We start from the raw sequence: 144,179 nt of genomic DNA, 5'->3' as shown, positions 1-144,179 counted from the left end.
GGAGGCAGAAGCAGGCAGATCTCTGTGAGTTCGAGACCAGCCTGGTCTACAGAGCTAGTTCCAGGACAGGCTCCAAAGCCACAGAGAAGCCCTGTCTCAAAAAACCAAATGTGTGTGTGTGTGTGTGTGTGTGTGTGTGTGTGTGTGTGTGTGTGTTGATTTAGCTTAGCAGTCCCCAAAATCAAATGTCTCTCTGCAGTCACAAAATTAAAAAAAACACGATAATATGCATAATCCAGACTCTCTGTGTAGTTTCCATTTTTACATGGCTATTTGTTTAATATTATTTTTACTGTCTCTTTAAAGATTTTGTTTAATTTTGTAAAAGCTATTTCATGTTATAATAGTCTATACTCTTTTTCCTCTCCCTCCTAAGCCTATGCACATTTTTAAAACACACCATGCCTCATTTAGGAGTCTTTTATTTCTGAATCTATCTATGTTCAGCTCTTGCATCATTTTGGAGCTCTTTTTTGTGAAACCTTGAGTAGTGAAATGGTATTAATACGTGATTTGTGGTACATTATTTGGTGGTTTTGTGATGATTTGTGTTATTATTTTGTTTTTGAGAGAGTGTGTGTGCACTTATGTATGTGTGTAAGTGAGCATCTGCCATGGCTTACATGTGGAGATCAGAAGACAACTGATAGAAACTTGTTCTTTCTACCATGTGAGTCGAGAGGCTCAAATTCAGGTTGTCAAGTTTGGTGGCAAGTGCCTTAAAACCAATTGGAGTGTCTCCCAGCTCAGAAAGAGAATGAGTCTGGGAAAAGGTCAAAATTAGTACTAACAAAGTTTAGAAATATTTTTATCTCATTTTGCAAATGAAATTATTTACATTATTGCTGTTATTAAGACAGGATCCCAAAGCTCAGGCTGGTTTTGACACACTTCTCTAAAGCTAAAGTTAACCAGGAATGTCTGGTCTTTGTCACTCCATCTCCCAAGTGCTGGATTACAGGCCTGCACCACAAGACCCAGCTATTGGAGAATAAAAAAATTGGCGTGAGAGCTTGTTTGAGTTTCACAAGGTTTGTCACAATAGCTAGAGGTTTCCTTCTGGGAATATCATCAAAGGTGGGCCTTGCTGATTTAAGAGACGGTGACACCTTATGGCCACAATTTATTACTGCAAGGACTTGTTTTGACTTTTTAAAGGACATTGACACTTTATACTTGTCATATAATTTTTTAACATATTACCAGAAATTCTTAAAAAGATTTAGAAACTGCAGACATGAAATACTGCAAACATTGTAAATAGCTTATGTCTGTGGAAGTCCTAGGTCAGAAGAGGTGAATGTACTTGTGCTATTAATATGTATGGATTTTTGATGGGGACCAGATTACTATACTTATGTGTTTTAGTCCATCATCCAGGAAGTTAGGGTATGAACTCAAGGCAGAAAGTGATAGTTTTAACTTTTTCTGAGTATAGTAATCTGGTCTGGCATCTGTGGTCTCTTATAGTCTGTAGCAAGTGTTCAGGTCCTTCTAGTTTGTTGAGTCTTCATTAACAGGCTTAGTGTTTTGATTATTATTGTGTGCTGAAGGACCTCTTTTCTGATGCAGTCTATTTGGTGTTTGCATACTTCTTTTACTCTCATAGTTATCTACCCCTTTAGGTTACAGAAATATTCTTCTATGATTTTTCTAAAAGTATTTTATGTGCTTGGAGCTGTGTTTCTCATTCTTCCTCTAATCTTAATACCTATAGATTTGGTTTTTTCAAAGTCTCCAAGATTTCCTGGATGTTTTCTTCTGGAATATTTTTTTGTATTTGATATTTTCTTTGACTGCGGTATCCATTTCTTCTATTGTGTCTTTAACAAATAAGTTTCTTTCTTCCATCTCCTATATTCTGTCAGTGAGGTTTGGCTAAACTTGAGATTCATGAAAGACCAGTTCCACAATTTTGAGCCAAATTTGAAGCAAACTTTAGTAATACTGGTCAGTACAATGGACTCTGGCTGGGTCCACTTTAGATTTCCCAAGAAATGGCCACAAGTCATGTTTTACAGAGGCTTAAAAAGACAGAACCACAGATTCACCATATTTCCCTCAGGCCCAATCAGGGGCAAGTGTATATCCTGTATATTTCCTGCCTATGCACCTCCAGCCTGCATCCAATCAAGCACATCCAGTGTGGTTGGGTCAAATGACCTGGTTTAGGGGAGGACAAACATAAACAATACCAGTAGCCTCCAGCTTTCAATGTTGGTTATCACAGCTTGTATCTGAGGTTCCTAAATTTTTCATTTCCAGATTTCTCTCAGTTTGTATTTTTTTATTGATTATTCCACTTTCAGGTCTTTATTTATTTCCTTCCACTGTGTTTTCATGCATGTCTTTAAGGGATTTATTCATTTCCTCTTTAAAGCTCTCTATCACATTCATAAAGGCTGTTTGAATATCTTTTTCTTGTGCTTCAGCTATGATGGAATACTCAGGGCCTGCTGGGCTCTAGAAGAGACATATTTTCCTAGCATTTTGCTTGTGTTTTTATACTAGTGGCTAGGCATCTAGGATTGTGAAGATTGTAATTCCAGGTGTGGATATCTGGTTGTGTCTTTATTGGTTGGGTGGTTTGTTCCATGGCTTTGGTTGGCCCCTCTGGTTCTTAGGGGAGTGTTGTGGCAGTGTGTTGTCTGGTAGGAGACTCTTCTGGGATCCTGATAGGTGTGGTCACTGGGGGTTCCAGGTAAAACTGTGTTTCTTAGTATTGGTGGATAGCAATATAAAAACAGAAATGGTTCAAAGGGCAGAGGGAGTTGCAGGAGGGAGGAAAGCATGGTTTCCCACCAGTATCTGCTTAGTCCCCTGGAATAAGGGCAGAGAATGAGGAGAGGAGAGAACACCGCAGAGGGTCTGCTACAGAGCTGATGTTGAGCCTGGAGACTGAACTTGGAGGGACTGAGGGAGAGGTCAAGATCTGCACTTAGCTTACTGGCTTCCCTGTTAAGAATATTCTGTGTGTTACCAAGGAGTGCCCCCTGGAGTTAGAGGTTGGAATAAAACAAGGAGTGGATGGAGGGGGGTTAGGAACGGAAGATCTGTATGATCCACTGAAGATGGGATAGGGGGAAGGGAGTCTGTAGGATGTTCTCTGCTGCAGGGCTGGGGATGAGAGTGGATGGATGGATTTAGAGGAACAGAGTGAAACATAAAAATCTGCAGTTAGCCTACCTGGTTCTGTGGGCAGACTGTCCTATGGGTTCTTGAAGTTGCAGGCTTGGCTAAAACAACAAGGGGTGAAGAAAGGTTGGAGGGGAAGATATGTGTGACCTGCTGGAGATCAGGGCACAGAAGGAAGATAGCCACAACTGATAACCTGCTTAAAACCTGGTGATGAGACAGGGGCATTGAATTTGAAGGAGCAAAGGAAGAGGTGTAGCTCTTCTACTACTTCTGTGAACAGAGGCATCCACTCCCCTTGGTTTTTCCCTGCCAACTCACCTCTTGAGTGAGGTTTGTTGTGTGGTGTGACTTTGTGATATTCCTTGGATCTCTACTGTCAGGACACTTTTGCTCTCAGAACTATAAAACTTATATTGGTTATGAGACTTAGATAGGCTCTCCTGGGACCTGTGATCCCCTTCAGGGATCTAAGCTCTCTTGGTAATCTATCCCTCATCTTTGTCCACTGGCAACAGACTTACCACATCCACCAGCAGCGATTAGGTAAATTTCCCCTTTTGTTGCTATTTCCATGAGTTCAAGAAATGACCCTGAGTTTCTGGCCTGCCTGTGGTCCTCGTGGACGTGTAAACAAACATACTGTAGCCCTTAGTCTTTTTTTCTCAGAGCTGTTTATATCCCATTTCCAAAATTCTGAGGCATATCAGCAAAAGCTTCCAGACCAAAAGCCAATGAACCTCTTTATCTTCCTACCTTAAAAGAACTCTAAGGAGTTCTCTTATCTTCTGCTATCATTCTGTATGGGAGCAAAGGAGTCTTCTAAAGTTTAAGTATTCTAAAACCAAAAACCTCAAAAATTCCTGTCACTGAACTCTCTTTTTTCATGCTGCTTCTGAAAACAGATGCTAAAAAAGAAATCCCACACTAGCTCAGAATTGAGTATAATAAAGGATTATTTATTTAGGGGTAGACTCACAGATCACAGTCCTCTGCTTGAATGGGAAACACCAAGCAAATCCCGCAGCCAGAAGAGAGGAAGAACACATGCTTTACATCAGCATATATAGTATAACCACACCCAAGTGAGCAAAAAACTTAAAGGCTACTGGGTGTAGGAATTTCTAGAGCATGCTTACACACTAGATGCCCTATGCTGTGCCCTAGTTCTATGGCAACCAGATCCTATAGTGATGCCTCACCAACATAGTTTAAACACTCCCTTCATACCCCTATGTCAATATTATAATAAGCTGAATCTACTAGTCCTCATATTGTCATTATAAGCCGCCTGCTATCCCTATAATGTCAGGGTAGTGACCTCCAGGATTGAGTCTTTCAAAATGTAGATAAATCTGACAGAATGGCTATGGAAAAGCCATGTTCCTTAATGAACATGCTCAGGCACTTACAGAGTTATGTCCATGCAGGTGTAGAGTTGTGCACATGCAAATGCACATGAGTGCTCATGCAAGAATGTGTGCTAGTTGCTACCGGTGTGAGCAGAAGTGGCGACTATCCTGCTTGAGCATGACTTCATCAAAATGTGCAGCCTGTGCTCAGTACGCACTCACAGAGTAAAAACTGTCCACTCTGCTTCACAGCTATGAAAATATAGTGCATGCACAGAACTCTTGAAATGAGGGTGAATGTAAGAATGTGGAAGCATTGAGATTTCAGTCCTGTGCTCCAATTTGGGTCTCTGTCTCTGTCTCCTTTCATCGCTTGCTGAAGGTTAATATTCAGGAGGATGCCTATATGTTTTTCTTTGGGTTCTCCTTATTTAGCTTCTCTAGGATCACTAATTATAAGCTCAATGTCCTTGGTTTATGGCTAGAAACCAAATATGAGTGAGTACATCCCATGTTCCTCTTTTTGGGTCTGGCTTACCTCACTCAGGATAGTGTTTTCTATTTCCATCACTTAATTGGGGGAGGGGGAGGGAAATGGGAGGCAGTGGCGGGGAAGAGACAGAAATCTTTAATAAATAAATAAATTTAAAAAAAAAAGAATGTGGAAGCATAGTCTATAAGAAAACAAAAAAAACTCTATATAGCTCTGTGATGTGGGAGTGTCATATATCAATCTGTTGATTTCATTGGTTAATTAATAAAGAAACTGCTTGGCCTGATAGGTTAGAACATAGGTGGGTGGAGTAAACAGAACAGAATGCTGGGAAGAAGGGAAGTTAGGCAGGCGCCATGCCTTTCCTCTCTGAGCCAGACGCCGTGCCGCTCCTCTCCAGGGCAGAAACGATAAAGCTCCAGCCCAAGATGGACGTACGCTAGAATCTTCCTGGTGGGTCACCACCTTGTGGTGTTACGCACATTAATGGAGATGGGTTGATAAGGATGTGAGAGTTGGCCAGTAGGAGGCTGTAGCTAATGGGCCAAGCAGTGTAGATATGAATACAGTTTGTGTGTTGTTATTTTGGGGCATAAGCTAGCCAGGCAGCCGGGAGCTGGGCGGCAGGAACGCTGCAACTCCCACTACAGCTCTGTTTATTTCCCTTCCTCATCTCTGGAACCACGGTGACTCTCCCTGAAAATTTACCAGTTGAAGTAGAAGCATCCTTTCTGTGATTTCAGTGTTAGCCAATGTCAGGCATCAGTACAACCTTCTGAATTGAAGTCAGTGTACATTATTTGCACGTACCTTAGGTACATGTTCTTACTTGCATTTTAATTAAATTTACATTTTTAAGATTTATTTGTATGTATTGTGTTTACATATTTCTTCTTCCATCCTCCAAGTCCTCCTATGTCTCTCGCACCCTCCAAATTTTATGCCCTCTTTATCTTTATTATTATTACACACATATAGATATATACACATACACATATACCACTGGCTGGGGGGCCAGCCTCCAGAAGAACAGGGCTTTGAGAGGAATCCATGAAGTTGGCATAAGCAAGACTTTTCTATCTGATAGGGTTTAGGGGAAAAGGCATGCACTCTCTTGCTGGCCTCCTTCTTTATTCTTCTCCTTCTCTAATGGTATTTCTATGTTCTTTCTCTGTTGTATACTTTTTTCTACAGCTTATATATTCCAACAAAGGTTTTTGGACAATATAGAAATTCCAATGTGATTACATTCTATTTTTTAAGTGAATGACCATAATGAATGCATGTATAAACATGTTCTTCATCTCCCTTACTTGATTACACATTTTACATATTACATTCATACCTAAGCAATTTGTTACAGATTAACTGTGGACAAGTAAGGCATTACTTTCAGTTAGGTCTTTTACTAGTAGGCTACATTTTGTAGTTACAAAAAAGGGACAAATTACTTTATTACTTACCTTGAAAGGTAATCTTATAAGGAATCTTTTTTTTTCTCTTTTCCAATTTTTATTTAGAAAACCAAATCCAGGTTCTGGTGCCCCCCCATTCCCTCCCCCACCCCAGCCATAATTTAAATAACTTAGAGACAGAGTGGGAGGGGATCGAACAGAAAGAAGAAAGGAGAAGAGCCCACTACAGTAGTCTTAGTGCCCGCTTCTTATCCAACTTTTTCTTGGCTGCCAACTTCTTATCTCGCTCGCCTGCGTGTTTCTTGGCCATGGGACCCTCAGCTCCTCCCAGGACTCCTAGGGCCATAGGGTCAGTGGAGGCTGTAGCCCCACTTCCCACGCCCCGGGGTAGCCTCAGCCCTCCCACTGCTGGTGCCACCTGCACCCCCATGGATCTCTGTGAGCAGTCGAGCCCGAGCAGCATACTCTTCATAGTTCTCCAAGAGCAGGCGGCCAGCCTCCTCGTTGAGTGCAGACTCTGGGTTAGGGTGGATCAGCAGGCACTTGATGGTCAGCAACACATGTCGGATACCCAACTCAGCCGTCCAGTCCCTCTTGAGCACATTGACACAGATCTCACCATTGGCCTCCACATTTGGGTGGAAGATCTTGGTCAGGAAGTAGCCCTTGGGTGGAGAGGCAGGGAAATCCTTGCCCAGTAGGAGCTTCATACGGAATAGACCTCCAGCATAGGGGGTGCCCTCAGGGCCCTCGATGGTAACCTGCAGGTCCGTGAGATCTTCCTCATTGGGGAAGACTTTAATGCCATCAGGTGGGTCGGCCGTCAGTGTTGTCACCTCCTTGTACACTAGGTGGATGATGTGCTGAGGCAGATTCTCTACGTTCGAGTTCATGACTTCGGCCGTCCGGGGGCGGGTCCCCCCGGCCCCCTTCCTGCACTCCTTGGACCGCCGGCTGGGGCGGGGGGCCCAACTGCCGGCCGCTGTGGCCCTAGCAAGGCCCCCCGAGGCCCCGCTCCGCTACACGCTAACTCTCTTATAAGGAATCTTAAAGAAATCACAAACTTAAACTTTTATATATGAAAAGGAATCATTCAGTCCTACTTTAAATCTTTAGGGTACATATCCACTCATTAATAGCTTTTTACATCAGGATATTGAGGGCAAAATGTGTATAAGAAATTAATCATCGGCTTTGGTCATCAACCAAAGCTAACAACAATTGGAATACATCATATTTTCGATCCTAGCCTAATTAGCCAGAGAGCTCTGCTATGTATCCTTGTGAACTTTAGCCTGTTTTCTGAGGTTATTTATCTTAAAACAATTATTAGCAGGGCATCTGATCTAACCAGAAAGTTATTCTGAAGCTTTGTTTTAACTGACTGTGTGTGACTGCCTTTTTCTAGCATTAAGAGAATTAAAGTCAGCCTGACTCCAGGACTCAGGTATTTTCTTTTAATTATTAACCTTAGCAGCTCCTAAAGAGGAGCTCGTAGGCCTTTTCTGTGAAGCATATCCTTGTATTTATATTTATTCATCAAAACTCTGTACAGACTATCATCATTATTATCAAATTAGACAGTGCAGATTAGGGAGGGGTTATCTCGACAATCCACATGTAAGAATGCCCAGTAGAATGAGATGTTTCCATCAAACAAAAAGGTACTTGAGATCTCCCACATACACCCACACTATGCTAGATATTAGAGCGAGCTGCAGCAAACATGTAAAGGCACAGCCAAAGCAATAGACGTCCTGGGTCTTCAGTACTATGGCTTTGCCTAAACAAGACTAGTCCATCAGAGAGTTTCCTCTTGGTGGGCTGGCACCTGGAACCTCAATTGCCTCCTGCCACTCCTCTGACATGGCCATTAACACACACACACACACACACACACACACACACCACATATTTATATTGCCTACTGAGACCATTTAGTTTGGCTTATATGTACATGATCTATGTCAGAAGACTTGGTATTAGATAATAAGGGTCTCATCTTTATGGAAAACTAATTGTCCCCCTCTCAGTAGTCATTAGTTGCATGTAGTTCTTGATCTGGATGTGGTGTTTAGACAGTCATATTGTTTAGGTTCCCTAAATTAGGGTTCCATGTCATACAAAGAAGACACCATCTTGATGTAGATGCACTTTCCCTCTGGCTCTTACAATCTTCCCACCCACCTTCCTCTGTAACATTCCGTGAGCCTGCCAATAGCAGGCTCCTTCTGCTGATGCCCTTCCCCTTTTCATTCTTCCTCCTCATCCTCTTCCTCTCTTGGCTTCTTAGTCTCATCCTCCCACACCTGCTAGGATTTTGGCAACCAAGTTTCCCACATCCTAGCTCTCATGAAAACCTTTGACAAGTACATCATCCTATTTCTACTTTCTGTTCTCAGCATAGCTGACCTCTCTGGCCTACCCCCTCACCCTCCACACCCAACCCCAGCTACCAGCCATGTCTCTGATTCCCATTCAGATGGGAAATGCCTTTACTCTTTTCTATTTCAACCTTATTTGTTCTGAGTGAGACTGACTCAAGGGAGTCCTGCAGCAGCACTACAGCAGGACTAGAAAAATGAACAAGGCCACCTGGAGTATTCAGTGTTTAACTTCTCACTACCTAGTAGAAACTCAGTAATTAAAAATTACCGAACTTCATGGCCTCAAACTACAGTGCATATATTTCTATATTTTATATCTGAACAGATTTTAGAAAAGGGGATTTCTAGAATCTTTTGTCTGGATGGATTATTAAGTCCTATCACATATTCCTTAAGGATGGTGGGTAAGCATTTTTGACATAAGCTTAAATGAAATAGAAAAGTTAAAACATTTTTTGGTGGTACTTTTTCAAGACAGTCAAACTAGAAGCAAACTTTCTTTTATAGGCTGTTTGGTTCAATATGTGTCTATATTCTCTTAAGTGATGATGTATAAATAATTGACTGACCATGAGGGAAACTGTGCATTTCATCTTATTATAGTTGCTTTTGATAGTCGAAACCATTATTCTTCCTTCCTTCTTCCTCCCTCCCTTCCTTATGTCCTTTCTTCCTCTCTTTTGCTCTCTCTTTGTTTTTCAAAAATCAATGTCTGCTGCAGGATCTCCTTTAGCCAATAGCCTTTATGATACCAGTTTACTTGGGTGTGGTCCCTTATACTATAAATGGAGCTGTAAAGCAAGCACTCACTCTCTTGCTTCTGGTTCTCACTTCCAGCAACTAGATTCAGTTCCAGATCCCCATTCATGCCGAGGACTGTAATCTAAGACAGTGATCTGTGAGTCTCCCCTAAATAAATAACCTTTATTATATGTAATTCTGAACTATTGTGGGATTATTTTATATCTTCCACCATCATCTGGTACCCAAACATAGGGACCAGTCCACAATTTTTGGGATCAGTCCACCAGTTGCATGGAGCACTGGGGACTGACTCTCCCACCCATGGCTCTAGCCAGCCCTAAGAAGCAGCAGGCTGCTGCTCAGCACTCCCCAGCTTGTGACCCACAGGCTGCCTCTCTGCATTACATGCCCGCCCACACAATGCTGCCTGCCATCGCTGCAATGCACACAGTCCGCAACTCACACTGACAGAAAACTTTGAGTTTTCTCTTTATCCTGGGCCCCAACTCTCAGAATCATTTAATCGCCATAATAACTGCTCTTAATTTGTTAAACAAAGCGTATTTTTCAGTATCAAAGTAAGCAACACATGCTGTTCGCTGCTGCTAGTGTCTCTCGGCCACATGGCTGCAACTGAGACACCTGCTGGCTGACAATGATTATTACACCTATTCCAATTCATTGTAACTGCCTTACAACAGGTAAGATCTAAAAAAACTACAAAAATGACTGATAACATCCAGGAGCTCAAAAATTATTTTGCTTATACTATAGAAGGTAGTCTGCAAGCTTTATGCAATTTTTCTTCTACATTCCTTCATTTGATTCTAGGAATTAGTTTTGTTTTCAATATTATCTCATTAAAAAAATGATTCAATACTATGGAAAGGGATAGCATAAATTTGAAAAATTATCTAAAAGAATTCATGCTGTTGAATTTAACAATCAGAATCTGTTGAAAAGTTATGCTAGATTAATGGATAAGATATCTCTCCAGGAAGGTAATATGGATACAATCAAAATTATGTCCAAGGATGAAACATTATCTTTACTGGAACAGTTTCATACCTTGGAATCCCCAGTGAGGGAATTAAAACAGAATACTGAATCAGGAAATTCAGACTTCACAAAAGGCAATAGTAAAAAGATTTGAAAAGATTGAGTAATTTATTAAAATTGATGAGCAGGGACAGAAGGTAAAAGGACAGAATTTAGCCTCATCAGTACGTGCCAGACCATGAGATGATTTACACAGAGGTTTTTTTTGTTTGTTTTGTTTTGTTTTTCGAGACAGGGTTTCTCTGTAGCTTTGGTGCCTATCCCGGAACTAGCTCTTGTAGACCAGGATGGCCTCAAACTCCCAGAGATCTGCCTGCCTCTGCCTTCAGAGTGCTGGGATTAAAGGCTTGCACCACCACCACTCAGCTTACATGGAGTTTTAACTGCAAATCTGGTAATGTCCACAGAAAGACAATCTGGCACAAAGTACCCAAAGATAGTCAAAGAATATGAATGGGAACCAATATGTATGAGTGATCTAAAAGAAAAAAAATCTAAACTTCTGCTGTACTGCCTTTGGGGGAGCCTAGGCAGTTTGGATGCTCACCTTACGAGACCTGGATAGAGGTGGGCAGTCCTTGGGCTTCCCACAGGTCAGGGAACCCTGATTGCTCTTCGAGCAGATGAGGGAGGGGGACTTGATCGGGGGAGGGGGAAGGAAATGGGAGGCGGTTGCGGGGAGGAGGCAGAAATCCTTAATAAATAAATAAATTAAAAAAAATCTAGCAAGAGTTTCTTATGGGATACATTCACCATTTGTCAGGGAAATGGTGAAAATGTGGACTTCAAGCTGTAAGGCTACCCCACACGATTGGCTTTAATCAATCTCAGTGGACCTAGAAGATGGACCTCAGCTGCTTTGGAAGTGTTATTTAGGAGAAGAAGCAAAAAATTTTGGAAAGAGGAATGAATCACATCCATGGTTAAACAGGGCCAAAGAAAGGCTTCCAAAGATTGACAAATGCTGTACAAGTAGGAGTAACAGACCCTGAAGCTAGACCTGTACTTATTGAACTTCTGACTTTTGAAAATTCTAACTTAGAATGTAAGAAGATCCTTGGGCCTTTAAAGGTCAGATCAGCACCCATAGATGAATGGATTTGCATACAATGAATATTGAGACATTTGACTATAGTACTGAGGCTTGGATAGGAGAAGCAATTTTCAATTATATGAGGAGACACCAAAGTGTCAAATGTTTAATTGTGGTAGAACAGGATATCTAAGAAGGAACCATAGGCAAGGAATTCCTAGGAATAATGTCTCCTCTAGAATTGGTAAGAATAGGAGGACTCAGTCTTCTGGTTTATGTAGGAGGTGTGGCAAAGGCCAACATTGAACTAATGAATGTAGGTCAACAAGAGAAAACCAAGGCAACCCAATACCACTGGAAAACTCCTTGGGGGACCTCTCACAGGCCCCAATGTCAAACAACGTCCAGTCATTCCTAGTCAGTGTGAATAACATGTCTCACTAGGAATATTAAAAATTCCAGTGCCTACTGTAAAAAACCATATTGTTCTGGATGATGGAATAAATATGAAGGATGACTTTAAAAAATTCCAGTAGGAAATATGAAACATATATTTTGGCAGACTTCTATCAATGATCAAAGACCAAAGCTAAGAGTGCATATAAATGGCATTGTAACTGAGGGATTACTAGACACAGGTGCAGATGTGACTATCATTACTCCAGAATCTTGGCATCCAGATTGGTCTCTTCAAGAGGCAGGTATCCAATTACTAGGAATTGGAACCCTATCTCAAGTGAAACAAAGCATGAGGCAGGTTTTGTGCATACAGCCAGAAGGAGAGAAAGGAAGGCTGGGGGCATATGTAGCTAATATTGCAGTGAATTTAAGGGTTTGTGACCTGTTGCAGCAATGGAATACTCAGGTTAACATTCCTGCAGTCCCAGAGATTTGTGTTTCTGGTAAGGATATTATAAAGCATTATAAACAAAGAGTTTTCTATTACATGGCAACAAACAAAGAAGATTATAAAGAAATGTCCAACTTGCTATTTCTATAACCAAATACCATTATCTGTAAAGAGTAACCCAAAGGGTACTCAAAGGAATAAGATCTAGCAGATGGATATGTTCTACTTTACAGAATTTGGAAAATTAAAATATGTACACCACACCATTGACACTTATTTATGTTTTCAATGGGCAACTGCTTTGAGCTCAGAAAAGGCTGATTCAGTAATGACACACTTATTAGAAGTATGGCCATCATGGAAACACATGCACAAATAAAGACAGACAATGGTCCATCATATGTATCTAAGAAACTGAAACAGTTTTTTGCTTAATGTAATACAAAGCATATTACAGATATACAGATATTAATTTTATCTTTTAACAGCTGAATAATTCCATTGTTTGAATGCATCATTTAGGCAATGACAAATATCCATAACTTATTAAAAAGCTAAAAACCATATACCCCATCTCTTGGGAATGAGGGTGTCATATTCTTAAAATTACTGTTTTCTTGGGGTGATGGCATCTTTAGGAAATCCTGAAAAGAAAACTGTTAAGTCCAGAATAAGATATCTTTTATCATTTGTTGATCAGTTTCTGTGTCTTGGGAAAGTACAGGGCTTGACTCGAGTTCTGGCAAGAGTAGTTTGTGAGGCTGGATCATCTCAGCTAGTCACCTTGAAATTGTTTGTAGTCCAAAAATCGATCTTTAGGTGGTGTCTTTCAGCTTAGGGTTGTTATCATAGTCCTGGATGAGTCATTCTTGTGGGACCCATCCTCCTTTTGGAGACTTTAAAAGTTGCTCATAGGCATGCTCATAGTTTATTGCAGAAAATTGATAAGAGACTCAAACATGAAACCATATACAGGGAGGTATATGAAACCTTTTTCTAGAATTAATTAGTATTCTATGTGACCACCAATATTATGACAAAAACTTTCATATATGTATATACATATACATATATTTGTATACCTTAAGAAAAGCTGGTAGCCTTTAATCCCAGCACTCAGAAGGCAGAGGCAGGCGGATCTCTGTGAGTTCGAGACCAGCCTGGTCTACAGAGCGAGTTCCAGGACAGGCTCCAAAGCTACAGAGAAACCCTGCCTTGAAAAACCAAAAAAAGAAAAAAGAAAGAAAGAAAGAAAAGCTGGTAAAGGGTCAATATAAAATAAAAGGATTAAGAGATTACTGGCAATAAAGTAGCCCTTAAATATTTGATTTTCTTCTTCCCATATCAGGTGGTTCATCTGACATGGGTCAGAAATTTTGGATTTTACTTTAATAAGCTTGCTTGGGTTTAGAGGAGAGAGCTACATACACTCTACCCCCAAAGCCAGCATTAACCTTTAAATGGATTGGGACTACAATTTACATTATATGTCTGTAGAAAATAGCAGAAACAAACATTTGGGAAGATTCATGAAATTTTATCCTATTGGAAATGTGCCATACTAATAGGCCCATTTACTGTTTTCCTTGAAACATTTTGTCTGGATAATTTTTTTCTTTTTCTTTAGATGTCTCATTTGTTCGGTGGTCTTTAGATTTCTTAGCTGGATACCTTTACTTTCATGAAAATACAAAAAGAAAACCCTTCCCAACACTAATTTTGGGGAGAATTCCTTTTGGCTAGTTATATCTGATCAAATAAAGAGCATATATAGGTTAGTTTAGATTAAACAGCCATTATGCTTGATGAACTACCATCTCTTCTAATTAAAAGGTGTTTCTCGTTAAAATTGGATCTTTATCAACTTTTCTGTTATACGTAGTTTTTATTCTGCAGAAACAAAGGCAAAACACTTCCCCAATATAACACATGTCCTGGTTTTCATTCTGAGGTTAGTACAACTTTAAAGTATACCAATTGATTTAATTCCATACTTTTTTACTATCCAATGTCTCTTCACAGATGTTGTTCCTTTCTCAATAGCATTTAGAAAATTTAAAGTTAATAAGGCATTGTGCAATTTATTTCTAGGGGTCTTTATTATCTCTTTCTGTTTATTTAAAATATCCTTTAGACTTTAATTTCATCTTTCTATAACTGACTTCCCCATAAGCTTGTATGACATACTTTTAATATGGTTTGTATTAAAATAAGCAAAAACCCATTTCATTTTGTTCAAGACATGTGCTGCAGCATTGTCTGTATTTATTTGTACAGGTATACCCATATTAGCCATAACTTCTAGCAAATGTGTGATTACCAAATCAGCCATTTCCAAAATCAAAGCAATTGTCTATTGAAAACCTGATAGGTGTGCTGTGGTTATGTTAGTTTTCAAAATTCTACAAAATGGAACACATCAATCTGCCAGATTTTATTTCCTTGAGTACCCTTTGGATTACTTTCTACAGGTAGTGGTGTTTGGTTATATAAAGAATAGGTAGGAGCCGGGCGGTGGTGGCGCACGCCTTTAATCCCAGCACTTGGGAGGCAGAGGCAGGAGGATCTCTGTGAGTTCGAGACCAGCCTGGTCTACAAGAGCTAGCTCCAGGACAGGGAAACCCTGTCTCGGAAAACCAAAAAAAAAAAAAAAAATAGGTAGGACATTTCCTTATAATTTCTTTGCCTTGTTACCACATGATGAAAAAGTCTTTTTTTTTACCTTTTGCTATTGACATGATGTTTTTATGAAACTCTGAGGCCTTCAAACACATTTCCAATCAATAATTTATTGATTTCTTTATTACCTTGTGCTAGAGGACCTGGAAGACCTGTATGGAATAAAATGTGTGTTATGTATATGGGATGATTCCTATTCCAGATTGTATCTTGCAACTGAATAAATAATAAAGTCAATTCTGTATTGTCTAGTATAAATTCAGTTGTTTCAATATGCAAAACAACTCTCTCTGCATATTGTAAATTGGAACTATGTTGAGAGGTTCTTTAAAAATCCCTTAGTACAATGAAAATAGCATATAATTCTGACTTTTGGACAGAATTGTGTTGGTGGAGAAGCAACGGGGCTGTGTTCCTGCCACCCGGCTAGCTTTACCTGAAATAATTACACGGAAACTGTATTCATTTAAACACTGCTTGGCCCATTAGTTCTAGCCTCTTATTGACTAGCTCTTACATATTGATCTAACCTATTTCTAATATTCTGTGTAGCCCACGAGCTGGCTTACCAGGGAAGATCTTAACCTGCATCTGTCTGGAGTGGGAGAATCATGGTGACTCACTGACTTGGCTTCTTTCTTCCAGCATTCTGTTCTGTTTATTCCACCTACCTAATTTTCTGTCCTATTGAAGGGCCAGGGCAGTCTCTTTATTTAACCAATGAAATTAACACAAAACAGAAGACTCTCCTCCATCATTTCCCCTTTTTCTGTTTAAACAAAAAAGAAAGGCTTTCATTTTAACATAGTAAGATTACATATAACAAAACAGTTATCAAGTAAGAATTACAGTTACAATAATTTTATCTATTTTATCTTTTGTCATAACTAAGAAAAACTATAACTAACCATTCTTCAACTCCATCAAAGACTCCAGAAGAATACAATATTACCTAAGCAAACAAGAAATCCAAAGCTCTAGAAACGACAGAGACATCTTGCTGCCTGGACAGTCACCCAAAGTTCCTCTGTACCATTGGGGCATCCATCTTCAGCCTACAGGCCCATAGTTTCCAGCAGACATTTTCATGAAGCAGGAAATTTCAAAGACAGTTCAGTCACTATCTGCTGTGTCCTGCAGAATGTCTCATAGACTCTTTCATGAATCAGGAACCCTGAAAGACCATCTCACCTTTAGGCAAGTTCAGCAGTCCTCTCTCTGTGGGTTCTTTGAGTCTAGTTCATGCATCAGTCCAGGCAAGAGCAGTTTCTTGCCCAAATGGCTATCAAACTCCCTACGGATCCTCTTCGATGCCCATCTTCCTCTTGAAGTAGCTGGTGCTGCCAGGAGCAGATGTGTCTCATTGTCATGAAAAGCCCTAAGTTATTAAAACATTTAAAATGCCATATTCTGCAGTCTTTGAAAGATATGAAGAATGCCTATCTAACTGAAATATATCTCTCTATATATATCTAGAAAATCTAACATGACTACAAGCTTTACTATTATTGATGATTATCAATTAACCTATATTTCTTAAGTATACATTACATTTTTACATGAACTACAAAATCATAATACCTTAATCAAGATTAGAAATACATATAACAAAATTAACCTTAAAGTCAATACCAATGCAAATTATTCATACCTATATCATATCCCCTTTAAATGTAAACGAACATTTATAAACAATATTTGGGAATATGGGCTCAGTTATTTCTCTCCAAACTGCTTCCTGCTGAATGGGGGCATTGTTAATTAGAATTTTCATGGTATAACCTTTGTGCTAGTTTCATCTCATTTGGCAGTTAAGCAAAATAATTTTTTGAGGGTATTCACAGCAACCTTTCAGGAGGGTGTGGTCTATCATACCATATTGGGATAGAAGAAATCCACAGGGTCCCTTAAATTCTTTGAAGATGGGTATTTTCCTGTGGAGATAAGAAAAGAACCCTGTCCCCAACCTATTTGTATTTCTTACCATCAGTATGCTTGCCATCCTTGTGAATGAATTGTTATTTATCTTTTCCAAGTGGCTTCTCTTCTTCAAACTGAACCTTTATTAATTTTGACAGTATCCACAGAATTGTAATAGCTATGATTCACTTTACTTAAATTTTCTGATATGTTACCCATCTTTCCTGGTTTATTTGCATCAGTATGGAATGGAGGACTCTAGTTATGGGTGTTTCCTGTACAACACAAGGAAGGATCCAGCTAGTTCTTGTATAAGTTGAATTCTCTTGCTTTTGAAACATTTGTTCTTAATTTCTCCCAAAAATTTACTGAAATATCTTTGCCAAAGTTCACTTTCTTCCCATAATTTGTCAATTTCGTCATTTTAAAAGGTACGATAATTTCTGTTGGATCTGTTCCTGCTAATTGACAAAGTCTCAATATTCCTTTTAAAATTAACTCAGAGAACTTTTTGATATAAGTTTTTAATTATTTATCTTGGTCTATGTGGTTACAAAAGATCCATTCTAAGACAATATAATTCTTCGGCATTAAAATTTCTGTAGGGGAATATTTGGAGGGTAATATGATCAGAATGCAGTTAAGATTTGGATCCACATGATCCACATGCACCTTCTTTAACTTCTTTTTTATCAAAGCCAATTCTCACTCAGTTAAAAGCAATAATTCTATAGGACTATTTAAGTCCTTGTCACCATCTAAGGTTTCCTTTAAATTAAACAGTTTTTATCCCAGTAGTGGGCTGTATGTTTGAAATATTTCCTAGAAATCTTTGAAAGTGATTAAGAGTCTGTTGATTTTTCCTAATTTGCACATTTTGGGATTTAATTTTTGTAAACCTATTTTAGAACCTAAATAATTACTAGAATTTTCTTTTTGTATTTTTCAGAAGCAATTTGTAATCTGCAACAAGGCAAAATTTTCTTATTCAAAAATACATTTTAAAGTATCTAAATTTGAATCAGATAGTAAGATGTCATTCATGTAATGGTAAATTATAGATTGAGGCAATTGCTTGCATATCACTTCCAAGAACTGGCATACAAAATACTGGCAAAGGGTAGGGCTATTTAACATTCCCTGTGAGAGAATCTTCCATTAATACCTCTTAGCAGGCTACGAATTATTATAAGTAGGTACTGTGAAGGCAAAGTTTTCTCTGTCTTTTTCATGTAAAGGTAAAATGAAGAAAAAATTTTTTTAAATCAATAACTATAATAAGCCATCCTTTAGAGAATAGAGAAGGCAAAGAAATTCCAAACTGTAGGGAGCCCTTTGGCTGAATCACCTCATTAGCAGTTCTTAGATTTTTACCATTCTCCTTTTTTCAGGTTTCTTTTTTTTTTGTTTTTTTTTTATGTTTTAAAGCATTTCTTTTATTTATTGAAAAAAAAATTCCGCCTCCTCCCAGCTTCCCATTTCTCTCTCTCTCCTCCCACTCCTCTCTCCCTCCCTCTCCAGTCTGAAAAGCAGTCAGGGTTCCCTGCCCTGTGGAAAGCCCAAAGTCCTCCCCCCTCCATCCTGGTCTAGGAAGGTAAACATCCAAACTGGCTAGGCTCCCACAAAGCCAGAACATTAAGTAGGATCAAAACCCAGTGCCAATGTCCTTGGCTTCTCAGCAGCCCTCATTGTCCGCCATATTCAGAGAGTCCGGTTTTATCCCTTGCTTTTTCAGTCAGTCCAGCTGGCCTTGGTGAGCTCCCAATAGATCAGCCCCACTGTCTCAGTGGGTGGGTGCACCCCTTGTGGTCCTGACTTCTTTGCTCATGTTCTTCCTCCCTCTGCTCCTCATTGGGACATTGGGAGCTCAGTCTGGTACTCCAGTGTGGGTCTCTGTCTCTATCTCCATCCATCGCCAGATGAAGGTTCTATGGTGATATGCAAGATATTCATCAGCAAACTTGTGCAACCACTTTGGAAAGCAGTGTGGCAGTTTCTCAGGAAATTCGGGATCAACCTACCCCTGGACCCAGCAATGCCACTCTTGGGAATATACCCAAGAGATGCCCAATCATATGACAAAGGCATTTGTTCAACTATGTTCATAGCAGCATTATTTGTAATAGCCAGAACCTGGAAACAACCTATATGTCCTTCAATGGAAGAATGGATGAAGAAAGTGTGGAGTATATACACATTAGAGTACTACTCAGTGGTAAAACAAAAAACAATGACTTCTCGAATTTTGCATACAAATGGATGGAAATAGAAAACACTATCCTGAGTGAGGTGACCCAGACCCAAAAAGATGAACATGAGATGTACTCACTCATAATTGGTTTCTAGCCATAAATAAAGGTCATTGTGTCTATAATTTGATATCCTAAAGAAGCTAAATAAGAAGGTGAACCCAAAGAAATCCATATAGCTATCCTCCTGGTTATGGGAAGTAGACAAGATTGCTGGATCTTGGGGGTGGAGTGGGAGGGGGGTAAAGGGAGATGGGGAGAGAAAAGTGAGAAGGGGGGATGGGGGAACTTGGGGAAACGGGATGATTGGGATAAAGGAAGTTTGGATAGGGGAGCAGGGAAGCACATATCTTAATTAAGGGAGCCATCTTAGGGTTGGCAAGAGACTTGGACCTAGAGGGGCTCCCAGGTGCCCAGGGCGATGTCCCCAGTTAGTTCCTGGGGCAGCTGAGGATAGGGAACCTGAAATGACCCTATCCTATAGCCATACTGATGAATATCTTTCTTTCTTTCTTTTTTCTCTTTTTTTGGTTTTTCGAGACAGGGTTTCTCTGTGGTTTTGGAACCTGTCCTGGAATTAGCTCTTGTAGACCAGGCTGGTCTTGAACTCACAGAGATCCGCCTACCTCTGCCTCCCGAGTGCTGGGATTAAAGGCGTAAGCCACCACTGCCCAGCAAGTTTTGTTTTCTTAAACCCTAAGAAACTTTATTTTATTTTATTTTGGTTTTTTGAGACAGGGTTTCTTTTTAACAACAAGTACAGGAGGATTTCAAGTACTGGTTTATTCTTCAATATGCTGAGCATTTAGTTGCTCCTGCATCAGCTTTTCTAAAATCTGCTGCCTCTCTCTTATTAAAGGCCATTGTGCAACCCATACATGTTTGTCTACCAACCATTTTAAGGTAGGGCTGTGGGTGCTTTTGAAAGATCAGCAGTTGTTGTGCCCTGTTCTTGTATAGCCTGAATGGTAAGTGACTACTATTTGTAATATCTTGTAAAATTTTTCCCAGAAATATATGTTAATTCATGGTTTGTTTCTATGATTTGGGGGAATGTTAATCTGAGTAGTCCATTGCTTTAACAAATCATGTCCCCACAAATTCATTGCTATGTTAGTTACATACATTTTTAATTTTTCTCTGTGTCCTTTCAGCCTTATATATTAAAGCTATCTCATGCTCTGTTCTGTTTTACCTTAGATAATGTTTCATGCCCTAAAAGTGAAACTCCTGAAAAGGCCAATTTGGATGCCAAGATTCTGGTGAAATTAGTTATATCTACACCTGTGTCTACCAGACCTTCAGTGGCAATTTTGCTTATTCATATTGTCATTTTTGGTCTTTATTCTCTTACATAAATTTAACAGAATACCCACTTTATGGTTTCTCCTGGATGTTTTGTTCTCTCTTCTATAGCTGTTCTATTATCCAGAGCTGTATGGTTTCTAACAATAGAAATTAGGTTCTTTAATTGTTCTGGGAAGGAGTTTCCCTTACAATGACAGGAAATGAATAAACTAGATTTGACATAAAGGCCTGTGAGAGGGTACTCAAGAGTTATCCTGATGGCAAAGAATTACCATGAACATACCTGTTGACTGTCACCTTCATTCATTAGTCTGTCTTTGCCACATTTTCTGCATAATCCAGAATTGATGGGCATTCTGAATAGATTAAATGTAGAAAAAACATTGTTTCTAGGGATGTTCTTTTTACAATCTCTTTCAAGATGACCTTGTTTGCCACAATTATAACACTTGACATTTCAGTTTTTCTTCAAACCTCTGGTAATCACCTCTCCTATCCATGCATCATCATGCTCAGGAGATTCAATAGTAATTGCATCGCAGATCTATTCCTCCAAAGGTTCTGGCCATGACTTTAATGGCCCAATTATCCTTTTGCATGGAGAATTAGCATTTTCAAAAGCCAGAGATTTGATTATTATTAGTCTAGCTTCTGAATTTGGTATCATTCCATTTACTGATAATAGCAAACTTTGTAAGAAATCTGTGAAGGTTTCTTTTGGGCTCTGCATGACTTTCATATATGATTCAATCTTCTTTTTTACTTTTCAGTTCTTTCCCAAGCACTAAAAGTTGTTTCATGGCATAAAGTCAGGACGTGTTCATCATATAGAGATTGTCTTTCTATAGTAGCATAATCTTCTCCAAGAAGTTGATCTTGGGAGATTTCCAATCCTCTAACTTTACTCCATTGTTCTATAGTCTTAGCCTCTTCTCTGAACCAGGTACTCAACTATAATTCTGAAACAGACTACAAAACAACTTTAAACAATTCTATTCAGTCTTTAGAGCTAATTCTATTACAAACTGACCACATTTTAACATTTGCTTAACAAAAATGTAAATGCATGCCATATGAGATTATTAATTCCTTAAATCTCTTTAAATCTAACACTGGCACAAGAGTCCATTCAGCTCTTACAGAGCCTCTACCATTTCCTTTGTGGTTAGTGAGTATATTAAAGTTGGTTGCTTGAAAATCTTAGGCTGTTCCTCTCTAACCTATAATGAAATGCTGAAATAGATTCTCTATTAAATTCTTCTGTCTGGTTTAAACATCTCTATGATGTTTTATTAAATTTTTCTAAAACTTGTATCTTAGCACTCAAATTAACCAACTTCTTAGTGATAAAACTAAAATGATGAATGTAAATTACTTATCTTTAATTTAATTTTCCCATTTTCAAACTATACAGCATATTATCAGACAGATACCCAAATACATTCATTGTAATAGTACTTCCTATATTTTAATGTGGAATAAAGCTCTCTTTTAACTAATTCTTCACTTAAAGAATTCCCAATTTTCTCATTAAATCTGCCACCCATGATGATGAAGATGTGAGGCTTATTGCTGTTTCTTAGATCAATAAAAGCCTGACTGGATTTCATAGGAGCTACCTAGTTTGGCAACAGTCTAAAAAGGGACTTCAGGAAGAGCCAACCAGGAGAGAAGAGAGAAAAACTTAGCTGGTATCAAAGAATAATCTTCAGGTAATCTTCAGTTGCCATTGTAAAAATGAGATATTGTACTCACTGGATTTTTTGTAGTGAAAAAATGTTCTTTGAAAAATCATTATGACCAAGGTTCATATGACAAACAGACTAGAGTTCAAATTGTTGTTGAATATGCAATCTGTGTTGCTGTGTAATGCTTGTAAGACTAAAAAGTTTCCTTAATTAAATTATCTTGTAAATGACTCTCCCCAAGAACTTTGTAAATACAGTATAAAGGCTGTGTTTGTTTGCACATGTGTGTGTGTTTGTGTGTATGTGTGAGAGAGAGAGAGAGAGACGGAGACAGACAGACAGACAGACAGACACACACACACACACACACAGAGAGAGAGAGAGAGAGAGAGAGAGAGAGAGAGAGAGAGAGAGAGAATACCACATTATATTGAGAATAGAGCTTTTCCCAGTAAATTTGTAACTGTTTCTTTACTTTGAAGTATGTGACTTTTCATTCAGTCACTTTTGAGGTATTTGTATAAGGTCTAAATAATGCATATATGTATATATAATGTTTTGAAAAACAAGTATTTATATTACATAGCTATCGTTGTCAGATACATGATGAACATATATCAAGAGTTTTAAGGAAAAATTTTAACATTATAGTATAGCTTTTAGAAAACTGATTTTCTTCTTGTATAAGTCAGGGAATCATGACCAGACTCTAGGTGAATACAATATTTCAGCAAGAAAATTCCTCCTGTCTCCTTCTGTGATTTCAAAATACTCTCCTGCACCTGATCATTTCCATTTTCTGTATGAAGAATTGAAATGGTCTCTTTGAAAACTCGCCAAACTGAACACTGTATATAGAATAAATGAATAAATCTTTTGGGGGAGGGGGAGGGATATGGGAGGCGGTGGAGGGGAGGAGGCAGAAATCTTAAATAAATAAATAAATAAATAAATAAATAAATAAATAAATAAATAAGAAAACTCGCCAAACTTCATTGTTACAATCTATGGACTTTTATTGTGATTCAAATTGTAAAAATTTCACTTTGTATAATCTTATTTTTAATCAAAATTAATTTTTATTTATGCACATGTGTGTGTATGTCCACGGAAGCCAGAAGATGTCATTCAGTACCCTGAATTTGGAATTACTGCCTGTTGTGAGCTATCCAAAGTGCCAGTATGTAACCTACGGATAGCCCATTTTGTGTGTGGCCAGGAGTTAACTGTCCACTGAAGCCTGTTGTGTTAACCAATGGTAAACAACTAAAGACAATGACCTCCCTCCATCAGAACAGTCTATAGCCAGGCGTTCAGAAAGGGGGACTAAGAGCACCATGAGCTTCTGCCTGATTTCTGAATGGTTGGCAACTGACCCAGCCATGGACAGGACCACACTGCAGACTGAGGTCATGTTTGGAATGGCTGTCAAGTTCTGCAAACACTATTTTACAGCCATTCTCCCTATCTTCTGACTTAAAAATATATCTACATACTTTTTCTAATGTTTCCTAAGCCTTATATGTATGATAAAAATGTCCAATTTAGGGTTGTGCATTTAACTGCCACTTATTGTACAAACCTTGAGCAGCCATGATTCTCTGTAGAAATCACCACTCACAGGAAAGAAAATATTATCCGCTAAGAATAATGCCGGGTGGTGGTGGCTCACCCACCCAGCATTTAATCCCAGCTCTTGGGAGGCAGAGGCAGGTGGATCTTTGTGAGTTTGAGGCCAGCCTGGTCTACAAGAGCTAGTTCCAGGACAGGCTCCAAAGCTACAGAGAAACCCTGTCTCGAAAAGCAAAAACAAACAAACAAAAAAAAAGAGTAAGAATTATTTCTACCTATGGGTATAAATATAAATTAGTTTTGTGCCATGGCAGTTTAGCTAAACTGTAGTGAGTCCTTTCTTAATACCTGTGGCTACACTGGTTTCTGAGTGGGTTTGCATTAATATGCAAGTATTATTTCAGTTTCAATTCAAAAAGAATGGTTTATTACCATAACACGTTAGTTTGCTATTGCACTCATGGTTATATCCTACTTGACCGGATAGAAAAAGGTCATGGGATGCACAGCTGGGTAAACTCTTGATTCATTCTCCTCCCCAGCAGCCTTATAGTACCTTAAGCATCATGAGCAGCAGCCAGTATAGAGTAAGGTTCCATCTATTTTCAAGTTTGAATATTCTGAATATCTTCAGAATTAAGTGTGTTAAACTTGGGAATTCTGAACACACATTTTGCACTATATTGTAAAATTGGTTTTCTCTATTGAATCCTTTAAAATAAATAACAGGAAAAGAGGGGCCTATATTAACAAGCTGAATGTATTCACAGAAATAAAGAGCTGACTTCTTCAATGTGAGCAAACATGGCCCACAGTACAGTGAAGCTTCTTCATAAACAGCTCCTCTCCTGACTTACAACTCTAGAGAAGTAGACTGTCTCAGAACAGTCAAAAAGCTCATCTGAACAACAGGTCTCTGATGAATACCAAGGCTGGAGCTGTGTACATGTGTCACCAGTATTATCACATACATGCCCCCAGTAAATTCCATGCACAGACACAGCCCTGCCAAATACCCTCACAGATAGGTCACCTACCATGATTACAAGCACTGTGAATATTAGCACAGGGATTAGAAGAAGTTTAGAACATGACTTAGGCAGCTTCATTGCAGACATTCTCTGATCAAAGGCAGTGGAAAAACAAAGCCAGGCCATCCATTGCAAACAAACATGGTGCAGAGTCCACACAGGAGTCAGAAACCTGGAGGCCACCAGGGATTGGCAGACCTTCAGTCTTGCTTGTCTCAGACTTCCAACCCTTTCATTCAGATGATCTCAGGTCATTCAATAAACGTGGCCAGTTCAGTCTTGCAGGACCAATAAAGTTTTCAGCACATTTCTGAGCTCGGGCTTTCTCTCAGTGACTGTGGGATATTGTTGTGTCCTTAGGACAAGTTGTAGATATCTCTGTTCTTACAAACCTATCACATTTAATATCTCTATTTAAGATGCTAAAGTCAAAATATATAAAGGGTGTGTCGTGTTTTGATGAGGCCCAGGCCAAAAATGGATGGCACTTGGAAATTGTAGTAACACAATAATTATTCTTCATAAAAGCCTGGAGAGAACATCACAGTACCCATCAGTTTTCTGGCTTCATCATGTTTTTTGCTCTGGTTTCCCATTGTTTTCACAGCAATTAATCAATTTGTTAAGAACTATCTGAGTCATTGCTACAAAATCACCTGACCTTTTTAAAAGATTTATTATTCATCTATTTATTTTATATCCAGGCTGCTGCTTCTCCCCATCTTCCCCTCCCAGTTCCTCTCCTCCAGTTCCCCCTTATACTTCCTAATCCTGTCCTCCTCTTCCATCACCCAGCACAGTGCAGGTCTCCCATGAGTGTCAATAAAACATGGCATATAAAGTTGCAATAATACTAAGCACCTCCCTATGTATTAAAACTTGGCAAGGCAACACAGTATGAGGAATACCATCCCAAATGTTAGTAAAAGTATTGGAGACAGACCAGACGGTGGTGGCACACACCTTTAATCCCAGCACTCGGGCGGCAAATACAGGCAGATCTCCGTGAGTTTGAGGCCAGCCTGATCTACAAAAGCTAGTTCCAGGACAGACACCAAAAGCTACAGAAAAACCCTGTTTTGAAAAACCAAAAATAAATAAATAAGAATCGAAGACAGCCCCCTGTTCCCATTGTTAGGAGTCCCACAAAGGACCAAGCTATACAACTACAACATATATGAATACCTAGATCAGTCTCAGGCAGACTCCCTTGCTGTCAGTTCAATCTCTGTGAGCCTCTATTAGCCAAGATTGTATCATGAATAAGAAAAACTGGGGGCATTTGGCAGGTGATGTGGAAACATAGTACAGCAGAAACTTCCTGTAAATTTTGAAGGTGATCATAATGAGGACTCCTGGTAATGGGGCTAGAGTCTCATCTGGCCATTTCTTGTAGCCAGGCAAGGTTTCCAGTGGTAGGGTTGAGTTGCATTCAATTGAGTTACTGACCAATTAGATCCCGTGGAAATCCCCAAACAATCCAGGCTGTTGTTAACCCAAAGAATTGCTTTCCAAAAACTGACAATGGAGGCATCATTGCTGAGGACAACACCAACACACCTCATCGAACATGGAGAATTCATTCTAAACTCTTTGGTAGAGGAAGGTACATTGCAGGCTACTGAAAGAGAAAGGTGAACACCATCCCAGCCACAAAACTTTTGACCTACAATCTGCTCTGCCTGTAAAATATGCTAGGGAAATGTTGGCACAGAACTTGCGGGAGTAACCAACCAATGTCTAATTTGAGTGAAAGCCAATTCCCTGAGAAGGTACCTATACATGCCACTGCTTAGGCAACCAAGAACCTGAGATTAGAGAGCCTAAAGAAATAATAATAATAATAAACCAAAATGATTTCTAATGATATTCTGTTACACTTATAAATCAGTGCGTTCTTCAGTCATCATCAGAGAGGCTTTCTCTAGCAGCAGATGGGATCAGATGCAGAGACCAACAGTCAGACATTATTCAGAAAAAGTCTAATTAGAGTCTACAACAGATATTTCATTGGCATTTTTTCACAAGTGAGCTTTTTTCTACCCTAAGTCTCTGGGTTCTGGCACTCCAGGCAGTGACAGAGGTGGGCTCACTCTTGTGGTATATGTCTAAGGCTGGACCAGTCACTGGTTGGCCACTCCCACAATCTTCAAACCACCCTTACCCTCCATCCCCACCCCACGTCTCATAGGCAAGATTGTAGGTCAAAAGGTAGTGTGGTTAGACCCGAGTCTCAGTTCTTGCACTGAAAGTCCCCCCTTGGGCATTCCTTGTTACCTAGCCTCTCTGGGTCTATTAACTATAACATGGTTATCCTTTACTTTACAACTAATATCCACTTGTAAGTGAGTATATTTCATGCTTGTCTTTCTGGGTCTGAGGTAAGTAGTCTGTACCAGAGAACTCCTATAGCTGATAAACACCTTTAGTGATGTGCCTTAACACAAGATTAACTGAAAAAGATAAATGAGCTGAGAAAGAAATAAGAGAAGCAACATCCTTCACAACAGCCACAAATAAAATACTCTAACCAAGCAAGTGAAAGACCTGTATGACAAGGACTTCCAAGTCTTTGAAGAAACGAATTGGAGAAGACATCAGAAGATGGAAGGATGTCCCATGCTCATGATTCAGTAGGATTAACATAGCAATAATGGCCATCTTACCAAAAGTATTCTTGGAGCTCTTTTCCTCCGGTTGGGTTTCCCTGTTCAACTTCAATATGCTAGGTTTTGGTTCATCTTATTATATTTTGTTGTTTGATTGTTATCTCTTAGAAGCCTGAGGGGAAGTATATCTCGAGGCCAGGGGAGGTGGAGAGGAAGTAGGAGTAGAGGGAGGGTAAACTATAAACAAGATATATTGTATGAGAAAAAAAACTAATTTCAATACAAAAAAATAATTCTATAACTATGTAAATAATACCTTTGAAAAAAGTAGTGATTAATCTATATAGCTACTTAATTATACATTTGTTTTAAAGATAGCAGTCAGAACAAACTAGAATTTTAAGTTGCTTGTGGAAATTAACAAAACTCAAGGTTGACTCTTATTTGTGTAATGACTTTCATGTTCTACCTTCTTCTTCATTGTATTCATTGTAAGATGGCCTTTGTTGAACTCATTCATCTTTTAGTTATTTACAGAGCTTTAGAAGATCTCAGGTTTATTTTAATCTTTTGGAATTCTTAGATGTATATTAGACACTGAGTAGATATGTGAAACAATGACATCAAAATCTCCTTTCTAGTATGTATCTGAATAATTTCATAACTGCAAAGTTCAGGATTCACTATCTTAGTGGTAGGGATATTTTATATATTGCTAAATCTTAATTTATTTTATATTCTATGTATAACTAGTGTAAACATCTTAGTTTTTAATTCCAAGTGCAGAGCAGAATTCCAAGTCTAAAATACTTAAAAAGTGACTTAAATACATCATTGAAGGAGAATTAAAAAGTATTTCTTCAATACCATGACTCAGTCTGGTTAGAAGTTTGTAGGAAATACACTGAAGAATAGTGAGATTTTTCTGTAGAATTAAATGAATAATAAAATAATTCTGATTCAAGGGACTGAACATATTATCAAAGATGCATCTCAAGTAAAAATGCAGGGTTACCAAAAAAAAGAAAAAAAATGCAGTTTTTTTTTTTAATGAGACTCCTTAGTAAATGATCTATATTTCTGGGGGGGGGGGGGGGAATCACAGGTTTCTTTGTAAGAATGCCAGTCCAAAAATGGAAAGTCACAGTTCTTATCTACTTCACCTTCTCAAAACATAAATCCCCACAAGATTAAACTCTATCCGTGACTAGCTGAGAGCATGCGGGTGTGTCAAACAGGCACTCAGGAGATACTTATTGGCCCAGCCCACTTTTTACCTCTTATACACATGACACATGCAGACATTTTCTAATTTATTTCATCAATCAAACAAAAAAACAATAGTCTTCCCTGCATGGATAAACTCTCCCAGAATCCCTATGTTATTGAGTGGAAGAACTAGTGCCGGGAATGGGCAACTTTCCTTTGAGTTGTCGCCAGGGAGGCCTGAGTCCTGCAAAGCACCACAGGAAACTGTCGTTGCTGTTGCTTAACTATCACAAATATACTGAATGGCTCTATAGTTAAAGACACAAGACATAGAGAAATTCTGTTAGAACATTTCTGCTGGCTAGCTTTCATAGTACTGGAAGATACTATACAGAATTGTGAGGCCCTACCTGCAACACTACTGGTGCAACAGTGACAAGTGTGTTATGGAAGCAACCAATTGCTTTTTGGTTGGTCTTGAGGTACACACCACAGAAGGGAACCGACCCCTGGTAATGTAAACCTAGCCAAAGGTTCACAGTTGGGTAGGGCATAGGTCCAGGTAAGGAAGCTCTGCTCTTCTTTTGCTAAAAGGTGACCATTTTATTTCTAAATTGCTATGCTAATATGTGCACTATCACTGCTGATGCCGGTTTAGGTTAAAGAACCTTCTTTTTGCAATGGACAGTGGTTATTGCAGAGACTCATTAACAGGTCAAAGTGCTGAGAATAAACGGCTGTTGTATGCTCAGTCATAAAAGGGACATCATGTCCTCCAGGGTTTAGGGAATATCACAAAAGAGGAGTGTTAGTCCCATCCACTGGGTGATAAAAGAAAGAAAAGAAACCCTCCAAGTTCTTGTAAGACTTTTGTATAGACTCAGTTTAAATACTGCTTGGGGTAAGTTTATTATTTACTTTCAAAGCAATTAAGAGTAGAATGGGTAGGGAGGATTCAGGGCTTTTACCATCTCAGGTTAAATACAGCCACTAATGCCTACTGTGATTTTACAAGAGAGAAGAGGATCTACTGAGCAAGTGGAGTGGCTCGGGTTTGCCGTACCAGCACTTAGGCGGCTGCAGAGCCTAAGATACAAATAAGTTCCAGACCCGCTGCAGCCACCGTTGGAGACCACTGTCCTGTCTCAAAATCAACAAAACCGTGCCATTCACTCTTAAAAGTAACGCTTTTACGATACTGTTTTGTGAGGAAGAAGAAAGTTGTGCTACCACGGCAGCCCACATCTTAGTTCAGGATTCTCCACTTCCCGGTTCTCAGAAGTCGGGGCGCGCGCTGAATCGCCTACGCATGCGCAGAAGTGGCTTAGCCCTAGTGGGGCAGACCTCGGAGGGCGGAGCGCAGGCCACGTGGGCTTCGTGACGTCATCTCCCGGCGCCGAGGGCCCCTGGACTTGCGGTGGGCTCCGGGCGCTGTGGGTCGGGTGCGCTTTGGTTCGGAGGGCGGAAGTGCACGCGGGGCTCGCTCTGACCCCGGTGGCGGCGCTCTGTGCGGCTGCGCAGCCTTGGGAGTTCTGCTTTTGAGGCTCTGCAGAACAGAGTGAGTCAGGCAGGCAGAGCCCGACTGAGCGTCTTCCCCGCGGTGGGAAGCCGGAGCAGAGCGGGCACTTCGGGTAGGGCTCCTGTGTGTCCGGGGCGCGGAAGTGAGTGGCAGAGGGTGGCCGGGCGAGGGCTGCGGGCAAGCGGCCGGCGGGGGCACACCCGGGGAGATGGCGGGGGAGGAGGTGGCGATGGGCGGAGGCGCGGTTGGCTAGACACTGCCCCAGAGCCCTTGGACCACCCTAGCTGTCCCTTTGAGAAGTATGTCAGTTCCTTACTAAGGTAGGAATTGTAGCATGGAGTCGGAAACTCAAGTTAAGAACTTGGATTTCTCGTGAGAGGAGGTATTTAAGTCGCAGTTACTTTGGTGCATATCAGTTCTATTCAGACGTAGTATTCACTCCAAGCTATTTATCTTCGGTGCCATTCTTTTAGTCTCAGTTTAATAATAGTCCTTAATGCTAACAAAGGCATTCTCTGTTAGTGGAACACTTTTATTTATTAGTTAGTTTCTTTGGCTTTTTCTCAAAGCCTACTCAGATATGAGGAACCTAAGAAGCTGGGAGACTTAGAGATTTTTTTTCTCCCGAAGCATGTAACTTTTTTAAGGAAACATAGCATGTTTTCACTAATCAGAACTCGGGATTTATCAAACAGCAGATGCCTAGTCAAAGCCATATAGAATTCACTTGATAAGTCTCTTGCGTCCTTGATACCAAATATTTGGTCTGGTAGAAATATTCTGACTTCATTAGACCTATTGTTTGAATTGAATTTGATAGCACCAATATGAGAATGTTAGACTAAGTTTAAATGTACTTTGAGCCCAGTGTTGTGGCTCATACCTTCAATTCTAGTATTGGGGAGGTGGAGGCAGGAGAATCAGAAGTTAAGCCCAGCCCTGGCTACTCAGTGAGGTTGATGCCATTCCGGAGGTATTAGGACTCTCAAACACACAGACGCCACCCCTCCAAAGCTCCAAACAACCTACCATGCACAAAGTCCTGCCTTCTATCCTGAGCAGCACGACACCAAACTAACTGGGAAACAGAGCAAAACAAGTGTGGTGGTTCAAGCTTGTTATCCTTATTTTTGGGAAGCTGAGGTAGAAAGGTTACCTTAAGATGGAGGTCAGCCTTGGCTACAGAGGATCCCTCTGTCTAAAAAAAAAAAAAAAAAAAGAAAGAAAAAGAAAACACACACACACAATGTATCTTTAATCCCAGTTCTCAGAATGCTAATCTGGTCTACATAGTGAGTTCAGACCAGCCAGGGTGATAAAATGTGCACTTGTCTAGGGGAAGAAAAAGTATATGCTAAGTGATGAAAGGTTCTAGTGGAGCTAAAAGTCACGAAGGTGCCACATGGAAAGGCCATTGGAGAAGAATGAGCAGGGGGTAAGGGGAGAAGAGGGGTACTCAGATGAGATGAGGCAAGGTCCTGTGTGACTTTATAAAAAGCTTTAGGTTTTTTTAAAAAATGTATTTGGGTGTTTTGCCTCCATAAATGTATGTCCATCATATTTATGCCTAGTGCCCACCAAGGAATCTATAGGACAGGAATTGGCAAAAGTTGTAAACCACCATGTGGGACTAGGACCCAAACCTAGGTCTCTCCTAAAGCAGCCAGTGCTCTTTACCACTAATCCGTCTCTCCAAAACCCTACTTTTTCTTTTCTTTTCTTTTCTTTCTTTCTTCTTCTTCTTCATCTTTTTTTTGCAGCAGTTAAGTTTTCTTTTAAATCTTTCTTCCTCCTCCTCCTCTTCCTCCTTCTCCTCCTTCTTCTTCTTCTTTTTTTTAGACAGGTCCTATTTGTAGCTCTGACTGGCCTGGAAGTCTCCTTGTAGATCAGGCTTGACTTGAACTCACAGAGATCCATGTGTCACTACTTTCTGAAGGATGGAGTTAAACATAATTCCCTCCCTTCCTCTTTTCTTCCTTCCTGTACAGAGTTTCTCTGTGTATCCCTGTCTGTCCTGAGACTTGCTCTATAGAACAGGCTAGCTTTGTAGTCAGTGATTCACTTCTGCCTCCCAAGCTCTGGGATTAGAGGTATTTGCCAACATCACCTAGCTCTAATTTTTACTTTTTATGAGATAAGCTTGAATCAGGGGCAAATTGATCCTGGTTGAGCTTTGAGATGATCCGACTGCCATGTTGACTGTAGAAATAAAGGTCAGAGTGGCTTGGGTCGGGTGTGGTTGGAATGAGTAGATTATAGATTTGCTTCTAAGCTGGAGTCAATAGAATGGTTAGGAATGATTGTAAACTGTGGGTGGGGCAACAGAAGTTTGGATTCGCTGGAGACTGTGTTGGGGAGAAGGAAGGTCTGAGGTCATTTTCAATTGTGCACATGTCAGTGCCAGTGTGTGGTAAAATACTTGTGAAACAAGCTCAGAAGTCTGAGCTGGAAGTTGTAAGAAGTATGCGTGGTGTTTAAAGTCCTTTGAAAGATGTCCTGGGGGCCTTTTCCTTTAGGACAGAGAAAGGTGTAGACAAGAGAAAAGATAGGATCTCTTCTGACTTCTTACACCAGGGTGGTACAGTTCAGTAAATCTAAATCCCCTGCTTGGAATGACTGAACCCTATAGTTTAAAGGGGAAACTAGAAATCATGGTCGTGAGCTGAGGAAAAGGAAAGAGATTGGGAAATTTGAAGATATGATTGAGTGATATAGAAAAGTGTAGGGATAAGGGAAGATAAGGGCAAGTGAGACAGGAAAGTGGATTGGAGGAATTTAGGGCACTAGACATTGCCTTAGACTCATTTGAAGCTGTTTGTAAATTTCAGGAGAGACTAGCCACTGTCTGTAATAATCTTTCTCTTAAGCCTTGGTAATGGAACTGAAGTCCTTTTATGTCTTCCCCAAGTAAGTGCTCCTGTGGCATATTCACTCGAGAAGATTGCTTAGACATTGGTTTAAGCCAATAGAAACTCTTCATTACCCAGCTGGTGACTCCATTGAGTGTTCAGGATCCCTGAAAAGCCTGAGCCTTTCTTAGGGTGAGCATTTAATCACAAAAACCATGTTCTGAGTTGACATACTTCAGTTAACAAGGACAGTTAGCTAGAAGGAGAACAATGGAAGCCAGAAAGCAAGGTTAGTATATTTATAGACTTTCCCAGGACTATGGACTTTGATGGTTTAGGCCCATGTTTTAGTTTTGCAGGTGGTGTTGTGTATGTACTGAATTTATTGCCTCAGTAGTACTTACATCATCAGTCAGTTGTGCTAAATATTGGGTCTGTGGCCCAGTTACACTCTACCACTAAAATATATCCCTAGCCTTCTTAATTTTTATATTGAGATAGGTCCCAATCAAGTTGCTCAGGCCTTGAATTCACCTTATAGCCTAGGCAGGCTTTGAACTTGTGATCTTCCTGCAATGCTTGGGATTATAGACCTGCTTTGCTAGACCTCAACAGCATATATTATTTTTCATTTTTCACAAATATATTCTAGTGCCGGGCGGTGGTGGCGCACACCTTTAATCCCAGCACTCGGGAGGCAGAGGCAGGTGGATCTCTGTGAGTTCGAGACCAGCCTGGTCTACAGAGCTAGTTCCAGGACAGGCTCCAAAGCCACAGAGAAACCCTGTCTCGAAAAAACCAAAAAAAAAAAAAACAAAACAAAACAAAAAAAACCCAAATATATTCTAGTAAGTATTATGTATTTTAAATAATTCCTAAGTAGTTGAGACTTTGTCAACAAAAATAGCCCCAAGTAATAGTGGGTTAGCCCTTCCTTGTAGATTATGTTAAAGGAACTATTGATTGTTTATCTTGCAGTGTATTTGCTAAGTGACTTTAGAGAAGCACATGGTTAGCTTGTTGATTGGGAACTGTGTGTAAAGCACTGAACTCTAGAAATAGAATAGTCAAAAGCTACTGTCCTTCGGAATATGTACAGGGCTGGAGAGATGGCGCATAAGAACACTTGCTCATATCATTAAAGACCAGCGTTCTATTCCCGGCACCCATACAATAACAAATGCCTATAACTCAAATTGAGGGATCTGATGACCTCTTCTGGCTTCCACTTATTGTGTGGATGCTCTTTTATATATGTGTTTCTGTATGGGTTCACACATTCACATGGCAGTGTTCGGGAGTGAGTTTTCTCCTCTTGCCATAAAGAGTCTAAGGAATTGAACTCAAAGTATCAGACTTGGCTGAAAGTACGTCTGTCTACCTGATGAGCAATCTTGATAGCCCATAAAGTAAAATCTTTTGAAAAAAGAAAGAAATCTAAAAAAAGAAAGGAAAAGGATTACTTCTATTAGTTTTCATCATATTTTGGACTTTCTGTATCTTCAAAATTGAATTAATGGTGACTTAGCATAGCATATGCATGCCTTTAATCCCAGCAAGTTTTCTTACAGAAACCCTGTTTTCAAAAGCCAAGAATGGATGGATGGACAGACGGATGGATAGATTGATTGATTGATTGATTTAGAGAGGCAGTTAGGTGGAAGAGTTTCTTTTTTTTTTTCTTGTTTTGGTTTTATTGAGACTGTTACACTTTGTAGCCCTGGCTGACCCCTAACACACAGGTCTGCCTGCCTCTGCCTCTTGAGCACTGGTACTAAAGGCGTGCACCACCACAACCTGCTGGAAGAGCTTATTAAGTAGCTAGGTCAGTGTGATCATTCTCTCTTCATTTAGCAAAATTTGCAAATTTTGAGATGTGCTAATTGGGGATAAGAAGGTAGACATGATTTAATTTTTGTCTTCTCTGTCAAGGAACTCCCAGTTTATTGTGGAGAGAGGCGAGATACATAACTGAAAATTGGAATGCCTCCTAGTGTCAGATACTGAAACAATTAGGCTGGAAGTTGCTTTAGGGGAATACTTCCTAAAGCATAGATATTAAGCTAACTCTTAAAAGGAGTAGGAGTTGTTTTAGAGAGAACTCTTGGCCTAAAGAGGGTGTGTTCATTAGATTGTCCATAGGAGCATGAAGAGAGTACATACCAGATACGTAGACTGGTCATTGAGCTGCTAAACATGTGAAACACCTGTGCCTGTATTTGTGCCCTCTGAGTACTGCAGTTGCTTTCATTTTACAGATGGAAGATTCAAAGAGGAGGGTGTTTGTTTAACCCTACAGCTAATGGGTGAAGTCTGCTGTTTAAAATCACGTGTGTGATCTGTACCTACCCGTATTGCCTGCTGTCCAGATTTAAATGTTCCCTTATTTTTTTTTTTATTCCTCAGTCATTTTTTCCAGTTATTCTTCCTTGGGAGTGTGTGTGTGTGTGTGTGTGTGTGTGTGTGTCTCCGATCAGCCTACTACAAACATTGTAGGTCCAGCACTCATGCATGTATTATGCTTCAGTTGCTAAATTGCCTCCCAGTTAACCTCTTTACCTCCAGGCTTGCCCTCCATGCCCATCTCTGAGATTCTTGTCCCATTTCACCTTTCTCAGAACTCAGAGTCTCTAGGGCTGCTGGATGGAATTGATCCCCCCACTGCTTTTCATGTGACGTGTTTGTTGAGCTTGCACAGATTAGACAATAAAGGGCATGCTTGCATTTTCTAGCATTTGCCACGTGTCTATTACTGTATCAAATACCTTCTATGTTTATTCCCTCTGGAACAACTTTGTGACTCAAGTATTGGGACTTTTGAAGTAGCTGAGATTGAGACATCTGTGATACTGAAGCCCTTCCAGGATTAATTCTCACAGAATTTTCCTAGGCCGAAGATTACTAAAATGTTACACCTGTTGTTTCTGCATTCTCATCTTTACTGATGCGGTGTCTTCTGCTGGAATATATATAGTCCCTAATGTGCGCTCAGTAGAGGCAGTTTCAGCTTTGTGATAATTTTGCGATAAGCAGAAGCAAGGCACAGTTAGGAACTATCTGAAATGTTTTTTTGTCGTTTTGAAATAGAGCCTTGCCATGTAGTCCAGGCTGGTCTAATACTCTTGTATGCAGGGCGTCTTCAGCTCCATCCTATTGCTGTGATAAAACACCATGACTAGAAGCAGCTTAGGGAGGAAAGGGGTTATTTCAGCCATGTGTCCTGGAATCGCAGTCTTTCTTGAAGGGGAGTCATGGCAGGAACCTGGAGTCAGGAATTGAAGCAGAGGCCTTGGAAGAGTGGTGCTTCCTGATTTACTACTTTGCTTGCTCAGCCTTTCTTATATCACTCAGACACATCTGCCCAGTTGTGTGACATTGCCTGCCCTAAGTGGAATGGGCCATTCCACATCAATCATTAATCAAGAAAATGTCCTGTAGACGTTCCTATAGGCTAGTCTTTATGGAGACATTCTCTACACTAAAATTCCTTCTTTCCAAATAGGTCTAGGCTTGTGTCAAGTTGAGAAAAACCAACCAGCACAATAGCGTGGGTTGACCTCAAACTTGGAATTTTTCTGCCTCAACCTCCAAAGAAGTGGAGTGTGGCTTCTGGTATGGACTTGGTTCTTTTTAGACACAGGATTTTAGAAAATAATTCTACCTTTTCATCTTAGTTTTATCATGTATATTATAAATGAGAACTTATACACTTGTATATAGCCAGGGTGAGGTGGTATAAAATATATAGTATTTCTAGAGTTTTAAAACTTGTCTCAGGCTGAGCAATGCATGTTTGTAATTCCAGCACTTGGGAGAAAAGCAGGAATATCAGAAATTCAAGTCACGCCTATGCTGTATAGTGAGTTTGAGTAGTCTGGGAGACTACAAAGATTCTGTTGCAGCCTGCCTTCCCCCATACTATCATTGATGTTTATCCAATCTGATTCTTTCACATTATTTTGTGGGCTCGTGTACTCTTTCAAAAATAACTGAAAAGATCCAGACAATATCTCTGGGTACCTATTATGTTCCAGACACTATTTCAAATGTCAGAAGTAAATTGATATTTGAAATTCAATCCATTTCCTCAAGGAAATGCATTACTATCTACTGAAGGCGAGGGGTACAGATGAACACCTTTAACCCCAAGCTTGTCAGGTCTGTAGTAGAGGAGAAGTAAAGGTGCATCCATGGAGGAAAAGGGATGATCTCGAGTCATGCCTAGGAGAAAGATCTTTAAAACTGGGTACTGAATGATGTTCCAAGTTGGAAGGCAAAGTCAGAGTGCTGCTTTACCCTGAGGGGCACACCAGCATATGCAAAGGCATGGAAATGGCATTAAAGTGCGTGGCACATTCAGTAGATCTGGAAACAGTGACTAATGGTTTGTTTTGTTTTCCTTTTTCTTTTGATAATACACTATCTCTCTATGTAACCTTGGCTCTCCTAGAACACACTCTGTAGATTACACTGGCCTGGAACTCAAGAGATCTGCCTGCTTTCCCCTCCCAGTTGCTGGAGTTAAAGGCTTCTGCCACTCTGTCCTGCCAATGACTAAGGTTTTAACAGTTGTTTTTGTATTCACCTAGTACATACCACATAGCTTGATCTATCAAAGGATCAGATTTATTGACTATATTTAAAGTTTTCATTCAACATTTTATTATGTTTAGTGATATGTATGTGTGTGTGAATACTTGTGCCCAAGGCCAGAGGTGTCAGATCACTGGAACTGGAGTTACAGGCAGTTGTCATATGCCTAAGGTTGGTGCTGGGAAATGAACTTAGCATGTGCTCCTAACTGCTGAGCCATCTCTTTAGCTTGATTATATAGAAAAGTGTTTTAGCAGAGTTTTTAGAAGTTATTTTTCTTTATTGTTATAATTCCTGATTGTTTCTATGGTTTTGATTATTCTTAGATCTTCAAGCAGTGTGTATGTGTGGAAACTTGGACCCAGAACCTCATGAATACTAATCTTATGTTCACTACTCCGTCACATTCCTAGTCCGCTTTGCCTCCTTGCTTTTTTTTTTTTTTTTTTTTTTTTTTTTTTTTGGTTTTTCGAGACAGGGTTTCTCTGTGGCTTTGGAGCCTGTCCTGGAACTAGCTATGTAGACCAGGCTGGTCTCGAACTCACAGAGATCTGCCTGCCTCTGCCTCCCGAGTGCTGGGATTAAGCGTGCACCACCACCGCCCGTCCCCTTGCTTTTGAGTTATAGTTTTTCAGTGTAGCTCAGGCTCACTTGAAACTTGTCCTCCTCCCTGTTTCCCATGTGCTGAAATTACAGGTGTATGCTGTATATCTTTATTAATTTGTTCATGGTTTATGTGGTAGTGCTGTTTTCTGTTGTTGAATATTATTTTAAGATGTGTTATATTAGTTTGTGCTATGGAAGATTTGTTTTAATGATGCAAAGATGAGTTGCATCCTTTTATGTTGCATTTGTTTAACTCTGAAGTTTTTACGTTGCCTGTCTAAACTACCTGATTGGTCTAATAAAGAACTAAACGTCCAATAGCTTGGCAGGAAAGGATGGGCAGGGCTGTCAGGCAGAGAGAATAAATAGGAGGAGAAATCTGGGCTGAACAAGGAGTAAGAAAAGAAGGAGAGGAGGATACCAGGGGCCAGCCACAGAATAAGAAATAAAGGAAAAAGCCCGGAGGCAAAAGATGGACGGGATAATTTAAGTAAAGAAAAGCTGGCTAGAAACAAGCCATGCTAAGTCTGGGCATTTATAAGAAAGAATAAGCCTCCGTGTTATTTATTTGGGAGCCGGGAATCAGACCCCCAAAAGAGCCAAGTAATAAAGAAATAATAGTTTTCCATTTTACAAGTGAGAAAAGTTAGGATCAATAGAAATGGAATCACCAGTTTTCCTTGTATATTTTAAGTATATTTATTAGACCAGAGACATAAAATTTATTATAGGTTAACTTTGACCTTTCTACTACTACTAATACTACTACTGTTAATAGTTATTTGTAGTCTGCATGTGGGTATGTGTACCTCTGTTCCAGTGTCTGTGCAAGTCAGATGTCAGATCTCTTGGAGCTGGAGTTGCTTATAATTGTGATCTGCCTGATGTGGATGCTGGGAATTGAACTTGGTTCCTCTGGAAGAACAGTCAGCACTCTTAACTAGATGAACATGTATTAGTGTTGAATGTATATTTTGAAGTAGAAAGTGGCCTTGCTTACAGTTCACTAATCTTTTAGGCACTTTGGTTTACAAAATGTATGTTTACATTGCTGTGCTCTGCTTACTTGATCTGCCTTGGCTCAGTTGGCTTCTTCCCCTGAAGTCCAAATACAAGTATATATTGAACAGTGGCCAAAAGTGACCAGCAATGGGGAGGCTTCGGGGAGATTAAGAATTGGAGTTACATCTGGGCTACTGTTTGAAACCCTGTCTCAAGAACTAATAACCAAGATGAAGAATTGCAAAGAGGATATGAACGTCTGATTTAGCTATTGTTTTATGTACCTACTATAGAATGTTCATAAACATGGCTGGATTACAGGGTGTTGAAGCCCCTGCCTCTCTGGCCATGGTGATGTCTGCCTTTAATCCTTGCCTTCTGGGGCCAGAGGTAGGTGGATCTCTGAGCTCAAGGCGAGCCTGGTTTACATCATACTGAATCCCAGTACAGCCAAGGCTATCTCCTTTAATACACAAAGGATATATCCTTTCATAAACATAAACAAGTAACAAAAACAAAACAAATCCAAAAGAAGAAAAAAATCTGCGTCCGTAGTTGAGTTTGGAGGTGGTTTCCATTCCTCCAAGTCTATCTTTATATCTCTTTTGAGCAGAGACTCAGACATTAAGAGGACAGTGTTGGCCATTTCTTTATTCTGATCCAGGAAGAAGAGCAGAAGAGAATGACATGGAAAGAGCAAGGTGGTCACGTGTTCTAACAGCCCAGATAGGTAGAGAAGACAAATCCAGGCATGATACTTTGGTTTATGGTGATCATTTGTCTAGAATAGTGTTTTGGGCTCTACTAGTCAAGGCCATCTTAAGTTTCATTTGTTGTCAGTTATTTCCTACCTGTGTTTTCAGAGATGAGTGTGTAGTACTTTATATTTTTCACTTTTCGATGTGCCTATTAGTGTGTCTTAGTTAGGTTTTTATTGTGCTAAAACAAGAAACAGAAGCAACTTGGGGAAGAAAGTATTTGCTATATCTTACATTTCCAGGTAAAAGTTGATCAGCTAGAGGAAGTCAGGGCAGGAACCTGAAGGGAGGAACATGAAGCAGAGACCATGGAAGAGTGCTGTTTACTGGCTTATTCCTGGCTTTCTCAGTTGCCTTTTTTCTTTGGTTTTTCAAAACAAGGTTTCTCTGTGTACCCACGGCTGTCCTAGAACTCGCTCTGTAGACCAGGCTGGCCTCAGACTCTACCTGTCTCTGTCTCCTAAGTGCTGGGAAGAAAGGTGTATGTCCCCACCACCTAGCCTCACTTTACTTTCTTATATGCCCTAGGACCACCTGCCCAGGGACAATACTGCCCACAGTGGGCTGGACCCTTCCATATCATAAATCAAGAAAATGCCCTACAGACTTGAACACAGGCCAATCTTGTGGAGACAGTTTTTCAGTTGAAGTTCTATCTTTCTAATGACTCTAGCTTGTGTCAAGTTGATGAACAGAATACATAACAACAATAATCACAAACATTAAAATCTACAAGGAGGTAGGTGCACACCTTTAATCCCAGCAGATATATGCTGATCTCTGTGAGTTCCAGGTCAACCTGGTCTGCATATTGAGCCTTTGTCTCAAAAGAAATTGATCCCAATCAGGAAATAATCATAACCTGATTATTTCTTATTTTTTAAAAATTAAAATTTATTTTAAATTTGATTATATTTTTGAAAGTTACAAATAAAAGAAATTTCCCAAAGACTATGCAATTCAATGAGCTTCTATACTTTTAATGTAAAGTAGCCATTTGAAATGGAATCATTGCAACTTTATGTTGAGTTTTATATTTTCACTATTTTATGTGCTTAATGCACAGCCAAAACCAAAAAACTTGAACTAGGAAGCAGATAACTTTATATCCTCTTTGTGAATGTGTGTTCATTGCATTCATTCCTTCTTCATCCCTTAGTGTCAGCCTTTCTTTTTCTCTTTATATGTTACTGCACCTACATGTAAGTATACTTATACACACACACACACACACACACACACAGAGGCTAGATTTTACATATGATGGAGGACATGTGTTTTTGTTTTTTCTTTCTAAGATTGTGTGACCTCACTTAATGTTATATTCTAAGTCCATCTATCTTCCTGAAAATTTTTTTATTTCCTTTTTTTTTTTTTGGAGCTGAACAATACTCCCTTTTATATATACCAGATTTTCATTTTCCGTTCACGTGTTTGTGGACAATAAGGTTGATTTCCATTTCTTGCTCTAGTGAATAAAGCATAAATAAAAATGAGGGTACAGATACTTTTACAGTAGGGTATGCCCAGAAATGAAATAGGAAGATCATATGCTATTTCTGTTTAAAGTTTTTTTGGGGGGAAGTCTCCAAACTGATTTCCGCAATAGCTGTGTTAATTTGCACCCCTACCAGCAGTGAACAAGGCTTCTGTTCTCTATATAGTCTCTGCAGCATTTGTTGGCACATTTATTGATGATAGCCATTCTGTTGGGTGAGGTGGTATGTAACTTGAATTTGCAGTTCCCTGATTCTTAGAGCTGTTGAACACTTTAAAATAATTATTAGCTGCTTGCATTTCTTTTTTATTAAAAAAAATTAAGTTTATTAAGCTCATATACCCATTTATTAATTGTAAGTTTTATATCCTTGGTATTTAATTCCTGCAGTTCTTTGTAAATTCTGGATATTAGCCACTGGTCTGCAGTACAACCAACCGGTAAAACTTTTCTCCCTGACTGTGGGCTGCCTCTTAATTCTGCTGATTATTTCTTTTGCTGTACAGAATCTTCTTATTTACTTGTAGTCCCACCTGTTAATACTTGAGGTTGGCTCCTGTGCTGTTGGTGTCTGTTCAGAAAGTCCTTGCCTGCCCCAATAGTTTGAAAAGCATCCCTTACGTTTTCTTCCAGAAGTGGAAGTGTTTCGGGTATTAAATTAAAGTCCTTGATCCATTTTGTATTGATTTTTTTATACAAGGTGAAAGATAAGAATTTAATTTCATTCTTCTGCAGGTACAAATGCAATTTGTTGAGCACCATTTGCTGGATACGCTATCTTTTTTCCTAATGTATGTTTCTGCCTCTTTATCTCAAAAACTAAGGGTACATAGCATTGCCATTCTATTTTTGGGTCCTCTGTTCTGTTCCATTGGTCTTCGTGTCTTTTTGGTTTTTCTGTGTAACAGCTCTAGCTGTTCTTGAACTGACTCTTGTAGACCAGGCTGACTTCGAACTCACAGAGATCCACCTACGTCTCCCTCCCAAGTACTGGGAGTAAAGGCACAAGCCCGACCATTCCTGTCTATTTTCATGCCTGTACCAGGTTGTCTGTAGCCCTGTGGTATAATTTGAGGTCCAGTGCTGTGTTGTGACTCCTTAGGGTTGCTTTGGCTATTTGCAATCTTTTGTGTTGCCGTATGAGTTTTTCATTGTTTCTTGTGAAGTGTGATTGAAATTTTGACAAATAAATCTGTGAACTAATTTTAGTAGTATAAATATTTTTTTACAGTATTATTTCTAATAAACCAGGAGCATGGGATGTCTTCCATAATCCGTGATTTTCTTTTTCAGTGTCTTGAATTTTTCATTGAGGTCTTTTACTTTTCTTGTTAGGTGTATTCCTAAACACAACTTTTTGGGAGTTACTTTGAATGGAATATTTTTTCTAATTTCTCTCTGTTGTGTTTAAATTTCTTTAATATTCATTTAGAGTGTGTAGGTGTGCATGTGTGCACATATATGCCATGTATGCATGTGGGAGTCAGGACAGTCTGTAGACTCAGTTCTCTGCTTCCACATGTAGCTGCTGGTAATCTAATTCAAGTTGGTAAGTTTGGCAGCAAGTGACTTTACCCACTGAGCCAGCTAACTAGTCCATAACCATGTAAACTTCTAATTTTATTTACTTAAAATTTTATTTTGCTTTTTTTTTTTTCTCGAGACAGGGTTTTGCTGAAGTTTTGGAGCCTGTCCTGGAACTAGCTCTCGTAGAGCAGGCCAGCCTCAAATTCGCAGAGATCCACCTACCTCTGCCTCCCAAGTGCTGGGATTAAAGACATGCGCCACCACCACCTGGCTTAGTTTGCTTTTTAACGTTTATTTCATTTAGGATTAGCATTTGTATGTTTCGGTGTGTGCCTGTGTGAATTTATGACTCACATTTGCAGGTGCCAGAAGAGACCAGAACAGGGGATTGGATCGCTGGAACTGGACTTACAGGTATTTTTGAGGAATCCAGGCTGGGTGCTGGGAAGTGAGCTCAGGTCTGTTGGGAGAACAGTAGGCACTCTGAACTGCCGAGCAATCTCTCCAGTTGTTGCCCTAGTCAAGAAGTGCTGAGGACCTTCCTATTTTCAGCAAATCATTTGAGTGATCTGTACATTCAGAGATTTTTCTTATGAGTGTAGAATTTAAGCATGTTTGGACTTGAAGTCTCACTGTGGTGCTGATGAAATTGGCAAATGTATGTTGCTTGCCTAAAACACTTGTTTATATTTAATAAAAATTAAGGCACTGCTAAGTACCAGAGTCCTTATTCTGAACTGACTACTGCCAATAGTTTGACATTGGGCAGATCTTTCCCCACCTCTTGCAGTATGCAATGTGAGGATGACTTGCATTTGACTGACCTTTAACTTTTTGATTAATTGATGATAATTCCAATTGGGCACTGAGGGGGGAAGAAAAGGATGAGAACAAGCGTCTTGATGTACCTCAGTGTTAATAGTTGATGTCAGGGCTGAAAGGACATCTCAGTGATAGGAACACTTGTTCCTTTTGCAGAGGACCTGGGTTGAAAACCTAGCACTCACATTGTGGCTCACAAACCATTTGTATCTCCAGTTTCAGGGTATCTGGCATCTTCTTCTAGACTCTTAAGGGCACTCAGAATGCATGTGATCCACACATACATATAGACAAAGCATTCATAAATATAGTAAATATAAGAAGAATTTTAAATTGATATGTGGTGATATTTTGTTTATGCTGTAACAAATAAAGCTTGCCTGAAGGTCAGAGTGTAGCACTAAGCCAGTAGTTAGTCAAAGAGGCCAGGCAGTGGTGGCACACACCCTTAATCCTAGCATTCAGGAGACAGAGGCAGGTGGATCAGTCTGAGTTCAAGGCCACCCTGGGCTACACAAAACTGATCTTTTCTAATAGAGAAACAGAACGCACACAAAGGTGATCTCAGGACTTCGGATCACATGGTTTAAATGCCAGCACTAGGGAGGTAGAGACAAGAGTGATATGACTGGGCAGGCCGGAAGAGACAGGAGCTCAGGGCAGTCTGAGGATTTGTAGGGATGGATACAGTCTAAGGATTTGTAAGGACAGGATTGCGCCTTTGGTCTGAGCATTGGTAAAGGTAAGAACTCTAGTGATTGGCCGCTCTGCTTCTCTGAGCCTTCAGTTTTCACACCCTAATAGGTGACTTTATGTTTTTATTATTAAGACCAGTTAGAATTTGTACTACATTGATATTGGCCTGGACCCATAATTTTGGGGGAATCATGTATTTATTTAGGATTTTTCATTATATATCCTAATAAGTTAAAAATTAACTGACCATGAAGATTGGTATTTTGGTAATATTTTGAGCCTTAATATCCAGATAGCCCTTCTTTGGGTTACATTAGTAATTATCAGCAGTATGTACGTCAGCATGTATGCATGTAGTATTGATATAGGATACTCCTTTTTTTATGCTGTGAATGTATTTTCCCATTGGATAATAAAGTAGCTGATTTGACCTATAGCTAGGCAGGGTGGAGCCAGATAGGAAAGCCAAACTAAAAATACAGGGAAAGAGAAGGGCAGACACTGGGGAGAAGCCAGTGAGCCACTGGAGCAGCAAGATGTGTTAGAACACAGGTAAAAACACAAGCCACGTGGCAATACATAGATTAGTAGAAGGGTTAATTTAAGTTGTAAGAGCTAGTTAATAATAAGCCTGAACTATAAGCCAAACAATTTATAATTAATATAAGTTTCTGTGTGATTGTTTTGGGACTGGACATCCAGGAAACAAAAGAGCTGCCTCAGTTTACAAATGGTGCCCCACGTTGGATGCTAGGTAAGAGGGAGTAAACTTTGTGATCAAGTCAGATTTATTAACGGGTGCCAATCAATAAAGTACACTCACGATACAGACTGAAGCCGCTGCCATTGTGGATATACCCTTACTTTTTGTTCCACTGCTACCACTGCTCATTCCAAAAGGGTATGAGAACCAAGCAGCCAGCCACGTGTGTTCCTGTGGCTTGTTGCCACTTGGCTATACCCAAGAAAGCATCCTTTGCCCCGCCTGTTGACTGAGTTTTTCTGTCTTGCCAGGTCCTGCAGGCGTCAAGTCCCAAAGAAATTACACAGAGGTCTACATTAGTTATAAACTGATTAGCCCATTAGCTCAGACTTCTTATTCACTAATTCTTATAACATATATTAACCCATTATTCTTGTCTGTGTTAGCCACGTGGCTCTGTACCTTATTCGGCAAGGTGGTCACATCTTGCTTCTTCTGTGACTGGCTCACAACTGCAGACTTCGTGCTCTTCCCAGGATTCTCCTGTTCTCATTGCCCCGCCTCCACTTCCTGCTTGACTACCAATCAGCATTTATTAAAATACAATTGGCAGGGTATAGACTATTGTCCCACAGCACTTCCCCCTTTTTTTAAAAAAAAAGAAAAAAACAAGAACTCTGAATTTAAGATCCTTTGTTTAGCTTTCCTCCTGATCATTATCCATAACAACTTGTAACCAACATTCTAAACAAAGGAAAATATCCATAGTCCATTTTTTGGGAATGTAGGTATAGTATTCCAAGCTATTTCCTGCTGATTGGGAGTGCTTATAATCTTATGGGAACCTGAAGAAAATTTAGAATTATGATCAAGTCCTGACTGGAGTATCCTGTTAGGCTTTATCATCTCAGTCAGCAGTCTTTAATCTGTTCTGGATGTAGAACTCAGACATCTAGGTCATCCACTCCTATCAGAGATTTCTCAGGGGGTCTTCCTTGATCAAACCTGATTTTTCTTACCCTGGAATGAATCCACAGCCTCCTATTTCCTGTGGGAATAAAAACAAAACCTCTTCTCCAAAGTAACATATCTTTTGATGTCAATTTTGAAGTCAAGGCATTACAAAATATTTATGTTTTATTAATCCAGCAGCATTATATTTAAATGTTTTTTAGCAGCTGTTGCTCCTTCCTCAGCATTCAAACAATTCAAAGAAAATATAATAACATATAGTATCCAGACTGTGTATTTTTTATCTTTATGTGGCTTTATTTTAACCTCTATTACTTTTATTTTTATTTTTTAATTTTTGGCATTTTGAGACAGGGTTTCTCTGTGTATCTGTGTCCTGGAACTCACAGAGATCTGCCTGCCTCTACTCTTTCTTTTTTTATTTTAAGGACTTTAACCTTTTTCTTTTCTCTCCTAAGCCTGCATATATTTTTAACACACTGTAAACCATTTAGAGGTTTTCTTCTGCTTTGAATCTCTCTTTACTGTATATCTCTTTTTCTGACTACATGAGTCTTTAATTTGCTAAGCAATATGACTAGAATTAAAGCTGTGGCTTTGATGGCTGGATCCAGCCCATTCCATAGCTTTCTGAGATACTAGCCTCATGGCAGAGATACCAGCTGGAGTCATGTTTATTGCCACACTCTGGTGTTTCAAGGTCCATGCCGCCATCAAGAAGCATGCTATAGGCTATTCATAAACACCATTTAAGTGTTTTGTGGCAGAGCCTCTTAAAAGGGCTACAAAGTTTTTGCAGCTAAAAGCTGAGTCAGGAAGCTTCTCTTAAATGAGACACATTTGCCTCTAGCAAATAGAGCCCACCTGAGAAAATGCTGCTATCAATGAGCTGTGCTTAACTCTATTCGCAAGCTCTCTCAATCAGCTTTCTGTTGATGCAGGTGTCCACACGTTGGGCACCATTTGTTGACCGAGTTTATCTGCCCCGCCCAGTCCTGCAGCTGTTAAGTCCCAAAGAAATCACACAGAGGTCTATATTAGTTATAAACTGATTGGTCCATTAGCTCAGACTTCTTATTTGCTAGTTCTTATAACTACATTAGGCCATTATTCTTGTCTGTGCTAGCCAAGAATGGTTCTGTACCTTATTCAGCGAGTCAGTCACATCTTGCTTCTTCTGTGGCTGGCTCACAACTGCAGACTTTGTGCTCTTCCTAGGATTCTCCTGTTCTCATTGCCCCGCCTCTACTTCCTGCCTGGCTACTGGCCAATCAGCATATATTAAAATACAATTGACAGGGTATAGACCATTGTCCCTTAGCACCCGCCCTCATCTTATATTTGGGTATTTGGGTCTTGTACCCTCAGAGAAGACCATGCCCATTAGTCCAAACCATCTAATACAATTGGCTGTTGGATCGAATTCCTACAACATATCATGGAGTTTGAGCAATGGAAGACCCTGGGATATCTCAGAGGTCATGGGAATTTTCCTTCCCTGATAAACTGAAACTTTTCTCATGTGCAGGGTTAGTGCTAGCTGTAGAGGAGTATTTCACTGGGACAGAGGACGGCTAGTTTACAGAGTGGGTGAGAGTTGAAGAAAAAACAGCCTGCTAGACTGGGGGAGCGCGAGCACAACAGCTAGATGTTCGAGGTTATGAAAGGGAATATAATTATAACTGGAAGTATTGGGGTCAAATTATGGATCTGATGAAATTTAGAAAGGGGAATCACTAGGCAGTTTGGATGCTCACCTTACTAAACCTGGATGGAGGTGGGCAGTCCTTGGACTTCCCACAGGTCAGGGAACCCTGATTGCTCTTCGAGCAATGAGGGAGGGGGACTTGATTGGGGGAGGGGGAGGGAAATGGGAGGCGGTGGCGGGGAGGAGGCAGAAATCCTTAATAAATAAATAAATTTTAAAAAAAAGGGGGAATCAGCTTCCTGAAGGTTTTTCTCGTGTGCACAAACATTCTTGTTTTCCAGTCAGGGGCTAGTGTGTCCCAGACAGGCCTCCTGAGGCTCACAGGCATGCACGACCACCTGCAGTTCTTGATTAGTACACACCACCAACTGAGCTCACTTGTAGTCCCAAACAAATGTTTGAGTTTTCTTTCCAGGAGGAATAATATTATGAAGGGTAGGAGAAGTCAAATATATTGGATTGGGAAGTGTAATTGTGTTAATGATCTTTTGAAATTGGATTAAGATCATAGGACAGAGGTACAGGGCTCTCTTTTAGGTGAGTGAGCAGACTCTTCTGGGCTTGAAAGGGTAATAGAAGTATAGTTTCTACTTAAATGTGTAATATTACACACATATATACTTTCAGAGTGTGTCTTACTGAATAGCTCATTTGCTTGAAACTCTTCTGCCTCAGCCTCTCTAGTGTAGAAATTAGAGGCATATACTATCACTCCTGATATCTTTTTTTTTTTCTTTCTGTCCTGGAGACCAGGCTGACCTCATATGTACAAAATCTGCCTCTCTCAGCCTCCTGAATGCTAGAATTAAAGGTATACCACACCACCTCCACGCTCATCTTTTCTTTAGGTGAAGATTTTTGGAGTTCATTTTCTGTCTATGAAATCTTTTCATTAATTCTTGTAAGAACCTAACTAATGCTGTTTATTCTGTTTACAGTTTAACTTTGGTTGAAGAAAGAACTTAGCGTATATGTACTGCTCCACTCATTGGAAGAATGACAGATGACAAAGATGTGCTTCGAGATGTGTGGTTTGGACGAATTCCAACTTGCTTTACGTTGTATCAGGATGAGATAACTGAAAGGGAAGCAGAACCGTATTATGTAAGTATATTGGTGGTTGCAAATGAGATCTTTAACTTGTCTGTTGTAAATAAGGTTGTTAGAACCCGAAGGCTGTCACTCAGCATTTTATATGCAACTGGATGCTATGGGAAAGTTAAAAAGAAGACAGGTGATCACAGATGGTAAAGTGCTTAGCAGGTAAGTGAGGCTTGAGTCTGCCTCTTCAGGACCCACATAGAAGCTAGTGTGTGCCTGTAATGTCAACTCTGGGAAGGCAGAGACAGGAAGATTCCTAGGGCTTGTTGGCCAGCCAGGCTAGCCAAGCCAGTGATCCCCAGATCGCAGTGTTTCAGTAAGGTGGAGCGTAGCTGGAACAATGACTTGGTGCTTTAGAACATTTGCTGCTCTTGCCAAGGGCCCTGGTTCAGTTCTTAACACCCACATGACAGGTGACAGTCATCTGCAACTTGGTTCCAGGGGCTCTGACACCCTCCTCTGACATTGGGCACCAGATTCTTATGCGGCATGTACATACATGCAGGCACAGCACTCATGCACATAAAATAAATCTTAAAGAAAAACAAGTTGAAGAGTGATGGAAGACGACCCCTGACATGTGCGTGTATGTGCACATGTACCAGAAACATCTGAATAAATAAATGAAATAAATAGGGGCTACACGGGACTCTTGCGGAGGACTCCCATTGGCAGCTGACAACCTCCTGTAATTCTAGCTCCCGAAGGAACTGATGGCTCTGTCCTTTAGAGGCACCTGCACGAACACATAGACACATGGACATAATTAAAAATAACAAATCTTTAAATAGATTCCCACCAGTCATGCTACCCACAGTACAGACACACACACACACAGTCACTGTAGACAGACGGACACACGTTCTTTTTTGTGTGCATGTATTCATCTATATTATATTAGAGTGGAGTCAGTCTAGGACTATATCAATGATGGAGTACAGGCTTAGGATGTCAGTACCTAAATCACACACACACACTTTACACAAACACATATGGTAGTGGAATCATAAGTTATGTGCTGTGTTTGAGTTGGAAGCTATTTTTTAATCATAGGTTCAGATTGGGTCTTTTTTAAAAAAAGTTTTATATGTATGGGTGTTTTCCTTCAAGTAAGTATACCACATGATTGCAATGCCTGAGGAAGCCAGAAGAGGGCATTCTAATCTTCTGGAACTGGAATTAAAGATAGTTGTGATCTGTCATGTTAGTGTTGGGAACTGAACCCTCTGCAAGAGAAGCCAGTACTCTCAGCTCCATATTGGATTTTTAAAGTATTTAGATGGTTCCAAGCAACTAATCAGTCAAAATATGTATATTGTTGAATGAACTTATAAATGCATGTGCACAAATGAAAGTCTACATATGTTCATTTATCTAATGCTATATATGACTTAATGACCTAATATATTGTCATAACATGTTATGACCAAGCATTTTTAATGAAATGTTGGGGCTTAGAGTGTAGCAGAGTAGTAGAATATCTTCTTAGCATTTAGAAGAGCAGCCCTGAATTTGATCCCAGCTTCCAAATACCCAAGTGGGGAAAAATACACACACACACACACACACACACACACACACACACACACACACACATATATACATAAACACATACTATCTACCTCAGTCTCCTGAATTCTAGGATTAAAAGCATGTGCTTCCACATCCACCCTGCATTTTTTGCTTTAAAAACAAATTTCAAGTCTCTTCTGATTTTACTATGCTTTTCTTTATCCACATTTATGTGTCTGTCAATCAGATTAGGTATTCTTCCTGTTTATTGAGTAGCACCCAAAGGCAAAGTGGCTGTTTTATAGCTGTTTCTAGTAAAGTTGACAGTGGCAAAAACTTTGTGACTACACACACATACATCACAAACCCTCCTCCACAGACAGATACACCACTACACACACTACAGACACACATGCATGCCCCCACACACATACACACACAAATCAGTCAGTCAACAAGTCAGTGTGTCAGTAAGATGGGTCAGCAGTTAAGAGTGCTTGCTGTTCTTCCAGAGGACCTCACTTCATTTCTGCATTTCTAGCACACATGTCAAATGTGTCACAACCACCTGTGACTCCATCTTACTGGGATCCTACACCCTCTTCTAGCCTCTAGACACCTGTACATAAATAACAATCATATCACATACATGTAAACACAAATAAAATAGAGCTTAGTTAGTGACTGTGTGAAGAATTATATACAGGTTCTAAGTTTGTAATGTTTTGTTTTGGTCTCACTAGTCCTAGGAATAAAGATGTATATATTCTTCACCACTAGGCCCAGTGCTGAAATTCTTTTTCGAATTTTTTTTTTCATTTTATTGTGTGTGCCTGAGTGCACCAAAATATATGTGGACCACTTGTGTGCAAGAGGCCTTGGAGGTCAGGAAATGGTGTCCTACACTCTTAAACTGGAATTACAGGGAATTGTCAGCCACCATGTGGGTCTTGGGAGCCAAACCCAGGTACTCTGCAAGAGCAATAAAGCACTCTTAACCACTGGGTCATTCTCTGCTCCTTGGGGAAACAATCCTTTAAAAGATACAAGGTCTCATGTAACCTAGTTAGCCTAGAACATGGTGTGTAGCAGACGGTGATGATTCCACACGGCCTTCTGATTCCTTTTCTTTCACCCCTAAGTGGTAGGCCTGAGCCCCCATACCAGATGCTTTTTTTCTTTCCTTTCTCTTTCTCCTCTTTCCCTTTCCTCTTTCTTCCTTTGGAGATAAGGCCTCACTCTAAAGCTTCAGGCTGGCTTTGAACTCAAAGAGATCCTCCTACCTCTGCCTCCTGAAAGACGGAATTAAAGTGGGTACTACCATGCCTGGCTCAATTGCAAATTCTTGAGCCAGTTTGAGCCTTAGACGGTAGTGTGTGCCCTTTAGAATTAGCAGCTGAGACCCTTGCCCTCTAGTTTCGGTCTGTCTTCTTACCAACTCTGTAGGTTGATAATTGTTTCCTGCAGAATAAACTATTACTGTGTAATAGTTGAATAGTCATTTTAAATTGAAATTCTCTCTCTCTCTGTCTCTTTTGAGACAGAGTTTCTCTGTGTAGTCCTAGCTGTCCTGGTTCTTGCTGAGTAGACTGGCCTCTGTCTCCTGAATGCTAGGACAGTTGGTGTGCGCTGCCAACGCCTGGCTGAAATTCTAATTTTATTTTGGTGAAATAAAATACTCTGACAAAATAAAGAGTTTGTCTTGTAATTAATAATTATACAGTCCATTATTGTTGGGAAGTCAAGGCTTCAGAAGTTAAAGCATCTAGTTACATATAGTCAAGAGCAGACAGAAATGAATGCATGCGTACTTACTAATTTCACCGTCTCTACTCTTAAACAGTCCAGAACCTAAACCCAGAGAACAGTGTCTCCCACAGTGAGTTGGGTTGTCCCACAGTGGTTCACACAGTGAAGGCAAAAATCAGCCATAACTTTAGCCACAGGCCAACTGTATGCAGACAATTGCACATTGAGGCTCTCCTGCCAAATGGTTCTAGATTGTGTTGAGTTGACAATTAAAGCCAAGCATCACACAAATGTACTTTATTATATGGTTAGTTAACTATACCTTTTTGATTTCTGATACCCTTCAGTGTACCACCTATATTGACTCTATAATTTTTGAAAAAGTCTAGTTTATCTTTGTCATTTATTATCTATGTTATTAAAGTATTATAAATATGGTATTTTAATATATTAAACATTAAGTTCTTTATAAAAGGTGATAAAACCTATGTGAATCATTTAATATTTAAGACAAATTTGATAGAAGTACTTAATATCTTAATTAGTATGACATGTAATTATGTAAAGTGGTAAAGAAAAGTTGGAGATGTGTGTCAGTTATAAGCATTTATGCCCTAAGCTCTACTTAAAAGTTATAACCTAGTTAGAAACATTCACTGTTTTAAACTCTAGGTTTTCATCTTCTATACAAAGCAGATGGCTTGGGATTGAAGTAGTTCAAAATAATGCAAAGAACACAACTGTTTTCCTTAAAATTAACAAACTTACTTAATATGTCTTAGTTTTGGAACAATAATGAGTAAGTAAATATGGCTTTACAAATTTTCATTTCAGTTGCTTTTGCCAAGAGTCAGTTATCTGACGTTGGTAACTGATAAAGTGAAAAAGCACTTTCAAAAGGCTATGAGACAAGAAGATGTCAGTGAGATATGGTTTGAATATGAAGGCACACCCCTGAAATGGTGAGTGAATTTTTCTTCATTATTAAACAGTAAGTATATGCTAGCTTTAAGAAGATATAGTGCCCCGGAACAGTTGTAAAGAGTTCTACAAAGAAAGAAATGAAGCCAAGGATGATAAGGACACCTGTGATCACTGCATTCAAGAGACTGAAGCAGGAGATTACAATTTGAGGCTGCCCAGGTGATTATATCAAGAACCAGGAAAGCCAAGGACATATAGCAAGGCCCTCTCTCAAACAAAACAGAAAAGAAATTACTAGTCTAGCTGAGAAGTGAAGGTTAAACCATTATATAGTATTTTATAGGCAATATTTTGCCTTGTCTGTCATGTTCCAAACCCTGAATTTAGTCTCTAACACTTCAGAAACCAGGCATGGTGAGGCACACCTGTACTCCCAGCACTCATAGGTAGAGGCTAGAGGGTCAGAAGTTTATCATCTGTGGCTACATGATGAGTTTGATCTAATCTACATGAGACCTTATCCATGTCCCAACCCACCTCCATCCCCAAGGGAAAACAAAAACAAAGAAAAAAAATTCTTTCTTTCTCCAGTATTCAAATACTGAGGTCTGTGTGACATTTCTCATATAAACCATCATAGAAAGCAAAAAAAAATTCTACCTTCTGTTTATATCAATGGGTGATTGGGTGACAGATTAACGTATTTTCTCTTGCTAAAAAAAAAAGGAGATTTTTGTTTCTAATTATGTGTGTGAACGTATGTTTGTGGGCATGCACATATGAGTGTAGGTGCCCATGGAAGACAGTGAGGGCATGAGATACCCTGAAACAGTAGTTACAGGTTGTGAGCTACCCCCTACAGGTGCTGGGACCTGATCTTGGTCCTCTTCAAGATCAGTTTTGTTTTGTTAATTTTTAAAGGTGCATTTTATTTATGTGTATGAGTATTTTACCTACATGTATTTGTGTGCCATGTGCATGCCTGATATCTACAGAGTGAACAGGGCATTGAATCCCATGGAACTAAAGTTACAGATGGTTATGTGAGTGCTGGGAATCAAACCTGGGTCCTGTGCAAGACAGGTGCTTTATACTGCTGTGCCATCTTTCCAACCCCTAGTGTATGTTATTAACTGCTGAGCTAGCTCTCTAGCTCCACACCCTGGCTATTATATTTTTAAGATTCTTGTGAACAGTCCTAAATTTCAGCTTATCCATGTGCAGATGAGGTTTTGACATTTTCCTTTATTAAGAGTTTTATTTATTGTGCTTCCAAAGTATTTAAAATAGAGATGTTATGAGCCAAAGGCTATGGAGTGGGTCAAGATAACCTGGGTCCTATATTCCAATACTCCTATGAGTATGCAGTTGATTGCAGAAAGATGCTGACTAAGATGACTTAAATGGAGTATGAACAATACAAATAGGTTAAAATACTTGCTCTCACTCTAGGAATATTAAAATGAAGAGGCATTGAAAGAGACTTAGAAGGCTGGGAAAATGGCTCAGGGGTTAAGAGCACTGACTGATATTCCAGCAGTCTTGAGTTAATTTCCTAGCAACCACATGGTAACTCAAAACTATCTATAGTGGGATCTGATGCCCTCTTCTGGCATTAAGTTGTACGTGCAAATAGAGCGTTCATATGCAATAAATAAATAAATTTTTAAAGAGTAAGATTTAGGAAATAAAAGGGAATTATTTAGGTATAAATAACCTTATTGTGCACCTGTCTTAAATCTGAGAACAACTTAACTTGGAAGGAGCAAACTCCTGGGATTTAGCTTATATTTTTTTAAGGTTGATATATGTTAATAAGATGTTTCTACTAGATTATGACATCAATAATGTTTAATGTTTGGACCAATTTCTTCTTTACTGCAGAAGAGTGGTGTGTCTTAAATATACCATCTTCCTCCATTTGGTATTTATCCCTTGAAAAGCTCTCACCACCATGCACTTGCGCGCACACACACACACATCATTGAGGGCTGAACATTCTAGTCTTGGGTTTTCTCTGCAATTGCTCTTCCACTAGGCTTCATTCTTACCCCTCTGGAAAGTCCTTTCCCCCCTTTTCTGCAATCAGGGTCTTTCTCTGTTTCCCAGGACAGTAGGAGGTTCACTCTGTATTCCAGGCTGTGTCAATTTATTGGTGTTTTAGGCTGGAGAGATGGCTCAACAGTTAAGAGCACTGACTGCTCTTCCAGAGGACCCAGATTCAATTCCCAGTACTCACATGGAAGCTCATAAGTGATTGTAAATCCAGTTCCAGGGCAATCTGACACCTTCACACCATTGCATATAAAATAAAGTTAAATGCATCATAATTTTTTTTTTTAAATCATGGCTGTTTCTTCCCGTGGCCTTGAAGCTACTGGGGTGAGAGCTTTAGTTCACTGCCTTTTGTGCCATAACTGTTGACATTCTACTTAATATTTTCTCCTATTTTATTCTTTAATTTCCCAGTTGCTTATTTTAATTTGCCCAAATTATAATAAAAAGCTATTGAATAAAAGTGTTAGATGCACTGAATGCCCAATAAGTTAAAAACGATACAAGCCCAGCACAATTTTGCATACCTTTAATCCCAGCACTCAAGAGGCAGATGAAGATGAATCTCTGAGTTTGAGGGCATCTTGGTCTACATAGTGAGTTTTATTTTAGGACAGCTAGAGCTCTGCAGAGAGACCATCTCAAAAAGAAAAAATATTATCAATGCACAGATAGCTTCTAAGACACAGTTTCTCATAGGCTACAAATTCATTATCCTGGGGCCCATTGCCAGCCCTAGTGCATTGTATTGCTGATAACTCTTAAAACTTATCTAAGAAACAGATGTACTGATCCATCTGAAAATCCTATCGACTCTTTGGAATGATCTGATTAGACAGCAGAGGGAGCTCTAACACTGCATTTTAAGGAGTGAAGTTTCTTACTACTATACCTTAAATGGTCATCATTTATATATGATGCTTTCATACTGTGGCAGTTCTAGATTCTCTAAAGACTGCTTTGGCGGAATAAGCAAATGATTACTTGTGGAGGTTTGAGGATGACTTTTGGGGAGTCTGTTCTTCTCAATTTAGGATCAGGAGATCCTAACTTAAAGTTGAATTTAGGCAAGTTTGTTTGAACCATCTCTCCAGCCTTTTCTTTCTTTTTATTTATAATAGTATTATTATTATCATTTTATACATACTGGTTTCACATAGCCCAGGCTGTTGTCAAACTTGCTGTGTTGCTGAGGTTGACCGTTGAATTCTGGATTCTGCCTCTACTTCCTAAATGTTGGAATTATAGACATGTGCAACCATGCCTAGAATGTTTGATGCTTCTTGTAAAGGATATTCTGAACCTGTTTTGCTATGACTTCATAGTTAAAAGGCTAGATATTTACATACATATGTAATGTTAAGAGAAGCAATCATAAACCAGGGGATTTACATGCTCTTTAGGTGAGTGACTTTAAATTTAGGAATTTCTAAATTTTGAAAATAAAAAGCAGGGACTAGAGAGATGGCTTATTGGTTAAGAGCACTGGCTGCTCTTCTAGAGCACTCAGGTTTGAGTCCCTGCATCTACACAGTGGCTCACTACTGTCAATAATCCAGTCCCATGGCCTGTTCTGGCCTGTTAAAGACAGCACATGCATATGGTTCACAAATATACTTGTTCTGGCCTGTTAAAGACAGCACATGCATATGGTTCACAAATATACTTGAAGATAAAACTCCCACACAGCATAAAAATTTATTTAGTTTAGTTTAGTTTTTTTTTTTTTGTTTTTTGTTTTTTTGTTTTTTTTTTAGAAACTGGCTTTAACAACACAGCTCTTGAGGCACTTGAACCAGGAGTTCAAAGCCAACCTGGGCTACATGAGATACTATCTCAAAAAACAGACAGAACAGTTGCTGTAAAAAGCCAGATGTGATTTGCACATCAGTAATCCCAGCATTTAGGAAGTAGAGGTAGAAGGATTAATTTTGCCTTGTAGTTAGGCCAGTCTGGTTAAGATTGTTGCAGGCCAACCACAGGCACATAGTGGGGTCCTCTCTCAAAAATAAATAAGATATTTTAGTGCTTAAATAAACTTACAAAAAATAGTTTCCTCTTAAAAGTACCTGAGTGATAATTAACACTACACTATAGCAGCTGATGAGAATCCCCTTGGGTCTATTGAGACTCCTGTGGGAAATGAAAAGTTTAGAAGGAAAACCCTGGCAGCTGGATGGAGCCCATGTATTAACCCAGGCATGCAGCTGTGTAAAGTTACTTTTAGTGAGTAATCTGTAAAGCCTATGACAGTAGGTGATAGAGTGTTGGAAATTTGTTTGGGAATTTAGTTATAAATTTATATTTTTTTCTCTCTTTAAGATATACCTTTCGTTTTTAGGCATTATCCAATTGGTTTACTATTTGATCTTCTTGCATCAAGTTCAGCTCTTCCTTGGAACATCACAGTACATTTCAAGGTATAGTTTAAATGGCAATTCCTATTTGTTTCATTTGTGGTTCTTAATAGAATAGAATTTTTTTTTCAAGTAAGTTATTTATTGTTTCTCCTATTTTGTTTGTTTTTAAGACATGGGCTCAGTCTGTATCTCATGTGGACAAGGACCTTACTGTGTGGTCTAGGTTAGAATCAAACTCAGAATTTCTCCTGCTTAGCCAGCTTAGTGCTGAGAATGCAGGTGTGTGCTTCCACGTCTGACTGCTCACTCACTCCCTAGCTTTCCACTCCTATTCTCTTTGCCTTAAGATGTTCTTCAACTCCAAATTTTTGGCAAAACATTTAATCTATAAACATCTTCTCTTTTTAAGAGCTGAGTAAACCATGTTTTAGGTTTCCAACGGTCATAGAACTTGTTCTATATATAACCTATATATAATATATAGAGTTATATTTCTAAACTAACATAAAATAAAAATAAAATCCCCAGGTGTAGATGTGGGCATGAGAGTAGAGATTAGAATAACCTAGTACTGTTGAGAATTTCTGTATCTGCTTTGACAGGACTCCAAAGATTTAGTGAGCCTCTATTTTGAGACGTTTTGATTCCTGTTCCTTTTAAAGCCAGGCAAATTTAATGTTGCCTGTTGTTGTCCTAATAAGCTGTAAAATACTGGTCACAGATGAGCATGGTGATACTCAGAGTGACTCTGGTGCTCAGGAGGTAGAAATAGAAAGGTTTTGAGTTCACACTCAGCTAGGGCTTGGGCTACACAATAAGTTTGAGTCCAACCTTGACTACATCATTAAACCCATCTTAAGGAACAAAAATAAAAAATAACGTAATAATCTCCTCCCTCTTTACTATGTAGTGCCCTCCTACTTTCCCATTCATGGACAACATGGAGTTCTGGAGAACATCTTGAGTTATCACTCTCAAGAGGCTCTCAGATGGCAGGGAGAAGCATAAAGAGCATGAGAAAGTCGTCATTTCACTCAGCTCCTGAAGACCACTCTCCATTCTTTGTATTCATGTGGGATTCCCCTCTGTATGCTGTGAATACATTTTATTACCATTGGTTAATAAAGAAGCTGCTTTGGCCTATCACAGGGCAGAATAAAGCCAGGTAGGATATCCAAACAGATATATATATATATATAGAGAGAGAGAGTAAGCAGAGACAAAGAGATGCCATGTAACTGACAAAAGAGATAGACACTAGAACCTTACTGGTAGGCCACAACCTGGTCGTGATACATAGATGAACAGAAATGAGTTAATTTAAGATGTAAGAGCTAGCTAGGAATACGCCTAAGCTATTGGTCAAACAGTGTTGTAATTAATACAGTTTCTGTGTTATTATTCAGGTCTGGGTGGGCACCCGGAAAATGAACAAGCAGCCTCCTCTTGCATCCTATGATGCTTTTTCTTCATACTTTAATTGGCTGACCATTTATTATTTCCCTGTGCATCTACAGTAAGGTGCTTTGCAAAATAATGTGTTACTGTGGTTGCTTTCAATTTAAGCAAACTCACCTGGGTTGTTCAATATGATGTAACCATTTGGCAGACATAGCACCTGTTGCGGGGAGCCTCTTGTTGGTTCCAGGTTGTCTGGCAGCTTAGACCCAAAATAATCACACAAGAACTGTATTAATTAAATCACTGCTTGGTCCATTATCTCTAGCTTCTTATTGGCTAACTCTTACATATAAATTTGATGGAGGAAGGTCATCTGTCTATGTGTTACATTCATTGATTAATAAAGAAACTACCTTGGCCCTTTGATAGGACAGAAAATTAGGTAGGTGGAGTAGACAGAACAGAATGCTGGGAAGAAGGCAGTGAGTCAGACGCTATAGCTCTCCTCTCCAAGATGGACGCAGCTTAAGATCTTTCCGGTAAGCCACCACCTCATGGTGCTACACACATTAATAGAAATGGGTTAATCAAGATATGAGAGTTAGCCAATAAGAGGCTGAAACTAATAGGCCAGGCAGTGTTTAAAAAAAATACAATTTGTGTGTGGTTATTTCAGGGCATAAGCTAGCCAGGCAGCCGGGAGCCGGGTGGCGGAATGCAGCCCACAGCTCCTTCTACAAATGGCGCCCAGACGTGGATAACTGCATCCACAGAAAGCCTGAGAAAGCTTGGGAAAGAATAGAGTAAAGCATGTTTTCTTGATAGCAGCAATTTCTCGGGTCTGCTCTGCTTGCTAGAGGCAAGCAAGAGCTCTCTTCTAAGAGAGGCTTCCTGACTCAGCTTTAGCTGCAATACCCTGCAGCTCTTTTAAGAGGTCCTGCCACGAAACACTTAAATATTGTTGATGACAAGCTGAATGCATGCTTTTCGGCTTTCAGCCATAGCAGGAAAAAATGCTGTGCCGTTTTAAAATGTTGGCTTTCTGGGCTGTCCTGCCAGAGCAAACTCTGACTCTTTCAGGCAGGCGGTCTAACTGACTGTGTCTGTGAGCAGAATGCTGCAGCTTGCTTGCTGGCAAGGAACTTGAAACGCCATAGAGTTGTGGCAATAAAAATGGCTACAACCGGTACCTATGTCCATCTTGGGCTGGAGCTTCATCATTTTTGTTTAAACAGAAAAAGGGGAAATGATGGAGGAGGGTCATGTGTCTATGTGTTACTTTCATTGGTTAATAAAGAAACTGCCTTGGCCCTTTGATAGGACAGAAAATTAGATAGGCGGAGTAAAAAGAACAGGATGCTGGGTAGAAGGCAGTGAGGTCAGATGACATGGAGCCAGCCGCCAGGTCAGACATGCTGAATCTTTCCCGGTAAGCCACCACTTTGTGGTGCTACATACATTAATAGAAATGGGTTAATCAAGATGTGAGAGTTAGCCAATAAGAGGCTAGAGCTAATGGGCCAGGCAGTGTTTAAAAGAATACAATTTGTGTGTTATTTCCGGGGCTAAGCTAGCCATGCAGGAGCCAGGCAGGATGAAAAGCAGGCCTGCTCGCCTCCTCACTACAAAATGGCGCCCCTTTTACATAAATTTAACCTATTTCTATTAATCTGTGTATCTCCATGTGGCTGTGGCTTACCGGCTAAAGTTCCAGTGTCCTGCCAGGTGGTGGTGGTGCACGCCTTTAATCCCAGCACTCTGTGAGTTCCAGGCCAGCCTGGTCTACAAGAGATAGTTCCAGGACAGGCACTAGAGCTACAGAAAAACCTTGTCCAAAAGAAAGAAAGGAAGGAAGGAAGGAAGGAAGGAAGGGAGGGAGGGAGGGAGGGAGGGAGGGAGGGAGGGAGGGAGGGAGGGAGGAAGGAAGGGAGGAAGGGAGGGAGGGAAAGAGAAAGAAAGAAAGTTCCAGTGTCCTTCTCCAGCAGGCTTGGTGGTGTCTCTCTGACTCCACTCTTTCTTTCTCCTCCCAGCATACAGCCTAGCTTTCCCTGCCTGTTCTTCCTTGCCATAGACTCAAAGCAGTTCTTTATTCATTAACCAATAAAAGCAACATATAGACAGAAGGACCTCCCACAACAAGCACCAGCTTTCACAGCCTTTATAGATTTTTGTTGTTATTGTTATTTGTTTCCTTTCCATCCATTATGTTCCAATAAGTTTTATGTTAGCTCCATCCACCTCAGAAGTTCTTATCAGCTTCGCAGTCACTGCAGCCATGTCCCTACATATCTCTACAGTCCCTGCTGTAGAGACCTCTGCCTTCTGTTTTCCCTCCACCACCATCTGCCTGCTTCCATGACTTGTTAGTAACTGAAAGAAAGCTTTAGTGATGTCACCAAGGTTGTTTAATTGTGTGTGTGACTATATGTGTAAATATACTCCAAAATATTTTGAATTCTAGGTTAAAATATAACTACTAATTCAGTAAACACAGATCCTGCTGTATCCTAGCGCAACACAGTTCTCACAGTTTGGAACATATGATTGAAGGACACAAAGACACGCAAGCACTAAAGACATTTCCCAACATGTTTTAGAAACTGAATAACTGACCCCAATACTATTAAAGTAATTAAAAGTAAATTGCAGATTAATATCTTTTATGGACATGGATATAAAAATCTTCGATAAAAATTTAGCAAACTGAACCCAGAAGTACCTAGAAAAGCCACAATGCAAACTATGCTGGGTTTATCTCACGAATACAACATTGATTCAATTCTGAGTTATCAATCTGTATAATTCATTACATTGGCAAAATAAAGTAGAAAGTCACAGAGCAAAATCAGTAGACACAGAAAAAAAGAATATGAACAGAGTTCAGTAACCAGTGCCATTGAAACCTTTAGCAAGCTTAGGAATAAAAGAGAATTTACTCAGTTTGATCAAGGCCATAGCAAAAATCATCCTAACTGATATTTTAAAAATGATTAGATTTATTTTATTTTATGTGAATATTTTGCCTGAATGAATGTATGTATACCGTATGTGTGCTTGTTACTTGTGGAGGCTAGAAAAGGTGTCATATCTTTTGGTACTAGGCTTGTAGGTGACTGTGAGCGGCCATGTGGGTGCTGGGAACCTAACCTGGGTCCTCTGCAAGAGCAGGAAGTGCTCTTAACCACTGAACCATCTCACCAGACCCTTAATGATGATTTGAGTCAGGAAGAAGACAAGGATGTGTGATACTTCCATTTATAATTTATAGAAGCAGTCCTTCTGTAATCCAGCATGTTCTCCTTACCAAAACAACAGACACAAAAACACAGCTTTTTAAGATTGTGTAGTTAAAAACTGCAAGACTTGTAGGGAAAGTTTACAACCTTTGATAACATAAAAAGACAGGAATGCAGTAATCCACAGCACAGTTTTACAGGGGGAAATGTAGCTGAGAGGTATGTAAATACTGTAGCAAGGGTGGCGTTTAAGGTTGAGTAAGACTAAACGTTTGCTTGTGGAGATAGGTGACACATGCCAGCTGTGAAGCTGTGGGAAGCTTATTTGGAATCAGAAGTTGTAGTGGCTGGTGTTTGTGAGTGTGGCTGCTAACATCAAATATTTCTAATGTGGGGGCTGCATTTCTGCTCAGATCTGTCTAGCTGGTACAGAATTCAGTGTGCACCTGCTGCTTCTCATGGGCAATATTTGTGTAAGTACACACAGAATTCGCATTATGCTCAGCCTCTTACCTCATTTGTCAGTTGCTTTGGAACAAATGCAAAAGATTTGAACAGAAAGTTTGCAGAGCATATGAAATTACCAATAAATACATGAAAAGGTGCCTACCATGTTTAGTCATCAGGGAAATGTAAATGAAAACCAGAGAGAGAGATTACTTTACACTCACTAGAATGACTAAAATGAAAAAGACTGGTAAAGTTTGACATTGAGTACCCAGAACTGTAAATGTTGCTGAGGAGAGTCTAAAATTGTATTGTCACTTCAAGAAAATAACTCACCCCTTTTTGAATGGCATTAATTGCTGTTTGTAGCTATGTATTTAGAAAATTGAAAAGATATCTGCTAGGACACTTGCATGTTCATAGTGACTTTATTAACCAGGTAAAGGTCGTACTAGCAACAGGTTTTCAGGGCTAAACACATGACATTCATTCACTGACAACTGAGTAACAGAGGAGTCGGTTACTGATCTGTGCAATCGTGAGAGTGAATCTGAAGAGTGTACTATGTCAGTGGCACATTTTCATATATGATTTTATTTTTGAGCATTTATTATGAACAAAACTGCTGCAGCATACCATCTTAGTGATTGCTGGAGGTACAGAAAGGGGTGTCTGTGGCTCAGTACACAAAATAACTTGTGGTAAACTAACTTTGGGGGGACAATGAGGGAGGTGGTAGCCATCGTATTTGTGGTAAACTTGGTGGAGAATAAGGGTGGTGGTAGCCACTGTGGTTAACTTTTGGTGAGGAATGAGGGGATGTGGTTGTTCCTGTGTTGTAATGTTCTCTATCTCATTTGGTTGATAGTTATTTAAAGTCAATTCCTCTAAAACTTCCTATGTTTCATTGTGTGTGAACCACACCTCAGTAATTTGGCTTATTTAAGAAAGATTTACTGAGAGAGTTGAGGTCATTACCCTTTGCTTTATGGACTTTCAGAGCACTGTTTCCTGTAAATATGTTAACGACCAGAATCCATTGTAGGCACAGCCTGAGGTTAACCTTGACTTGGGAGAAAGTGTAAGTTTCTAGACAGTGTGCCATAGAAGCTGAACCTGAAGCTGAGGAATCTTTGGCCAGATGTATAAGTGAATAGGCAAGGAGAAAGAATGTTCTAAGAGTGCTCTAACAGTTGATGTGAAGGCAGAGATGAGTGTTGCTGGAAGAACTCAAAGAGTGCTGACGATGAGAGCCACTCGGTACTTAAAGCAGGGAGTGTGTGCAGGGAAGGGCGGGGCAGGGGGTGGAGGCTGGCAGACCCTGAGGTAATTTAGAATTTTGATGGCTTTGATTATGTTCTAAAAGAAGAAAAAGTTGAGAGAGGTTAGGTCTTAGTGTTCGGGAGGTCACTGTGACTCCAAGTACAAAACCATCAAGGGTGTAAAATTGTGGGCATGTGCCCTTGTTAGCTAAAACTATAAATTTGACACAGACTAGAGTCACCTGAGAGTCTCAATTGAAAAGATTGCCCAGATCAGAATAGACTGTGTACAGGTGTGTTGCAAATAACGTTGGAGGTTTCAGCCTCATGTAGTGGCACCATAGCTTGGGCAGGCAGTCCTGGACCGTGTAAGAAAACTGATTGAGGATCTGTCTCCTAGTTAGTGAGCTAGCAAGCATCATTCCTCCATGGTTTCAGCTTCAAGTTCTTGCTAGAATTTCTGCTCTGACTTTCCTCATTGATGGATTGTTACCTGGTGGTGTGAGCAGATAAGTCCTTTCCTCCTAATTTTAAGTGTCTTTTTGTCAAGTGTTTTATCACAGTAACAGAACATGTTTCACGGGTGCTGTTGCAAGGTTTTTCAGACTGGTGAGTGATGAAAGCTGGGAAATTCCAGATCTGTTTAGAATACAGAATAGCCAGACTAGGTTTGCTATGGAATATGTGGAGGGGGTGGTGGTGGCATTAGTTTATCTTTGGGTTTGTTGAGTTGCTTGTACTTCTGGGACATTTAACTAGACTTGTGTGGGTCTGGAGGTTCTAAGAAGGATCCTGGCAGGAAACAATATTAATAATCTACAGTTCATATATGGTATGGAAGTATGTGATACTATTATTCAAGGTAAGGATATGGAATGAATAAAAAGGGTGCTAGGTTGCATACTTTAAACAGAAACCACACCAATATTTAAGAATAGTTTTGGAAAAGCAAACAAGCCAGAAAATGGGAAGTGCTGATAACAGAAACTTGTGTGTGACTGTAGAAAAGTCACATGTGTTAGACTTTTGGTAAATGCTTAAAACAGCTGGTTGAAAGGTGTTTCTCTGACTAGTCAGGCTGGCTAACTGTGGCAATGAATTGATAAGAACTAAAAGGCTTGGGGGTGATAGATCTTGGTTGAAGCCAAAAAGAAGCAGAGGTTGAGGCTTGTGTTTGCTTTTGGATAGGTGTTTTAAGTGTGTAAATGTATGTAAACCAGTACTTAGAGGGGAAAATGAGCAAAGCTACTCTAAGATTCAACAAATAGGACCTAGGAGCCATGATGAGAAATAAATACCCATAGATTGTAGCAAGGAGTGATGATTGGTTCTAGCTAAGCTTGTAGGTTACACCTTGGTAGAAATAGAATTTTAAGAAAATTGAGAAATATTAACATTGTTTGGTGTCTGGTGCATTTATTTTTTTTGCATTGGTTTGTTTAACTCTTTCTTTTCTTTTGTATTTTAAGATAGAGTTTTATAGCTTTGGCTGGTTCCTGCACTGTACATGACTTTGAATTCATGTCTTCAAATACTGAAAATTTGGGCACCTGCTGTCATGTTTGGCATTTAACTTCTGCCGATTTTGAGATTGTGGGTAGAGAGGGCACAGAAGGAGGTGGGCTGTGAGTCTTCATAACCAACTGTCCTCAGATTTGTGTTCCTCTTGCCTCCACCAACTGAATCTGGGATTATAACAGGCATGGGATTGTTTTTCCCAGTATGTTCTTTCTTTTCGTGAAAAGTAATCCATTCCAGGACAGGCTCCAAAACCACAGAGAAACCCTGTCTCGAAAAACCAAAAAAAAAAAGAAAAGTTATCCATTAGAAAAAATTTTATGCCGGGTGGTGGTGGCACACGCCTTTAATCTTAGCACTCGGGAGGCAGGCGGATCTCTGTGAGTTCGAGACCATCCTGGTCTACAAGAGCTAGTTCCAGGATAGGCTCCAAAACCACAGAGAAACCCTGTCTCGAAAAAAACCAAAAAGAAAAAAAAAGAAAAAATTAGCTGTGTGTTCACCAAAGTAATGTTAAGAATTTTTTTAGGATTTTTATTAAAGTGAATTTATAAACTATGACTTTATATTTTTCCTTCTAAAGCTCAATCTAGTACTAGTGGTGAGTTGCTAATAAAAGAGTGAGAGCTTATGTTTCATCAGATATTTGATTCTTTATATATGACATGGAAATATGTTTTGGGTAATGTATATTTTGAATTTGCTTAATTGTTCTAATAAAGTACCATCAGTTTTGTGCCGTTGCTAATAGACTGAGTTTGTTTCACTGGCTCTTAAGTAGTGTTTTGGTGTAATGCTATTAAGTTACTTCTAATACATATAGATACATTACAGACAGTCCATGATATTCTAATTAAATAACACAGTTATAATATCTAGTGGAAGGTCTGAGGATTTTGTTCAGTGGTAAAATACCAAAAGCCCTGGTTTTGGTGTGTGTGCAAAACGATAAAAAGGAAAAAAAAAGACACTCCCCCAAGCAAACTGATATATAAAGGGAACTTTTCAGAGTACTACTATAAAAGTGAAATTAAGTTTAGTTTGTCATGCTTCTAATTTGGAAGATAAATGATAGATTAGACATTGCATCACACTCTTTATCTTTGAGAATTTGTTTAGATCAGAAAAATAAGCAAGTATACACAATGATTAATGCATTTTAGGAAGGATTCGAAATGTAATGAATCAAAGATCTTTTGTAATTTCGTTGCGAGATTTGAAAAAAACTCATTTACTTTCACTTGGGTAGATGTGAAAAGGGTACGTTCACAAGTGGGAGCCAGGGTTGTGACGGCATTTGTCAGTCTTTGCAGTACTTCACTCAGCTGCTTTAACTGCACAGACTCTCTGCTTTGCATTACTGCCTCCCCCCTTCTGTTTTTTTCTGAGTTCCTATCATGGAGGATTTCAGAGCCTCCCTGGATTGAGGTAGACCTCCTTTTTTTTTTATTTTTTTTTAATTCAATTGCTTTGCTTGCAAGTGTTCCTGGCAAAGAGTCCTTGATCTAGTTTGAGGTCTCTGGGTTCTGCTAAACTATCAATGCTGAGCCCTCACTGGGAGTCCTTGGATATCCTGTTGTTTCCCTGTGTCGTGGAGATCCTGCAGCTTTGGGTCTGCAGGACCAGTACCTTCACATGCTCCAGCAGATCACAGATGGGGTAGACGTTGAGCTGGGCCAAGTCATAACCCTGGGTCTGGTCCTGGGCAGCTATAGCGTTGGTCGATCTGCCGGTTCTCCCCTGTCCTCACCACCAGGGTGAGCTCTCCTGCATTGCCCTGGCTACTTTACCCCTTGCAGCAATGAGCAAGGGGTGGGGCCAGTTCTAGTGCTTTTATAGCCTCAGGGTCAGTTTTCCCACACCTACACTTCAGGGCCAGCTGTGCTGTGTTGACCATGCATGGAGTAGGGGCCACTCTTCCAAGCACTGCAACCAAACAGCTCCCCAGCATTTATGACATCAAGGCCAACTTTGTCACCTACCTCAGGCGTTAATTGGGGGAGGGCAATTTCACCCCTGCCCCTGCTACTACACAACAGATGACTAATGGGGACAGCTCTCCCATGCTCACAGCTTTGGGGCTGGCTCAGCCACATCACCAATGGGATTGGCTCTATTGTGCTGCCCAGGTGAGGTAGAGGGCCTGGCTCTCCCAAGTGTTGCAACTGGTGGGGGGCAGGAGCAGCTCTCCCTCTCCCATGACCTCAGGGCCAGCTCTCCTACCCAGACGTTGATGCTGACAGGACATCTTTCTCCAGCCCGTGCCACCATATGGCAGATGAGGGGTGGGGCCAGGTCTCCCACACCTAACTTCCCTGACTGGCTCCAGGTGAACTTTCTTTTGAAAGCAGGTGGTAGAGGAATGTCAGTACTCTCCTGTAAATCGTTCTCTGGCTGAAATGGCCACTCATTTGTGATTATTGCTGTCACTTACACGTGCTACACATGTGCTATGCTTAGGAACCTGCAAAAGATAACCTCACAGCTAAGAATTATTTGGGAAGAGTACAGATTGTGTCAAATTAGTAATTTTTGTTGTTTTTGGTTTTTCGAGACAGGGTTTCTCTGTGGTTTTGGAGCCTGTCCTGGAACTAGCTCTTGTAGACCAGGCTGGTCTTGAACTCACAGAGATCTGCCTGCCTCTGCCTCCCAAGTGCTGGGATTAAAGGCGTGCGCCACCACCGCCCAGCAGTAATGTTTTTTTAAGTTAATTTCTAAGAATTATTTGTAGTTATTGTGATAATAAAATGTGGTGGGCTGGGAACATCGGCAAATAAGGAATGTTCTCTTTAAAAGCTAATATGCATCTGTATACTTGTTCTGTGTGTTTCCATTGATAGAGTTTTCCAGAAAAGGACCTTCTCCACTGTCCATCCAAGGATGCAGTCGAAGCTCATTTTATGTCTTGTATGAAAGAAGCTGATGCTTTAAAACATAAAAGTCAAGTCATCAATGAAATGCAGAAAAAAGACCACAAGCAGCTCTGGATGGGACTGCAGAATGGTAACTACCCAGACTGACTTCTAAGTACCGTGTCAGGTAGCACAGAACCATAAACCTGTGTGCAGTTTGTGCATTAGTGATGTAAACTAGCACTGGCCTCCAGGCCCAGATCTACAGAGTAGCTGCTGTTAGTCATCTCTTCCATTTCAGTTTGCCAATATTGTTCTTTTCCTGGGTCGCCTGACAGGCCAATCACTTAGCTCGTGATTTAAGATAGCATAAACCTTTTTGTTCCACTTCTGAAGAAAGAGTCTGGTCCTCATTCCTTAGGCATGACCCTTCTGATCATATTTGGGAACTGCATACATGCTTCAGGATGTGTCCGCAGTCCAGCCTCTTCTTTCTCCCAGAAGTAGGTTTGCTTATGTGCACAGGTGCTCTCTCGCCTTGCCGGGATATAAAGACTCCTCCTAAGGATCTAGCTTTGTTGTTAGAGTACTTGCCTAGTACTCAGATTTATCCTCATAACTGGCAGGCGTGCTGGTGCATGTACGTAGGAGGTAAAGGCAAGGGGATCAGAAGTTGGGGGTCATCAGCAGCACAGCAAGTTCTAAGCCAGTATAGGATGCATGGGGGAGGGAGCGGGGAGGAAAAGAAAGAGGGCCAATGAGCCAGTGGAAAGAGAGCAAATATTCCTGATGGAAATGAGTTCCTGTGCATTCCTGTCTCGTAGAGATCTGTGGCTTTTTACTCTTGCTTGCATTGATTGCCTTCTAATGCACATAAGAAAGTTGATTTTAAAATCCTGGCTTCTTGTGGTCCAGTGTGCATGGCTAAGTAATACCCATTCCTTAAGTAAATTGCTCAAATTGTAGCTACTGTAGCATATTAACCATAAGTAATTATATAAATTATATAAAAAGTGGTGTACATGTGTGTGAACATGCCATATTTGCACATGAATTCACATGTCCCATGGGTGTTTGTGGAGGTCAAAGAAGGGTGTCCAATCTCTGGAACTGAAATTATCAGCAATTGTGAACTTCTGGTAACTGAGTTGAGGGTGCTGGAGATGAGCTTGGGTCCTGTGGAAGAATTTTCAATCACTGGACATCTCTCCAGCCTCTGTTGCTAACATTTTAGTGTGGACAGCATTACATCGTGTGTCTGTTGATTAATCACTATGCATTTGCCATTCTCAACACAAACAGCAAGGCATGTGGTGCTGTAGTTTCCTTATGTACTTTTAGTTGCTTGAGTCCACTTAACATGGATGGGGATAAAATGGAATGGTCCAGAAACTGAAAGTGAAAATGAAGACAATGAGGACTATAGACATGCAGCAGGAGGAACCATGTACAGATGAACTCATTAGCATAAGTGGAGATAGCAGGCAATGTCCCAGGTTAAGTGAGGCTGTTGGTGTTCATAGTAAAACAACTCTCAGAGGTAATCTGGAAAAAAAATGCAAATATGGAATATTTATGCTGATTAACACAAGTATTTTGGTCAGGTAGGTATAGCAAAGATGGTTTCTCATTACTTTGCTGTTTTACAAAGGAGTTAAATTTTGTTAGGGTGTGTATGTGGCAGGTGGCAGGTGGCTGCTTGCCTGTGCATGTTTCTGCAGAGGCCAAAGGTTGACTTTGGGTATGGTTCTCTATTGCTTTTCACCTCACTTGCTCGCATAGAGTTTCACTGAATTTAGAGCTCTCCAATTTAACACACTGGCTGACTGGCAAGCCCTGGGATCTACCTGTCTTTGTGTCACTAGCAATGGAATTACAGGCACATGTGACCACTCCTGGCTTTTATGTGGGTGCTAGGATCAGAACTCAGGTCTTCATTCTTGCATAGCAAGTATTGTACTAGAGAGCCATCTCCTTAGCAATTTTTGTTTTGTTTTCTTTCAACCTACCTTCCTTCCTTCCTTTCTTGAGACAGATTCTCACTGTCCTAAAAGTTTGCATTTTGTGCTTTAAATTCCTTATAGTCAACCTTTTAATTTTGCTACATATGAAATAGTAACAAATAGAATTTTCTAATGTTTTGATGAAAAAGTTACACAAATCAAGGAATAATGCCATCATGTCCCACCCCCATCCAAGACTGACTTTCACTATATTGCGAAGGTCAGCCTTAAGCTCATGGCCCTCTTTCTTCTACTTCCTAAATGCCCAGGTTACAGGTGCAGGCGCCATGTCAGCCTTCCCTGTTACTAAGATTACATGTTTTGAGCCGCATTTTCCAATGCACATGGGCTGTTAGGACAGTCACATGTCTTGTATCTTTGTGTTTACCCTTGGCCAAGAAGACATCCAGTGTAAGTTCTTTCTCAGTGACACTGCACTGTTGCCCAGAGTGTGGGTGGCTGTTTGGTAATGCAGACTCAGGGTGTTGTGACTTCAGTGACCTCAGCATATAAGACACATATTTTGGGATGTATGTGATAATCACATTTCTCATTATGTTAGATTTTCATTTATCTGGGTGACATGGAATTGTTCCAAAGTGTCATATTTATACATCTAGAATTTTTCAAAACTTGGCAACCATCACATTTTTTCCCTTCAAAGGTTGTTACCAAGTTATTAAAATTACCTTTAACCTGAAGAAAGTACACTGCCTCCTCAGTTGTGGTAGCACTTCAGGTAAACGCAGCACTCAGAAGTGGAGGCCAGCAACAAGAGACACTGTCACAAACAAAGAAACTAGAGATTTAAGAAAGGGTGGATACGGGAGGACCAGGGATTCAAGGCCGTCCTAACTATGTAGCCAAGCTGGGTTGGACTATGAGGTCTTGTTTCAATACCACTATCACTACCTACTCCCTTACACACACACAACACACACACACACTCGAAATAAATTGTAGAGTAAAGCAGTAGAACTAGCCAGGTGCTCGGCTTGCCAACAAGCCTGACAGCCAGAACTCAGTCCTTAGCACCCATGTAGAGGAAGGAGAGAACCAGCTGCTGTAATTATCCTCTGCCTTTCACGTGAATGTCATGGTGCACACACAAATAGATGTAAATTGTGCAATAAAGTGCTGAAAGTTCCACTTCAGAATGTTTTGAAGATGGGTGCTTCCTTGTCCTCTCTGCCTGGAATACTGTTTCTCTTTTTCTGACTGTTTAGCTGCTCATGTCTTCATTCTTTATCGTCACCTTTTGTATGAAGTCTTCTATTCGTAGAGTTAACAATGAGCATCTAACTTACACTGACACTATGTCAGAAGGTGTGATCCTCAAGCATCTGGGGACACAGATGACCAGACAGGGTTATGGCACTGCATGTTCTGGGACGCTGCCATTTAAATGCGTTTTTGTTCTTTAGTATTGCTGCATTGATACATTTTCCATATTGTGCTACATGATACCTGTGGTTGGTGTATTTCTTATGTATTTCATCTCCAAAACATAGTGTGATCTTAGTAAAATTATTAAGTTTTGATTTACTCTTTTTCTTTCTCACATAATCAGGAAGTACTATTAAGGTATTTCATAAATAGTATAATAGTCTTTAATCTTATTTATGAAAATAGATTTTTATATTTAAGAGTTTTGTTGTTGTTTAACCCAAATGTAAGGTCTGATTACTTGTGAGGTCATAGAGTTGTCACCTTTCTGTTAATGTGGTTGTAAATTGTTAAATTCAGACAAAGCAAGTGGTCTGTTTGTTCCATTCAGAGCTGCACCTGGAGAGCACCAAAGCTAAGCACAAGTTTCAACGATTTTTGAATACTTTCAAATGCTAATTTTAATTTTGAAGCTCTCTGAAGGAGAAATAAGAAAAGCTTATGAAACCAAGAAAACTCATTTAAGGCATAATGTGCCTTTCAGTTTTTTTGTAGGCTTTCATTTTAGATGCAAGAATTTGCCACCTCTCTGAAACAGAGTTAATAGTCACAAACAGGAAGGAAAGTAGCATTTTTATTTTTGAAGCAATTGCTAATCCATGTGAAGGTTTTCTGTTCAATGTCACATTATATGTTACCAAAAGATAACAGGACTAATACAAGGCTCAGCTTTTAGCGAAATGGGGTTACAGTGTGATCTGGCTTCACCTTAGGGTTCTCCTGCCTCAGTCTCCTGAATGCTGGGGTTATATCCATATACCAATACACTCAGCCCCAGTTTGCCATTTTTAACATAAAACAGGTTTTAAGAGGAAATAGTCAGGCTGGAGAGATGACTCAGCAAGCAGTTAAGATTACTGGTTGTTCTTCAGAGGACCCAGGTTCAATTCCCAGCACCCACATGGCAGCTCACCATTTGTAACTTCAGCTACAAAGGATCTGACACCCTCACACAGACATATACACAGGAAGAATACCAATGCACATGAAATAAAAGCAAATTGTGTGTGGCGTATTAAAGGATGATGATAAAGATGATATAGGGGTGTATATTAGAGGCTTACATACTCAAGGCAGATGTTTTATGTTTTCATCTTGCTGTTTTTATTGGTCTACAATCTGAACTTACTCTGTTCCTTTCCTGTTACGTAGTTCTCTCTTTTATCTGTAAGTCAGATCACTTTTCTCTTTGGAGTTCCCTTAATAAATAGAAAAGCAGGATTCTAGTGACTGGTTTTGTTGATTGTTTGTTTTTTCTTTCCCCCATTGATTTGAGGATTGCCTGGATGAAGCAGAGAAAGGCATTTTTAAATGAATAAGATATGAAGTTGCTAAAACCAAGATGGTTGTAATGGAATTAGAATTATAAAGGCTAAGTTCTGGACATCAGAGAAACTATTGAGTACACGTACCTGTACATTCTTCCAGTACACAAGTTACAAGAGTCAACTCCTTAATACCTTAGTGAAAAGGAGCATAAATTACTTTTACTACATTGTTTTCTAGTAATTACTTTACTTTTTAAGTGGCTTTGCTGGAGAGGGAATACAGGCCTGTCAGACAATAAAATGAGCTCAGTTTTCAGACAGATGGTTATGAGTGACCCAGTGTGCTTGCCGGAACCAAGGAACTCATGTCCTCTTAACCACTCAGCCATCACGCCAGTCCATGTTTGAGGGTTTGTTTGTTTTTTTTTTTTGTTTTTTTTTGTTTTTTTTTTTTTTGTTTTTTTCAAGACAGGGTTTCTCTGTGGTTTTGGAGCCTGTCCTGGAACTAGCTCTTGTAGACCAGGCTGGCCTCAAACTCACAGAGATCCGCCTGCCTCTGCCTCCCGAGTGCTGGGATTAAAGGCGTGCGCCACCACCGCCCGGCTGTTTTTTTGTTTTGTTTTGTTTTTTTAAGATTTATTTTGCTTTGCTTAGTGTATGGATGAGTGTGTGTGTAATATATATATATATATATATATATATATATATATATATATATATATATATATATATATATATATACACCTTAGTAGGGATGCCTGTTAAATCCAGAGGAGGGCCTCGGATGGCCTGGAGCTGGAATTACAAGCATCTGTGGGTACCAGAAATTGAACACTCTGGTTCTCCAAAAGAGTAGTGAACAATCTGAAATGCTGAGCCATCCCTCCATCTTCATCTTTTAATAGGTTTTATTGCCTTAAAAGTGTACTTTCGATTTTAATGAAGTTTCTGTGTTTGACTGGAGAAGAATATGTGCGTACATGGGAATGTTGTTACTCTTGGAGGCCAGAAGTGCTGGATAACCTGGGGATGAGAGTTACAGATGTGAGCCACCCTTTGTAGGTGCTAGGAACCAAACTTGGATCCTCAGGCAGAGCAGCAATAACTCCTAATTCCTGAGCCATTTCTCCAGCTCTTCTATTAGTGTTCATTTTTGGGGGGGTATTTATTATTACATTGTGTGTGCATGTGAGTGTCTGTATGGTGGGCAGTACAAGTGCCACAGTGTACATGTAGACGTCAGAGGATAACTTTTACGAGTTCTTTCTTCTACTATAGGATACAGGAATTACACTCAGGTTATCAGATTGCATGGCAAGTGACTTTATCTACAAGCTGTCTCACTGGCCCTCATTTAGTGTTTTAAATTTTAGTTTTTTGTTTCCTTTAATGAAATTCTTACTTATCTGAAGATTTACACAAATTTAAAACCACAAATTTACCAAGGAAGAGTGTATACCACTGTCTCTGACCTCAGTAAAGCCTTGTTTTCATTTTTTTTTTTTTTAGATAAAGAATTTTCTCCTTTTGTTTTCTTTTTGGTTTTTCAAGACAGGGTTTCACTGTGTAGCCCCGGCTGTCCTGGAACTTATTCTATAAATCAGGCTAATCTGGAACTCACAGAGATCCATATGCCTCTGCCGCCTGAGTACTGGGATAAAAGGCATCCCCGGCCCCTTTTCTTTTTTATGATGCTCTCCTGATGCATGATTAACAAAAGCTTAGAGACAGATATTGAGGTTCAACCTGAAGACCAGAAAAACAGAGCAGCCAGCCAGTGGCTTTTAACCTCGATCTCAGTTCGAAAATGGTGATCTTGCCTCCAGGAAACCTCAGAATGAGACTGTGTCTGGGAGCTGTCTCCTCCCATTTTATAATCCTCTCTAATTCTGGAATTAAGGTTATGCACTGCTACCGCCTGGTTTCTATGGCAAGTAAGTGTGAAAACTGGGATTAAAGGTGTGTATCATTGCTGCCTGATCTGTAAGGGTGGCCAGTGTGACTATTTTACTTTTCTGATCTTCAGGCAAGCTTTGTTTATGAAAATACAAATGAAATGCCACTACATTTCCCCTTTTTGTCTAACATAGAAAAGAAAGTTGTAACTAATATAATAAAAACTATATACAATAAATGTAATAGCTGTATACAATATATACAGACAATAAAGACATCAACAATATCTAGTCAATTTGCATTTGACAAATTCAGAGAAACTACTCTATATCTAACCCTTCTTAGTGAGTCCAAAGTCTTATACCTAATTTATTTTCTATTGTAACTTGCTTTCTACATCAGGTAAACAAGGAAAACTATTAACTGTCTAATTTTCAACTCCCTCAGAGAAACAAGAAGGAAATAATAGTAACTGAGTAAGCAGGAAGTGCAAGCAAGTAACTTCCGAAAACATGACTAATGACAGAAACAGCTGGCTTCCTGGACAGTCACCCAAAATTCCTCTGCAACATTGGTGCATCTCCATCTTCGGTCTACAGGCCTAGCATATCCAACAAACCTTTCTGTGAAGCAAGATGTCTTGAAGGACTGTCCCTCCTTGTCTTGACAATGTTTGACAGTCACTTTCTTTTGTGTCTGGCTTGTTCAATTAGGACAACATACTATCAGCAGTCAGGACAAGGGCATTTTCTTGTACAGCAGCTTACTTTTCCACAAAGAAAGTAAAATCCTTGTGGAGTTTCTTTGATGCCCATTATCGTCTCTGAAGTAGAGTGGTGCTGCCAGGAGCAGACATGTCTCATTGTCATAAAAAAAGAGGAACCTATGTTAGTAAAGCATTTTAAATGCCATATTCTGTAGGTCTTTGAAGTGTTTTAAGATGACCTGTCTATCTAAAATATATCTTTGTTTGACCTTGAAAACATAACTAATGTGACTACAAGTTCAGTTATAATAGATGACTAATATTACTAACCTGTATTTCCTTATTATCCCAAAAAGTTGTAATTAAATGAATTATATTGGTAAAATACCTTGAACAAGAGTAGAAATGTATGTACGGTATGTTCTAACAATTAATCTCAATACACAGAATTTGTATTCAATATACAAAAGTCCAATCCAATGTAAAACATTTAAACAGTTTCTTTCAAAGGTAGATTCAGTAATCTGTTTTTATCTTATCATATCTCTATCCTTTCTTTTTTCTTCAGAGTAGATTCAGTAATCTACCCTTTTATCCTGTCATGTCTATTTCCCCCTATTTTCTTTTCAAAACAAGAACCTTGAATCTAGTTTCCTTTGTTTAACTTTTTTCCTAATCATCCATAACAACTTGTAACCAACACATTAAACAAAAACAGACATCCATAATCCATTTTTTTGTGAATGTGGGTGTAGTTTTCTAGACTACTTTCTGCTGACTAGAGGTGCTGGTAATCTTATGGGACCCAAAGAAAAGATTATGGTGAAGTCCTTACTGGAGTATTCTGTGCAGCTGGATCATCTCAGCCAACAGTCTTGGGGCTGTTCTGCATATAGAACTCAGGTGAAACTGCAACAGAGATGCTCTGAAGTGTTGGATCATCTGGGCCATCTCCTATCAGATTTTTCAGGGGATCTTCCTTGATTAGACCTTATTTTTCTTAACCCAGAATGAATTCACAGCCTCTCACTTCCTGTAGAAACAAAAGCAAGACCTCTTCTCCAGAACAACATATCTTTTGATTTAAATTTTGAAGTCAAGGCATTTTCAAAATATATAGGTTGGATTAACTCAAGAGCATTTATAGTCAAATGCCTTTTAGCAGCTGTTCCTTCCTCAGCAGTCAAACAATTCAAAGACAACACAATAACATACAGTATCCAGATTCTTTGTGTATTTTCCAACTTTACATGGAAGCTAAACCAGGGTGGATGGGAGCTGGGAGTGTTAGTTTTTCTCCGATCCCAGGTGGCTAGCTTTGGGTCCAACTTTGGCCTGAGCCAGTGGCTAAAAAGTCTCAGACAAACAGTTTTTCTCATGAATTTATACCCCAAATGTTGAGTGCCAAACCAAGCACAATTAATAAAAGCTCAGAGATAGATAGTGGAGACTGGGAGCAGTAGTGATAGGAGAAAAAAGAGTACAGTGGAGATTTATTTTGATGGTAGAATTGACAAAACCCTATTATTAAATTGCGTGTAGTGAGGAAACACTTGTTTTGGGATCTGAGTTGAATCCTAGTGTATTCACTGTGAACTATGAAATAGAGAGAGCATATATATGGTATATGAGACAAGCTGACTTGAGAGATTTTTGTGGCTATAAGTTTGAGCTGTCTGGGTATCCATGTGGAAATAGACATTGCTAGAAATGTCTGTTGTGTGTGTGAGAGACAGTGGATAGAGTATAGTAGACTAAGATACAGTCTTGAATCATCCAAATTCATACACTGTTCAATTTCACAAGAAGTAGATATTTTATATTTATCTTTTGCCTATAATAGTTTTTTTTTCAGTCAGTGAAAAAGTATAGTCTAAAGCTATATGCATGTAACGTTAAAGAATCTATAACATGGTGAGAAAGTTTAAAGAAAATTTTAGCATGGTTTCATTACATAATAAATGAGCAGTTTATATATTTTTAAATTTTAAAATTAATTTTTAGGATGATTAAATTTCAAGTCAGGGTCTTAGAAAGAATTATTTAGCCCTGACTGTCCTGGAACAGTATGTAGATCAGGCTAGCCTCAAACTCACCCACCTCTCTGCCTCTACATATCTTTTTTTTTGAGAGGGTGGCAGGTGAGACAAAATACCTTTTGCTGTCCTGGAATTTGCTTTGTAGCCAGGGTAGCCTCAAACTCAGAGATCTACCTGCCTCTGCCTTCCATTGCTACCTTCATGTGTTAACACACCCAGCTTTATTTCTATGTATATTCTCTCTCTCTCTCTCTCTCTCTCTCTCTCTCTCTCTCTCTCTCTCTCTCTCTCTCTCTCTCTCTCTCAATACTGAGGAGGCCATAAAAGGGCTCTGGGACTGGAAATACAGATGATTGTTAACCATCGTGTAGGTGCTGGGAATAAAACCCTTGTCCTCCATCTTTCCAGCTTCCCAGTTCTGTATATCTGTCTTAACTCTTTCTTTCCTCTCAAATATTTGAGTTCAGTTTACTGACCTCTGTCCCTTCCATTTATGATCTCTGGGTCTATATGGTTGGATATGCATTTTTCTCCCTTCCATTTTCGATCTCTGGGTCTACATGGTTGGATATACATTTTTCTCCCTTCCATTTACAATCTCTGGCTCTACATGGTTGGATATACATTTTTCTCCCTTCCATTTATGATCTCTGGGGTCTACATGGTTGGATATACATTTTTGCTCAGTATTCAGCAGTTAATGCTATTTATTGTGTTACCTACTGTGGTTTGAAAGAAAATGGCCCCCACAGGGAGTGGCACTATTAGGAGGTGTGGTCTTGTTGGAGGAAGTGTGTCTCTGTAGGGGTGGACTTTGAGGTCTCTTTTATGTAAGCTTCCCTCAGTGTGACAGTCACTCGACTTCCTGTTGCCTGCAAGATGTAGGACTCTCAACTCCAGCACCACATCTGCCTGCATGCCGCCATGCTTCCCGCCATGATAATGGACTGAATCATAATTGGGACTAGTGGCCCCAATTAAATGTTTTCTTTTTAAGAGTTGCCAGGGGATTCAATGCCCTCTTTTGACTTCCATGGATACTTAAGCATGTGTGTGCTGTACATACATACTTGTCAAACAAAATTTTTACACATGAAATAAATAACTCTTTAAAAAAAGAATTTGCTGAATGAAGTGAGAGTGTGTGTGTGCGTGCATGCACACTTTCCTGTTTGTATGTGTGTCACATACATGCAGATGCCTCTGGAGACAGGGACATTGGACTCTGGAGTTACATGCACATAGCTGTGAGCCATCCACCTGATGTGCATGTCTCCAGCGCCCTTCTGATTTTCCACTCTGCTGCTACTTCGGTGTAACTGTTCAGTGCTGCTTTCCACCATCGAAACATCCAGTGTGTTGTTTTAGTTCAGGATCACTTGGCTGAGCCTTCTGTGCCATTGAGAAATAGGTTTGGGTGGGCAGAGAAGACTTTAACCACCAAGCACTACTAGTGCAAGCAGAAGGCCTGATCGGACATTTTAGAAATTGTAATTTCATGCTGGTGTGACTTCTCCAATTATGTATAAAGTGAAAGAGAAAGCCTATTGTGTACTTGTTTTATGTCCTGTAGTTTTTAATTTTGAGTAGGTGTATAATATTTTGAACAGCTCCACTTTCCACACTGCATTCTTGTGTAGTGATATTTCATTTGTATTTTAATAACGAAAGCTTGTCTGAAAAGCCGGAGAGTAAAACAGCCCCACTGGTCAGGCTTACAGTCCAGGCAGAGGTAACACACACCTTTAATAATCCCAGTAGCCATACTAGTTTGCCTAAAACACCGGGCAGTAGTGATGCATGCCTTAAATCCCAGCTCTAGAGAGGAATATAAAACGGGAGGAGGCAGATTTCAGACTGAGGTAGAGGTAAGGTAAATGAGAAATGTCTTTTAAAAGGGTATTTTTTCATATAGCCAAGGAACAAAAGAAGAGAACTTTCCTAGAAGTTATTGCCGTTAATAAAATTATATAATGTCTCAGGCCTGGATAATCCGTTATCTTGTGATTCCTTATAAGGATTAGATAAATGTTATCAACTTTGCAAATGAGGAAATGAATTTATGTACTAAAGAGATGGGACCAGGAATTTCAGCCTAGATAGCCTCGAATTCCAAAGTGAAGCATATTGCATCACATCTGGAGGTTGTTAACCCTGGCTACATATTGGAGTCATCTGGAGAGCTTTGAAAAAGTACTGGTGCCGGTAAGTTAGGCACTGTAATTGATATGGGAGGGTCCCCACGCTGGTACTTTCAAAGGCTTCCTAGGTAATCCAAATGAGGACATAACCCAAGGAGTGTTCCAGTTCATTCTGCATGTTCAGTGACCATTAGTGTATCTTTGCTTGGAAGCATTTGTCAACTGGCAATCATCAGTGTTTCCTAATTGAAACATGAGGAATTTTTATTAGCTAAAAAGAATTTTTTATTTACATATTTATTCATTTTTGGTTTTTTGAGACAAGGTTTTTCTGTAGTTTTGGAGCCTGTCCTGAAACTAGCTCTTGTAGACCAGACTGGCCTTGAACCCACAGAGATCCACCTGCTTCCCTAGTGCTGGGAATTAAAGACCTCCACCGCTTGGCTGATAAAAAGAAAATATTTTATATAATAAATATTGCAAAGATTTTACTAACCTCAGCTATAGAGATGGCTCAGAGATTAAGAGTAATGGTTGCTCTTCCAGAGAACCTTGGTTTGATTCCCAGCACCACATGGTGGTTCGAAACCACAGTAATTCCTATTCTAGGTGACCCTTCACTCTCTTCTGGTCTCTGCAGATACCAGGCATGCACATTCTTTTTAGCTAATAAAAATTCCTCATGTTTCAATTAGGAAACACTGATGATTGCCAGTTGACAAATGCTTCCAAGCAAAGACATACATGCAGGCAAATGTCTAGACACATAAAATGAAATAAAAACAATTTTAACAAGTTACAGTGACCATAGCATGGACTATTTTTGCCTTTAGTACTTATGAAACTTAGGGTAGATTTCTGGTTTTGTCTACTTAAGTTGCTTCGTGAGTGAAATAAAATGAGTTTGATTAATTATTTAGTTTCTTTCTGGCTCTCCGAATCTCAGACATGATGCACTGTCTAAGCGGAAGAACATTTTTTTAACACATGGTGAATCGGATTTTGAGACGCCATCTGTAGTTTTGAACAGAAATACGTTTAGATAATCAGTCTTGGCATACACTGTACTCCAGCTCTGTAAGTCTTTTTAAGACTTCCATTCTATTTATCTATTTATTTTGCTGGGCGTGATTGCCCGAGCCTTGAATGCCAGCACTCATGTACATACCCACAAGCATACACTTTGAAAAATCAATCAGCCAGGTGTGTTGGCCCATGCCCTTAAAACAGCACTTGGGAAGCAGAGGCAAGTGGAAATATGGTTATGTTTATGGGTATGTATGTGGATATGTACTAGTACTCGCGTGGAAAAGGGCATGAGAGTACTACTGCCCACTGTGGGCAGAAAGGGGGTTGGATCCCCAGGGCCTAGAGTTCAGGTGGTGAATTCTGGGAGTGGAATTCAGGTTCTCAGGAAGAGCAGTATGCACTTTTACCTCTGAGCCAGCTTTCCAGCCTGTTCAGTGGACTTAAATGCTGTCTTTTAGATTAAGGAAAGAAGTGAGTCTGGGTAAAGATATCCTTTCACATTTTTTAATGTGAGCACACAGGACAACAAAGTATGTTAGCTTTTGATGAAAATTTTAAAGTTTGAATCTTAGTTTTTCAATGCATCTGAAATAAGTACTTCTTAATAAGAATTCAGTAATTGCTTTCTTTAAAATATAATTATTTGGTTGGATTTGAGGAGTTCTTTAAAGATTTAATTTGCAGCTCTAGTTTATTGCCAGTGATATGAGCATTAAAATTTAGCCTGGAGACTGGAGAGATAATAAAGTAAGAGCACTTGACAAAAAGGGAATTAGTTCCCAGCACCCATATTATATGGCTCACCACTGCCTGTAACTCCAGCTCCAAGGGATCCAGCATCATCTTATGACTTCTGCAGGCAATGACATGTTCCCACACATAGAGAAAAACTTAATCACAGAAATAAAACCATAATTAAGCTGGGCAGTGGTAACGTGTTCCTTTAATCCCTGGGATTGGGTGGCAGAGGCAGACTTGATCTACGGAGTGACTTCTAGAGGAGCCAGGGCTACACAAATAAACCCTATCTCAAAAAATAAAAGAGAGAGAAAGAAAAGAACATAATTAAAATTGAGCATGATTTTATTTCAATGCTTAGTAAGTTTTTAAGTTTTAGCAGCAGTGTTAACTATTTATGAGGTTTTCATAGATAACTATCACTGACTGTATTTATGGATCTATGTTTTAATCAAGTATAATAATTGTAAAACCTTTCACTTTCTCAGATTAACTAGAAACGTTTCCTCTATCATGCTAGTTTTTTCCATATCTTGTATTTTTTATTATTTTGCAGTGTTGAACATTAATCTAGGTACTTGCATTTGCCAGGCAAGTTCTCTCTCACTAAGTTACACCCCACCCCTAGCTAGTCTTTCTACAAGTGGGGGGGGGGCAAACTTTAGACTTGTACACACAGGCAAGTGGTCTTCCAATATTGTAGTATGTTGAGAGAAGGAAGTTATGAAAAGCAGTGATTATTGGTGTTAGGCTTACAGTTCAGAGGTGTAGTCCTTTTTATCATGGCAGAAAACATGGTGACATGCAGGAAGACATGGTGCTGGAGAAGGAGCTGAGAGTTCTACATTTTAATCTGCTGACAGCGGGAAGTGAACAGTTTACCACACTGGGTATAGAGTGACCATATGAGACCTCAAAGCCCGCCCCCCATAGTGACACACTTTCTCCAACAAGAACACTTCCTAATAGTGCCTGTCGCTATAGGCCAAGCATTCAGACGCATGGGGGCCATACCTATTCAGACGACCAGTTTGTCCAAACTGGAGGCTCGTAAGATGTTGACATTTTGTATCATTATTCCTGTTCCTACTACTGTTTCTTGTTATAATTCATGGTAAAAGCAGTTTAATTGATAAAAAAGTTAATGGCAACAAAATTGTACCTCTTGGCTGAAAAGATAGAACCTGTAATTACTGAACAGGTTGGAGGGAATAGAATGGTGCATACAGGGCAATGTAAAATGATGCAGCAGGTTGTGATTGCTTATTCTCTTCATCAAGGCGAGCTGGCAAAGACTGCTGAATTGCAAAAGTATAGCAAGCAACATTTACATTGCATTTGATAATACTCTGTCCTTGAGCATGGTGAACACTCCAGGCAAGCCTGTGGTGACAGTATTTGAACAGAACTGCTTCTACATAGGATTCCCTATACTTCCTTAACCTTGTTACATAATCTGGAAGTGAAAGTAAACGTGATGTAGCACTTGGCATCTATTTGCTTCTTTTTCTTTCAGTATTATCATGAATATGTATTTCTACTTTCTCCACTTTGTAGGTGAAGAAATTGAAGCACAGTTTTAAAAACACCGTTATTGGGTCTGGGGAGATACTCAGTAGATAAGAACACCAAGGCTTGAGTTTAAATGCTAAGAGCCCACATAAAAAAACTGGTATGGACCTTGAGATTTCTGTCCAGTGCTCCAATGTGGGTCTCTGTCTCTGTCTCCTTTCATCGCCTGATGAAGGTTATATTCAGGAGGATGCCTATATGTTTGTCTTTGGATTCTGCTTCTTACTTAGCTTCTCTAGGATCGCGAATTATAAGCTCAAGGTCCAAATCAGGAGCAGAAGGAGAGGGAGCACGAGCAAGGGGTACTCCCACACACTGAGACAATGGGGATGTTCTATCGGGAACTCACCAAGGCCAGCTGGCCTGGGTCTGAAAAAGCATGGGATAAAACCGGACTTGCTGAACATAGCGGACAATGAGGACTACTGAGAACTCAAGAACAATGGCAGTGGGTTTTTGATCCTACTGCACGTACTGGCTTTGGGAGCCTAGGCAGTTTGGATGCTCACCTTACTAGACCTGGATGGAGGTGGGCGGTCCTTGAACTTCCCACAGGTCAGGGAACCCTGATTGCTCTTCGAGCCGATGAGGGAGGGGGACTTGGTTGGGGGAGGGAAATGGGAGGCGGTGGCAGGGAGGAGGCAGAAATCCTTAATAAATAAATACATTTAATAAAAAAAATCGAAAAAAAACTGGTATACCTGTAACCTCAGTGTTGGACAGAGAGAGGAGGCTTGCTACATCTTACTGGCCGCTAGTGTAGTTCCATGTTTAATAAGAGATCCTGTCTTAAAGGAATAAGGTGGAGAGTATTAGAGCAGGCACCCAATGTCCTTTTATTGCTTCAATATTTATACATGGGCATAGACACCTGAACACACACACACACACACACATCATTTGCACACATGGAAGTATACATGATGTCTTGCTAGATAGATCTCACATCTATTGGTGGCAAAAGTGAAAATGTAGTATTGTCTTTTTAGACCATCTGTCCTTTTTCACTAGCTATGGAACCTTTGAAATTTTCTTTCTGATGTTCTCTTTGCCTAGATAACTCATTTGTTTCATTGTTTAATTGTTATCAAATATTCATTGACTGTGTACTATGTGCCTTCCTAGAACTAAAGATATGGAAGACAGTCTTTGCCTTGTGGAACTTATTTTACCTAAAGTAGAAAGACAGTAAATAAATATTTAGACTCAAATAATAAGTTGTTGGAGAAAAGTAATAATGATAAAGGGAATGAATGGAAGAATGGGGCTACTGTTGCTTAGGAATATAGAAGTCAGAAATGGCATTTGTGTTGAGAGTTGAATGGTGAGAAGGAAGCAGCTATGTGAAAATGAGAGACGATACTGCAGCCTACTACAGAACACACACACATTTGACATTTTCTGGGGTGGGGGATACTGTGACTTGGAGTTTAGTAAGCAAGCAAGTTAGTGTGGATGAATGAATGCATGCATGCATGAGTGCATGAGTGAGGGGCTAGGTGATCTCTGGGGAATGTAGGAGCAGCAGAGCTTTACTAGGAGAGGAGATGGGTGAGATCTGGGGAAAGGTGCTTCATTACTAACTATAGATTCCTACTTATAGAACTGGGCAGGGACCCATCTACCCCAGTTGTAGACAAAGAGGTCTGTTTTTTTTTTTAACAGTGATTCTTGGGACTGTGTGGATAAGCTTCCTCAGCAAAATGCTTCTCCTGAGATCATAAGGTGTAGCGAGTCTTTTTCTGTCCCATCAGCTAGCTCCCAAATAAACAACATTGAGACTTCTTTTTAATTATGAAAGCTCAGGCAATAGCTTAGACTTGTTTCTGACTAGCTCTTATAACTTAACCTATTTCTATTACATACTCATTTCTGATAATTGCATAATGCCCCGTGCTTCATGGTTTGTTACCTTATCTCTTACATGTCATGCTTACTCGTTTCCAGCTGGCGACTCTTACCTTTTTCATCCCAGCATTCTCTCTCTAGCCCAAAAATCCTGCCTGGCTATTGATCATTAAGCTTTTAATTAAACCAGTCACGGTGACATACCTTCATACGGTGTAAAGGAATATTCTACAACATTTCCCCCTTTTATCTAAATAAAGAAGGTTTTAACTCTAACATAATAAAACTATAAACAATAAGAAGAATTATCAGGTCAGAATTACATTTACAATGTCCAGTTCATTTATATTTGGCAAATTTAGAGAAAATACTCCATTATCTATATTCTCTTGAACAGTCCAAACTTTTGTGCTTACTTTATCCTCTATCATAACTAAGGAAAACTGTAACTGACTAGCCTTCAATTTCTATCAAAGACCACAGAAGGATATATTATTACCCGAGTAAACAGAAAGTTCAGTGCAATTACTTCCAAAAATAAACAATAACAGAGACTTCTGGCTGCCTGTACTGTCACCCCAAGGGTCCTCGGCAGTGTTGGGGCATCCATCTTTGGCTTCCAGGCCTAGAATAGCTGACTGACTTTTCTATAAGCGGGAATTTTGAAGGATTGTCCCACCTTATCTTGGCAAAGTTCAACAGTTGTTGAAGGGAACTACGGGCTGCGTTCCTGCCACCTGGCTCCCGGCCGCCTGGCTAGCTTATGCCCTGAAATAACAACACACAAACTGTATTCTTTTGAACACTGCTTGGCCCACTAGCTCTTGCCTCTAACTGGCTAATTCTCATATTTTGACTAACCCATTTCTAATAATCTATGTAGCTCCAGTCTTACCGGGAAAGATTCAGCATGTCTGGCCTGGCAGCTTGCTTCATCGCATCTGCCCTGGAGAAGAGGGCCATTGCGTCTGAGCTCACTTCCTCTTCCTCCCAGCATTCTGTTCTGTTTACTCCACCCACCTAAAGGCTGGCCTATCAAATGGGCCAAGGCAGTTTCTTTATTAGCCAATGACCTTCCTCCATCAAACAGTCACTTTCCTGTTTATCCCACACAATGACAGACTTTTCTGTGTAGCAGGAATTTTGAAGCACTGCCCTGCCTTATTTTGTCAGAGTTCAGCAGTCTTTTTCCTTTGTGTCCTGCTTGTCCACTTTTGTACAGCATACTGTCAGCAGTCAAGAACAATTTCTTGCCCAAATGGTTAGTTTCACCACATTGAAAACAAACTCCATATGGAGTTTCTTCGGTGCCCATCATTTTTTTCTGAAGTAAATTGGTGCTGCAAAGAGCAGACATGTTTCACTGTCATGTGAAGCCCTAAGTTAAAAAAAAACAATTTAAATGCCATATCCTGTAGGTCATTAAAAACCATCTATTTATCTAAAATATATCTCTGTTTGTCCTTGGAAGCATACCTAGCATTACTACAAGTTTGATGTAATAGGTGACTAACTAATAATCTGCATTTTTTATTATCCTAAATCGTTTGTAATAATAACTGTCAAAGAATAGAAACTTTATATTACGTTGTTAAATGAGCTGCATAAGTACAGGAACTTAAACAAGAGTAGAAACATGTGTAATAAGTATGTTCTAACAAAAATAATCTTAAATTTGTATCAGTATACAAAATCCATATCATTTTAAAATATTTGAGGTCAGTATTTGCTTTTTTAGTTTGAAAGTAGATAGAATAATCTACTCTCTCATCCTTTCATTTCTGTATACTCATTTTTCTTTTCAGAACAAGATCCATGAATCTAATTTCCTTTGCTTATATCCTCCCTGACGATGACCAATAACAACTTGTGACTAGCCCCCCTAAACAATGCACCAAATGACTAAAAAACACTCATCTTATCTCTTGGGAATGTGGGTATTATGTTCTCTCTACTGCTTCCAGCTGTCTGAGGACCCTAGCATCTTTGTCAGACCCTGAGAAAATTAGACTAGTGGTCAAATACTAGAATAGTCTGTGAGTCTCAGCCAGCAACCTTGAAGCTGTTCTAGATGCAGAACTCTGAGGAAACTGCAACATGGGCACTCTGAGAGGCTTCATCACTATCTGAGTTACCATTTCCATTGGTGTCTGGTCCACTTGCTCTGAAAACACATAAGCTTTCTTCTCCTTCCCGTCCCCCCCACCACCACCACCACCAAAACAAGGTTTCTCTCTGTAGCTTTGAAGTCTGTCCTGGAACTAGCTCTTGTAAACCAGGCTGACCTCAAACTCACAGAGTGCTGGGATTAAAGGCATGTGCCAATACCAGCCAGCTTTTAAAAAAAAAATACATAAACTTTCCAAAATAACATATATATCTGCATTAACACAAGTATGGACTGTGCAGTGTACATAACCCAGCCAACGATGATTTTTTGTTTTACATTTGAACAGGTAAAATATGCATCACGTGTCTTGTAGTTTTTCTAGGTTTCTTTATTTATGTCTATAGCCAGGATTGTCAGGGGGATTTTCGCTGATCAAATATGATCTCTATCAATCTTTAACACCGCAGCCTTTCATTTCCTGGGGAAACAAAAGCATAGCCTTGTCCCCAAAGTAATATTTTTTTTTTTGAGTTCTATTTTAAAGTTAACACATTCTTAAAGTTTCTAGGTTGGTTTATTTCAGCAGTCCCTTTCACTATCCCATGTCTCCCAGCAGCTTTTCTTTGCTTATCAGCAATCAAAAACTTCAAAGACAACACAGTAACATACAGAATCCAGACTCCCTATGTATTCATCATCACTACATGGCATATTCTTTTTGTCTTCAGATTATTTTCTTATTCCTTATTAACTATTTTTTCTATGACTGTCTATACCATTGTCTTATTTTTGAAGCCTATGTACATTTTTTAAACACTGTAACCTGTTTAAATATTTTTTTCTTGTCTGGATCTGCTATACTATGTATTTGTAATCTTTTCTATCTGCATGAGCAAAACCTTAAAATGCCACACACTGTTGTTCATGCCACTCTGGTGGCTCAAGCAGCAGTGGGAGACACATCTGTGAACTGCAGCCCACATGAGACACTACAGGACTAGGAAGTCGTGCTTGACTCCACTTTTGTGTGTTTGGAAACTATTTAAGCTTTCTCTGGTCTTAAGTGGAAATATGTACCTAGAAGTAGGGTGCTATATGTAGTGAGTCTTTCTCTGTCCTGCCTGTCAGCTCCCAAATAACCACACAGAGACTTAATAGTTAGCTCTTATAAGTTCAAATAACTATTAATTTACATGCTGCTCATGACTTGTTACCTCATCTCCTACATGTTATGCTTCCTCCACATCCAGTGGTGACTCCCCTTCTTCTTCCCCACATTCTCTCTGCCCCGGAAATTATCCTTGGCTATTGGTCGTTTAGATTTTTATTAAACCAGTCACAGTTACGTATCTTCACACAGTGTAAAGGAATATGCCACAACAATGAGGACTTGAGTTTGATATCCAGAACCCATGTCAACTCTAGGCATGGTGATTTGTACTTAGGATTCCAGCACCAGACAGGCCTGACTCTGGTGGTAAGAGGCCTTGTCTCAAAACAAAATTGTTCTCTGGTTTCTACACACATATGCATAGCCCAAACATACATGCATAAACACAAACATGCACACACATATGCATACACAAAAAGAATGTTTTCAAAAGGATTCTTATACTTAATCATGTTATTAAAGTGTATCATTACATTTTTATAACCTGCTAGGAAAATATTTGAAAAATGGTTTATGTTTGCCAACAACACTGTGTGGTGTGTGTTACAGATATCTCGGGAGGTAGGAACTAATTAGGAGGCTGTTGAGTGGTAGAGGAGAGAAATGAAAGTGGTAATAGTAAGCACAAGTACAAAGTCAACTTCTTGTTTATTTTTTGTTTTCTTTGGAAGAGGATAGGACAAGTTTCTACTATCAGGTTCAGGTTGGGCTAGAACTCAGTACAGTCCTCCTCCTCAGCCTTGCACTAGCTAGAACTGTAGGCATGATCCGCCATGCAAGGTTTATAAGCTGATATGTTCTGGCTAAGCATTGTTTTTTTTAATTTTATTTTGATCTTTGACAAGTGTATATAAGAAACATTGTTACTCTAAGTTTAGTATGAAGATACCTGGTTACAGGTTCTCCTAACACTGGCATTTTTTGTTTTTATAAAGTTCTATTGTTAGGATTTTTGCAAACGAGGAGTACCTTGGCAGATTGATTGGGTCCAAGGAATGCCACAATGATCACACTACACAACAGATCTCACAAAAGAGTTTTGTTGGGAAGATAGGGCAAAAGACTGACTCTGAGTGGGGATGAAAGAGAGAGAGCACAGGGATGAGGGGTGCATGGTGGCAGGGACCTTTTAAAGGGGTATAATGCATTGCATAGGGAAAATATGCAACTCATGGAGACAGTGGATATGTGTCGCATTTGATGGCAGGTAATAGTGTGGCTGCCGAGGTAAAGGTGTGCCGGATCACCTGGTTTCTAACATTCCTCCCTTTCATTTGTTATAAAAGGTGAGGAAATAGGAAGGGGTGATGGTGAGGCAGGTATCATGGTGCTATGCTCTTTAGACTGCTTACTGTCGTCTGGGGATATCGACATTTTGGGGGACTGTTCTGGAAGATCAGGCTGTTTCACTGCTGTTGAAGCTGTGTGGGACCATCTGGGATTAGGGATGTGCAGGCAGTAATTGGAGCAAGTTTGTGAGGCTGGACCGCCTGGGGCTAGCCACTATGCAGCTCTCTGAGCTGCAGCTTTTGAGGGAACACCTGAAGCTGGCAGGTTACTAACACAGATGTATTATGGAAGAGGGTAAAGTTAAAGAGTTTAAGGGAAGGTTTTTTTTTTTCTTGGGTGTACATTTGAAACTTTTAGGCCCATGGTCGTGGTAGTTGTTAGAGGGAAGTCCTAAGACCAGGGAAAGGAGAGCGGGATAGATTCTTAGTCAGGAATAAGTAGAATAGGCAGGTGGGAAAACAGGCTTTAATTGACAATACATATCTAGAGTCCATTTGACCTGTGAGATCTGGATTTCCTGATGAGGCAAAAGTTTCAGATATGTTGCATTACCACTGTTTGTGATCTGTACTAAAATCCTTTCTGTAGAAAAGGGCTTTGAGTCATAGTAGAAGTTTGGAGACCCAAACTGATTTGGGGTTAAAAGCATGAACACTATTTCCTCCCTCCAGAAGATAGGATGGGGTGTACAGAGATTAGACAGATATGCTTAGCTCTTTTAAGTCTAGACTTAGAAGACAACCAGCAGAGATTTAAAATCTTGAGCTTGTGACCATGGTAATAGTAGTCAGTGATTACCAGAGATAGATTTGTAGCTTATCAGAACTCTGTTGATTAATGTTAGAACTCTGAATATAACAATAGCATAGACAGAGGAAGAGATCTGAAACATTTTTCATTTTTATATACTGTAAGTCACTTCCTTATACCTTTATAAATTGTATTTGCATACCTTCAAACACCTTCTTAGACCCTAAAACATTTTCTTAGCTCCTTACAACTTAAGCTTTTATATCCTCAGACCTTAAATAAACTTCATGCCTTTTTCTATCCAATCATTCACCGTGAGGCACAGATGATTGATTACTAAGAGCAGTCATTGTAAAGCGAGTTCCTTTTTAAAGGAATAGTAAAGTTACCTTGAAATTTGTTTTGTGAGTTTACCTCTTTTTAGCGTCTGGTAGCAAAGTAAATTGTGTCTAGACCTAGTAGTAGATCTTGGAAAGTGAGGTATGAGACCTAGTTTTTATATATGAAGAGACCTGAGAAGGCAGCTGAGATCTTGGTTGCTGCTGTTAAATTGACAGAGCTATCATTAGCCTAGCTGTAGACATTGTCGGAGATCTGAAGATAAATTTCACCGGAATAAGCAGGAAGTACAGACCAAGCAGCTTTGAACCTTATTAAAAATGACAGCGACCTGAACAATCACCTTAGATTCCTCTGTGGTCTGAGGGGCAAATGCTCTAGGGCATCAGTCTTCAGCTGCCAGGCCAGACGATCCAACAGACTTCCCTGTGAAATAGGAACTTGGGGGACCAGCCTACCTGTCTAAGCAAAGCGGGGCAATCAACTCCCCCGTGTCCTGCTTGTCTACAGCCTGAACAGGGTCCTGGTAGTGGGCAAGGTGAATTTTTTTAACCAGTGGCCTGCTTTGCCACATTTAAAGCAAACTCCAGGCAGAATTCTTCTTTAGGGCTACTGCCAGGAACTGGCACTTCTATCACAGGAAGCTTTTTTTTTACTACTATTATCAAACATTTTAAATGTCATATTCAGGCAATCTCTGAAGAGTTTGAGGACCATGTATTATAATATATTAAATATATCTAAACTAAACAAACTTTGCTTGTTTCTACTTGCTTGTTTTACACTTAACTTTGAAAACATACACAGGAGACTAAAGTAAGCGTGTTCCTGTAATTAATTACATTAGTGCTTACCATGACTACAAGTATAGTTCTGAACACATCTGATCATCTATAAGTTAACTGACCACTTGCATGTCTTAATTATTCTTAACACTTTACAAGCTAGTAGTTTTCATAAGACTAGGACTTGGCATTTGATCCCTGTTATATTTAGCCTTAAAAATAACAATTTTTGAATTGACATTCTCTTGTTATCAAAATAAAACTTTTAATCATAGATACAGTCCATATGGAAACTTTATTGATCTGTTATAGAACACTGCAGCTTTTTGTATGTTGTAGTTTTTATCCAAGTAGGAAAAGATTAAAGTGAACAAAAGACAAAGGTAGACAGATGTTTCTGTTAACCTGAGTAGACCTTAAGGATTTCTAAATCTTAATTATTGAATATACTTTATTTATCAGACATGTTGTTGCTTATCTAAATATTCTAGCAGCTTGGTGTTGAACAGTTAGCAAATTCGTAAGTAATTAGGCATACATCTAAACCAGCTTTTATTAATCTGAGTAGACCTTTATTACCTTAAACTTTTATCATCATATAGTAAATTCTTAACCAGAGTTGAATCACATGCATAGTATGTTGTAGCAAATAGAACCTTAAATTTTTGTCATCATACAGACACCCATACCAATCCACAATATTTAGGAGACTTATTGTTTCCTTGGTCTAAAAAGAGATACAGTGATAAACAGAGAGCTCATTAGGACTAAGAAGTTTTACACTTAATGTTCTGTGCCATGTGGTCATCTGAAGTTAAGTCACATGCTATGTATCCTTTAACCTTAGTAATGATGACTGCCAACCGCGTGACTGCTTACATCCTGATGAGGTCATCAGCCAAGATGGAGGAGAGCCACATGGTTGCTATTTAAAACCATCTGTTTTGCTAGTAGATCTATTTTTTTAAATGAGCTTTGAATCCAAGCTACACACTCACACACACACACACACACACACACACACTAAACAAGAGTTGAGTCATATATATATATATGTTTTCTATTGTAAACCTTTTGTTATAAGTTTAAAGCCTTTTGTTTTGTTTTGTTTTTTGAGAGCAAAGTGCAGAGAAACCTTAGAGACAAAAGATTTTAGAGTGGGAAGTAGAACCTTAGAAGAGACTTGGAAGTATAGAACAGAGTGAGTTTAGATAGAAGAGATTTGGGGAGCATTTGCTTATGCAGTTGTTATAATCTGTGAGAATTTGGAAGTCATGTGAGCTAACTTTTGGACATTGATCTGTATTGAGGCCAGGTTGCTGTAATCAAATATGAGTTCATAGAGGAAGGGAGAGTGGATCACAAAGCAAAAGACTGTGGGTGTGTTCCTATAAGCTCTACAGAGCTTAGAGCTGAAGCTGCAGGACTGCATGGAGCCAGAGATATCAAGGAGACTGAAGAGGAAAAGGGAGGGAGTAAATTCTTTAGTGAAGAGACCCATAGGTGTGCAAAAAAGGCCAGAGCCAAGAGAAAAGATTGCTCACATGGTAGGAGGCCCAAGGCCATAGAAGCTGTATCCAGGAGCCAGAGAGACAAGACATAGAATAAGGGGAGGAATGGCTAAGGGACAAGGAGGAACTACCAGGACTGAGAAGCAGGTAGGTACCTATGTGGAGGGAAGAGCAAGCAGAGAAAAGCAGCAGCTGAAGAAACAGAAGCTTGTAGGCTGGCTTTTTGTTTTGTTTTGTTTTTTTCTGTCTTTCCTGCCAGCTCCCAAATAACCACACAGACTGTTTTTTAATTATGGAAGTTCGGTCATAGCTTAGACTTGTTACTAACTAGCTTTTACCACTTAAATTAGCCCATTTTTATTAATCTACTTTTTGTATCATGGCTTTATTAACTTTACTCTGTACCGTCCTTCCTGGCAACCCCTCCCTTCTTCCCAGCATTCTCTCTGTCTGACTCTCCCACCTATACTTTCTGCCTAGCTAATGTCTGTTTAGCTTTTTTTATTTAAATCAATCAAAAGGCACCTTGGCAAAGACAGATCTTCACAGTGTACAAAACGATTATTCTACAACAGAAACTGAAAAATTGGACTCAAGAATTTAGAATGAAATTCACGAACAATCTGTACAGACCTATTAGATCAGCTGCTTGGGTCAGACCTGGTATTGTAGGAGAGGATGGGTGTGTGCACACTGTGGCTGTCTTGCCCTTTACTCTCCCCCGCAGCTAGGTCCAGCTCTGGCTTCCACTTTGCAACAAACTTACAAATTCATCAACCATAACTTAAAGACAGAACATTTACCTAGTGTGGCCCAGAAACCAACAGGACTTCCACCTTCCTGGTGAAAGGAAGAGTACCTTGGTGGATCAGAGCCAAGGTAAACTACTAAGTCACACCATGAAACGGACCTGATGAAAGTGATTTGCGGGGAGGGTTAGGGGAAGCAAAAGGTTGCCTTTGAGTGGGTATGAGAGAGAGAGTGAGAGAGAGATGGGGACCTTTTAAATGGGTATAATGCATGGACATGGGGAAAATACTCAACTCTTGGAGACAGTAGAAATGTGTCACACTTGGCAGCAGGTGATGATGTGGCTGTTTGGCGCTGAGTCGCTGAAGGCAGGCAGGAGGAACACCTGGTTTCTAACACTTACAAAGAGTCACTATCAGTTATGAGGAAACTATAATGCTACTTAGGGATGGGAGAGGAAAGACTTAATGTGGAGCCCTTTCCCGAGACTGGGATTCAACCTCAACTGGGAAGTCTAATTAACACCCTGAATTAAAGAAGCTTGCTCCTTGGACCAGGCCAGAGTGAATCTGTAATCCACATAGCCAGGATAATGTGGAGCACAGCTGATTAACAAGTGTCAGGGCACATGGGAGCCAGAAAGGACTCTTTGGGGCCTTCACTGTGTTTATAGGCAGGAAGCTTTCTGTGTTCTGACTTCTGTATTCCTAAGAAAAATGTACAGCTGGGCATATATGGCGGGAATGACATCCTACTTTGATGCCTCTTCCCCAATGACATTGACCCATCTTGGGAACTACAGAAGAGCCTTTTGCTTTGGAATCTCAGCACACTTTGCTGAGAAATCTCTAAGTAGTTGAAATTATGAAGACTTGGAAAGGATTTGAGCCCATATTGTAGTGCATATGCTGAAGGACGAATTGGAAGTGAGGGTGTGTGGTGCGATTTTCTCTTTGTTTATATATTTTATGCCTTGGAGGTCTTTCCAGAAACTTTGTACTCACCCTCTTTCAGTTTTCCTTCCATTGGCATTTTGGGTCAACATAGTTGTTTGGCAGAGCTGTCCTATGTATTGTATTGTGTAGCAATTTTCCTGGCTTCCATCCACTAATTGCTAGGCACTCAGACAAGTTTTGACAACCAATGATGTCTCCAGACAATTACCCAATCTCCCCCGTGGTCTTAAATCTTTCCTAGTTGAAAATTAGCCTGTTTTCTGTTTGGGTTTTTAACCCTTTACTCTTCTGGTGTAATCCATGTAAATCTATTTTAATAAAGGTTTGTTTGGGGGGATTTGTTTTGCATGTCTTGAAATGGGATCTTGGTATGATGTGCTGGCTGGCCTGGACATTGCTATATAGATTAGGATGTCCAGAAACCTTTACCTCCCAAGTGCTAGGATCACAGATATGTGACACCACACCCAGCTCTGCTGGAAGGCTTTTTGTTTATTTGTGATAGGATCTCAAGTAGCCTCAGATGTCCTCAAACACACTATGTAGCCAAGATTGGCCTTAAACTCTAAATCATCCTGCCTCCACCTCCCATGTGTTTTAATTATGAAAGTATATCATTATGCTTGAGTTTGATCCCTGGAACCCATGGGAAAAGGAGAGAACATAACCCCAAAAGTTGTCCTCTGACCTCCCATGTGCAGTGTGGCATGTGTGCATGTACACACACACACACACACATACACACACATCATACACAGTAATAAAAATAAAACAAATAAGAACTTTGGCCATTTATCCAGAGAAATCTCCAGATACAGAAATGGCCAGCAAGCACATGAAAAGAAACTCATTGTTAGTCATTAGAGAAATGCAAATAAAAATCACATTGAGTTACTGTCTCATACCAGCTGAGATGAATATATCAAAAAAACAAAAATGGCCAGGTGATGGTGGTACACACCTTTAATCTCAGCAATTGAGAGGCAGAGACAGGTGGGTCTCTATGAATTTGAGACCAGCTAAGGCTGCATATAAGACTGTCTCAAAAATAAATGAATGAATGAATGAATGAATGAATGAATGAATTTGAGACCAGCTAAGGCTGCATATAAGACTGTCTCAAAAATAAATAAATAAATAAATAAATAAATAAATAAATAAATTTGAGACCAACTAAGGCTGCATATAAGACTGTCTCAAAAATGAATGAATGAATGAATGAATGAATGAATGAATGAATGAATGAAATGATTAGTGCCGGCAGTGGCAAACATGGATTAGAACTTCTTGACATTATTGGTAGGAATGGACAATGGTTCAGTTACTTTGGAAAACAGTTTGTCATTTCCTCAAAACATTTACCATGTTAACAGTTAAGTAGCCTTGCCATAAAATGCAGGGATTTTATTTTTAGGTCCAACAAGAGAATTAAAAACATATTCATACAAAATGTGTACACTGATATTCTTAATAATGTGATTTATGATAGCTGAAAGTAGAAATGACTCAAATATTTGTAAGTTAGCAAAATCTTATAACTCTATATCATTGAATGCTTATTCGATCATAAACAAAACTTTTGTACATGGTACAGAATGAACTTTTAAAACTTCATATTGTGCACATGCACACATACAGAGCAAATGCAAAGGACCACATACTGTATGATTGCATTTACAATGAATGTTCTGACCTCTGAATGTATTTAGAGACTGTAGATTTTTATGATCTGCAAATTATTATAACTTAGTAATGTTGCAATTCAACCTGAAAAAAAATTTAAATCGTAATCAGTATAAAATTAAGGTGCAATTGACAATTTGCACATGCACTTCTATGTTTTATTTCCACCCAACCCTCTCCCATGTGCTGTGAATTGAGCCAAGAGCTTTGTACCTATTAGGCAAGCCAAGTCTACCAGGGGATTATATTCCTCCTCAACCTCTCTCTGTGTGTCTCTGTTTCTGTCTGTGTCTGTGTTTGTGTGTGTGTGTGTGTGTGTGTGCTTCTGTGCACACATGGAGACCCAAGGACACTCCCAGTGTCAGGAAAGCTTCTGCCTTACCTGGAGACAAAGTTCTTCATTTCCTGTATCCTGCCAATTAGGCTAGGTGCCTGACTGGGACTCAGTGTCTCTTTCTCTCCAGTGCTGGGTTGCAAGTAGGCACCACCATGCCTGACATATTTACGCAGGTTCTAGGAGTTTGAACTCAACTCTCATTGCTTTCAAGGCAAGGGCTATACAGACTTTGCCCCAGCACCAGGAACCACATTTCTTTCGGAAGCTCTTCTATATTGTTGTTTCTCCATAAGTGCTGGCTGCTATTTAAATTGTGCAGATTTGTTCTAATATAGATTATCAGCAGAAGCTAAATGAAGAGTCATGCTGTTATCACTGCTGGTCTCTGCCTTGGTAACACAAGTAATCACATCCCTGTATAGGGTTTCTCTTGAGAGAAAAACTGTTAGTAATTTCATACCTTGCTTTATGTTAACTTTAAGAGAAATAATTTGTAAACTATGCCCAATTGCTTTTCAGAAACTTCTGAGAGAATGTTTAGGACTTTCATGTCTTCTTATGAGCTAGTCTACTAATGACATTCATTCTTAATAACAGAATTTATATCCTTTCAGACAGATTTGACCAGTTTTGGGCCATCAACCGGAAACTCATGGAATATCCTCCAGAAGAAAATGGATTTCGTTATATCCCTTTTAGAATATATCAGGTAGGAAGTAACATTATGAAAAATACAACTTTTTGAAAGCTTTGGGCATCGTCTTAAAGCACAGTGTCTAAACTCTTATGTCTATGTGGAAACCTCGCATCTGGCTTTGCATCCAGGTTTTGCCAAACCCTCTTTTACTAATAGTGGAGTTGGAGATTGTGTTGAAATGTGTGGCTCTCATAGTTGCCACTGGTTATATCTAATGTACTTACTGATTCAGCCATTTGCTTCAATTTATTTGTAACCCCCTAAGTTAATATTGGTGCACATTTGAAGTCCTGTTGTCTTGCTGAGACAGAGTCTCAAGGAGCACAAACTGGCCTGGAACTTATCTAATGGAGGCAGACCTTGAACGTCTACGTCTACCTTCCAAGTACTAATACTGTAGCCACCATGTCTGGTTTTATACGGAAAGCCAGAACTTTGTGCATGTTAGACAAATACTCTATCAGCTGAACTGCACCCCAAGCTCCAAAGTCTTTTGAGACAGAGTCTCCCACAGCAGTCCAGATGGCCTTGAACTTGTTATGCCCCTACCATAGCCTCCTCAGTACTGGGATTATACGGGTGTGAATAGTGATAAAACTATTTGCCTGATATATATGCCCCTACATAAAATGAACAAAGCCACACCTACGACACTATAAGCAAACATAGCATCCTTTTCATAGTTGATTTAGTACTGCTGCTTTTCTTTCTTTTTTATTGATTTTTGCTGTGCAGTGTGCACTGTGCTGTCTCTGATAGAAGCATGCATAAAGCATGGTTTCTGTTGACTGGTGATAAACTGGTGAAGGCTCATAAACATCTCGTGCCTCCCCAGGAGGCAGTGGTCAGTGTTTGCTACTGCATCTGAAGAGAATCAGCCTAGATAGGGAGTCCTCAGTGTTGTAGACAATGTCTGTGGTCAGTCTCACAGCAAGTTTAAAAAGTCAAGATAAGATTCTGTAGAGTACTTTTTAAGAGTCCACTATGCTTGGCATATGGCAAATACTAACTGTACCTTAATGGCTTGCTGGTGTACTTGTAGGTCAGCACTACTGCAGTACTAGCATAGATGAGGCCTTGGATTCAGTCCCTGGCAGTGTAGAAGAAGTTGTGTCAATAGTACTTTTTTCTAGACAGGATTTCTCTGTAGCTTTGGAGACTGTCCTGGAACTAGCTCTTGTAGACCAGGCTAGTCTCGAACTCACAAAGATCCACCTGCCTCTCTGCCCCGAGTGCTGGGATTGAAGGTGTGCGCCACCACCGCCTGACAAAAGCAAGGTATTTACTGTAATGAAAAAATCATTTAATAGCAGAAATTGAAAGTGTGAGTACTCGGAGGTAGCATGGCAGGTGTTTTTCCCAAGGTTCATATTTTTCACAAAGTCAGTTTTAGTTTATTCTTTCAGTCTAGAAAAATGTCCTGAGTGTAAATTCTACTAACTCTTTATTTTCGTTTTCGAATTCAATGAGGTCCCTAGTAATATACTGCCGGGTACCCCACCCACAACCTCACAAAGTGCTTTACTGTATGGGATGTAATTGGATAACTACCCAACAGTCTCTGAGGCCATCACCATGAGAGAGTTTCCACAGCATCTTGAGCTTTGGGCCTCAGAGTGCTAATGTAAGTGGTTTGCTTCTAGCCTGTCTTTTGAACTATACTTCAGTTTCTTTATTGTGACTATTTGACATTCCCGTAGGGAAAGATGGTGCATAACATAAGGATTATAGTTGTCCCAGTAGTACAGGTGTATGAGAAGAGGCCTTCAATTCATTTCAGGGACAATTGTGAGATCAATTTATTATCTTGTGCCTAGTGTCACAATATGGAAGAATTCGGTGTGGAGAGGTGTGTGGAGAGAAGGGAGGAGGTTGTTGTTTTGGAGATAGGGTTTGCTTTGTAGACTAGACTAGACTGACCCCGAAAGCTCACAGGCTTCCATGTAGTGGCCTTTCAGGTGTGCATTACTGCCCGAGCTTGAGAGAAGGGGTTTTATAAATTCTGTCATCAGATAGAAAGTGGGAACTTAGAGAGTTCTCAGAACTGGCTCCACTAGACCTGGCTGCCAGATGGAGGCTGACAGCCCAGCTTCCTGCAGGCCCTTTCCTGTGTGGGGGCAGGGGAGGAGCAGGAGACCTAATGGTTTCTAAGTTGCTTTACAAGCTTTTCTTCCATTCCATTTTGGTTCTGATTTGAGTCTGAATAAAGTTTGTGTGGTACGTAAGTAAATACCAATGTTTTAGATTTATAGTTCTTGATAATTTATTGTCTTTGCTCTCCTCATTTCTCTCTTGCATTTTTAAGTCTCCTTTTATGCCCTAGCCAAAGGGAAATGAGGCTCCATTTCTTTTTCCTAATTATATTCTAGTAGTAGCATCAGATTTGGACTTCGAGTTTCTGATTGCCTGTGTGACTGTAATAGTCTGTTTATTAGGTGCAGCTGTTATGTATGCAACATTTTAGTTAACACTTAATCTAAATTTCACACATACACACACAAACATATACATACGAGACCTTACATTAGTAAGAATATTTAAGGAAAGCCCAGAAACCTGCGTTAAATAAACAAATGAAGAGTAATTTTTTACTAAAATTTTAGTTGACTCTGAAGGGACTCATGTCACTTCCATGGGATAGTACAAATGTAGAGTTAGCACCCAGACCTAGCTCTGCTATGTCAACAAATTATTTCCAAATTAAATTTATCCTACTTATATAACATAATTATCACAATGAATGAAATAATTTGAATGCAGCTTGTACAGGTGAGCCAACAGGAATCTAAAATTCTGTGACTGGTGATATTTCATATCCTCAACTACTGTAATGTTTATTTAGATGCTATTTCTTTTTCGTATGTGATGGCGTTCATCATGGACTCTGAATGAGTACAGTCAAGTGACAGAATTTTATGGTAAAGTCAGATTCATCCAGAATTCTCTAGCATTGTTACAGACTATGCTTCTGTCATTTACATAGTAGTCAGTGCGTGAGTTTCAGGTCTGTGTTCCTGAACTCCAGGTGCTTCAGTGTGAGGCAGTATTCTAGAAATGAGGTTAATGGCAAGAGGTGTTTCCGACATGTAACCAAAATGTTATCTCGAATTACACACATAAACAGATGGTGACTAATGAGGCTTCCCACCAAGAAGCTTTGTAAAATGGCCATGAAATCTATGGGTGTTGTTAAAACCTCTAGACATTCATGTTTATACTTTGCAGTTAGGCATGTTGTGAGGATACCATGTCTTCTCAGGAAGCCACAGTATATCTGTTTCTCTGCCAGTGGAGTTGAATAAGAAAACTCTTGATTTGCCTTATGTGGCATGTTCCATCCTGAGCTATGCACTGGAGAGATACTGGAGATAATACTGGAGGATAGTATTATATTATATTGAGCTGATGTTACACTACACTGTTTATAAAGCCTTTAATCAAAAGGTTAAAGGAAGCTAAAGAGCTAAGTGTGCAGACAGTAGAAAACTGCAGGTGTGAGCTCCATGAAGAGGAGCCCATCCTATCAGTAAGTCAGATGCCAGTGGGTAGGTTGGGTCTGTCTTCTGGGAGGGCAGAAAAGACCTCTGTAAGGAAGTGATGCATCCCAAAATTGAGCAGAGGAGGTAGGCTTGGGATATACAAAGAGACATGAGGACTTGTAGGCAAAAGAGACACAGATTTGGACAAAAGTTCTGTTTATCATGGACATCAAAAGTAATAATTAGGCAAGGAATAAGGCTGCAAAGGAAAGAAAGGGTTACTGCATTGAGGATTTTCTTTCTCAGATAAAGAATGGGGAGGGGAGTCTTAAGAGGTGGTTAAAGTCTGAATAGCTGTTAATCATGGTTCGGCATCCTTTAGTCACTTTGTTTGCAGCTTGCTTGAGACTCTTCTTAAGAATAATATGTTATTTTAAGTTTTAAACAATAAAGAGATATTGGTAAATAATGTCTGGTTTCTTGGGAAGCTTAAATGATTTCTGCTTGTCTTTATCAGATGTAAAAATAAAACAGAGTTTGAATATAGTTTTTCAGTGTTTCATAACCACCAGAACTCCCCTCCCCTCCCATTATTCCAGCATAAAGTCATTTTACTAATCACTAAAGCTTCAATAATGTTTTAATTTAATCGAGAGATTTGCTTTCCAGTTTTACTTAAGAAAATCTGCTTAACTTCTGTTGTAATGCACTGAAACCTTTAAGAAAGTAATAGCTAAGGGATCTCCGAGAACATGATTTTATTTGGAAAGTGAATTTCCTGGGACTAATTTGTTACCTCCTAAACTGAGGAGGGGCCGGATGTCAGACGCTGCTGTATTTTCTGAAGTTTCTAACAGAAAGGTGAGAGAGGCAATGGCAGTGCCTCTTAAGGTTCTTCTCCATGGTTACTGCATTGTGGTAAAAAAGTTATATTCCTGGTCTCTTACTGTCTTTTATTTTGGTTGGCATTTTGTCATTACCTCTAACCAAAAAGCTAGAGACAAAGAAGATGGACTTACTGATTAGTAAATTAACTTTAGTTTTAATTCATTTCCAAAGAATATATATTGTCATTTGTAATACATTTTGATTATGTTTGTGGGCTGTAATTTGTTTTCTCTTAGTACAAGCTAGCCTTTACCCACAAGTCTCTTCTACTTTATGTTAAAGTAATCCGACTACTAGAATATATTTCTGGATGCTCCATATACTTTTCTTCAGTATTCTGATTCATTTTTTATTTTTGCTTGCAATATTTTTTAATATTTGTTTTTATGTGTTTGTGTGTTTGCTTGCATGTATGTGTGTGCAGTGTGTTCATGCCTGTTGAGGACATAGAGATCTGGGTCTGGGGCTATAGGCAGTTATGAACACAGGTCCTCTGAAAAGAATAGCCATGCTCTTAGCTGCTGAGCCAACATTCCAGTACCATCCTCTCCTCCTCCTTCCCCCATTATTTTTATTTAATTTTAGCTTTCAATTTTTACTTAACTGTGGCTCAACTTACATTTTCATTTGCTTGGTAGGGTAAGGATAGTCTCACGTAGCCTAGGCTGGCCTTGAACTCACTGTGTACTATGTAGTTCAGGCTGTCCTTGAACTCATCTTCATAAGTGCTGTAATTATAGACCTGAGCCAGTATGCTTAGCTCTATTTCTTTAGCTTTGTAATTTCTGTTTACTAAAAATGTTTAACTACTTCCCTTTAATTATTTTTGTAGTGTTTTTTTAATCCCTTTATACAATGAATAGTTCTGTTTAAAGTTCTTATCTAGCATGTCTAGTTTCTATTTCCTTATTTTCTTTATGTGTTGTAATTTATGTGGTCATCTGACAATTTCAAAAGATTATTTAAGTTACTGTAATGAGTTCATCTCTGTGTGTGTGTGTGTTTGTATGTGTATGTTTTCCATGCCTAAAGTGTGCGAAAAAAAATGTACAAACTGGCTTTACTTTTTATATGAAGATATCTTCTAAACTAGCCTCAGGATGGGAATTTGGAGTCAGCACAGAGCTTCTTTTGTGAGTGCAGTTTTCTTCTGTCTTATTTGTTCTGGATTGCCATTGGCTGTTTGGGGCTTTCATACCCTTTCAATTTCTTGTTCCTAGATTTTCCTATTCAATTTTTTGGTTAACTTGCTATTAATGTTGTCTTCTAGTAGCTATGATGTTTTAAAATTGCTAGTGATTTTTCTTTAAATGTTTATGGATATAAAGTTGTTTTCACTGAGTGATCTCTCTGTCTGACCAGATAAACCGTAGACAGACAAGTCAAATGACAGTTTTCTGAAAAAGAACTCCAACCACATTCTAGCACTTCTTCAGTGACACAGCTGCAGCAATCCAGACTAAGGATGTGTGCAGTCTACTGGAAAGCTTTTGGCATGAGTAGAATCATAGAAAGCTAAAAAGTGATAAAGGTTTTTCTTGGAACAAAGGTTCCCCCTGAGTTGTTGCAAGCCATTGGCTCTTTTGTTTGTGTACTTTAAACCAGTTAATTTTACAACACATTGTCAGTGTTTTAGTTTCTTCTATTGTTATGTTAAGAACCCTGACAAAAGCATCTTCCAAGAAGGAGAATCAATCTCTCTCTCTCTCTCTCTCTCTCTCTCTCTCTCTCTCTCTCTCTCTCTCTCTCACACACACACACACACACACACAAACCCATCAGGAATAGAGAGCTGATGCTCCTGCCTCAGTCAGGGTGATCAACATAACCCTACACATTTGCCCAGAGGCCCACCTCCCTGGTGACAACCATCACAGTGTTTCTCCTTACTTTCTGAAGGAGAGCATTTGAAAGACTGGCCATTACTGAAGAGAACCTCTACTTTGTTGTTTGATTTGGGGGGAGGGAGGAGATGTTTTGTTTTGAGACAGGGTCTTATTGTGTCATCCTGACTGTCCCATAACTTGCTATGTACTGGCCTTGAGCTCACAGAGATCCACCTCCTCTATCTCCAGAGAGGTTAAAGGTGTGCATGCCTGATTGCCAGTGTTGTTATAACTATTTCTAAAATGCAGAAATATTAGCTGAGGATTCTACTTAAGAGTAAGAGCCTTGATTTGTTAAATGATCAATGATTGCTTTCTTTAAAATCTTTCATCATATATCTGATGATCCCCCACATAGAGAACTTTGGAAAATCTTAATGAATTAACTCTCTAGCATGTAGCCATACAGTGGTTAAAATGGAGATGTTTTAAGCCAGGCAGGGACAGTGATATATTACTGTAATCTCAGGCTTGGGACTGTGGCAAGAAAATGGCAAGTTCCAGGACATACTCGGCCACCTCCAAAGTGGAAAAGGGCTTCTGGTTTGGGCACTTTCAACTGTGCATCCAGGTAGGCATGCGGCTTGGTGCACTCCTGTCACATTCTGAATCTTCAATATCTATAAAGAGTGGATTAGTAATATTTTGTTACTGCAATGATTAAATGTGTCTAGTTCACAGTAATGCTTAAGAATCCTTAGTGTGGAAAGCGGGGTAAGGTGAAGATAGAAGGCCCTAGTTCAGGCCTGCTGTTTCACCAGTTGTACACTGGGCAAGTGCGTTTTCTGTTGAATTGTCTTAAATGATAATTTTGTTGCAAATTATTTTAATGTTTTGTCATGCTTTCTGTGTTTTATTTCATGGCCAGTGAAGTAGTCTTTGTTTATTCCTGTTTCTTTCCCCACACATCGCTAGACTCCATCCTTTGGACTAAGTTTTGCTCACTTTATGTGAATCGCTCATCCTGATGTCCCAGAATCACCTGCCAGTAGTCTCCATCTTTTCATTTGTACTCTTCTTCCTTCCTCCTCGTACAACCTGTGTTTCTCGTAAAATTTTCTGCCATGTTTCTTTCCTTGCAACCTAGAGGGCTATTTATTGTGGTGTTGTTTTGTTTTTGAGAGAGGTTCTTGCTCTGTTGCCAGGGTTGCCCTTGAACCCTGAGCCTCGTTAGTTCTGGGACTAAATACATGTGCCACCACACCCAGCCAGCACATTGCTGTTATTTTGATATTACGCATAGCTACCCAGTATCCAGATAACATCACATGGTGTTGTTTAAAACTTTGCTGTTTTATTTTCTTGCCCTGTGAACTTCTCAGTGAAATAGGCCTTCCTCTCACAGTGCCTATAACCTTACCTCAAATATCACATCTCTGTCAAATCTTCCTCAATCTTTTCACTTGCTGCTATCTGTAGGTTAATTCTTTGTTCTCTCTGTTCTTATCTTAGGCATTGCACCTTTTCCATGGCAGAAGCTAGGGTAATTATCTGACATCTTAACGCTGATTTTGAAGTCAAACAACTTGGCTAAAACTGGCTTGCCCAGTATATAATTGATGACCTGATAGCATCTCTGATCTTGAGCCTTCTGATCTTCAGTTTACCTTTTCCCATTTATTGTAGACAGAAGTGTATGTAGTGTTTCCGAATTCAGTAAACTGCTGGCTATCTTCCTTTGCATCTTGATAGCTGTTTCAGAAACTGCATCCTACCATTAAGAGTGGTGAATTATGATTTTGGTGTTGTTTTTAACATACGTGAATCCTATATTCTCTATGGCCCTTTTAAAATAAGTAGACAAATTGAGGCCTGCAGGGGGCAGTCCAACACAGCAAGTTTTTCAATGTACTTAGTAATCTCCGATGGTTTAGAATTAAACTACTTCCTATGGAAAGAAATTAATGAAAGCAAATTATATATGAATAACAGTAATTGCCAACGTTTATTTTGTATTTTTGAGAACCAGGTTGTTTTGACTATTCTGTATGTGTTTATTCCCTCATGTGCTCATGTATCTGGATGAGATCACTGAGAGATACTTTGGTCATTGACATCCACTGGGTTCTTCCACCTGGTGATTAGAAAACCTGGGGTTTGGGTGGAGACAGTGGAGCCTGTTCTCTTTCATAAGCTGTTGAGTTAATTTCTTTTGTTTTCTTAGACTTATCATTATTGCTTCTCATTTGTTCAGTTTGTACACACATATATTATTCCCCAGCTGTGTGACTTGCAGCTTTCAGTCCCTTTTCTTCCATAGAGAAAGATCACAGAAAATGTGAAGAAATTGAAACATAGCTAAAAGTGTGTGTGGCCTTTTCTTCCTTACAGAAAGTTCTTTGTTTACCACTTAGGCAATTGTTATTAATCACTTTAAGATCAGTTTTAGGAATATAATGAATGTTATTGCTTATAACTGTGTGAGATAATCAGAAGTTACCTTAAAGCCTCAGTCATTAATATCTCATCTTAAAAGACAGTGTGAATGAGATGATTTAAACAGTTTCACTAAGAATCTGCTGGTTGTAAGAAAAAGTGTTTGGGAACAGAGGAAGTGATTCATCTGGTTAAAGCACTTGCCATGTAAGTCTGCCAGCCAGAGTTTGATTCCCTAGGACACACGAGATGGAAGGAGGGAACAGACTCCTACGAGTTGTCCTCCGACCACCACACACATCATGCAGTCACAGCTCAACAATAATTAAGTTTTTAAAAGTAAGAGGGTTTTTATTACTTTAGTACAACACGGAGCACACACATATACACACCAGATATCAGTTACTCATATTTATTTCTTTCTCTTCCAACAATATGATAGTTTCACCTCTCCTTCCCAAGAATTTGAATAAATACAGTAAGAGCAAGTAAGTCTGGAATTGGTCAATTTTAAAATTTGATTGATGATACTTATGTTAAATGTAATATAGTTTAAAATGTTATAGTTGTTAAAAATAGAAGTATGTGGTGAGCTTGTCAGTAGTATTTAATATCACAAAATAGTAAGCTGTGTACATATCAGATCTGTAAGAATGTGTTTATTGCTGATGTTTCGGAGGTAGATTACCAGCACTGGTAGTAAATGCTGTTCTTACTGTTTCAGTGGTTAGGTTCAGTTCATCCGCATTCACGTACACCTTATGGGCTCCAGGTTCCTGATTTGCTACCACTCTAATATGATCTTGGCAGCAGCAACTCTGTCTTAGTCACTGTAGAAAATTTTCATTCCTTGACCTTAATATTCATAACCACCCCCACTGACCATTTGGTTTCTTGGTTTCTTTGTCACTGTTGGACTTCATCAGTCCCTTAAAATATACATAATGTCAACATCTGGAATGATGCTTCTCAGGCAGTCATCCAACCTGCTGGACAGCTCTGTGCAGTCAGAAATCTGCTTATTCACTTATTTGTTTCAATAGGGAAAACTACCTTCTAATTTTTTTCCTGTTCTTCTCATAAATGATTTTCATATAACATGCAGAGCACACACCTGTCCGTTGAGAACAGAATTACCAGGCTTTGATTCTTAGTAGTGGTTCCTTCTTTGAGGCAAATATGAGAGTTGCTTTTGGTAATTACTCAGACTTTAAAAATAACTACTTGCTAATACTTTCAAGAAGGTTCAATGTAAGGTAATCATTTAGGAATATGAGAAGGAAAATCAATTTTAAAAGAACAAGGCAAGGTAGATTAGTGATAGAGCATGTGCCTAGCATACCGAAGGTCCAAGTTAAGTCCCCAGCACCACCTACAAACACACTCTCAAGCACATAAGCAAAGCAAAACTAATTTCTACTCTTTTTGATTGGAGCCTGGACAATTTTCTTTGATCTGTGTGTGTGTGTGTGTGTGTGTGTGTGTGTGTGTGTGTGTGTGTGTGTGTGTGTGTATCTTACATCGTATATGACAGAGTTGTTGAGACCTACCTGTTTAAAGATATTTTTATTCTTGAACAATTTCATACATATATAGAGTGTACCTTAATCATATCCACCCAGTCTCTCCTCCATTCCACTGTCCTCACACACTCCCAACATGTGTCCCTCCCACCTTTGTGTCCTCCTCTTGTTTTCAAACCCACTGAGTCCGATTTGTGCTGCCAGCGTCAGCATGGGCAACCTACTGTCCGTCATACACCAAAGAAAAATGGCCCCCATCCCAGTTTACTTTGCTCTGTGGTCCATGCAGATTTTTTTATAATGCCTACTCATGTGCCAAATGCACTGATGTGCTCATAAATTATATTGATGGTGAATCGATTCATGGTATACATGAGCCAGTGCCTAGGCAGGTTGTTTGAGGTGTGTTAACACTTTAATCCTTAGTTAATAATATAGCCTGATACAAATATGCTATTGTATTATTTAAGTCTGGTGCCGTGGAACATTTTACAGAATATATTCTGCTTTGAACAGAGTAAATTTCTTAATGGTCTCCTTAGAAAGAGCATACCAGCCGAACATCAGTGCTGGTTCAAGAATCCACTAATAGAGAGTAGTGCCTTGACCTGTGGGTTAGAGAAATCTCTATCACTGAAAGCAAGAGTGATTATAATCCAACAAGCTTAGATACAAATTTTAGTAGACCGTATGTGTACCTTGATTGTGATACTTTCATTAAACTCACTTGCTGCAGAACCAAATGTATAAAACTAAGTCAAATTGAACAAGTTGTGAAATGGTGTTATTTTAGCATTTTGAGTTGCCTGTTGAGTTCACTGAAAGTTACATGTGTACTAGATGTCGGTAAGTAATGCTTGTGCATGAATGAAAAGGCATATTATTTATTGAACTTGATTTAACTATTCTTTATGCCATATAGGCATATCCTCATATCATTGTAAATAGAAAGTATATTACAAATGTAGAAAATTAATGTGTGTTAAATAGCATGCTTTCAAAGTTAAAGACCTAGAAAACAAGGTGTGGGTGGTACATACCTGTGTCTTGGAAGTAATGGCTAGATGATCAGACGGTCATATTCAGCTGTATATGAATATATACAGGAGGCCAGGCTGGACTATATTAGACCCTGCCTTGAAAGGGATAAAAAGCTAATGTGGATAACCAATGCAGTACTTATCCTTAACATTTTACCTAGAATTTTCAAAGCACAGATAAGAGAGTCATTGGTTATTTTGCATATACAAAAAGAAATAATTTATTCTACTTGTTTAAATACCACATTACTATTTTTCTCTTGGTACCTTTCTTCTTTCTCCTTTCTTTTTTTCCCTTTTTCTTTTTTTATACTTTCCCATTTTTCCTCCCTTGTGGAATCTTCTCCTCTGTTTCATAAATCTGAAGTATGTTTGCTACATAGTAAACCATTTCCTATTTTAATGAAAGTCTTGAAGTTTACTTTTTAGAGGAGTGTGTTGCTGAAGAAAACTACACCGAAGTGATGAAGGTAATTGCAGCTAATGTCTGACTGTGTGCATTTAAAGTAATGTCAGACTGGGGAGCAATGCTCTTCATTAGGTGCTCGTCGAAGCTGAGATGCCTCGTATAAAACAAGGCAGAGGACCTGCACATCAAAGTGTAATTTGAACTCTGGTTTTTATGTAGTTTGAGAATGCTTAATGGAAGAGAACTAAAAATTTACTTTCTTCCCAAATACACTGTTATTTTCAAGTTTTTATTTTTTTTCTTCCATGTCTTCTGTGTGTTATATATGATGGATTAGTTTTATTGCTTTGGAATGTTTTGACAACATTTGTATTAAATACTGTTATAGTTCATGTTTTGTGTAATCAGGAGCATTTTTCCCTGAACTGCAGTTAATCCTAAGGCAACCAAAATTTATTGAATGAAACATTATATTTTAGGCTATAACATCGTGCTCTTCGACTCTCCTCTATTCGGTAATTATTCATGAAGCCATGTTTATCTTCTTAGCCACAGAGCATCCTCCTTTGCTAGTACTAGATAACATATAACTTCACTAACGTCTTTGATTACAGGATGTATTTTTTTTCCCAGATCTCTACCATCATGTCCATTTTTTAGTTTGGGCATGTTGTTATTTAAATTATACAAGGGTTATATCAATCTTGTTTTGTTTTGTTTTTGGAGACTGGGTCTCTCTACATTGGACTATCCTGGCACTATGTAGACAAGGCTGAGTCTTAAACTCACAGAGAGAGATCCACCTACCTGTCTTTCCAGTACTACATCTAGTTCATATTCATATTTGATGGACATAATACTCCCAGAATCCTGTTTAAAGGTCACGATGACCAAGGCTGGTCTTGGCAGTACTGCTTTTGCCTTACCTGTGCTGCTTATAAATGCTTCTTCAGTGTTGTCACAAGTCTACAAAGGACTTCTACACATGACAGCCTAGAGGGGAAAAAAGACAGAAGCAAGGAGCTGACTAGTTAAAATGAATTATTTTGAGGGGTGTGGTGGAATATACTTATAATCCCAGTACTCAGGAGTCTGAGGCAGGAGGATTATAAGAAGCCAGCCAGAGCCTTTTTTTTTTTAAATTCCTTCCTGGTCTTGGTTTATTGTTTCCCAACAGAGTGCCCATTATAGAACATGATTACAATTTTAGCACTGCCACAGAGACATAGTGCTTCATAACAAACAGGAACACATGATTGTCTACTTAGACAAAGGGATTCTAAGTCTACCTCCTCCTGGCTTGTAGACCTGAGGTGATGTGGTGAGACCTCTGTGGGCCAGCCTAGTTCAACATGGTTTTAAGGATGAGCCTCTCTCCACCCTTTCCCAGGAGTGTTTTAGGGACTTTCCCAATGGCTTCTTGTGACTGTGATGTGCAGCAAAGAGTTCGTTGTAGATAACAAGCATGAAGCCCCTGCCTCTGTCACAAAGAATGCTGGGCCAGGCCCCCTTTGAAGAAGGCCTTCCCTCCTTTGTCATTGTAGATCTTCCTACAGCAATACAGGCTACCTGTACATGATGTCGGCTGCTTCTCCTGCAGACTGCAACATTACGTGTGTGTCTCTGCACATGGTCGAAGGAGTAGGACATAACACAGACTGCAGCAGTCACCACCTGTGTGACCAACTCACCGTAGTGTGGTGCGCATGTTCTTAGAGTCAGGGAGCATGCACTTGGTGATAGCACACACCTTGAAGAAGATGGCATAGAAAACACTGATGCCCTAGATGGATACATTGAAGCCCTGCCATAGGTCGCAAGTGCCGTTTGACTTGTGGATCCAATGGTAGTTGCCCATGTCAGCCTACAGGCAGGCTCGGGTGAAGTCCAGCAGGTAAACGAAGCACTGGGAGGTGGCTCTAGACTCCAAATTTTGATGCAGCCCAGAAACACCTGTTTGTATTTATCCTTAAATGCTAAGCTGAGAACTTTTGCATGAGGAAGCAGCTGATGACTGACCAGGTTTCTACATCAGAAGGACAACCTCACCCTGTACTGGGCTCTGTGTGTTATCAGCCTTAATCAGCTTGCTGGAATGTTGCACCCAACTATAGTGGCATTGTTGGGTATTAGGATGCCTGGAGGCAGAGGTAAACCTCATCTATGCACCCATCTGGAAGTGACCCCAGAACTCTAAGAGGAACCAAGGATTCCTCACTTGTTCAAGTTCGGAGACCGTATCTTTAAAAAAAAAAAGTAGTGGTGACGTGTACCTTTAATCCCAGCACTGGGAAGCAGAGGCAGGTAGATCTCCGTGAGTTCAAGGCCAGAGCTGTTACACATAGAAACTCTGTCTTTAAAAGACAGAAACAACGAAAGAAAGAAAGAGAGAGGGAGGGAGAGAGAGAGAAAGAAAAAGAAAGGAAAAAAAGAAAGAAAGGAAGGAAGGAAGGAAGGAAGGAAGGAAGGAAGGAAGGAAGGAAGGAAGGAAGGAAGGCAATTCACAGTGACTGGGTCTTACAAAAATACTGTTGTTGACAAGAAAAGGCACTCATAAAGTGGAAAGGTCACATGTGATGTAGTAAGTGTGACTCTGGGGCTCAGAGGTTAAAACTCTTGCAGGAAGACCCTGAGTTAGGTTCCTAGCACTCATTGGGGCAGCTAACAACCATCTCTAATTATAACTCCGAGCTTTCTGGCCATCAGTGTGCATGCACTCAAATTAATCCTGATTAACAGCATGTATTTTGGTAAACTTTCATCTTAAAACTAACATTTTGGCAGGGCAGTGGTGGCACACACCTTTAATCCCAGCCTTCCAGAGGCAGGTGGCCTCCATGAGTTCAATGCCAACCTGGTCTAGAGTTCGTTCCACAGCAGCTGGGCTACACAGAGAAACCCTGTCTCAAAAAACAAAGGAAAAAAAGCCTAACATCGTGTACTTTAAAATTTTTCAGCTACATTTTAGTTATTAAGTCATAAAATACTACATGACTTTTGACAAACAGGCAAAGTTTCTTCTATTCTCATTCAGAATTGTTTGCTCTGCTGTTCATTCTGTTAGGGGAAATGTGAAAATGTTCTGAATTGATGATGGTAAGAATAGTTCTCTAACCTTTGCAGGCTCTCGACTGCTTTTGATTTTTTTAAATATAATTATTTTGAAGTAACTCATACTTAGTCATTTTACAAAGCTTGCGACTTGCCCCAAGAGGATTCATCACTCTTACCAAATCTTATGAGTAAAAATTAAAATGTGTGGCAGGGAACAGTGTCTTGATCTCTCTTGTAAGTTTTGTACTAGTCACACCTGAGTACTCAACAGCCTTGTTGGGTTGTTACTTTTAATAGCGTACATATCACTCAGTTAAAATACTATTCAATGAGTTTTTCAGAATATCACATATTCATGCAACTATCAAAATTATAAATTTCACATTTTCATCTCGCAAAGAGGAAATTGCATGTTCTTTAGCCATTATTGACCTCCCCGCTTACTGCAGCCACTAGTTTATTTTCTCTGTCTGTGCTTTTTGTCTGTTCTGGACATTGTAAGAAATTAGAGGGATATATAATACAGATGACTTTGTGTCTGACATCTTTTCACTTGCATAATGTCTCAGGTTCATGCATGCTGTGGGTCACAATTGCTCATTTAGAGCAATGGGGTCTTTGTATGGTCCAGTGTACAGCTATTGCCCACTGATAGACATTTGGATTGTTTTCCCTTTGAGACTATTACGAAGCTACTATGAATGTAATAATGAATGATTATGCACAATTTTTTATGGTGATCATTTTGTTCTTTTCTGAGGGTATTTAAAGAGGCCAATATACAGGTTATATGCTGAGTTTAGTGTTTTGAAGTACTGTGGGTGTATTTTCCAAAGCATCTTCACTGTATTCCTACCCATAATAACTGAGGGTGCCAGCAGCCTGGCCAGTGCTTAGTCTCTGTCGTTTTCATCCCAGCACTGTTCCCTGACCACATTGTGGTTTTGATCTGCATTTCTCTGACTAGTGACACTGCTAAGAATCTTCCCATGTGCTTAAGTCGTTATTTGTGTCAGCCGTTGTGTTTTCTTAGGAGAATTTAGATTACTGACATTTGTTTATTTGTTTATTCAGTTAGTTATGGGTAGGATGGTGTTTTGATACAGGCTTTTAGTCCAGTAGCCTAGGCCCTAACCCTAACCCTGCTTTGTAGTTGAGGAATGACCTTGAACTCTGCCTCTACTTGATTATAGGTATACATCATTATACCCAGCTACCTTTGTTCATTTTTACTTATTTAGTTAGTTACTAGTTGTGTGTGTGTGCGTGTGTGTGTGTGTGTGTGTGTGTGTGTGTGTGTGGACACACATGCCACAGTGCAATGTGGGGGTTAGGGAAACCCTTGTGCATCAGTTCTGTCCTTTAGCTTCTGTGGGTTATAGGAATCAAACTCATGTCCTTAGGATTGTGCAGCAAGCACCATTATCTGCTGAGCTCTATTCAGCCCCTTTGATCATTTTTGTATTGTTTTGTTTTTTTGAGAAAGGGTTTCTTTGTGTAACAGCCTTGGCTATCCTGGAACTCACTCTGTAGACCTGGCTGGCCTTGAACTCACAGAGATCTGCTTGTTTCTGTTGGGATGAAAGGTGTGTACCACTGCCAACCGGTCCCTTCAATCATTTTAAAAATAATGTTGTCTCTCTGTTGTTTTGAGAATTCTTTATATATTCTAAATACTAGTCTTATAGATGTATAATTTGCAAATATTTCCTCTTTTTCTGCGGCTTTTCTTTCTTTTTTTTTAAATGGTGTCATTTGAAGCCCAAACTTTTCAATCTTTGGTGAACTTTCTTTGTTCCTCATGCTTTTTATTTTTATTTTTTCATAGCTAAGGAAATCTGATCTAACCTTGTTGATCCAAGGTCACAGGCTTCTTCCTCAGTTTTCTTATAAGAGTTTTGTGCCTTTACTTCATTCCTTTTCTCTGATGTTTCTTAATAGTCAGGTGGTTTGTTTTTAAACTTGCTGATCTGGAGATCATATCAGCAGTCAAATCTCTGAAATACCACTTCTTTTTTAAAGCTGCTTCAAAAATTGAACAGAAATTTTCATATAATCTCTTAATGGTTCATTGAGATCCTTTGAAAAAAATTATATACGTCATCAAAAAACAATATCCCCATACGGTAAATTTCAGCATCATTGTAAAACTATTGGAGCATGTATGGAGGAGTGGGCGTAAATGGTCTGTTTCTCTGCAGAGTCACGGGGTCTTGGCCAGGTTTAGACTCAATTGTCTCCTGGGGAAGACAGTTGACTGGCCTTCAGAGCAGTCCCACTTCTGAGGCCACAGCTGCTTTTACTCAGGCGTTTCCCCTCACTACTTTATTTGTACAAATTGAAAGTGCATCTAATTTATTTTATGTTAACATCCATAAAGATAAAAACTCATGCAAAACTACCATTTGACTTTCCAGAAGAAAATAAATTATTAATTAGTTACATTATTCTTGTATTCACCTAACTTTTCTAGTATGACTTTCAATAAAATTAGTAAAAATGTTAAAGCTTTTAAGTAAGATAAAACTTCCCCTATGATTCTCTTAGTATGACCGAATTCTTTGGAGAGAGATCTTTAGCATATTTTAATCATTTCTAGAATCATTGATAGTACTATGGATCTTCTTCTCTGGCCATGCTACTAAAAATTTCATTAAAAAAAAATTAAAGTGGTGCTAGGGTACTGGCCCAGTTGGGAAAGTATTCGACGCATAAATATGAGATCTAAGTTCAGATCCTTAGCACCCATATAAACCAGATGTGGCTGTGTGTTGCTGTAAACTTACTTCAGAGTACTCCTGAGGTCACTGGCCAGCTAGGCGAAGTGAAACATGGAGCTCCTGGTTCTGTGAGATACCCTGTCTCTGAATGTAAGGTGGGACTGGAGAGATGGCTCAGTGTTAAAAGCACTGGCTATTACCTGTATTACAAATATTCCAGTGTTTGTATTACTGGAGTAATTACCAATACTCCAGAGGACCTGACTTTGTTTCCCAGCACAGCTGTGGTGGTTCACATCCATCTGTAACTCCAGTCTCAAAGGATCCAGTGCCCTCTTTGGGCCTCCACGGAAACCAGAAACGCACATGGTACACAGCATGCATGCAGGCACAAGGCTGATAAAAATAAATGAATAAAAAATTTAAAAGGAAGGTGGAGAAGTGATTTTTAAAAATATCTAGATATACACCTTTGGCCTATGTGTATACATGAATGCACTACACATACTCACACAGTAAAGAAAATATTTTCAAGGACCCCCATCTCTTCTATCAGTGGGCTCAGCATCAAATTCAGTCCTCAGGAGTCAACCATGCTACCCTGTACCACGTACTATTTAGTGAAAGGATGTTGCTTTAACTATTATGTGAAAAAATCTATTTGGCACTGGCTAGACAGAATTATAATAAATATAATAATTTCAATGAGACAAAACAAACTTTAAGCCAGTTGTGAGGATGTATTTTATTTAATCATCATCTCTATTAAGACTGCTGCTCTAGAGATTAAGTGTTCCTGACTGTAATAATGGCAGCCTTTCAAATGCTAATTATTATTTCTTGTTGGTGTTAAAAATATTAAAAGTAGACTTCAGGCTCTTTTAGCAGAACTACTCAGCATGCTTGTTTTTAAGTCTCCATTTTCCTCCATAACGGATAAAGGAATCTCATTGCTTCTCTTCCTGGTTTCCCACCAGAGAATGTTTACTGTAAAGTCCTAAGCATGGATTTAAACTGCTCTGTTATTTTTATTTAATGGATCTTGTAATGGTGTATATTCTTAAGCTAATTTAAATATGAACCTGCTTCTGAAAAGCATGTGATGCAAAATTTGACATGCATGAGTATATCTTGAGCGCCATGTGCCTGTGACAGTTTGAAGCCTGTCACGTTGCTGTTGGGAAAGTCTGGCAGCACGTCCTGTGTAAAGCTTTGATTTTGTGCCATGAGCACTTAATTGAATTAATAAAGTATCAAAGGAAACTGAAGGTGGAATGTTAATTACATTGATTCTCACTGTAATTGGTTCTATAGAAACCACTATCCTTTTCATTTAGTAGTGGTTTAAAAGTGAGGAATGAAAAGAGTTAGGCTTGTTACCACCTACTGCATTATTTATTTTACATTTTAAGTATTATCTTATTATTTTAGCATAATAATTATTCATAGATAATATTTCCCAGCTTATCAGATTGAGAAACAGGCTCCGATTGCTGGATATCATGTAGATTCCCTACTTTGTGCTAGGAGTTGGGATTCCAATCAAAGTTGTTTATTCTACTACAGTCTGCATGCTAGCCCTTAGCTAGGTTTTGTTATCCACTAATTTCTATCAAGTACTGTTATTCCAGGTCCCTGTGAATGCTGAAATGTTATTATCTCTTTCTTCATTAAAAAAATAGTAAGATTCTATTTTAAGCTGGAAGTTTAATGGCCATCTATATTTCACCTTGGTTTTCATCGTCTTTTGAAATGTGTTTTAAAGTTTACATTCAATGCAATGGCTGCTTTTCTTTATACCTACTGGGGCATCTTTCACTCTTAAAACTTAAACTTACATCTACTTCTTAGGGGTTTTTGTTCTTGTTCTGTTTTTGTTCTTGTTGGTAAGAAGTTCAGGTTTGGTTTGTTTTAATCTAGTGGTCCTGGGAGATCCAACCTTGTCATGGTAGGCAAGTGCTTTATAACTGAGCTGTGTGTGACCTGAGTCCTCATAGTGAAGTTTTGTGCCCTGACTTCAGGGTATTTCCTCACAGTACATAGTTTGCGTTTCTGCTCTCACTACTGCTGTGTTACAGTTGCTTACAAATAGTTCCATCTATGCATGTGTTAGCATAATTATGCCCTTTTAAGTACATTGCAGACCTTTTGGAGGTGGGGGGTTGTGGTTTTTAAAGACAGAGTCTCACTGCTTAGCTCTGGCCATTCTGGAACTCACCATGTAGACCAGACTGACCTCAAACTCACAGAGATCTACCTGCATCAGTCTCCTGAGTGCCGAGATTAAAGGCGTGCACCACCACCACCTGGCACATTATAGATCTTTAATGAAAACTCCTAATATGATTTACTAGAGATCCTAGACTATAACCACAGTCCTGCTTAGATAATTCTCCCTTTTCTTCTCCCCATGCTTTTGTTACAAGCAGTCTTAAAACATCATTGTTCTTTGCAATTCTGTTTATGCCGGTCATTGTGATGTCTTACCATTATGAATAGAATAGCATCAGCTTTGTGGTTTACTGTGGAGTCTTTCACTGGAGTAGGAGAAATTTCACTGCTAGCAAGAAAATTTGGTGAACCTAGTAATTGTTGCAGTTTTTAATTTTGGAAGGTAGCTTTTGTGCAGAATTTAACATGTTTACAGGTTTTTTTATTTATTAAGGATTTTTATTTAAAGCACTTATTCTACTACCTTCCAATTAAATTTTTTGGTGATAATATAAAAATAGTTTTTGTCTAAAAAACGAGAGCAGTCTTGGTCATTTCTGCACACTTCTGTAAGTCCTAGATGCAATTCTTACCATATAGTTCTTGTTACCTGATTAATAAATTATAATTACATTCTCAACTAATTGCTAATTCCAATTCTAGTTTAATATAGCTTGATTTTTTTCTTGACCTTTTAAAATACCTGCAATTCATAATAAAAATCCTCTGCAGTAGTTGAACAACAAACCCCCATCTCATCTGTGTTGTTTGGGCTTCCCTTTCTATTTTCCTTACTTTCCTTTCTCATTTCTCATCCTTTTTAAATATCCAACCCAGTCTAGCTTCAAACTTTGATCCTCCTGCCTCAGCTTCCTGACTGTTGAGATTATAGGTTTAATACCACCATACCCAAATAGTCTTTGTTACATTTTGTTTTTTTAGTTAGAATGTACAAAATAATGAGTTTCATTGTGACATTTTGGTGTGTACATATAATAATTTGATATTATTCACTCATTCAGAGCAATCCTTCTAAATCATGTAAACATTACTGATAAATGCCCCTATTTAACCACTCTTTTTAAAGGGTCTCAAGACCAACACATGTAAAATAGCCGGTGACATCAACACTTTTTGCTGTAGCTGGGACAAAGCAACGTGTGTGTGTGTGTGTGTGTGTGTGTGTGTGTGTGTGTGTGTGTGTGTGTGTACTGTCAGTATCTGTTTCTTCAGCCTAACCAGGGGCCCTAGCATGTACATCTAAGGCTTCTAGAGGAAAAGATGTTGATTTTGGCCTTTGCTTGTATTTGTGGGGCTGGGATTGAACCAAGCACTCAAATGCCAGGTAAGTACTATATCACTGTGCTGCTCTCACAGCAACACTCTTGTCCGTTTGGTTGTAATTCATGTCACTGGGAGATGTTAAACCTTTGGGGGACTACTCTTAGTAAATTCTGTGCAGACTTCAGTAAATCAGGCCCCTCTCATCATTAGGTTCTGCCTGATAGAAGTTTCAAGTAGAAGTCGTTCTAAGACACTGTTTTTTCTTACCTTTGATTTAAAGCTGTTTCTAAGTTTTGCTGTCCTGAGCATTATTGTTATGTGACAAACTTTCCCTGGGGAGACGCAACACACAGGTCTACTCACCCTAGATAGGACCCAATGACAGATCAATGTCCAAGTTCATGAACCGGTAAGCTTTATTGGGGTTATTTACGGAATGGGTGAGGGGTTACATAGAAGAGCAGAAATGACTCAGACAGCTGCATCACCATTGCCTGTCCCAGCATGAATGACAGCTCATAAAAGTTGAGAACCTGGGACACACTGAACATCCTGCAGACAGTTGATAGAGTGTCCTTCCCAGGTGCCTCAGTTGATCTAAACCTCTTTTAGTTAACTGGTCTGCTTTCAGAGTCACCTTCGCAGTTCATCTTGTCTGAATCTCTTTAACTCAGCTTTCCTTCCATAGAGAAAGACTCCCAGCTTTTACTGCTTGCTCTGACAGAGAGGGGCCTAGAGAATCTGGTTAGTTTCAGGGACTTCCTGAAGTTATTTTGAATTGTTTACTTTCCTGCTTGAGCTTCTCTGCAGGATGGAATGTTTTAGGCTCATCTCTACACAATTGTGTGTATTTGTATATGTAGTTACTTTCAAAAAGTTGGCCATTGTGGCCATGGTTCTCTAATGAATGACAGAACCACGGTTCTATAATGAATGATACAGCACTGCCAGCTAGCTCTTTATCACATCAGAATCTCACCTTAAATTTTTTGTTGCATTTAGTCTAATAAATGCCTGAAACTCAGACTTGATCTTAGTTTGCAAGAATGTGCCTCTTGCACACTTTTTGTTTTCTAATTTCTAACGTACTAGACTACTAGAGCAAGCTAGAGTTGTGCTGTCAACACTGATTTGGTATTGATTGATCTACTTGACTGGGTTTGATAGACTTTTTCTTTTGCGTTTTATTTGTGATCCATGCAAACAACACTTTCTTTGGAGTATTGGTTACCATTTTATGATATTGAGTTAAGGTGTGTTAGTGTAACTGAGGGAGTGAAAACAGGAGCTATTCTGAGAAATAATGGGGCATTTTTTTCAATGATGAAATCAGAATTTCTTTAAATGTTAACTTGTTAACATGTCTGTTTGGCCTGTTTTCCTGTTTAGCCTGTTGTTTTTTAAATAATTTTGATGTCACTCAGCCACCTCATGTTTCTGCTGTTAATTAGGTATGAATGAGAACCAAACCTTCTAGAGTTTACTGTGATGTTGCTTGTTGTAAGTGGGCTGCTTGTTTGTCCCGGCCACCCAGAACTGAAATAGTCACACAGAAACCATATTATTTATATCACTGCTTGGTCCATTGGCTCTAGCTTCTTATTGATTAACTCTTACATATTAATTTAACCCATTTCTATTAATTTGTGTATCACCATGTGGCTGTGGCTTACTGTCCATCTCTGGCGGGGCGACATGGCTTCTCCCTGACTCCTCCCTTCTCTTTCCCAGTATTCAGTTTAGTTTTCCCCACCTAGCTCTGTAGAGGGAAATCCCACATCAGTTGCTGACTTCAGCTCCAACTAGTATATTCTGCGGGCCTCTCTTAGGTGGGAATACATTGCTGCCCTTCCACACTCATCCCCTCCCCTCTCACCCTCTCACCCTGTCCAGGCTATCTCACCAAGGCTTGTTTTGCCACCTGCCCTCATTTCATCTCCTACCTAGACTGTCCCCATGCTGCTTGCTTTCCATGAGTCTGGAGAAGGCTCTTTCATCATGTCACTTCCTTTACTAAACCGTCTTAAAAGCTTCTTGGTGACCTGGAAGACAGACAGCCCTAAGTGGGTGGTGACGACTTAAGTGATTACCTTAGTCCCTTTTTGTTTCTTTTTTTCCTGGGGCTCTACTAACTTTATTATCTTTGTGTAATTTAATATATAATAAACTGTAGGCTTTATAAATAAGTGAAAGGAACCAAATTAGTTGTAATATGTATTGCTGGATTTTTGTTTTGTACACTTTACCTTTATAATGACCACAAATTCTCAGCTATAATTCTATAAATGGGTTTTATAAATTATAAAATTCCTATAAACCTATAAAAATGGGTTCACATACCATTTTTAACTTTTATTATATATCCACTGAATTGCTTATATTTACATTTTTTCTTCATGTTTTAGCTTTTATTAGCTTTTAAAATGATAAGTGTTTCAAAAACACTGAGAACTTCCTCTGATTAAAAGCATATATATATTTCTCCCCAAAGAGGTATTTGAAGTCATTTTCTTAGGTTAAACGTATTTTTGTTCATAGACATTTTGTGATTTTTTTTATTCCAGGAGGCTTAAAATTGAAACATAACAGTTGAGGTGAAAAGAAATACGTTTCGTTCTCTTAATTTGTCTGTTTGTGTTTATCACAGTCCTCAGACAAAAGAGATGGGGGATGTTGAGCTGGTATTGCACACCATCTGTAATCCCAGCACTCTTGAGGCAGAGTGGAGGCAGGATGGTAAGTTACAGGCTAGCCTGAGCTACTTGACTGCAGAGTTTCTGTACTCTGACCACTGAGGAAAAGAAAATAGTCTTTAAGAGTGGATAGAATATGGAGCTATTAGGAATAAGTCCTTTTGTGCTGATTACCCTGATAACTTCGTCAAACCTTAGAAGTTTGGTAAGAATGCAGTGTTGGCGGATGTCTGTTGCCCGGTGCCACGTCACTCTTACAGGGACTCTTCTAAGAAGAGTCCTTCCTTTTCAGTGCGGTAGTCAACTCCGCTTCTTTTGTTTGGGGTGTTTGTTTTTGAAGAATATTTTTATTTTTGGACAGTTTCATATGAATGCAGAGTTACCTTGATATACCCAGTTTCCTTCTGTATCTTTTTATTTTCTTCTATTTTTTTTAAGTAACTCACTCAGTTTAGTTAGTGCTGCTGTGCACATAAGTGTGGACATGGTTGCCTGTATTCACATGTGTAGGCATCGCTGCCTATGTGCGTAGGTGTGGGCATCGCTGCCTGTGTGCGTAGGTGTGGGCATCGCTGCCTGTGCACGTAGGTGTGGGCATCGCTGCCTGTGTATGTAGGTGTGGGCATCGCTGCCTATGCGCATAGGTGTGGGCATCACTGGAGCATGACCAACTAACTTACCATCAACCACACACCTAAAGAATATGACTCTCCTTTAGCAGCCAGCAACTGCCAATGGCAGCACGCAGCTCTGGGTGGGACCTACTGAACCCCTTCCCCATCTATGGTGTACCATTGACTGGTTTGAACCTATGCACTTAACCACAGCTGCTCACTCATAAAATCATGAGTACAGCAGCCATGTCCTGTTCAGGGGGCAGCATTTCACAGCGCTCCTCTGAATTGTCTAACCTGTGATGTTCCCTGAGCCTGGAGGTAGGAGGGTTGGTGCAGACCTCTGATTTAGGGAAAGACACTTAGTGACTCATCTCAGTTATGTGTCTTTCCATCACTGCTACTGCAAGAAGCTTCTCTGACCAGTTTAGAGCAGCGCTCATCCATAGATATAAATGTAAACATGTAGAAACCAGTTCAACAGCATGGCCATTTAACAAAACAACAGTCGTGGTTTCTCACTAGGCCAGTGGCTTCCCCAGCCAGGGGTGTTTGACCAGGTTTACAGTCAGACATGGATTCCTTTCTGTAGAGCAGGCCTTGGGTCTGAACTGATCCGAAAGCACTTGGTTACCCCCCAAGAGTCACACCATTATCTCATTGTCTTGAGTATGTCTTGTCTGGCAGGTCAGTATGGTGGCAAGCAGGGACCACCACTGGGTAATACTGTTGATGGTTTTTCTCCCCCAGTGGCCTGTGTAGCACCTTCCAGCACTATGAGAGCTAGCCAGCAGGGAGAAATTTCCAGGTCAGTTCCAAATTGATTTCTCTATGTCCTGCAACCAAAATGTGTGGTGTCTTTAGCAATATGGTCTTACTATCTGGTTATGGTGGGCAACCAGGAGCAATAGCAATATAGCCAGTGTTGTTTTGGTGGTCTCTGGGCCCTTCTTGACTTTTAACTTTCAGGAATGTATCCCACACCTGGCACTGAAACCCTTATCTCTATCAAACCTTGGATGCTTGATCTGAATTCATTGTTATCCAACATCTTGCTCCACTTAACCTGTAACTTTGCTACAGTAGTCTCATTTAAAAACATTTTTAAAGATTTAAAAAAAAAAATGTGTGTGAATATTTTGCCTGTGTGTGTGTGTATATGCACCACATATATGCCTGGTGTCAATGAATGCCAGAAAAGATGTTGAATCCCCTGGAATTGGAATGACGTGGTTGTGAGCCACCTGTGGGTGCTGTGAACTAAACCGTGATCCTCTGCAAGAGCAGCTAGTGCTTTTAACCCCTGAGCCTTATCTCTATGCCCTTAAAAAATTTCCTTTTTAATGCAGTAGTTAGCCAGGGTGTGTTTCTGTATTTGGTGATTGAGTGAAAGCGTTATTAACAAAGCCTTTTGTCCTTATTGGGTAATGAGGATTTGCTATTTGAAATCTAGCTAGTTGATTTTTAAGAGTGTCTGACATTCAATATTTGCATGAGTCTGATTTCTGTGCATTTATTATGTTAACCTTTTTTCCTCAGTGGTAAGCGCATCAGTGATACGGTTATTATGTGTATTTATGATTAAGTCACATCAGAAGACACTAGTGCCAGGACCATGTTTATGATCTGTATGTCGGTAGTTAGCAGCAGCAGCAACAAAGACTTACTTGCTTGGGTTTTTATTTTCTAAATAGACTACGACTGAGCGACCTTTCATTCAGAAGCTCTTCCGTCCTGTGGCCGCAGACGGACAGCTGCGTACACTCGGAGATCTCCTCAGAGAAGTCTGTCCTTCCGCACTCGCCCCTGAAGGTACTTAGCAACCACAAGACACTACTGTCATTTTCTCTTCTAAGCCTTTGGTAGCTGACATTAAATGGATATTCTACATTGATAAATTTTATGAAGATATTTTTACTACCTTTTAAGGGAATGTCTATTGTTTTATAACATTTGTAGCAAGACAAGAAATCACTTCTCTTTGGAAAAATACAGTGCCCACCTTCTGAGGCTTTATAAGTACTATTCTAATGAGTTTGAAAATCAATTACACATGTACATGTATTTAAGATTCTTGGCACCAAAGGTGTTTCAGATTTCTTTAAGAAGTTGAAATATTCACATACATGTAATGAATTATTTTGAGGATAGAATTACAAGCTTGAACACCAAGTTCATTTTTGCACTCATACACACACATACACCTACTTGTGTGTGCAACCTAAAGGTGATTTCCATAGTATTTTTGGCGTGCCTACATTTTTATGTGAGCTGTCACGTGTGGTCGGCTGTGGAGGTTTCCACATGTGTTGTTACGTCAGTGCTCAAACCTGAGGGCGAATCAGATCTCCACCTGAGATCTGCTCTAAATATGCACATGTATACATTTATGTGGGTGTCTATGCAGGTGTCCTGCTGCTTTTATCAGCCAGTCATTGGGTAAGAAACTCTAGTTTGCAGGCTTAGCCCTGTGATGTGTTACAGTGCTCATTACTGACGACTTTTTAAGGAATCCTCAGTGGTATATGACCATGTTCGTTAGGACCCTGAGCATCCTTACTCTTTCAGACCTAGAAGAATGAAGTTAGGAGGTATTAGTCATGAAAGCAATACTGCAATAGTTTCTTATGAAATAATCTGAGGAAGTGGTTTTCCTAAGAAATAGAATTAGAACTGATGGGGGTGGGGGATACCATATTAGAAGGGGTTAAGAAAGAAGGTCATGAACCACAACTCAAAATTGCTGAACTCAAGGTTTATTGATGGCTAGAAGTTGTATGTTTTATAAAGTCTTAAGTGTGTGACTTGCCTTTCCTGAGCTCCTAGACTACATATTACATATCAAGGTGTTTACTATAAGCCTTGTATGTCTAGAGTGGGTAAGTGTTCCCTGACCATTAAATTACTAAATTCCTTGTATAAGCATACCCCAAGACATAGTATTTATGATAGCTACATTTGAAGTAACACTAAGTTGTATGGGCTTGGACACAGTCCCTCTTTACTGTTTTATAATTTTAACTTTCACTGAAGGCTTCCTTCCATTCAATATTTTTGATATCTCAATAACTTTTTAAAAATAAGCTTTTTAGAGTTGTATAACTGCTATCATGACCTGCATTTAGAAATTTTCATCCCCTCAGATGTTTTCTTCTACACACTTACAGCTGACCTCTTTCCTGACTATTAGCCATACGCAGCCATTGGTCTGCATTCTGTCTCTATGCTTTGCCTTTTTTCCTTTTAAAAAATATTTCATATAAACAGAGTCATACCATAAGTAGAGTTACAACCTAATGGTTTTTTTTTACTTCTATCCTTGTTTGTTTGTTTGTTTGTTTTTGCGAGTCTCGGCAGCTTCTTTTTATTGGTGAGCAATACTAAGGTGGACCAGATGTCTAGCTCCATCTGCCTCTTTAGCTATTGATAAGCATATGCATTATTTCCAGCTTTTCACTTTTAGGATTAACTCTGCTGTGAACATTGGCATGGATCTTTTCAGGAACATAGTTTCATGTATCTTAGGTAGACTCCTAAGGGTGAAATGACTGAGTCCAACAGTCAGCTTAAGTTTTCCTAAATGTGCTGGCCCATTTGCAGTCCCACCTGTGACATAGGAAGGTTGCTGTTTCTTTACATCATTGATATGTGTCATGGTGATCCTGATGGTTGTGTGTTGGCATCTCACAGTGATTTTACTTTGTTCTTCCCTGATTTGAATTTTACCACTGACGACTGTACCCACTGTTTTTGTTGTTGTTGTTGTTTTTGTTTGGTTGGTTGGTTTTTGGTTTTTCGAGACAGGGTTTCTCCGTAGCTTTAGAGCCTGTCCTGGAACTAGCTCTTGTAGACCAGGCTGGCCTCGAACTCACAGAGATCCGCCTGCCTCTGCTTCCTGAGTGCTGGAATTAAAGGCATGCACCACCACCACCACCTGGCTAAATGTGTATCCCAGGCTGGCCTCGAACTTGTGATCCTCCTTCAGCAAATCCTACTGGCATGCGCCATCATAACTCGCTGTTTTTGTTTGCGTAAGGTTTTTGTGCTGTGTGCACTGAAGAGCTACAGATGGTGTGTACCATGTACAGCTCCTGTTTCCAGGCCCTTATTATCACTTGCCAGATGCCTTTGATGAAACGTCCGCCATTTTCATGATTTTTCCATTGCTGTGTTTTGAGAAATATTTATGTATTTTGGAAGAACCTTCTCTGTAGAATTGTTTCCTCAGATTTGTTGTTTGTCTTCTCATTCTCTTCTAAAGAGTAAATAATTTTAATTCTGATGGAGTCCTATTCAGTTTTTATTGGATTGTGTTTAGTGTGTGTTTGTTTTTTATGTCTCCTAGTAGCTATTATATTTGTATAATTACAAAATAATGAAAGCTTATATGAAAGAACTCAGAAATTGCTCAGTCTCGGGTCCGATCTAGAGGGCATAGCTTCATTTTCTCATCTAACTAAGCTGTGTTTACTCAAGTCTTAGAAATTAGGAGACTTGTTGGTTCAGGGGTGATCTTACAGTGCTAGTTAGAGGATAGCAAACCTGGTGAGTTTCCTCACAACCTTCTCAGGGTTTTGGAGTAGAAACTCATTTCCTCTATTTTTAAACGTGATGAGAACTGTAATTCCCACACTATCTACGGTCGCTGGCTTCCAGATGCTCATCTCTTTGCACTAAATGTTTCTATTTTTGAGTACTTTTAAAAGGAGGGGGAGGGAAGTGGGAGGCGGTGGCGGGGAGGAGGCAGAAATCCTTAATAAATAAATTAATTAAAAAAAAGACATTTTATCAAATAAGAATCAGAGAAATTTAAAATTCAGATGCGCCCTAATGACTAGGACTCACTGTAGCTGCACCTGTATTGTGAGGCCTCGACAAGCCTCCTGTCTCTGCTTCCTGAGTCCTGGTGTTTCAGGCATGCTCCACCATGCCTGGCCACAATCTGTTTCCAAAAGTAAATCACCAGGTGTCGTATACCTTAAAGAAGCGCGCCTATCTCTGAGTTCAAGGCCATCCCGGTCTATAGAGTATAGCCAGAGGCTGCTTGGTCCATTCCCAGCTGGCCGCCCAGACTCAAAAGAACCACATAGAAACTGTATTAATTAAATCACTGCTTGGCATATTAGCTCCAGCTTTTTATTGGTTACCTCTTACATCCTAAACTAACCCATCTCAATTAATCTATGCATCACCACAAGGCTGTGGCCTACAGGTAAAGTTTCCGAAAGCTCTAGCAGAGGTGTCTGTCTCCTGTGGCAGCTACGTGGCTTCTCCCTGACTCTGCCTACTCTGTCTCTCTATATCTCTGTTTGAATTTTCTACCTGGCTTTACTCTGTTAAGCCATTGGCCAAAAGCAACTTTATTCATTAACCAATAAAAGTAACACAAATACAGAAGGACTTTCCACACAGAGTGAGTTCTAGGACAGTCAGAAACATACAGAGAAACCCTATCTGGAAAAAAATTAAGTGAATTACTTTGACTTTATTTCTTTATATGACCCTATGGGATTCTTGCTTATGGAGTGTGAAAATATCACATTAAACTCAGTCTTGATGACAGCGGCACACTTGTCAGCATCCCAGAGTGGCTTGTGTTTGCTGCAGGATGGAAAGACTGTCCTTCAGTATGCTAACAGAGGGCAGGTACCAGGTGCTACAGATGAACAGCAGACATCACCTCCTCAAATGGACAAGCACCGGTTCACGGGAGGACTCAGACTTCAACAATATGACATAAATAGTACTTGTACACTGCATTAAATTACATACCATGAAACTGGTCACGTCTTTAGTCCTTAATTCTATATCTTTCTTTTAGAAAACTTTTATCTTTGCCCCTTTTTGTTTCATACTTATATTTAGAAAAAAATATCATTTAAAATCTGTGGGTGTACTCAGAAGCTTCAAGTCTCTGAGTGAAAAATGCAGTGTGCAGTTTGGGGTACCTGTCCTCTGTCAGAGTGGAGCTGCACTGTAGGTTCGGGGTACCTGTCCTCGGTCAGAGTACCTGTCCACTGTCAGAGTTGAGCATTTTGACACACCTGCTCTCAAGCTGAAAGTGAAAGACTTGTAGTTTGGGTGTGTGTGGATAAGACCTGGCTGTCATCACATGATAAAAAGAGAAAGTTCTTACAGAACCCATGTGGCACCATTGCATGCTCCTCCCTGTGAGTCAGGCGTGGAGGAATTCAGTCTTATTTCATCATGACAGCAGAATGTGCTGTATTATGGTGACCAGGTTGGGGTCATTAGAGTATCGCAATGAGCTGCTTTGTATTCTTTTCCTTCTGATCTATAAGTGGCTAGGGAAATTAGCCAAGATAGAACGAACAGGAAACAAACCAAAGGTGAGCCCCAGGTACATGGTGTCTGTGGTTTCAGTGGCGTTAAAATGACTCAGAGATGAATACTTCTGTACTCGGCCCTAAGTCAAATATCTTCCTCTTTCAGTAAATGACAATGTCAGTGTCAGAAACCAGTTCCGGCTAGGTGGCTAGGTGTGGCTGGTCACCTGCCACCGAACTTTCAACCTGAGTTCAAATCCCTGGGACCCACATGGTAGAAGGAGAGAACTGACTCCTAGAAGTTATCTTCTGGCACACAAAATAAATAAACTAAATGTTAATATTTAAAATCTAAAGTTATATGCTTAATTTTTATTTAGGAGAGCATAAAAGGCCTATAAATTTTGCTGGGTCATACTTTATTTGCCAGTGTTCCAATATAATTATAAAAGCCTGGTAACCTGTATAGTGTAACAAACCTCCCTTCTTTTTTTTTATAAATTTCTTTTAAGATTTCATTGAGTAGTTCTCTGTGTTGGACTATTTTCTTCTGATATTTTATTTGGTATTATGCAAACAGCACAGGTGTAAAGAAAGTCTTAGTCCATGAGAGGTTAATCCTAGCATCCTATAGCTCTCCTGAGGGTTGAGTTGTTCTCCAAGCTTTCTTGTTTCCCTTTCCAACTCCTTCCAGCTTCTGTGCACTTACCTTCCTTGACAGCTGTTTAACTGTTAAGATCCGTGTGATGTCATAAATTTTATTTCTCATCATTCACTTTCTTTATGTTGTATATGTTGTCTTGTTGCTCTAAGATACGAAAGATACAGAGTAGTATTCTCAGAAGAAAGCTTTGGGATGAACAGGAGCATGTACGGCTGTGGGATGATCCGGCCTGAAGATACAGTGAGTAGTGCCCTCTTCAGTTCAGAGGAGAGAGTAACTGAATCTTAATGGAGGTGGGCAGGAGTGAAGCAGTTGGGAAGGGAACAGGGAGTCAGGTCACACAGTGCATGTACCTACCATGGGACCTTCACCAGCCACTGTGCCTGACGTCCTGTCTTCAAAATTACTTTGTTTTGTTTGGTGTGGTGTGGTGTGGTGTGTGTGTGTGTGTGTGTGTGTGACTATTTATTAAACTTGGCTGGTCTGGAACTTGCTGTGTAGACCTTGCTAACCTGGAACTGCCTCTGCCTCCCAACTGCTGAGCTTAAAGGTGTGTGCCACCATGCCTGGCAGTTATCTTATTTTTAATATGCTTTATGAGAAACCATAGGAGTTAAAAGATAAAATTTAGTGAATTCCTATTTTTCCTTGTTCTGTGTGGTAAATTCTTCATATGGTGTGTAGTATGTTGTTTCCAGACACAACAGCTGGCGGTGGGTGAAAGAAACACCAGGGGCAGATCCTTGAGGTGTTGGAGAGAATTAAAAAGTTGGTTGTTGATAGCTTAGGGTGTGTGTTGTTACTACAGCCAAGCCACAGCTCCCAAAGGAGTTAGCAAAACTGCAGCAGGCCCTCCTCCCTTTGCCTCCCCCCACAACCTAAAATGAGTGTTAAAGAATGAGGTAATGGTTTTATAATGCTGGTCATTCTCTATGTCACATTAGAATGTGAACTAATGTTGTCTGTGCCCTCCTGCCATTTGGATTGGGCAATCACTGAATTTTTAATAGATCCAGGTTTCTTAGTTTATGTAATAAGTATGTTTCCTGTTACAGTCTGCTTGTAGAATGTAAATGAGACAGTTTTTTCCCATGTGAGACTTAACAGTCTTATTTTTTCTAAGGTTTTACAATTAACCTAATTTTTCTTTTGTTGACATATTTTTTAATTTATTTATTTGTATTTTATGTACATCGGTGTTTTGCCCATATGTATATCTGTATGAGGGTGTCAGACCCCCTGGAACAGGAGTTACAGACAATTGTGAGCTACCATGTGGGTACTGAAAATTGAACCTTGGTTCTGTGGAAGAACAGAGAGTGTTCTTAGCCACTGATCCTTCTCTCCAGCACCTATGAATGCATTTTATAAACAAAAGGTCATAGGAAATTTATAAAGGCCAATTAGACCTTCACTTGTGGCCAGACTTCTATGCTGTTGATTAACATTTTTAAGAATCGTCTTCTAGACAAGACTAGAAATGTCAGCAGTGTGGTTGTGGTAAGGAAGGAACTACAGCATCTCCGCAGTCACTGCTTATCATGTAGCAGGCTTGATTGGCACACAGCTGGTTAAAACATGTTGAAGAGGCTCAGAAGTAGACTGCTGGTGCTGTTGGTTCTAATGGGTGTTTGCCATTCAGGGAGACTACCTTAGTGACCCAAGTCGAAGTGGGTCACCTCCTGTCATGGGAGCCTTGTCTTCTAGTCTCTTCCAGCCGTTTGCTTTTATTGTTCTCTATTCTTGATTGTATTTGTATTTTATGGAAGAAACACTGTATAGTGGAAAGTCAAAAAGCATTTTAAATGTTGTCCCTTTATGAGCAAAGATCTACTATAATCATTGATAAGGCTCAGCCTACACTTGGTAATTACAGTTTACTTAATTTGTCATACACTATAAATTTAAATGAGCCAGATTCTTTGCTTTGATTGCTTTCCTCTCCCTCCATCCCTGTGCTCTGTCCAGCACACAGGCACTGCTGGCTAATCTTGTTGATACACAATCTCTTTAGATCTAGGTCCAATGATACATGTCTTTTCTAAAGTCAGAGAACTAAAATGATTACCTTCTTTCTCTATTAATGGAGCTGATGTGATGCTGGATCCAACAAAAGATGCCTCTGATTTCCCCTCCTTATTTATTTCTATCTTAATCTCAAGAAGCTAAGTGACTAGCCTGACTTTCCCAAAGGTGGAAAACATGAGCTTGTGTGTTGCTCGCTGTGTCACTGGCACTAGGAAATGAAGTGATGAAGCAAACCAGTGTCCCTGTCTTGTCACATGGTGCAGCTGCTCCATTGGTCACCATGTACTCATCTATAAGCTAAAGCTCAGAGCAGTTAGAGGTTCTTATTGATATGAGTTCAGAACCCACGGTGGTGGTAACAAGTAATTCTACGGATGCACACATAATATAAAAACAGTAATAACAACATTTTTAAAGGAAATATTTTTGAAATCTCTGCTTTTTCAATTATATCTTTTTCTTTTAAATGAACAAGGCTTAATGTTTAGCTTTCACCTTATTTTTTCCAATTTATACTCAGGAAGCTCTTAATTAGTTCATTTAAATTGTCTAAACAGTAACCGACTACAGTTTCCATGATTATGACTAAATACATGGTTTTAATTTAAATTTTGCTTTATGTTCTTCTCACCAAGAAATATAATGGTTATAAGCAAAAGTCAAGAGAAGGCACATGTTTAAAAGTTGATGAAGCTATCCAAAGAGCCAACGTTCTAGGGTTAGCCTAGGAATAAAGTAATATATATATAATAAACACCTTATACACGGAAGAAAGATACATGGGCTGTGAGTGGCTCCTTATGACCAGCACTGAGTTAGCATAGACCCGGAAGATGTTAATGGAGGCTGTAAAAAGGCTTGTGGCTCTGATAAACAGCGCTTGCCTTCTGTTTGTGATCACAGGATAAAAGCCTTGTGCTCGTGCGTGTTCATTTTTACTGCTACAGCATATAGTGTGCTCTTAAGATGGAGATCTCATTCCCCAGGAAGCATTTTGTGTAAGATTAATTGCCCTTTTAAAATCAGTGTTTGATGTATTCCTTTGCCCATATCCTGGCTTGCTTTAACCCCCTTTGACCTGACCTCACTATTACCACCGCAGCTGATCAGAACCCTACACATGATGTATGCACTTCAGACTTCAGCCTGTGCTGTCTCCTGTCAGTGGATTCGGTTGGTCAGCATCTTGTTCATGACCATAACAGAGGTTGAAGAATTCGTCAGATAGAGTAAAATTGTTCAGGCTAGTTAGCGGTAATCAGAAAGCTTGTCTCTTTGTTGGCTTTACAATGTCTTCAGATTTATTAAATCTTTCATAGAAGCTTTGTTCTTGAATCCTAAAATAACCCTGAAAAGCTGCAGGTTAAAAGTGGCTAAAATGTTTGTCAGTCCATTTGGTCTTAGCTTTCTGTTCTTCTGTACGTAGAGGTGTGAAACTCAAAAGGGATTAATTAAATTGAAATTTTCTCATTAAAGGCTGTGTTTCTTTGTCATCCTTTTCTTTAGCCTCCACTTTTAAAACTAAGAGATTCCATTCACTTGTCAATCAGAAAGAAACTTCAGAATATCCCTAGAAGCTGACACAGCTTGCTTTACAGACCCTAGTTACACCTTTGTGGCAGCTGACTGGGACCTGAGGACTCAGTGGCCAGCAGGCCACCATCACCTAGTATGAGCCCTCAAGCCCCTATGTGAGGGAGGTTATAACAGAGGTTCCAGTGGGATTGTTTTTGTTTTCTTCTAGTTGAGTGTTTTTATCTTTTGGTTTTTGTTTTTCAAGACAGGGTTTCACTATGTAGCCCCGGCTGTCCTGAACTCACTCTGTAGACCAGGCTGGCCTCTAACTCAGATCTGCCTGCCACGTGAATGCTGGGATTAAAGGCAAGTACCACCACCTAGCTGTTTTTATCATTTTAAAAAGAATCTTCAAATCTTTTAAATAGTATAGCTATAATATGTTAGGGCTTCTTTTACTTTTAGGTAAGGTGCTTCACTGGATTTTTATGTTGAATATATTTTATGGCTTTTGAAATTTTTTTTGAATGGCCATTTAATTTGTATAATACTGAGTCTGAGGTTTCGTTGCCCCATTTTTTTTTTAGCACTGACACTGCTTAGAGGCAATGTTCTTATAAACTTTCACTTGCCAATCACATAATTAAATTAAAATATAAAATATATATTTTTATATATCTTGGTGGATACTTAGTGTCAAGTTGGGAGCGTAGGCCCCAGCCCCTCGCATCTATTCCAGCCCTCAGGCCTGGTCTGGACTCCAAATCCCAGCAGGCCACTCCCCAGGGAATTTACATGATCTCCCAAAAGAGGAACACGTGGTCCCTTTTCTTTCCTCCCGGTGGTCGTGTTAGAGGCCTCCCAGTTCCCCCCTCGGGGCCACCCGAGAGTGCAGAACCTGGATATTTCTTAATTCGGCTTGTTTTGATTTGGCCTGATTGGGAATTTGGCGTCGTCAGGGAACACACGTTAGGAAATATTCCTAACACTTAGTACCAAAATAATTAACTTATTACCATACCAACATATGCTTCCCCTTCTCTTGATCCCCGTTCTCTCTCTGCCTTCTCCACCTTTGTGGTCATATGTAGCCTGGCCTGGCCTAAAATTTTGTGTGGGCCTCAACTTTTGTTTCTTCCCCCTGAGTTGCTGGAGTTGCCACTACCTCCAGTTTATGTAGTGTTGGGGATCGAACCAAAGACTGTGTAGTCAGAAGCCTTTGCCAAGATATACTCCACTACCCCCAGTTTATGTAGGAGTGGGGATCAAACCAAAGACTGCGTTATCAGAAGCCTCTCCCATGTTATACCCCAGACTCATTTGCTCTATCTTTTTCTTTTCTTTTTTACTTTTATTTTTGTTTTTATTTTTGAAACAAGGTTTTACTTTGTCACAGCTTTAGCTGTTCTAGAACTCTCTGTAGACCAGGCTGGCCTCAAACTACTCACTTAGATCCAACTGCCTTTGCTTCCTGAGTGATGGGATTAAAGGTGTGAGCCACCACCACCCAGTTGGGCTCTCCTCTTAATTTCATTTAATTCTCCAAGAAGTTCTAGAGATGAGAAACTGAAGACTCACAAATTTGACTAAGGATTCAAAGCTAGTAAATGTTGATGTGTAAAGTCCAAAGGAAAAATTTTGCCATTCTGGTATGAAAGAGTCAGAGCATGACTAGAACTGGAAGGTCTTTTAGGACTCTGGAGACCAGAGGTTTGCAGGCTGTGGCTTAAGAGTTAAGGGAGAAGCGACCTTGTTTTCTAAGCAACAGGCAGGACTTGGGACACAGCTCAGTCACACATTAGACTTCCCAGCATTAGCAGCTGGGCCTCCTCAGGAGCTGTGACAGTTGGATTTCTGCTGGAGAACATCTGAAAACAGACATTACTGCATATTTGTTTTCTGTTCACCTCTCTTGCTGCTGATGGTCTATCAGAATGTGATCTATGACTCTGTATTACACTTTCACTTCCTTTATGAAGAAATCTCAAAGGAGCGAGGTCATTCACTCCCAGGGAGTCAAGTGTCTGAACTAATCTAGCCAATAGGATTTTGCCTGTTTTTTAACCTGTTTTATATATTTTTTTGTTTCTGTATATAGCTACCATTCTCATATAGCCAAAATGTACTTGAATATATATTTGTATGTAAACATGATTTCATTTTGATTTTGTGTGTGTGTGTGTGTGTTTACATGCAATCATAGTAGGGTGATGTTGACCGAGGTTTTCTATCCCACCTGGTCCTTGTCCTGTCTGGTTCCTGCAGTCATTAAATCCTAAAGAAATCACACAGAGGTCTATATTAGTTATAAACTGATAGACCTGGTAGCTTGGGCTTGTTATTAACTCTTATAACTTATATTAGCCCATTATTCTTGTCTATGTTAGCCACGTGGCTTGGTACTTTTTTTCGGCGAGGCAGTCACATCTTGCTTGCTTTGTGGCTAGATCAGGACTGCAGAATGTGTCCCCTTGCCAGAATTCTCCTTTTCTCATTGCCCTGCCTCCACTTCCTGCCTGATCACTCCGCCTATACTTCCTGCCTGACTACTGGGCAATCAGCGTTTATTTAAAATATAATTGACAGGATGCAGACCATTGTCCCACAGTACTTCTCCCTCAAAAAAAAAAAAAAAAACAAGAACTCTGTATCTAATATCCTTTGCTTAGCTTTCTCCTGACCATTATCCATAACAACTTTTAACCAACATTCCAAACAAAGGAAAATATCCATAGTCCATTTTTTGGGAATGTGGGTATAGTTTCTTCCTGCTGGTTGGGGGTGCTGATAATCTTATGGGGACCTAAAGAAAATTTAGAATCATGATCAAGTCCTGACTGGAGTATCTTATGAGGCTTGATCATCGCAGGCAGCAGTCTTGAATTTGCTCTGGATGTAGAACTCAAACATCTCAGCCATCTGATCCTACTAGAGATTTCTCAGGTGGTCTTCCTTGATCAAATCTGATTTTTCGTAATTCAGAATGAATCCATAGTCTCTCATTTTCTGTGAAAACAAAAACAAAATCTCTTCTCTTTTGTTTCATATCTTTTGTAACATATCTTTTTACTTCAATTTGAAGTCAAGACATTTACGAAATACTTTTGTTTTATTAATCCAGCAGCATTTATATTTAAATGTCTTTTAGCAGCTGTTGCTGCTTCCTCAGCTGTCAAGCAATTCAAAAACAACATAATAATATACAGTATCCAGACTTTCTGTGTATTTTTCATCTTTACGTGACTTTATTTTAACCCCTATTTTTTTTTAATGTTTGGCTTTTTGAGACAGGGTTTCTTTGTGTATCTTTGTCCTAGAACTCACTCTGTAGACCAGGCTGTGTTTGAACTTACAGAGCTCTGCCTGCCTCTGCCTCTCAAGTACTGGGATAAAAGGTGTGTGCCACCACATCCAACTATGCTCTTTCTTTTTTATTTTAAGGACTTTAACCTTTTCTTTACTCTCCCAAGCTTGCACATATTTTTAACACACTGTAAACCAACTAGAAGTTTTCTTTGTCTTTGAATCTCTCTTTACTATATATCTCTCTCCTTTTCTGACCACATACATCTTTAATTTGCTAAGCAATATTGCTAGGATTAAAGCATGGCTTTGATGGCTGGATCCAGTCCATTCCTTAGCTTTCTGAGATTCCAGCCTCATGGCAGAGGTACCAGCTGGAGCCATGTTTATTGCCACAACACTATGGCGTTTCAAGGTCCCTACCACCCCAAAACGCATGCAGTCAGCTTTTCATCAGCACCATTCAAGTGTTTCATGGCAGGACCTCTCACAAAAGCTCCAAGGTTTTGTAGCTAATGCTGAGTCAGGAAGCCTGTCTTAAATGAGAGCCCTTGCTGGCCTCTAGCAAGCAGAGTAGACCAAAGAAATTGCTGCTACCAAAAAGTCATGCTTAATACTGTTATTTTGTGTCTAGAATTACTTCCTAAGCTCTCTCAGGCTTTTAAGTAGATTTGGTCAGCCCCACGTTGGGCGCCAGGGTGATATGTACACCATGCTGGGAACCAAACCTAGGCCCTCTGTTGCAAGAACAGAGCCAGTCCTTAGCCATGGGGTCGTCTCTTCAAACCATAAATATATTTTCCTTAAAAGACAACTGTTGTAAAACTATTTGCTTTAAATTAGATTCTGATTTCTACCACATCGACACCTTACAAAAGCAGTAATATATGCTTTTCAGTATTGGAAGTCTAAACTCAGCTGCAGACTAAAGTGTTCCCCAGATCCCTGACTTGGAAGATTTTTTCGTCTAGCACTGTTGGAATTGGAACTTTGAAAGGGCTGTGGCTATGGACCTTTCCTCTTGCCTGTCTACTGTCTGGGGATATCAGATGAAGGCCCACACAACATGCTAGTGCCTCAATCGTCACCTTGACTGCAGAACTGTGGGAATGACTGTTCTTTAGAAGTGCTACACTCTGAGAAATGTCTAAAAGCAGCACAGCCTGAGACTGGACTGGACTAGGCTAAGCACCAGGCTGAGCACAAAAATGTTGGAACTGTTGGTTTATGATAGACTACCAAATAGTTTCATATCATTTTAAATTTTCCTAACTATACAATAGTTCTGTAAACATATCTTTTAGAAAATTCACATTACAAGTAGAAAGTTTTGACAGAATCCAAGTTTATCCTGCAAAAGTGACTTATGAATGACCGTAACTGCTTTTCTTGATTACTGTCTAAAATGTTTGCCTGATTTAAAGCCTCTTTGTATGAACTTTTTCTGGGGAGGTAGCTGTCTTGTGCTCATCTCAGATAGGACCAGTGACAGACCCAAGAAAGAATTACACTCAAATCACATCATAGTGAGATGAGAGAGAGCATTGTCTATAAATGCTCAGGTTGGGCTTCGTGAGCCCCTCCCCATCTCCAAGTTAGAAAGCTAATGGGCCTAGTTTTGAACAGATCTTTCAGTAATCTCAGGTGCTGATAGTTCCAGAGGGTCACAGCCAGAGGACAGAACTCCACAGACTTCCATATACTGTTTTAGAAACTGCAGTGGGGGCTGAGGAAAGCCTTGATGGTAAAGGCTTTGCCTTGCAAGCCCAAGGCCTTGGGTTAGTCTTGTATCACCTGACCTACAAAAGGCAAAATCCCAAGTAAGAGGTATACAGAGGAGTCCTGAGTCATCTGTTTTGAGTGATGTTTCCAGTTTCAAGTATAAAGTCTAGAATCTCATTTAGAAACACAGAATGCTCATCAGACACATTCAACTTAGCAATCTCATCAAGGGCTTCCTTTCTCTTGTTAGAAGAAAATATGAAGTCATTCGTCAGTATTATTTTTGCTGGTGTAAGTAATTGCCAAATTATCCAGTCATGCTTTGTTGTTGTCTATGGAAGCATGAATTTAGGTGAAAACATACATATTTGTTATTTATCTTGGACTACTTTTAGCCTTTACCTCACTAGCTCCGGCAGTTCTGCAGTCACACAACTTTGAAACTGTACTGCGTATTCAGTACCATGCTAGATGCTGGGGACATCCATGAACACAGGAGCTCTGATTATAGTCCCAAGAGAAATCCTGCCCCCATCCCAAAGATCCTCTGTTTACGGTTGCTCTTGGAGGGAAGTCAGAAAGTAAACAAAAGAATAAATACTGATGAAGTGTTTGGATTAATGATGCAAAAATGTTTCACATCTTTGTCTTATTTTTGTTTTCTTTTTCTTTGTTTTGAGATAGGGTCTTAGTCTGTAGACTAGACTGCCTTTAAATTCAGAGCTGTCCTCTTGACCCTGTCTCCCACATGCTCAGGTTACAAACACAAGCCATGCCTAATTATATCTCATATCTTCAGTTCTGATGATAGGTATGGCAGAGATAGATCTGACTTAGTTGTCTAGTTCAAGCAAAGGATTAAGGTGACCCCAGTCTGAAAGCCGGAGAACCAGTATTTGCCTACCAGCGCCTGTCATGATGTGGCAGACTTGATGCAGAGTTGGAATGGCTCGGGTGTACACGGTATGACTCAGAGTCCATCTGTTGTCTCCTGGCTTCTCAGGCTCATGTGTGTCCCTGGATGGGGCACCCGCATGTATTCACTCTCATCTCAACGCTGCTCTAGGACAGTGTGGAAAAGTGAGTACTGACTTGTTAGTTTTACTGTCTCAGAAAAAGATGGCTCTGGCCTGAGAACCTGTACACAAAAGGAACTTTTACTCTCACCACGCTTTCGTTTTTTGACTCAGTTCTAAGTAGGAGGAAATTCTGAGAATATTAAAATAACTCAAAGAAATATATAATAAGAATATTAACAGAACCATACTGGAAATGCTTTAAGATATTCTAAGAAAGATTTAATATGGTAAAACCTTGGCAATCTAGAACTTAGATGAATCATTCTAGAGAACTTAAATGTTCATCCATCTTACACCAATTCTAATGTCTTCCCAAAGAGCTGATGTACAGTCTTCAGTGTTCTGTGTACAGCTCGATGGTTCTGACCAGTGTCCAGAAGCCAGTCATTGCATTCTCTCTGTGATTACAGCTGTGTAAAGAAGTTACAGAGACCCAACAAAGATGGCTAGCAGGGCTGGAAGGATGTCTCCGCGCGTAAGAGTGCAGTGGTCCGTCAGAGGACCCCAGCTCAGATCCCAGCACCCATGTTGGCAGCTCATGGTTGCCTGTAACTCTAGACAGAAGATCCAACACCCTCATCTGGCCGCTGCGGGCACTGCACTCACCACCTGCACACATTCACACTCAGACACACCTACATTAACTAAATAAAAAAGGCCTTTAAAAAAAAAAGGATGGCTAGGGAAATGAAAGCAATAGAGGCAGTTATTAATTTCTGGGATTCTGAGGCAGTCAGTAGTCTTTCCCCTAAAGTTGTGCTAAACTATGACAGGGATGTGGGAAGCTTTGTTTGATTGGGTTTAGAGTTGGTAACATGCTTACCCGATTCTTATTTGAGCATTCGCTTTTGACTGTAGTGTTTCTGTGTTCTCCATGATTGCTCCCTGCCGCTCTCTCTCTGTGTCGAGAGGCTAAACATTTCTTTAGAAGTTCTGATGTCAGGTGCCAGCCAGGCCTTCCTGTACCTTAGCACAGTAGGGACTGAAGGGCACTGGGCATAGGGCAAGGACAGAAAGGAGAGCAGCAGCTGACGTGCTCCTGCCCCACCAGAGGATTTTGCCCTGTTGTTGGTGTCTTTTGTTTCCAGGATCTGAGGTGGTTGCCATTGTATTTTGAAGACACTATTAAAAAATTGTACTGCAGGGTAACAAATACTTTCTTCTTTTCCTTTTTGAATAATTTTTGTTTAGTCTGGAATGGTTTGGGGAGGCATGTTCTTTAAATTAGGGGTTTTCCTTGCTTTAATTGTTAATAAAATTTGAATTTTAAAGTGTTAATTGAAGCACCCTTTAAATTGTTATTACATTTTAGTTGTTTTATTGTTGGGGTGGTTGCCCACCTACCATGGTATGTGTATAGAAGTCAGAAGACAACTTGGAGACTAGGTTCTCTCCTACCATGGCAGGGATCAAACTCAGACCACAGTGTTTTTATCTGCTGAGTCCTGCAGCAGGCCCTAGTACCTTTTTAATTAGCAATTGAGAATCATCAAAAAAAAAAAAAATCCGTCAGGTTTGGTGCCTCTTAAGGCAGAAATCCTTAAGTCAGACCATTGGTTCTTTCTGATAAAGCTTTAATTGTGCTTCTACTACTTCCTACCCTTGAGCACATTGTTGATAGTCAGCAAAACTCCCAGCTGTTACACTCCTCTCAGATCCCAAGGGTGTGTGGCCGCCTCCACTAGGTAACAGCCTTCTATAGTGGTTTTAAATGTGCACTAGAATACTTTTGGTCAGTGGCTTCACCCTGCTGTTTTCTCCAGGATAGTTTCACTAACGTCAATCTTGGGCAAGCACAGTAATTAAGAAAGAACAAATACTTTCATATAGCAACAGAATTTTTATCAGAATTCATTGCAACCTCAGGTTTCTGTTCAGGGTGAGACATTTTGCAACATTTAAACTTTCTCCTTGTCTTCATTTCCTGTTAAGAGGATAAAACAAGTTTGAAATCCATTTAATTCACTAAGGAATCTCAAAAGGCAACAGAGTATCTTTTCTTTGTGGTTTTTGTTTCTTGATTACTATTGGATTTCTTTCTTGGAACAGATGGAGAAAAAAAGAACCAAGTAATGATTCACGGAATTGAACCAATGCTGGAAACCCCTCTACAGTGGCTGAGTGAGCATCTGAGCTACCCAGATAATTTTCTTCATATTAGCATTGTCCCCCAACCAACAGATTGAAGGAGCAGCTCCTCGCTGGATGGAATCACCTTGAGTCAGCATGTCACCCTCGCTTCAGTCAGGTTCAGTGGAGGCTGCAGAACCATGTGGCTGCCTGCAAGTCTAGGAGGAAGAAGATTCCATGAGAGATAGGGCAGCCGGGCAGGCCTGACTGGGCACCACCACTGCTTTGCTCCACTGCCGTCATTAAACCTCAGCTGAGACATGACAGGACCACTGGAGCTCTTGTCTTCTCATGAAATACAATGCAGCCGAAGCCTTTGCTCTAGGAAAGAAATGGAAACGTGCCACAGTTCATACTTCTGATTAACAAATAAGCGGGGTATTTCCTAAGGTGACCATGGTTGAACCTTAGTTAAGAAAGTGGAAACATTGGTTGAATTTTCGAGAGAATTAGACTTGAGAAAGTAAAAGAGAAATTCTGTTATCAATAACTTGCAGTAATTTTTTTGTAAAAGATCAAATTACAGTAAACCCATCTTTCCTTAATGAGAATTTCCTGTTTACAGTCAGTCTATTGGTATGCAAACAATCTTGTAACTTTGATAATGAACAGTGAGAGATTTTTAAATAAAGCCTCTAACTATGTTTTGTCATTTAAAGCATACAGTTTGTCACTTTTCAGAGACACCCCGATTCCCATACAGTAAGTCATTTTTTTATTCTGTGTTCCTGTTTCTCACTGGCATAGCAAGGGTGCAGGGCGTAGGGTAACTTGTCTCAGGAGCTATTACGGGATTTATTACTGCAACTTGAAAATCTGTCATCTATACACTGAATATGAATAATAGTAACTGTCTTTGCTGTTTCATTGGTCACTGTAAACCTGTCAAATCATAGTATGCCAAGTACCCATCTAAGGTAATTTTGCATATTTTGAAACTCCCATTCCTTTCCTTTGGTTTTTGGTTGTTTGGTTGATTTGGTTTGGTTTTTGGGCTCCAGGAGTACTATGTCACTATTTTCCCCTGGAGCCAGTCTTTAAATTCTGAAGGTGACCTGTTTCTAGACTGCAGTAGCTTTTCCTTATCATTACCAAAAAACATCCAGAGGTTCCTGGAACTCCTCCCACTATAAGGGAAGTTTGCTGCACTCTACGGCCACTGCTTGGAGACTCCTGCAGTTGATTTGTGAACTAGCTTGCTGTCCACATTGAATGTCAACCCATCTGAGTATGCAAAAAGACAGTATCATAAAATAATGGTTTTCGATTCTATAATAAAAATGTTTTCTTATAAAATTATACGATGACTCAAGTGAAATCCTGTTAGTGCTCCTTGCCTCCTCCCTCCTACACCCCTTGTGATTTTTCACTGGTTAACATAGATTTATTCACAAAATGAGAGAAAGTGGATCAAAGAACAAATATCCCAGAATGGAAATTATAAACATAATAATAAAAGAAGTAACGTTGGGTACCACTCGCAGAAACGTAGACGTGAGTAGAAGAAAACTGGCTGACTAAACAAAGTGCCCTTTTAGCAAAGGCAGGAAAAAATAGTGACACTTGAGTTACATAAGGAAAAATCCACTGACTTGTCTTTTTGCAAGACGTTGGTCTGAATATGATTGTTCACATTATGGGTGTTTATTCGTCTGCTGAGTTTGGGGATTTTCCCCTTGGTGTTTTGACAGACTGAGGAGAGCATCACTGAGTAGAAGGGTCAGATGCCAGGGTGTGCTAAACTGTGAGGTGTGGTCAGAAGGTAACCATGGTGATTTTACAGGTGACTCTGGGGATTCCTGGGGTATTTTAGAGCTCCTGGACTTCACTTGCAGATTAACAAAGTAAATTATACCAAGCCACAGGAGTGCCATAGACAAACACCTGTAAAGCCGGGTGAGCAAGGGCCCAGTGGCCAGAGGAATGTCCATCTTCATTCCTAGAGGCTGGAGGTGAAATATTTACAGACCAAGATCAGGACTTCCCTCATCTTCAGACTGTAAGTTTTTCAGGAGAAGAATGAGGACTAACAGAAAAGAGGGCCACAAGTCTCAACAAGTGGCTCACTCTTAGGGAAAAAAAAATAAGTATTTTATTGGCATTGCCGACAAGGAAGGAATTCCGACCATGGTGAGTAATCAGTTACCATGTTACTCATTGCACAGTTGACCTGAGCTGTGAGCATAGATGGGACTTAATTGATAATCACTATGATTTCTTTTGGTACCTAGATACCCCAGTAACCTATTAGAATTAAGCATAAGTAATGATTTACAGAGTATCTTCCTGTCTCATTGTAAGGGAGGAGTGTCCCCAGGCTATGTTATGATTTTTCCAGTTCAGTAAAACCAGGTGGATTATTCTAAGAAAAGAATACGGATTTAACATTGAGTGACTAGTTTTTCCTCCCCCCCCCCCCCCATTTTTGCGTTTTATTATTTGGGAGGGGCGCACAAATGCTTGTCACAGAATGAGTGTGGAGATCAAAGGACAACCTGTGGGAGTTGATGCTCTCCTTCCACCATGTGGGCCCCAGGGATTGAACTCTGGTTGTCAGTCTTGGCAGCAAGCACCCTTAACCCCTGAGCCATCTTGCCGACCCATCAACAACTTTTAATGGTTATCATTCTACATCATGTTGGTTTAAAAGTATATGTTCATATAACATATCTTATAATATTCAAAAATTTGGTGTGTGTGGCTCATGCCAGAGAATGCAGCTCACTTTTTATCCTGCTCCTGACTCAGGTCTGAGAGAAGTCAGGGTGCTTTTTACTTGTGCCAGCATAATCCAGATAAGAGGGTGAAATCCTTAGGTATTACTGGAGAAAAAATAGAAAAAAACTTGGGCTCTTTTGTGCACAACCAGGCGATAAGAGTTGTTCACAATACCTTTCTCTGAGTTCCGTTCCTCTGTTTTCTGAATATATTCATGTGGCCTGAGAATGCTCCAGAAGAGGAGGAGGGAGGAGCGTGCATCTTGTTCATGTTATTGGATATCAAATGGCACTCTGGAATTGCAGGTCTCTCTTGTCTTTTGATGCAGAAGTGACTGGCAGGCGGTACAGGCTGCGCTTTAGAGCTTTGATGGCTTTAAGCTGGCACATGTGGTAGGGATGCTTTCTCACCTGGGCAGCAGTAGGAATCCCCAGGTCAAGTAGCCCCAAAAGCAAACATAATACTCTTCAGTGTGCCGTATTGTAAAGCTAGCAGGTTCACAGGTATGTGAATCAAATGCATTGCAGTTGAGTGAGGATCTCATATGTTCTAGGCTGACCTTGAACTCACTGTGTTGCTAAGGACGCCCTTCTGGTTCCCTGCCTCTGCCTCCCAACCCTGGGATGACAGAAGCGTATATCGTTCTATTTTTCAAATGCATTTTTTTCAGTCAGATGTTCTCAACTTGCCCATCTGAATCAGGGAGCAACTACAAAAAGATCTTCACTGTGCACCTTCATATGACGAAGGGATCCTTCAGACTTCCTCAAATACATATTATAATCTTTTTTCAAGTACTAGCAGGTGTACTAACGTCAAGTTTTATAGGCCTAACCTTGTAATCACAGACTTAAACATTCTGTGTTTAGATTCTAGAGCTACTCACTGGAAACTTGGGTTTTTAATACTGAACTATTTTAATTTACAGCATGTTAGGATGATCCAGATAAAGGTAAGTCAGGAATTTAGGAATATTTAATGTGCTCTGATACACCCTCTGGCCCCTAAATGTGCTTGGTGCAAAGCTTACTCCTACCTCTAATCACAAGACCGCCCCCCCCAAAAAAAAACTGTCTACAAAAAGACAA

The 144,179-nt window shown here is 39.7% G+C and overlaps 2 protein-coding genes across 7 annotated transcripts; one reads left to right on the top strand and one right to left on the bottom strand.

The window, feature by feature from the left end:
- Positions 1-6,515: 6,515 nt before the first annotated feature.
- Positions 6,516-7,421, bottom strand: LOC142842484 (ubiquitin-conjugating enzyme E2 S-like). Its single transcript, XM_075959212.1, is given in 2 exon segments — positions 6,516-6,783; positions 6,785-7,421. Coding segments are annotated over 2 exon segments (669 nt in total). The 5' UTR covers positions 7,289-7,421; the 3' UTR covers positions 6,516-6,618.
- A 22,689-nt stretch (positions 7,422-30,110) lies between these two features.
- Positions 30,111-141,672, top strand: Atg5 (autophagy related 5). 6 transcript variants are annotated; one of them, XM_075944384.1, is made up of 9 exons: positions 30,119-30,291; positions 43,448-43,499; positions 48,925-49,090; positions 53,183-53,310; positions 57,669-57,747; positions 68,392-68,554; positions 97,386-97,480; positions 123,340-123,457; positions 140,293-141,672. In XM_075944384.1, the coding sequence occupies exons 3-9, from the start codon at positions 48,983-48,985 to the stop codon at positions 140,427-140,429; spliced, it is 828 nt and encodes a 275-aa protein (XP_075800499.1). In that variant the 5' UTR covers positions 30,119-30,291; positions 43,448-43,499; positions 48,925-48,982; the 3' UTR covers positions 140,430-141,672. The 6 variants fall into 6 exon arrangements, with proteins under 6 accessions (XP_075800525.1, XP_075800499.1, XP_075800479.1 ...); XM_075944364.1 differs by having other exon boundaries at positions 30,124-30,364; XM_075944392.1 differs by lacking the exon at positions 30,119-30,291 and adding an exon at positions 30,332-30,394 and having other exon boundaries at positions 140,293-141,031.
- The last annotated feature ends 2,507 nt before the right edge of the window (positions 141,673-144,179 follow it).

The sequence above is a fragment of the Microtus pennsylvanicus genome, chromosome 1, assembly GCF_037038515.1.
Source record: "Microtus pennsylvanicus isolate mMicPen1 chromosome 1, mMicPen1.hap1, whole genome shotgun sequence".
NCBI classification, from domain to species: domain Eukaryota; kingdom Metazoa; phylum Chordata; class Mammalia; order Rodentia; family Cricetidae; genus Microtus; species Microtus pennsylvanicus.
Note: the sequence above shows the minus strand (reverse complement) of the source record. Positions and strands in the feature narration are given on the sequence as shown.

Excerpts from the sequence above, each read along its gene's own strand:
- Atg5 (XM_075944410.1), top strand. The coding sequence starts at position 48,983 with ATGACAGATGACAAAGATGTGCTTCGAGATGTGTGGTTTGGACGAATT. Across the intron at positions 68,555-97,385 it reads CTGGATGGGACTGCAGAATG|ACAGATTTGACCAGTTTTGG; the intron begins GTAACTACCCAG and ends ATATCCTTTCAG. Across the intron at positions 97,481-123,339 it reads TCCCTTTTAGAATATATCAG|ACTACGACTGAGCGACCTTT; the intron begins GTAGGAAGTAAC and ends TTTTCTAAATAG.